The sequence below is a fragment of the Lepisosteus platostomus genome, chromosome 4 (genome assembly GCF_059453375.1).
Source record: "Lepisosteus platostomus isolate fLepPlt1 chromosome 4, fLepPlt1.hap1, whole genome shotgun sequence".
Classification (NCBI taxonomy): domain Eukaryota; kingdom Metazoa; phylum Chordata; class Actinopteri; order Semionotiformes; family Lepisosteidae; genus Lepisosteus; species Lepisosteus platostomus.
The window spans coordinates 63078483-63222661 of record NC_142614.1 but is presented as its reverse complement, the minus strand read 5'-3'; the positions used below and the strand labels follow the sequence as shown (position 1 = coordinate 63222661).

General features: G+C 36.0%; 3 protein-coding genes across 8 annotated transcripts; 2 read left to right on the top strand and 1 right to left on the bottom strand.

Annotated features, from left to right (window-relative positions):
• Positions 1-6745: 6745 nt before the first annotated feature.
• golm1 (golgi membrane protein 1) lies at positions 6746-26957 on the top strand. 3 transcript variants are annotated; one of them, XM_088630210.1, is made up of 10 exons: positions 6746-6931; positions 10320-10458; positions 11407-11586; positions 19443-19497; positions 19814-19916; positions 22327-22447; positions 24140-24338; positions 24637-24906; positions 25924-26037; positions 26827-26957. In XM_088630210.1, the coding sequence occupies exons 2-10, from the start codon at positions 10333-10335 to the stop codon at positions 26865-26867; spliced, it is 1209 nt and encodes a 402-aa protein (XP_088486336.1). In that variant the 5' UTR covers positions 6746-6931; positions 10320-10332; the 3' UTR covers positions 26868-26957. The 3 variants fall into 3 exon arrangements, with proteins under 3 accessions (XP_088486336.1, XP_088486337.1, XP_088486335.1); XM_088630211.1 differs by lacking the exon at positions 6746-6931 and adding an exon at positions 9154-9400 and having other exon boundaries at positions 25924-26089; XM_088630209.1 differs by lacking the exon at positions 6746-6931 and adding an exon at positions 9156-9400.
• A 3306-nt stretch (positions 26958-30263) lies between these two features.
• naa35 (N-alpha-acetyltransferase 35, NatC auxiliary subunit) lies at positions 30264-56249 on the bottom strand. Of its 2 annotated transcripts, XM_088630206.1 has the most exons (23): positions 56120-56249; positions 52630-52758; positions 52128-52161; positions 51282-51396; positions 48978-49052; positions 47428-47595; positions 46079-46145; positions 45763-45806; positions 45038-45088; positions 43548-43631; positions 42988-43102; positions 42572-42750; positions 41688-41747; positions 40609-40715; positions 40457-40523; positions 39584-39682; positions 37701-37879; positions 37039-37175; positions 33862-33929; positions 33144-33284; positions 32634-32756; positions 31833-31913; positions 30264-30852 (listed from the first exon to the last, which is right to left on the bottom strand). In XM_088630206.1, the coding sequence occupies exons 2-23, from the start codon at positions 52748-52750 to the stop codon at positions 30793-30795; spliced, it is 2175 nt and encodes a 724-aa protein (XP_088486332.1). In that variant the 5' UTR covers positions 52751-52758; positions 56120-56249; the 3' UTR covers positions 30264-30792. The 2 variants fall into 2 exon arrangements, with proteins under 2 accessions (XP_088486332.1, XP_088486334.1); XM_088630208.1 differs by lacking the exons at positions 30264-30852; positions 31833-31913 and having other exon boundaries at positions 32690-32822.
• A 113-nt stretch (positions 56250-56362) lies between these two features.
• Positions 56363-141515, top strand: agtpbp1 (ATP/GTP binding carboxypeptidase 1). Of its 3 annotated transcripts, none has more exons than XM_088630203.1 (26): positions 56363-56501; positions 59111-59175; positions 73575-73705; positions 80973-81040; positions 83971-84034; positions 84789-84935; positions 85896-86027; positions 86150-86243; positions 86411-86448; positions 87141-87349; positions 91084-91261; positions 91919-92019; positions 93617-93733; positions 95231-95943; positions 96330-96413; positions 97910-97996; positions 100397-100545; positions 101409-101496; positions 109340-109484; positions 109849-109999; positions 112347-112527; positions 113754-113883; positions 116393-116524; positions 118677-118853; positions 122842-123002; positions 140341-141515. In XM_088630203.1, exons 2-26 carry the CDS (start codon positions 59144-59146, stop codon positions 140519-140521), a joined length of 3690 nt encoding a protein of 1229 aa, XP_088486329.1. In that variant the 5' UTR covers positions 56363-56501; positions 59111-59143; the 3' UTR covers positions 140522-141515. The 3 variants fall into 3 exon arrangements, with proteins under 3 accessions (XP_088486329.1, XP_088486330.1, XP_088486331.1); XM_088630204.1 differs by lacking the exon at positions 140341-141515 and adding an exon at positions 126414-126591; XM_088630205.1 differs by lacking the exons at positions 56363-56501; positions 59111-59175; positions 73575-73705 and adding an exon at positions 77037-77163.
• Positions 141516-144179: the final 2664 nt, after the last annotated feature.

Here is a 144179-nt window from a genome sequence, read left to right as displayed (position 1 = left end):
TTTAAATATACTGTAGCCGCGATGTTCTGTTGTAGCCTTGCTGTGCTAGGCTGCAGTGCTGAGATTTTAAGTCCATTTAAATCAGGATCTCCTTAAAACTGGGCAAATGTTCCAGTGAAGCCAAACATTTGTATACAGTAAATCTACAGTTTATGTGTTTGATTGAAGTTTGATCTTTGAATTTAGTAGACTTTTTTTCAAATATTTAACATTAGGCAAATAACTGATCAATTAAAAGTAAATGGCTGAAGGGTGAAGTTGGGATGACTCTGGTGGTAAAACATGCTATGCTAGACACAGAAACATGTATAAAGACTTCAAAACCTTATGGACTTGTTGAGTAGACAAAAAAATGGATTAAGAAAGAAAATTTAAACCAAGAATGTTTGATAACCTTGCCCTAAAAGATTTAAAGACCCATTGTTTAGACCTAGGGTGTGTAAAAACATTGAGACACAGAAGACATTTTGAAGTTACTGTCAAACTAAAATTCATTTAAAAAGTAGAGCAGCTCTAAGTAGAGTGAATCGGGGTGATAAAACAATAATAAAATAAAACCAAGTTATATACATTTAAATGGAAAAAATGCATTTCTAAAATTAAGAATAATTAATATATCCAATTATTAAAGATTAGTTATTTCTATACATATTTAAACATGATTTTCCAAAGCATCAGATTGACAAATACTTCATGTTTTGTTAATGCCTCTGTGGTTTTCACACTTCATATGGAGCTGTGAATCTCTGTACAGACATAAGCAAGATAATCCTTTTAAACTAAGGGACCATTTTTACTATTTCAGTTTTGTTTGCTTACTTTTATCACAGTTCTAAATGTGGTGATGTGACATTTATTCAAAACTATAAAGTTCATATTGGCAATATGTTTTTTTATTTTTTGTAGTAATCTAATGAGAGATCTTTGAATATATAAGATTTCCTGATTTCTTTATTTTCTTTTACTGTCATCAAAGCTAACTTTTCCATTTTAGTGGAACCTTTTTTTCCTTCCTATCATGTCCTACTGATGACCACCACAACTACCATCCACGCCAGTCCATTTCACAATCACCCAGAGAACATTATATTAATCTAGTAGTTCAAGTAAGAAGTGTCAGCATGCAGAGGCTGCAAAGGACCAGGTTAAGATTTATTTCATGCTGAAAAGAAAAGAGACACAATGCTTCAGCTGTCATCACCTACACAAGGTTCCACAGCCAAAATGTGTCTCTTTACTTTTCCTTTTAACATGGAATAAACCTTTACCTGTTCCATATTTATCTATTAATCTAATTTCCTGCAACTTAAGCAGAAATTGACCTGCCATTTGCATCAATAAGACAGAAATAATAAGAAACACAATGTTTCAGCGGTGGGGCCTTCTTCGGGTGTGAGAGAGAGAGGAGAATCGAGCATGGGAGAAGTCAAAACCTGCAAATCAATAGAGAAAATTAGATGGAAACGAGTCTGTTGTTGAGAGAAGGGGGAATGCGTGATCCTAGTTTCAGGACAATTTTGGTTTTGGATGTCCTTCTGCAATAGGAGTTCCAAAACCCCTCTTTGAGAATGCAGATGGAGAGATCAGTATGATCATGGCCGTTAGGGATATATATTTACAGTGATGCAGCGAGTTTTTTTGCAGGGGAAAGTACCTGGTGTGGATGATTGCTGTGGGCAGTCAAGGGAGCTGTGAACAAGAAGGGTACGTGGATTGGGTGGTCAGCAGATGAGATGATGAGGCAGCCAGGAAAAAGGGTACCAGTGGAGGGATCATCCTGTAGGATGGGGAAGTTGTCATTAATGGTCCTGGTGATAGAAAGGCTGTTGGGGTGGTAGGGAAGCCCCAATGGAATGCGATTGTGAGGCCAGGAGTTCCTAACTGAGTTGAGGATCCTATTTTTGGCTCGGGAAAAGGAAAGTTTCTTTTTTAATCCTCTTTATTTATTTACATATTTCAGCTGTTCAGATTCTCCTCCAGATCCCCCTTAGTTCTTCTTATAGTATAGACAATGCTGAGAGCCTGCATAGATCTTTCTTCCCGATCCACAGTGGATGGTTCTGCACACCATCCTAGCCTCCTATTCCTTAGTGTCTGTTTTGGAGCCATCTATGTCTTTTGCTCATTCGTTTCAGTGCTTAGAATTAAATGGTATTCCATGCGCTGTTATGGCACCTGCTCCCATTTGAAACCCTTGTTCAGTGTCCTGATCTCCAGACTCTTCATTGATCTCGGTCTACCCATCAGTAACACCATCTTTGTGTTTGTGGTGAGATGTAAGGGAAAAAGAAAGCTATTTGCCTCACAAAATCCCTGTGGACCCGCCATCTATAAGGCTCAGAAGAATAAGAACTCAGGTACAGGGTCTGCAGAAATGGTGAATGTGTTTAAAGCATTGGTAAAGAGCAGGTCTATATTACAAACCTTTGAGGAATTTGTGTTTGTTTGAGGAAGTGTACAGTAGTAATGTCCTAAATTCATTGGACCCTCCACCACTGCTCCACTCATTCAATGGTCAAGGGTGGAACAAAGAGAGCAAGTGACAAAACAGGGAAATGCTGAATAACAGCAGAACCAGACAGACAACTATGTATAAGAAGGTATCACACAAATAACCACAAACTAGTGCACAATTCATATTGTTGTAACAATTACAAGTGGCTATTGAACTGGCATAAGCTAAGGGGCAATGGTTAGCACCTGGCTAGCGTCAACATGTACAGTTCTTGGGAGCTCCAAAAAAAGTAGATGTTTACTGAGAAAAAGGTTTATTGATCAAACAAATTGCAAGGTTTATATTGCGTTGCTTAATTATTTGGAAATTATTAGGAGTGACATCGACAGTCAAGGAATACAGCATAAAAACAGGCAAGTACAGAGAAAGAAAAGTGAAAAAAGGGGAGAGACAAGAGAGAAAACAGGAAGACAGAAGAGAAAGACGAAAATAATAAACAGTACTGTTTTAACATACTGATTTAAGTATGTTTACAAACTGAAATATCAGTTATTGTCTTTCCTTTTTACTGTATCAGCAGAATAATTATTTCATTCCATGGGGACACTGAACTATTGGAAAAAGCTAAATCCTGTATACTGTGCACAATTTGTTTGTCAAGCATTTGTGTGTCAAGATGCTATTTGCATTTATTCTGTTATTTATAATTCAAGAGAAATATGATTTTTACATTAGGAAGTGCAAAGAGGGAAAAAAGGAAATGTAGTAATAATACCAGTTCTGGAACAGATTGTCCCATGTGGGCCTAGTCTGGGGCACAATGACAATTGGATGACCACTAGGGGTTGATATAGAAATAAAAAGGAATACCTTTTCTTTGTAACTTAAAAAAAAATAACATTCAGATAAGGAAGGGAGATGAACACTCATGTTCATTCAAGGTTCAGTGTCTCACTTGGGTGCCAATAAGTGTTTGGAATTGTGTTATCAAGTGTTCATGTGGGAAAAGGTCTTGTGTATTTAGGTAAATTCCTTTAAACAGCTTAGCTGTCCCACACAGGGTATTGTCTCTTTTGTATGCCATTCTGAAATCATCACACACATAAAGCCAGAGAGCTCCCTGAATCTTTTGTATTTAACTTTACCTGGGGCGTTTAATGAGTAAAGAAGATTCTTGTTGGCTGTCCCTCCCACATTAAGGATCTTATTTCACATTTAAAATGAGCAGCCTTTTCTATTGGAGCTTATTCGGTGGGATATATGGAGCTTTCAATATTATATTGATAAAAATACCTTAAAATAGATGCAACAATTTTTATTCAAAAACAACCTCCCACAATGCTCATAAACTCATACTGTACATTGAACATCTCTGAGGTGATAACTGTTACAGTTAACGTTAAGATTTGACAGGGTTTAATTGGCATAATCTGCACCACACAACAACTCTTTCCACAGTGAAAAACACTGCATAATATTTCCTGTGTTTATTGTTATTATATACTGTATGCTTGTTATAGATAAAGCTGTATTAGATTGCATTCTTATCTGCAGTATGACTCAGTACACCCAAAGGCCTCAATTCCCATTCCACCATTTGTACAATTCAAGATGTATTTTTAACAAGATCCCAAATGCTTCAAATTTGTGAGGAAATGTAATGTTTTTTTTTCTAGAAAATGTTTAGATAAGATCACCACCTGTGTCTTATCGAAATCCTGTGTTCCTATTATAGACTGAAAAATGGCTAATGTGTCAATAAAAAACAAGATGACAACATAGTTCCTCTAGACGTCAAGCAGCAAGACGGCACCTCAGTGAACAGGTTGTTATTCAGAGAAACTTTACATTTCTGTAGAGAGATCGATCTAAGACATCTAGTGTATTATAAGGACTTCATAATAGAAGTAACAAACGTCATAACAGAGAAAACAAAAATTTTATAAGAATAGTTTATCCACAGTAAGACTGATCCTTTTGGGAGATTTATAATAGGCAGTCTTCCTTGTATAGAGTATACAGAGCATGGTGTAGCACATGCAAATACAGTAAACTCAAGGAAAAATCAAATGTCCTTTATTAACAATCACCATTCACTAAATGCATGTACAGCAGTTTACAGTATTACCTACAAAATGTGCAGCTGTACTTCAGAAAACTAAAAGACCTTTGTAATGCAGTGCATGTGCAAAATATTGGAATTAACACCAAAAGATTCAGTAGCAACAACTACCTTGCTGGAGACATCAGTGGAATTAGGCAGTTCTATGGAACATATGCTGCACTAATCAGGAAGAAAAGGGGGCATAAATGTTAAATTCTTTAAACATCTTGGAATGAATTTATCAATAAACTATTTTAGCACATTCAAATTTTACTTTAGTAGTTACTTACTTTAACCCACGCCTCCTGGTGTCACATTGTATTCCATTACTTCTAAGCACTGTTTACAACTCATGATAAATACTGCCAGAAGAAAAAAAAACAGAACTTACCATTAATTCATAAGTAGGAATCCGCAGTTTTACTCAATGTTTTTGTGAAAGTAAATAAATTAATTTGTTGTCATAATTAGTATGGAAGATTAGCGCCACAGAGAAAAATAATTATTTTTTCCGTTCAAATGAGAAACCTTTTGCGTTTATGCGAGATAGTACTGCATTTAAATGATAAACCTATTGCGTTTATACCAGACCCAGCGCCACGGGGGAGAGGGAGAGGGGACAAAAGTGGGCGTCGCCCCCTCAACTGAACTGTCCCCCCTCAGTTTTGGGGAAAAGGATTTTTGAACACTTTCGCTTACGTAACTTGCGCCCTAAAAATAGTTGTACTTTGTCAATGGTCAGATAACTATACTAATCCTGAATTCAGAGTTTCAACTTCGGATTGTTGATGTGCAGGAGGGCTGTATCAGTCCAGGAACGGCACATATTACATCGTGTCTACGTTATTGGGTATCAGCATTATTACGATCTTATTTGTTCAGGTGGACCGATTCCTTTTTAGTAGTTAATCCTTATACTTACAATCGTTATATAACTAGGACTGTACTTATAGAAGTTTGTGCTTTCTGTTGGTTTTACAACTATTTTTTCTTAACGATTCAGAACCTCGCTACCGTCGATGTAGCTGCAAAAATTAACGCAGATGGTTATTTTGTCGCTCCGGGCAATAATAATCGCGAGAGTGCTGATGAACGTGAAACTGTACTTCATCGCTAAATACCAGATTGGTCGTAGTTATCTTCTATCATGAAGCACTAATCAGTGGCATGGTTGCGAGATTTCACTTGGTTAGTTGCGACGGCTCCGTTTCAACCGAAATATCACCGCCCCCCTCAGAATTTCAGACGTCCCCCGACAGATTTTTCACCTGGCGCCGGCCCTGGTTTACACACTGTGCTAAAATGTGATAATTCATTCGTTAACAATACTGTTATTGTTGGTCAATCGCTGAAGCTTTACAAACCTCAAAGGATTTTAGACTATGCTTAATACATATACATTTTTGTATTTGAAATTACATAGCAAAATGCAGAAAAATTGTCATCTGATGCGAGAAGAAATATTGTTTTTGTCCGTTTGCAGAGACATGAATATAAAAAGATAGGAGACTGCCAAACAAAAAGAAAAAACAATTCCAGTTTGTACATTGGCAGCTTCCTGTTTACTATTACCAATAATAACTGTCACAGTAAGCCAACAGTAGGTATATGTCTTAATATCATCGGAAATATATTCCATTACATATTTAAAGAGTAGGCAAAAAGTTACAGTTTCACATCAAGAATAACATAAGTTTGGAAAGCCGTGTCATTTCCACTTTTAACAACGACACGGTTAACCCAGGAATGCTCACAGACAGGGTTTTATACTTGAACAAAGAAGAAAATGAACAAAATGAAGCATAAAATGAGCAGCCTTAGAAAACCCGATGACCCGTAAATGTGAAATTGTGAAATCGTGCCACCTGCAGAAGTTCTCAATCGACTCTGCAATTGTGGGATGTACTGAGGGTGGGCAGAAGGAAGAGTACAGAGGACTGATTAACAAGCATGGATTGCATGGAAGCATGGATTAGGATTAAACATTAAACTTACAACAGAAGCAAGTTATCTAGGAAGTTTAAGTTTGTGAACAGTAAGTATTCCAACCCATCTGTGCGCAATCAGTTCTATCGATACGTTGTGTTCCCAACCACTTACTACCTTTCCAGAGGAGGGATCACATCCCGAAGTCTGTGTTGCCAGAGAACCTTAGTTTCACAGACTTCCGTGCTTTTTTTTCTTACTTCCTGGTTAGTTTTTCTTCCCCTTCTTTCTGTAAACTGCGGTGAAACGGGCATAACAGATAGTTTGCAATGACTCTTTCGTGTAATGGACATCTTATAGATAACTGTATTATAACACTTAAACAGAACGGAATATCAACAAGTTTCTGTCATTAGGCCCGTTGGCCTTGGTTGGGATTTTTGTAGGTGAGTAAATCGTGTGTACGTGTAAACTTCTGATGGTTGTTCGATGTTTGTGTATGAATGCTAAATCCGCATATTTCTCAATCGACTCTGCAATTGTGGGATGTACTGAGGGTGGGCAGAAGGAAGAGTACAGAGGACTGATTAACAGCTTTGTGGAGTGGTGTTGGGAGAACCACCTGCAAATTAACGTGGCAAAGATGAAGGAGTTGGTGATAGACTTCAGGAGGAAGAGGGTCAACCTACTCCGGTCTGCATCCATGGGAGTGGCGTGGAGATAGTTGACTCGTACAAGTACCTGGGTGTTCACATTGATGATAGACTGGAATGGACTAAGAACACGGAAGCCATCTACATAAAGGGCCGATGCCAACTTTACTTTTTGAGAAGGCTCAGGTCCTTCAACATGTGTACTAAGATGCTTCATATGTTCTATCAGTCTGTTGTAGTAAGTGCCATTTTCTACGCGGTGGTGTGCTGGGGCTCTGGGATTTGAGCAGGGGATGCTAACAGGCTGAACAAGCTCATCGAAAGAGCAAGTTCTGTCATTGGGTCTGACCTGGACCCCTTGGAGGTAGTGGCTGAGAGGAGAATGGTGTCCAAATTAATGGCCGTCATGCACAATGTCTCCCATCCCCTCTATGACATGCTTGTGAGAATGAAGAGCAATAGGCTGATCTAACCACAGTGCGACAGGGAGCGCTACAGAAGGTTATTCTTGCCCTCTGCCATAAGACTTTACAACTCATCCACTGTGTGTCTGGGCAGGGGCAACATTGACCTGTTTTTGGATTAAACATTAATTTTCTGTTTACAGATGGTTTTTCTGTTTACAACTGATGTACAATATATGTTGGGTATTTGCAACATATGTGGAATACATCTTCTTGTGTACTGTACATTCTGGTTTGTTTTGTATCTGCTGTACTATGTGCAATTCCAGATACTCCATTTTTATTTTACTTCTCATTGACTGTACTTACTGTATTGTATTGTTGTATTATTGTATAAGTTTGTTACACTGTGCTGTGTGGACTGTGCCAGGCTGCTGTTGCACTGCAATTTCCTTCATGGGATTAATAAAGTATCTATGAACAGAGGTACACATACAGCACAAACTCCATCCAGATGGCACCTAGGTCTGAAATTGAATCCAGGGTACCAGCACTGCAAGCACCACTGTGCTGTCTCCAGTAAAATAATACAGTATACTTTTAATTTTATTTATACAGCATTATTTCAAAGATACCCTAACATATACAGTGGGGTTGAAATTGCATAATATGATAAGATGGAGACCCACGTGTATGGAAATGTAAAATGCATACTATATATAATGCCTTTCAAATGTATTCAGACCCTTAGACAGTTTTCTTTCTTTGTTCTTTTAAAGCTTGCAGTCTTGATATTCTGAAGGAAAATTAATATTTGTTATGTATGAGACAAATCCCATCCATTCTAAGCAAAAAAAACCCGAGATTATTAATGTTAAAGAAAAATGGAAACTCATGATGTCTAAACTATTCAAAACTTTTTCTAAATTTATTTAGTTTAATAGAATTACCTTAAAATGCCTTACAATTAGTGTATATTTGTGCAGTAGTAGTAGTTTACATGATTTCAGAATACTGTAAATACACTTATCTCTGTAAGCTCCCTCAGGCAGGTAATGAATTTCAGGCTACCACCGTAGCACATAATATAATAATAATAAACAACAATAATAATTATAAATCAATAAACTTACTGAAAAATTAATGGTAACTGTAATCTGAAAGTGGTTAATACACATATATTTTATTAATGGGGTCCACAGAATATTTCAAAATCATGAAAAAGCATTAAAAATTCAAGGTATATTTAGGTATATTAAACGCTATTTTAATCTAATAATATTTTCTTAATTAATTAAATCAAATATATTACGTTCGTTTTTATCAATGTGCTTCTGATACTACTGTGTGTAAATACAATTACAAGGGACCATCACATATTGTATGAAGTGATCTCTGTAGCTTAAAATTACCATTTTTATTGTTAAATGCAGCAAAAGTACGACACATTAAATGGACGAAATTCCAAGTCATAACTTACAACAGAAGCAAGTTATCTAGGAAGTTTAAGTTTGTGAACAGTAAGTATTCCAACCCATCTGTGCGCAATCAGTTCTATCGATACGTTGTGTTCCCAACCACTTACTACCTTTCCAGAGGAGGGATCACATCCCGAAGTCTGTGTTGCCAGAGAACCTTTAGTTTCACAGACTTCCGTGCTTTTTTTTCTTACTTCCTGGTTAGTTTTTCTTCCCCTTCTTTCTGTAAACTGCGGTGAAACGGGCATAACAGATAGTTTGCATTGACTCTTTCGTGTAATGGACATCTTATAGATAACTGTGTTATAACACTTAAACAGAACGGAATATCAACAAGTTTCTGTCATTAGGCCCGTTGGCCTTGGTTGGGATTTTTGTAGGTGAGTAAATCGTGTGTACGTGTAAACTTCTGATGGTTGTTCGATGTTTGTGTATGAATGCTAAATCCGCATATCTGCGATGTAGTAGTACAAAGTTGTTTTATGACATGTATGATAGCGCTATACGTATGTAAACAAAGTCAAATCAGTTTTTTCGGAACTTTTGTTTGCACAGCAGCTTCCTTCTCCATTACTTTGTAAAAAAAGGCTTTGTGGAGGTCTCGCCGTGAGGGTACGGCTAAGGAAAACTAGTAAAACAAACTCTTCGGTCGCTGAATAGATTTTATACGATTACGTTTCCTGCTAGTAGAGCTGGGACGTACGAAGTTAGTGAAATCTGATCACAATTAAATGTACTTTTCCCGTCTTTGTGAAGTGTTTCTTAATGCCATGCAGATTCCCTTCCCAGCACATTTTGGTTACAAGCCCAATTTACGTGGTCACGTTTGAAATCGAACTAATCAGGAAAAGGTGTGTCAAAATGGGTTTTCCACTAAATGGAAAAAAGAAAATAATCTATTTCATATAAAGAGATAAGCAACATAAAAACATGCACAGAGGATGCGTATACCATCTGGTAAGTTTAGTTATCGATTGTTTACGTACGTCACATATGGGAAAAAAAGGCCAGCTATAACATCCAATTTGAATGAATGGGAAGAGCTCTTACAGTACCTGTTCAGTTAGGCAAAGCTATTAGTAAATCCAGGGACTGCAGTGAAAGTGAATGAGCAACATAATTCTCTCCCTCTGTTGCTCTGCCCATAGTGGTTTGAAGTGGAGCAATCTTGAAATTTGTAGGCCTGTTGGGAGTTTCTTGTTCCATGTCTGCACCTCTGATTCAGAAATGAACACTTGTGATTTGCCAATGATAATTCTCAAAAGAAAATTAATATTCTTTTCAACCCTCATTTTGCAGACTTAAATTTGAGATGGCGGGCTTGGGAAACAGTCGCCGAGGTGGGAGGTCTCTACTTTTAATTGGTGCCTTAATTGCGTGCACGGTAGTGCTGGGTTTCAACTACTGGATATCAAGCTCTCGGAACATAGAATTGCAGGTGAGTTTATGCTTCCTGTCTCTTGTTTAGAGAACTTGTCAGTGTGATGATACCATAATCAGAGTAAGAACAGCGAAAGAGAGGAAAATTATATCCATTGTTTGAAGCAGCGTATATCATTAACTTGTGTTTGCCAGTGCTACTGTAATTCTTTGAAATTACTTGAGGAAAAAAAGCAAAAACACACTGCAGGTACCACTGAAGTTTCCCACATGAAATATGTGACAGCATTTAAAATTATATTTTTTAAATGTTAAAACTATTACACCAATCTTATGATTTGTGATTGCATAAGCATTAATAAAACAGTAGTAGAACTATGCAAGGAGAGACCTTGCAATATATATATATATTTTTCTTTTAAAAGACATTCCCAGCTTGCAAAGAACACATTGATGACATTTTTGTCATGAGGTTAAAAGAACTTGTCAGTGTAATAACATAATCAGGGTGAGAACAGTAAAGCAGAGGGATGTACAGTATGATATCCTTTATTTGAAATAGTGTTAATTAAATTGTGTTTCCCAGTGCTAATGCATCTTTTTTAAGTTATTTGAGAAAAAGCAAAAACATACTGCAGGTACCACTGAAGTGCCCTTCATTAAATAACAGGATTTTGAAGTATATTTTTAAAAATGTTAAATCTATTACACTGATCATATGGTGTGTATTAATGAAATAGTGATTAAACTATGCAAGGAGAGAACTTGTAACACAATTTTTTTCTTTTAAAAGACATTTGCAGTTTTGCACAGAACAAATGGGCAACGTTTTTGGTGTGCTGGTGAAAAATAAAAAACTTGGGACTACCGGAACGTTTTATGTTTTGTGACCTGTTTTTAATTGGCGGTTTCCCTGAGAAGAACGTCATTGCTGTTTCTTGTGTAATGCTTGGCTTGAGAATTGGAACTCAGACCTCTACTTTGTGTTTTGTTTTGTTTGTTTTAGACTCGTGTATATGAGTTGGAAGGCAATGTGCGGCGGGCAGCCTCTGAGAGAGGGGCTGTGGAACTGAAGAAGAATGAATTTCAAGAGCAGCTTCAAAGGCAGAGTGAGCAAATGAATCAGATTGAGTCTCTGTATCGGCAGCAGCTGCAGAGTGCGCAGGCGTCCTGGAAGGGTGAAAAGGTACTGCACTCAGATTGATAGTGTACTCCAACGGAACAATCCAGACCGTCTAGGTGGCCCCATATGGTTTACTGCGCTTTTTAGCACTAGTGCTGTTCACCACACTGTCCAATACCCAGCTTGCCCTCCTAAAGCGAGTCATCATCAGCTTGGTTCTAAATCTTCAACTGGGCGGTGTTGCATGGAAGACAGTTTTAAAAGCGATCTAGTAATTAGATAAGTAAATAAGATTATAGCAATTATGATGCTGTAGCATGTGGTGATTTTTGCTGATTTTAGCAGCAGTGCATTTGTGCAGAAATTACATATGCATCAGACATTGAAGTCTCAACCCAGTAACTGGATGGAAAACGCCCTTCACCTTTGTTTTACTGGAGTAAAACAACAAAACAACCTTTGTTTTACTGGCGTTTCTTAGGTAATCAGGTGCTTTGTGGAGTGCTTGGTTAATCTCACTTAAAAAATTCTTCATATCTAAGTAAAGACAGCTGTGCCGGGGGGAAATGTCATTTTTTGCTCTGGGCTTGGGGAAAAAAGTGTTTCAATGAAAGTTTCTCAGTTCTCAGTAAAGTATTTTTTTACACGTTTGACTTGAATGAGAAGCAAAAAGCACAAAAAATATAGCTCATTCCACTTCTTTCTGCCCATGCTGGCGTTAATTTAAATATACTCTTGCAGAACATCTGAAAGTTAGAGCTTTTGAAATAAAACAATACTGTACGTGCAGAAAATTTTTGTTCCATGACATTTTTTTGCATTCCATTTAGTATGTTCACAGCATCAGACAAAGACATGGGTTTTGACACCTTCCCAGTTGTAAGTAACAAGCCTGTTATTTGTTGGCAGGTTTTTGTTTGATAGAGGCCTTTTTCATTTACTCTATTGTATTCTGCTGAGAAATTCTATCTTAATTGTTCGTGTTTGACAGATCAATCAACATAACCTTGATATGAAATGGGCCAAAAGTCTGAATATTTCATTTACGGAGATCAGGCTCAGAGCAGGAAAAGAGAATAATTTCATGTGCTTCAATGCTTACAGAGCCAGAAGAAGAAAAACGTGTAATTTTAAACTACATAAACAGACTTCCTTTTTAATGATGTCAATGAAATTTTAGTTTGGAATATATCCCCTTGATACCTGGTTCTTAAGTGCCTCACCACTTCCAAACAAAATTGGTTTTGGATTGTTTTTGTTGAACACTGACTTTTTTTGGCTCTTTTTTTGTACAATTTTGATATTGCTCTGATTAATGGAGAACTGACAATGAATATTGAATATAGGCTGAAACACAAGGCTGAAATACTTTTTACATTTGCATAATTTTTATATTAGACATGAGATACTTAAATCTTGATTTTATTGTACAATTCTATTACTAATCAGATTCAAGCAGCCAAGATAAAGTGAATGGTGATTAAGTGCTTATAGTTAAAGCACAGACTAATAGAAATAAAATGTATGAGAAGCGACTACTTCAACAGGTGGTTATGATGTAATTGGAAATTCACAGAAATACGGCTAATGGAAAGCAATGATGATGAACAGAATATTAGTGGAAACACAGTGTGCCAGAGAGACATGAAAAATGGAAGAGGCAGATGTGTAGCACCATATTTCAAATATTCAGCATTCAGTCTTAGGAACTTAAATTATGGGAATCAAGAGCCTTTGAATCTATGTGAGTTAGACTCATTAAGAAATGCCAAAAAAGGCACTTTGTTAACAGTTTACTTCAGAGCATAAAGCACAGATATTTATTATAATTCACCCTTTTATAATGAAATCCAGAACAAACAGCACATGGCTAATGACTGCCCCCATGTTCTGTTTGTCAGAACCTGCACAACAAAGTGCCTGTAATGATCTAATATTAGTCTAATTTCAAACAGTCAGCATAGAGTATGAAAACAGAGGTCATAAAGAGGTGGACTTTGATGTTGAATATTTTAATAATAATAATTGCTTACACTTACATAGTGCTTTTCTGGACACTCCACTCAAAGCGCTTTACAGGTAATGGGGACTCCCCTCCACCACCACCAATGTGCAGCATCCACCTGGATGATGCGACGGCAGCCATAGTGCACCAGAACGCTCACCACACATCAGCTATTAGTGGGGAGGAGAGCAGAGTAATGAAGCTAATTCATAGATGGGGATTATAAGGAGGCCATGATTGGTAAGGGCCAATGAGAAATTTGGCCAGGACGACGGGGTTACACCCCTACTCTTTTCGAGAAACGCCCTGGGATTTTTAATGACCACAGAGAGTCAGGACCTCGGTTTTATGTCTCATCCGAAGGACAGCGCCTGTTTACAGTATAGTGTCCCAGTCACTATACTGGGGCATTGGGACCCACATGGACCGCAGGGTGAGCGCCCCCTGCTGGCCCCACTAACACCTCTTCCAGCAGCAACCTTAGTTTTTCCCCGGTAGTCTCCCATCCAGGCACTGACCAGGCTCACACCTGCTTAGCTTCAGTGGGCTGCCAGTTGTGAGTTGCAGGGTGATATGGCTGCTGGCAACACCACGTTTTTGATCACCATTTTGACACCACATGCAGAATTCAATACAAAGTTTTACAATTACAGACCAGGCAACAAAGGAATGAGGTGGAGTTGAAAAGAAGAGTGGGAAGGGATAAATATAGGGAATGGATGGAAAAGGTTTAAAGATATTGTTCTTGAAACACAAAACAGTGCATTCTGAGAGCAAGTAAATCTAAGCCTAGTCATCAGTGGCCTAAATATAAATCAATTAAGAAATATATATGGTTATAGAATATGATTTACAAAACGATCAAAAAATAAATGGAATCTAATAAACTAAAAGGAATATAAGTAATATAATAAACTGCTAAGAGCAGATAAAAAAGGATATTAGGAAGGCCAAGAGAGAGATAAAAAGGAAACTTACATTTTGATACTAAATTTAGTAAAAGTTTTAATGTATCTTTTTATTACAATGGCAGAGCAGTAAAGGATTAAGTAAATGTCTCTGGCATAATAATGTTGGAAAGTGTCTAGTTGATGACAGTAAAATGACTTATGTTTAAAGATTATTTTACTGAGGTGTTTACTGAGGAAAAATCAATATATAGTACCTCAGGCTGAGGACACACCAAGTTCTGTATTAAATAATAGCATCAAAAAGGCAGAAATGTCATGGATGCTAGAAGCACTTGAGTTTAAATTTCCAGGCATGAGGTTATTCTACCTATTGTACTTCTTATTATTAAAGTTCCTCAGAGGATTAATTCTTAAATTGCAAGCATGAGGCACTTCAGATAATCTGCATCTTTTTTTACTGGGAATAAAGAAAATCTCTGGTATATGGATTGATACATTTTTTTTAATTGTGGTGATATCATTAGTGAAGTATTGCAAGGATCTGTATTAGACCACTGCTGTTGCTCACATTATAATCTAGATTTTGGTATAGTTAGTATACTAGTTAGTTAGTATACTAGTATAATAGTTAGTATAAAGTTTGCAGGAGATAACAAATTTGGAGGCAGCAAATGTCAAATGTTGGCAGCAAAAATATGAATTATAGCTATTGTGACACCTTGAGTGGTGGTTACAACAGCTGGAGTTTTTATTCCCTATTAACTCTAGTGTGAGAAGAAAGCCGTCTATTGCAAAGAAAGTATTCATTTGCAGTAGGAACACTTACTAATAAATGAAACTAAAACCCATATTTGGAGTACTAAATAATTAAATTCCTTCCTATGCCTTCTCAGTTTCTCTTCGAGAGTCATTCCCAGACTATGACAAGCTGTAAACCAGTAAACACTGGTTTTCTCCCGTTTTCATTTTCCGCTCAGACACTGTCTGCTCCTGCAGTGACCATAGGCTTTGTTTCAGTTTCCCTTTCAGCCTTGTCCTTTTCCAGCTACAGGGTGTTACTTGGGTAACTATAGAGACAAATTCTACTCCTACATCAAGATATACAACGCCTGTGTAGGAAAACAGATCATAATTGCCACAGCTATTTTAACTCCAGTAGTGCCAACTGTGTTTGAAATATCACAAGGGCAAGTTTTGAGCAATTAAAACTATCTGTTAAGAGTCTGTATCAAATCGCAAAGCAGAAAAAAGTTTTTGTCTGCCAGCATAAAACTGCGCACAGTGAGGTATATTCATCATAATGTATTATGAGGTTTAAATTATTTTCTATCAGTTAAACATAGTATCTTAATTTGAATTAATGTTTGTCTTAGTAAGGGACTAAAAGAGCCTTGTTCTTTTCCATCTGATATGATAGTGCTCCAAGATTATAAATTTGGATGCTGTTTATTGATGTTTCCCATCTCAATGCATGCTTTTGATGTGAACGTATAAGACTGTATGTTTGCCTGGCAATGATAATGATCACAATTGAGATTTTAATGTTTATTAAATAAAAAAATATGAAATAATGTTAACTAATCAATAGTCAGGTATTCTAACTTTAAATACAATTAGCATGCTTGTTGGAGCTAGAAAAAAGTTGTCTTTTGGTGATTATTCAGGTTCAGTCAGTAGGTTTCTAGTCTCACCAGCTCTTCCTGAATCATATTGCTGAAAGGCTTCAAGTTGTACAGACTTTTTCCCCCCATCTGTTAAAACAGCGCAACAATTTGACAGTTGCCATGCCAAATCAGGATACAAATATGAAACAATATCTAAAACCAATTTTAAATACCTACTGGACTGAGGCCTATGGGTGTATGATCAAGAGTAGCAAAGAAAACACCAGTTTCTTTACTTAGAAGTGGGTCTTAAATGAGGAATTCAGAACAGCTTGGTAAAAAGTTAATATTTTAGATTTTTGAGTTGAAACTGGTCATAATGATTCAAAACAAACATAAAAAACATGTATTAATGTTACGTTAATGTTAATGTTAATTATTTTAAGGGTTATGAGATAATAGTTTCTGGCTCCCCTGTGACCCAGTATTGGATCTAACAGAAAATGGAAGGATGAGTATGAAATATTTTTGAAGTAGTTTGCTTTTTGCTTTATAATATACATGACTATTGTTTTTGGAGTATTTTATATTCTGTAATATTTCAGGAGGATTAAGATTCTGTACATTCTGTACAGATGTAGCCTGATACAGCAGGAGGTATTTCTGCAACACTGAAGACATGTGCAAATGCATTTCAAATGAGGAAGTAATTTTGTAGGCAATTAAAAAAATAAAATATGCAGCCCAGTCGGATTTATATGATGATAATACTTCCTTGCAATGATAGAACTTTAACCAACTGCAAATGTAAAATGTGAGTCATAATATAAATACATTCAATTCACTTATTGTACAGTACTAGCCTGTATTTGTGTCTGGTTTGTAAAGTAAAATGAGTGTAAACATGCATAAAATTATAATAATTTATAAACTCCAAACATTAACAATGATTTTATAACTGTTTAAATAATGCATTGTTTTCCTTATCATTCAAGTGATGTTTGGCAAGTTTGTTTTGTGGCTTATCTCATAAGAGGCTTCCTTCATGAAACCCAGCTCTGAAATACACATTCATCCAGTGACTTTCATGTGTAGTTTCAGCACTTTGTTTCCTGAAGAGGCTAGTGTGTATTAAGAAAGTCCAGCTGTTGCCTTTTCATTTATGCTTGCTTCCCACACTCCATGTTTCAAATCTAGTAGGACTCTCACTGTACCAGTAGCCTTATTTGTTTTTAAATGGACACTACAATAGAAAGTGGGAGATCGGCCTTGTGTGGGCTCTTTTATTACGGTTCTGCAATTTTGAAGAGCTGTTTGAACTTAGGCATGACAATGCATGCTATTACTGAATGTTTTCCATTCATTATCTCTTTTATACCCCAGGAAAACAGGAAGCCTTCAGAGGCATCCATATACAGTATTTCCAGAGACTTCCATTGCTCTTCCAAAGAGCTTAATATTACTGTAGATTTTTTTTTAAATTTTATTTAAAGGAATACATAGAGAAATTAATACATGTGACCCTCTTGTTTTTTCTAATTTATTTTTGACAAGTATGGCTTTGCTCTATGCAATGCTATTATGGTTACAGCATTAACATTATTTAAAGTGTTGAAGTGAGACATTATCCAATCTGTAATTCATTCTGTTATGTGATGTTTTTTTTGTTCCTGTTTCATCGGGGATATGAATAAATCTGGGAGCAAAACATATACACAATCTAAAAATATCAGACAAAACATGTAGGTAAAAAAATAATAATGATTGAATACTGTACAACAATCATGTATTGTAACTGAACTCTGGTGCGTTAGCCTGATCCTCTGAGATATATTTCTTTTTTTAGTGAGTGGCAAACTCAGAAATATGAGGTATAAGAGAAAATCATGAAATGGGCAGACACATGGCAAATTAACAATGATAAGTTAAATTATATCTACACTATACTATACGTATCACATAGGAGCTGCAGGAAGATACACTTAAAAAGCAGTCTGGCTGTGTCTGTAAACTCTTCTGTTTTCTCATTAAAACACTGTGGGGAAATAAAAATAAAATCGAATGGTGTGGTTTATAGCAGACAATCGGGGATTGAAGTCTAGGGAAGTTATGCTGAAGCTTTACAGTGCAGTAGTAGAGATAATTTAATTTGTTCACCATACCAAAAAGGATGGTATAGCTTTTGAGAGAATTCAAAGAAGCTCAGAAATAATTCCTAGTCTCTGGGGATACTGTTATTCTTTTCACATAGGGATACTGGAGGTTGGATGACTTTGTTTAGGAAATAAAAGAAGAAAAAACACCAGACTAGTTCACACAGTTAAGTACTAGTTCATGCAGGCTCCTTCTAAATATCACTATGACACACATAAAGAGATCTGATAACATTAAGTTGCGCAAATATGGAAAATTCAGAAAATCCATGGTCAAGAGAGCCACTCTTCAGTCTAGAAAAAAGGATATTGAGAGTAGATCTGAAGAGGTTTAGATATTGGAAACCCTGGGGACTATTTCACACTCTAGCAAAACAAGGACATGGGGGCACGTTTGGAATCTGAAAGTGAATTCATTTGGCATGGAGGATAGAAAACGTTTCTTTACACAAACAGTCCCAGCCATGTGGTTGAAGCCCGAGCTCTTGGTGCCTTTAAGAAAGATCTAATAGCTCGTGCCCATATTTGATTCTGTAAAATAGTGGTTATTACTGTAACATTTCATGCAGCCTGCGTTCTGAAAATCTGTTATTGCATCTCCTTATCAAAAATAGTTGAAGTATTTTGTGTTTTAATGGTTTAAATACCTCTGAAATACTTCTTAATTAAAATCTGGCACGTTTTGCACTCCTGAAAAGGGCATCTCACACCCACAGGGGGTGTGTGCATCCCAGGCTAAGAACCACTGCTGTAGAACCTCACTGCTGGAGAGGCAACAACCATCCAATACTGATACGGCCTGTTCTTTAATACATGGGGCATATTATTGATGTGTTCTATTGTAACAGCTGGACAGAAATACCCATTTAGTGCACTTACCTTATGTTTAGTAACGGTTCTATTAGTCAATATTTAACTTATTTGTACCTGTGTAAAAATACCTTGATTCGTACTTTAAATTACATAGCTTTGTGATTAAACACATTTTGCACATTAAACACATTTTCTTGATCACTTGGTGATCAAGACACATTTGTCTTTATATGTAAGATTTTGAATAATAAATAAAATGCTTCCAACATTGGTTTTTTAACACAATTCTATGAAATTAGATGACAAATTCCAACCGTTTAATTTTCCTTTTTTAAAGTAATACATTTGTATATTTGTACAATTTGTGCAATTAATGATCACTTATTGAAATTGAAAGTTTTCTAAAAAAAAGCCTGTTCTTGTTTTTGTTTAGGCTGTCCTGCTTCTCAACATCTCTTCAAGTGCTAGGACTATCAAGACAATGAAAGGTAAGATGAGGAAATTAAGCATTCACAAAAGTGTGAATCTACACTAATATAATTGTTGTTTATACTGTTATAATTTTTGTATTCTAAATTTTTACTTTTGATGGGTTCAGAGTAGCTAATGCCATCTCAGTTTTTACATCTTGTACAGAATGTTCACAAGTGTCTTGACATGTTTTTTCCATTACTTCCGTAGTAGGCCAGATTAGTTTCCAGATGACCACATCAACTTTTCAACATGTTGAATGCATGGGGATCCTTAATTGTTGTATTATAATCTGGGAACTGTTGTTTATGTCCTTTCTCTTTCTCCCCATAGATCAGTTTAACACTTTGTTTAAAGATATGGGAAAATTACAGCAAGAACTCCAGGAGTGTCAGAGAAACCAGAGCAGTCTTCAAAGAAAAATAACATCTGACATGTAGGTCACTTCTTTCAGACTTTTACATTTTTACAATCTGCACAGAAAGAATCAGCCAGCCCATTTGGAATTATGTCATTTACCTTTTCATTTTCAGTTACATGAATGCAATTCATATAACTGAAAATGAGCCTTATTCATACAATGAGCCATGAAATGAGCCTGCAACTTACAACTGGCAACCTATTGAAGCTAAGCAGGTTTGAGCCTGGCCAGTACCTGACCAATCCACTGGCCCCACCTCTTCCAGCAGCAGCCTTAGCTTCCCCAGGAGGTCTCCCATAGATCTTCTGGGAGAGCTAAGGCTGCCGCTGGAAGTGGTGTAAGTGGGGCCAGTAGGGGGTGCTCATCCTGCGGTCTGTGTGGGTCTTAATGCCCTAATACGGTGATGGGGACACTATACTGTAAAAAGGTGCCATCCTTCAAATGAGAAGGAAAACCAAGGTCGTGACTCTTTGTGGTCATTAAAAATCCCAGGGTGTTTCTTGAAAAGAGCAGGGGTGTTACCCCAGTGTCCTGGCCAAATGAATTGGCTTCATCCCTCTGTTCTCCTCCCCACTGAGAGCTGATGTGTGGTGAGTGTAACCTCCAGGTTCATGGAGTAGAGCCACCATGTACCTGTAAAGTGCTTTAAATGGAGTATCCAGAAAAGCACTATAAGTGTAAGGAATTATTATGATTAACCATTTGTTTCATTATATAAAGTATGATTAAGGCTAAAATATTTAGGTACTGTAGATCAGTGTTGTTTTGTAAAATGCTGGTGAAAGAGGAGCTGAGTAGACTTGTTAAACCATTTGTATTAACTGTACCACAGTTTATTGGGTGTTTTTGTCAAAGCTGTAACCTAGGGAAGATCAGTCCCTTCTTATCACTGGGGCTTTTCTTCAGTTATTTCAGTTAAGGCAAAAAACAGATACCAGACTTATGGAAATCAAAGTCACTTTCATGGTTTATGATTCAAGACTTAAAACCTTATTTGTGACTCTGCATTGGGGTTCCGCTGTTAGATGATTTATAAGACCTTTTTTGATGCTTCTGCATTTAAAGGCACCTGCTTAGATTGCCAACTGAACACCTTTTCCCCATTGTTGCTTTGTTGCACCAGGACATGTTTTATTGAAAATGGCTGTGGGGTAGTGCATATGAACAGCTCATCTTGTTGTTGTTTTTTAATTTGTACTGCTTTTTAAAACATTAGGCTTAAATGAATAATTCCTATTATATGTATAAATTCTAACTTATTTTTCAAAGAAAAGTGGGTTAATGCGGCAAGTGTCACCATTACATTAAGGTACTACAACATGTTGTTAATGCCCTTAATTCTGCCCTTTCTTTTTCATCAGAACATCATAAATAAAGCACACAACATTTGTATAAATATAGTAATTCAGTAATGTAGAAGACATGCTGTAAGTAGATATACTGTAACAATATAACAGATGAGTGTATAACCTTGATTTTGATACAGGGTCACTGATTATGTCTGTATCTGTCACTTGCTTAAGTGTCTCGTGGCAAATAATGATCTCCAACTATTAAATTCTCTAGGACAGATTAGCTCCAGAGTTGTTAATTTTGAGTAGGGTTTTCTGTTGTACTGTTTGCTCTGCTCTTTTCTGTTCTGCTTTAAGAATACAAATGTTGCCCGTATTCATTTTCAGTCAGTAGAAGAGCTGGTTTAATTTATGTTTGTTTAAGTCTACCTTGGGAATCAACTTCATTTGACGACTTCATCAAAGCCTTAGTCTTTCATTTACAAACACAAAATAGACACCGATAAAGCAAGGTTCTGAGAAACAAGAAACACTTTTCAAATTGAATAGTTCTTCTTTATTTAATAGTTTATTTAATTTAGTTCTTCACTTTAATAAAGTGAGTCTAGCACTAAATGTTTTTTTTATTGCAGACAAATAAATGGGTTATTAAAATCTTTATTTGGATGCGGTTGGTGCAGTTCTGCTTTGTAAATTAAAAAGTAGCACAATAAGAACGTCTTGTTAGGGTTAAAGCAAAGTTTAGTTGGGACTGATAGTTCTTGCAGTTGTTCAGGGCTCTGGACTTTGGAGAACAGAGTTATGGGTTCAACCATGGGACAAAGTACTTCACTAAAATTAAATCAGTAAATGTCCCCTTAATAAAAGCTGGTCTCCATGTTATTAATTTCTTCTCTAACATGTTTTATTTGTTATTGAGATACACATTACAGGACAGAGCAGCAGAGTAGGAAAAATATAACAGACAGAAGGCTAGTGTTGGGTTTTAGCACCAGAAGAGGGACAGGGGGAAAATGATATCATGTGGAATGGTGCTGAAAAGGTCATTTTCTTCAAAGACCGCAATCTTATCTCCTCATTGCATTTTCTTGTGTTTCCTGCTCTTAAATGTACTGTATTTCTTTTATGTTTAGGTCTCAGTGCAATGCACAGATTACAGAGGTGAAGGAAGGGTATTTACAGCAGCTTTCAGCACTCAAAAAGGATGCTCTGCAGAAGGAAGAGAAGATAACTACTGAGGTGAAGGTGTCTATGGTAATGCATCCAATTGTATCTCACTTTCCTAAAATTTACAGAATTGTCTACTGAGTGCATCAGTGCTTGTTTTTATAGAGATTCTGCTATTCTGATAAGGACAGAAGAATCCACATGGCGTGTTTGGCTTTAAAAAGATATCAAGCAAGTGAGACTTCAAAATTGCGGTTAATTACTGATGAACTTTTAACATTTTCATTGTGTGCACCTGACCTCTTACTGCATTTGTATCAACAGCTTTTCAGTGAGCTTGTCTGCACACTTGGAAATATGATTTAGGAAGCTAAAAATGGTCAAACTGTACTTGTATGTATGTACAGTATTGTATTCTTTAGTATGGAAGATAAAAGTAAGGATTTTGCTAAGAATATACCTGAGCGGTTGGTATAGATACAGGCATGTAAATTCTTTCTTCTCGGCATAGATTTAGTGAAAAGAGTAATAGTTCATTTGCAAGGCACATTTTCTTAAACAAATATTTAACAATGACAATGACACACAGTACACTACAAAAAACATAAACGTAAAACATGTTTCACTATGTAAAAGTTTAAAGAGACCTATGTCTAAACCACCTAGAAAACCACAGACTACTACCAAGTATTTGGGTCTTAAATAATGCCTACAGAGGCCAAAAGAAGAGATAAGCTGCCTTCTAAACTAAATAGATAACAACCAATGATTTAATCTCCCTCTCGGCAAATCCGGATTCCATTAAAATAAATGGGTGCCTATCTCCCTATTTTAAAATGCACTCACTGAGCATGAGAAACTTTTTTAAACCAACGGATTCTTCTCCCAGGAACTCAAAGTTACCTACAAACAACAGAATTGCAAGCTCTCCTGGCAAGGTTTAAATACATAGCTCCAATTGGGTCTTTTTGGATGATCTGAAACAAAGACTTCTTGTCTGGCAGATACTTTTAAGTTCCGGCCTGCTGTCCGTTCCTCTCCTCCTGTGGTCTCTCTTTCTCTCGTGTCTTTTCTTTCCCTTTGCCCGTCTTGATCTCGTCTTATATTTTGTATAAACGTTATGATTACTTTGATGACAGAATCTGGACCCCCAACATTTCAGCAAACATCCCTTTTCCTTTGAATCTGGAAATGGACTGCTAAAGATACTTCCTAGTCACCTATAGGTGTAATAAAATATTGTGATCTTATAATGATTTTCAAAAATGATCCTTCAGAGAGATGAAAATGCATGCAAGGTGGTATAATGCAGGTCTCTTTGTGATGTTATATTCACCACTCTGGAGGGTGGAGTACTGATGTACTTCATTTTAATTTTGTTTTCATTTAGACTGGACTATTTTTTTTTTCTGGAAGGCTTATTGTGGTGTGCAAGACAATGAGGCAAAATTATAGGAAAGAGGCAAATACGATTTAATTTCATCCGGAAAACTAGAATGAAAAAAGCTCAGCCTGGACAAGACTAAATTGCTGCAATGTGTTTTTTTTCTCCCTATAAGCTTGAAATTAACCTCTGTGGCCTGCACACAGACACGGCTTCCTACTTAAACCTCTGAAATGATAAGAAATGGCAAAATACTTCATAGGACAGGTAAAAAGAAATTGAAAGAAAGATGGGCATAAGTCAGACTGCTGTTTTATAACAGAACAATGTTTTATGTAAAGAAAGAGACAGTTTTCAAAAGTGTATTTTAAATTTGCATTGGTGTTTCCCTGCAGCCCAAAGCAGTTCCCACAGGAGTTAAAACCAGAGCTACTGAAGTCAAAGGGATAGAAAAGCAAGAGAAGGAAGGGACTAAGCAGGTCCCTGTCCATCCAAGAAACAGCAGTCATGAGACAGAAGAAAAACCAGTACAAACTGAAGTTCAAAACCCCAAACCTGCTGAACTAGAAACTAATGAGATTCCAGAGAACACGGGTAGGACACTGCTATTATAATGTTTTCCCTTATTTTGCATTTATTTTTTTTTTACAACTGATTGAAATAAAATACATTTCTAAATGTTATTTTGCGGTTATGTTAGGACAGTGTGTCTTATTACTCTTGGAAAAACTCTTGGTCTTGAGCTAGTCCATTTTGTCTAGAGCATATTTTTTGTACCTTTGCAGGTACTGGTATTAAATTTAAAAAGCAGGAGTTTGTTATATCACGGCTTAAACCTGGTGTTATTGACTTCAGAAATGTGAGTGTGATATTTTAAACGATGCATTTGCAGGCAGCAGGAAAAATGTTGATGTACAGCAGCCCAAAACAGTGGCTGTTAAACAGCAGGATAAAGACGAAGCTGAAAAACCAGAACTGACTGAGATAAAAGAAAATGATCTGGAGAATCAGAAAAATGAAGGAGGCAAAGATAAAATCGAAGACCTTGAAAATGATGACCACAAAGGGAATGGCACAGAGGAAGAAGTAGAAAGAGAGCAGTTAATTCAGGATAGGCTGGAGATCCTTGATGATTCACCTAATGGAGACCTAATAGCAGATGGTTAGTAATCAGTAATATTTGTCTTTTGGTTTCATGAACTGTGTTACTGTTAAAACAATCGGTGAAGAGCTGTGGAACTTGAAGTCGGAATGTTTCCAAGCTTTTGACTCTTCACTGTTTACTTTAAAATCTGAGTTTGTAGTTTTATCATGAGTCAGGATCTATGTAAATATGATGAAAAGCTGAATGTATCCCTACAATGAGTAAGCAGCACTTTCTGGGAACTGACAGAGAACCAAAAGACTAACATGATAGAAAAAACAAAACCAACAAAAATACAAAGAATCCTTTGTTTTTTAAAATATAAGGTATAAAATACTATACGTCAGACTTTATAAAATAAATTCCCCCAAAACCTCCTGAACAGTGCCCTTCCAATGTGAAAAATAAAATAGTGAAATTAAGACTTAATTAAACTAAATTTTACGTCATTCAAAGGTTCCAATCATACATTTTTATTGACAACATTCAACAGTGTAATTTAGAAAATGCTGACTCAGGTTTTGACTTGTATTGCACTACATTTTTTATTTTGCAAAGTTTATGGTGGAAAAAAAATGCTTTTCTTACTTCTGCAGCCTCGCCTCCAGTACAACTGATTGTGACTAAACATTCAGCAGTAGTCATAAATCAAGCCCTCATCAATCTGTATGTCAGCCAAAACACAAGACCCCTCACACTTGAAGTGCTCAACAGCAATATTACTGATTAAATAAACATTAATCAGCTCTAGATGAATACTGTTTCTTAGCAATTCATTGTCACTGGCTAGGCAGCAGATAAATGGCTTATTCAGTTATGTTTCACGGTGTGGGACAGTGATTACTGGTACACATCTGGTTCGTTGCATTTTTATAGAGCTTTTCATCCCAAAAGTTCCAAAGCATTTACATCTGCAATCAAGCCATCTGTGGCTGCCTTAGTACGATCTGGGGCATTCTGTGGAGATAATGGTCATTATCGCATTTCAAACAACATATTTTGTCTCCTAATAATACACATTTTTCTTAATTTTAGGCAAACAGAATAACGAGCTGGTGATGGGTGATGAACTTGCTGATTACAACGGCGATGAGGAAAATGTGGGAGAATTTGAGGCAGACAAACAAGCGGAGCTTGCAGAGAACACAGGTGATTCATGAACACACAAGACCCAAACACACATGGATACTTAATTGAAGAGGTTTGCACGACCTCCACTAATACCTAACAAACAAGTGAAAGACAACGTCAACTTAGAGCCAGGGATAGTTTTATTCTGCTCATCTAGAGTAACACAGCAACTGTAATGAGGACCTAATAACTAATGCCAAAATAGTGGCTTACAAGGAGCAGTTAGGAAATTGATGTTAATATTTTTCTGTGTCATAAGTGGATATATCTTCTATCTGTGTACTGCAGATAAATGTGTTGGGCTGATAAGTAAAGTTTAATGAAAGCATTCGGCATTAAGGTTTTTTAAATTGTTTTATTTAGAATGAATCAGTCAGTTTAAAAAGTAATTGCACAAAAGCCATCATTTAAGAATTAAATGATATTTCACTTTTAGAACGATACCTTTTGAAATATGTGTACAGCATTCCTCAGCTTTTAAGTTACCACATCTAAGTTGTACCCGAGGACATACAACAGAGGAATGTAATGTACATTGGGCCAGTATCCCCCATTTGTTGCCACAGAGAAATCTGTTCTGCAAGGGAAGTTTACTGTATTTACACATATTCGTACAAACACAGCTTTGTCCCACCCACACCTAGCAGATATGATGCAGATACAACATGCCTGTGATGCTATAAGACAAAAATGAGCCGAAATGTGTGGTGTCATGACAGCTGGATGGGTATTTATACAAAGACGTTTACCATGTAAGCTTCTCTGTTGCACTAAAACATTGTCTGCCATATCCCTTTCTTTCACCAGGAGTAGACCAGGACCATCAGCTCTTCAATGAACAGCTTTAGAAGAGTGTGACAAAAACAAAGTGGAGTTCTGAAAAACAAATGCAGTTGCACTGTCAGTATAACTGGAGTAAAAAATACTTGAGCTTCCAAGTGCTTTCCTTTGGGATCATAAGACTACCATTTTATTTTTCTTTATAATTCTTCAAGCCAGTGGAAGCACAGTACACATGATGTATTAGTTTAAATAATAACTGAATGATTGGTCCAAATTGAATGTATGTTAAACAGGGTTCTGAAGTAGATTGAGTTTCCTTTAACTATTGCTGTATCAGCAATCTATACATACCTTTTTTTTTCCCCACTGTATCTGAGCTTCATGTTTCATATTTAGGAAAGAGACAACACATGAAAACATCACTTTGAAGTTCAGAGTTCTGACTTCCTGTTTCTTACATGAATGTTACTTTTCTTATCAATTCCCTGTAAAATGTGTTTTTGTGTTAGTCGTTGACATTTGTTTTAGTCTTACACAGTGTAATAACAATATAGAACAAATGCCTCTAAAAGGTTATTTTGAATGGATACTCTTAGTTCAAATACTGTAAAAAGAGGGTGTGCTTTATTGAGAACTAATGTAATTTACAATATGGAAAATCTATATTTACTATGAAAAGTACTGTGAAGTGGTCTGTGAAGATCACAATAATTGAATCTCCGTTTGAAAAATGAAGTCATAAACTTATATTTTTATGCTGCCTAATACAAGGCAGACATTAAATATTATTTAATTCAATGTTTATGAATATTCTAATAAGTTAGAATTTTGTTTTATAAGCTATGGAAACTTATTTTGAATACATATCACCTAATACATTGATAGAAATGATAGATTCCTGTATTTTGGTGAAGACTTAAATTGTGGTTTCTCTTTAAAACATTCTGTACGTTTAATGATCTTGAAAACTACTATTGACAGTTTTCAGTATTCTATTTAATACAGCAGAAATGTTCAAGAATTTAATATAATCTTAAATAAGCAGAAGTATGACACTAGTTGTACTATTATAAAAACATTTAAACAAAAAAAAACATTTTATTTAAATTTATTGGGACCTGATTGCAAATCTTTTTAGACATGCACAATTTCACATCTTAATGTGATCATCTTTTTGTTTTGCTTTTTCATCAGAAAGTGTTCTTTGCTTATATTTAGCTTGCTTTCACCAGACTTGTATTAAATGTCTTCCTTTCAAATCTATAAGTGATTAAAACCAGTTGTGGAGAGAACAGTACTTTAAATAGAAATGAAAAACGAGGGTGGATTTTTCTAACCACTGACCTGAACTGATTCATAGAGAAAGCTCATTGAAACAAAGGGATTAACACACTAAAATTAAGTATCATTTATATTTGCAAACTTGGTGTTAAAGCTACTTAGAAATAGTTATAAACGTTTTCCGCATCAGATTTTGTGACATATACTTATTGTTTTAATTAGGATAATTGAATCAGTCAGTAAATTAACAACTGAATATAAAAATAATTAGATAAGAATTCAGAACTAAGCTTAATTGGAATGTTATACAAAGCACAGAAAGCCAAAACACTTACGTACATTCAAGTGGCCCTTTTAGTTTGATGTCCAGGATAGAAGAACCCCCAAACCCTGAGACTTGATCAGTGTTGCACCATGCAATCAAGTTGCCATCAATCACTGTACTGTAAGTCGAGTTCTGTAACAATCAGACACACCTCCCCATAGATTGGTCTGAGAAGGGCTTGGGAAAGGTTCACATATAATTCTGCAAGCTTGTTCCTCACTTGCAGATGTCCATCACAAAAAAAAACCTTGATGCACAGCTGCAGGTCTACCCCATGTGGCTTTGTCCACATGAAAGTGACATTCTCTAAATAAACAGAGTCCATCGATTCCTTTTTGAGTTTTTGAAGCCTAACATTAAAAAGGTTGATGCCCAGCTGTCCATCGCGTTTATGATTGAGGTGGTTTTTCACTTTTACGTCACTCGCCTGAAACACAGTCAGCTATGATCACTTAAACATGTCAAAAACATGTAATTAATATTCAACTTTATTATTCTAAAAACACATTTAGTAGATGTCTTTTATTACTCATTCTCAGAATAACTCTCTGTAAAGGAATATTATTAACAAAGCTGTATGTACTACAACTGAAAATATAAGATTAGGACTTTTAAGGAAATTTAAGGAAAAATAGTACTTTACTATAAAAGAATGGAAACCATAAAGGATCAGGTCTTTGGACAATAATCTATATTTGCATAAAATGAAAAGGCAATATGAAGTTACTGAATAGATAATTCACACAGACATTTATTAGGGAAAAGAGACTGTCTTAAAACATGCAGTCTTAAATTATGTTGATTTAACTAAACGGAAAGTGTTCCAAAAACTAGAAGCAATTTCTTAATAATACCATTTATAACTGTATTCAAAGAATTGAATGATGCTATTCTTGGACTACTGATTGAAATCTGAAAACAATTCTTCTTTGCATATGTTACAACATTTATACTGTGCTAGTTGAATAAATACACAGTCCACTAGCAAGGATATTATGATTAGAAAAAATTAATAGCCAACCACAAATGATAGAAGCAGCCAACTATCACACTTCAGGTTTTCTAGGATGACAAATTACCTACAGTACTTTCAAGATGCAACTGAATGACAGAAATTAACTAGTAGCACCCAGATGAGGTAGATTAATCTAATGGCCCCTTCTCTTTCATAACCACACATTTTCTTATAATTAAAAGGATTCAGATCTTATTTTTAAGTATCTGCCCTCATCTAGAGAATGCCCCAAAATAGGGCAAAATAATTGGAAATGTAATGAGCCAAGAAAAAAAGTTTTCATCCATGGAAAAATGCCTGTTACTAAGGGACCATATGAAACATTACCCATGTCCCAATTATTTTAAATGAGCGTAGTGGGGAAAGAAAAAACTACTCGAAAAAATGCTTGATTGCAGTCACAATGCATAACAGACATTACAGGTGTCTGATTAAGCATGCCTTTTGTGTTACTTGCAAAAATACTTTATATGTCCTTCAGAAGAATCATCTGTTCTGTTCACCAAAACATTCTGCTGCTGTATTGTGTTCAGTGAAAACATACAGTATTAGAACATACCAAAATCATTCATTGATGAATGCATTTCCACTTATAGATAATACCAGTTTTCAGATGAATGGGATATACAGACTTATAGCTAAGTCTGATGAAAGTTAAAGCCAGTACTGTATGACAGACATAAAATACATTTTGTTTTGGACACATGGTGGTAGAGGATGTTCACAAGGATCAATGTATTCACTACTGAAGTTAGAATTCTGACAGTTTATAGTTTATAGGAACAAAATTCTGTTACTTAACAATCCAAAGAAAAACAATTTCTCTTGTCAGGACAGCAGTTTAATGTAGTAAACCAGTTTATTATGCATTTTCTTCTGAAATGTGGGGCTTCCATATAGTGTTAAAACATTTAAAATACTTCAGATTAATCAAGGTGAAAACAAACATTTTGACATTTTAATAGGTCTGGTCAATGTACAATTTTTATGTACTTGGTAAACAAAATCAAAGCAAATGTAACAATTACAATTTTGTTTCTATTATTCTAAAGGAAGAAAAAAGAATGTTAAAAAAACAGTCCAGTCTGCCATACCCAAAGCAAGCTAAAACCTTACTATTCTTTAGATTTCAGAAGTTCAAGAACAGATCAAAAAGTTAAATGGACAAATCCACAACATTTATGTAGCTAAGATGGAATTTCACTCTAAACAGAGGTTCAATATGGTCAATGAAGTCATTCTTCTTACGTTTTGCAATTGCTGCATGATGAATCTGATATGTCACTAATTTACTGTACAACTTACACCGCTCAGATACTTCATGACACAAAATGCCATCCCATTGTTTTTTTAAATGTAAAACTCCTTATTAAATTATCTTCACCACTGGGAAGTACTTATGCGCAGAGAAATCAAACTCTGGTAGAACCTAAATTAAAAGAAGAGGACAAGACAGGTAACTGACACAGCCAGTGGAAAGCAGAGTAACTTTGAATGCTAACATTGTGCTTAAATGAGGTAATTTTTTAATTTCCTATATATTTTTAAAAAATCGCCTACACCAGTAAAATTCTGCATTCTCCTTGTTATCCGTTACAAACTAAAATATACATTTTAAAAGTACTTATAATTCTGACATGCAGGCCCTTTAAAGTGTCTATACGAAAACTATTTTTATTCGGATGTGAATCATATGAAATTAATAATCTTACAACTTCAGAAGATCCCCAATATAATCAAGGTTCCCACAAAAGAAGATTTCATCAAGCTTATATGATACAGTTTGTAAATTTAAAATAGAATTTAAATTCTTAATTTATATAACAGGAAACTAAAAAAATATCAAAATTGTGAAATACAGTTCAAGGCAGCATGTGTTAATACAAGGAATTCTCTTAGTGTTTAATAACTTAAGTGTTTAATATTGCTTATATTGCATTTGCATTAAAAGGCACAAACAAAGCTAACCAACAGATAATGTTAAAAAACACAACTACACTTTTTAACCTCCTTATCTCCAGTTCACTTGCCTTGGTATTTAAGTCATTATTTTAATAATTTATATTATTTAAAATGAAAATAACAAGAGCTTCTGTATTATAAAAAAGCTTCTGTACCCCATAGCATCTCATTCATTCAGAAATATATTATCTGGAATGGTTTAAGAAATACGTGTTTCTTACTAATGGACTGGATGCTGAGAATGAGAGACTTTTGGCAGAATAACAGATATTTCTGGGACAAGACTCTTGTAGCTTTTAATCTCCATTAAAAATCTTACTGATCCATTTGAAGAGCACTTCCTTGGACAAAACCTATTTCTATAATAAGGGCCACAGGAGCTGTATGTGGTTATGCCACTGCCTGTGATAATCAGTGTAAAAGCTCATCACTAACTTTCAGTATTACCTTAGTCTCTTTTTTGTGGCCTCCTGCAAGCAACTTCATCACCACTATGTTGGGTTTGGCCACTTTCAGTATTCGATTCACCTGCACAAAACAATAAAATGATAACATTCTGACATACCGTCCTTAATGTAGTAATGTAACTATGTCTAGTTTTCATCTCCTGAACTGTATTACTGAATCAATCAACTATACAGCTGGCCTTTGCCAGTTACAGAATATCATTAACTACACCAATGTTTCAGTTCAGTAGGCTCTACAGTATGTGGTTGCCTAATTGACAGCGGAGTTGGACTAAAGATGAAGGAATGAACAAGAAGTGAAACGGATGTAAAACAATGAAAAAACACAATTTAAGATCTAACGCACTGTCTTGCTTTGTTCCAGAATTTCAATTTCAATACATTAAAAAAAAAAGTCAAAGCATTAATCTTGACTTAGAGTTCATTATATTTGTGATACCTGTACTGATCTTGAAGCTGTAACTGCAGTTTTAAAAAGATAACCACGTAATAGATTCTCTGTTTACACTAAACTCTACAGTACCAGAAATGAACAAAGCACATTTTGATTAGATATCTATGCACTGAGAAAACAAACAGTTTTTTGAAGCAGGGGCTTAGAATTCATTACCACTGTTCAAAGAAAATGTATGCAGTTCCTGCCTCTCACTAGCTGTATATAAAAACATCCATTAAAACCTAAAAGACCACAAACATATCAGAGTACCTCAAAATCTCAAGCTTTATATTATTTTTTTTTGTCAGTGAAATTCCCCAAACAGAACAATCAAAATCAAACAACCTCTGGATCTGGATTGGGAACATTCTCCAGGATCATCTTGGCTTGCTGGAAGTGCTTACTGGATGCCATGTAGAGATCCGAGGATTGAGGAGGAGGGCTATATTTATTCAGGTCAGACATTTCCTGGAGGTCACACAGACATCAGGTTGGTACTGGAGAGGTGCACTTGTCAACTTCACAGATCTTATACTTCAAAGGAGACATGCTCATTCTAAACAAGTATATGATTCTTGACATACAGCTTGACCTAAGTAACTTTGCTTTTTTGTTGCTTTTACTTCAGTAAAAATTACAGTCTATTACTTCAGCAGTAAATATGACACATTAACAATGCTTAAGTCAAAACATTTCACAGCTCAGCATTATTTAGAAGCCATAAATATCAGTTAAAAGCTAGAATCTGCTGTCACTAGAAACATACAAGAAGCATGGAACTACAAAACATTTTGTACACTTTTTTCTTTCATTTCTATAACAAAGATGAACTGAAGTGCACTATTCTCATCATACCTTAAACTGGATGTAATGCACAGGAGGAGGGGTAACAACACTGTTGAAAGGGGCAAAACGATGTTCATATCGGACTTGCTCACTGTCCAGCTCAAACTTTGGCTTTCTTACTTTTCCGTCCATGTCGAATGCTATCATGGTCTGAAAAACATTTTTTTTTCTTTGATTAGACCTCACAGTGCAATTTCTTCACTACAATGTACACTTTTCTATTCACATTTCCAGTGTCCTTGTTCATAAGTGTTTACTTTGAAGGAGATTAATAGATGTTTGGAAAGCACATGATTGCTGTTAATTGTGTAAAATGAAGTAGAAGATCGCTCAGCCTATTTTTTAGCCCAAAAATTTAAACTGATGGAATAATAATAATGCCATAATGAACAACCAATAATGGGAAAGGGGAGAACATGTTAGTCTTTTAATATCGTTACTACAAAATGTATTTTATTTACAGTTAAAAAACATTTCTTGAGAACTTAGTTACTGACATTTAATTTTAATGAGGATGATTAAAAAAAAGAACAGAAATAACATAATGCCTTTTCAAATTTATAATATAAACATCAAATCTCCAAAAACGAAAGGCTGTTTATGAAAAACAATTTTAGAACTTATAATTGCAAGAAGAAATATTTATCATAAAAATACCTTTTCTGCTTGCATCTTGGACCACTGAGTACTTTTTTATTTTGCATTTTAAAGCATGTTAGAGAATTACCTTGTACATGCCAGCACACATATTCTGGTAGGCTTGACTCATGGTGATCTCTCTGCTTAGGGGCCGTGCTGTAGAAAATAATACAAAGGCCCAAAACCCAATTACTTTTCTTAACAATAGCAAGTGCACTTCAAAAGCACTGAAACAGCAAAGTACAACAACAGAATTACCTTTCGTTTAATGGTCAAGCAATTTGTAGTTATTAATTTAACTCCCTGAATAAGTGCAATATATGTATGCATTGAAGCACTCAAAATATAATGCATAATTTGCTCATACCAAAACATTTGCTTATATTAAAATAGGCTCTGAATTCAAAGCCATATTATTTGCTTCTATCAGTTAATACTGCTACTTTATTAACTACATAAAGTATTGTGATAGCCAAATTTTAACATATGTTACAGCTACTGTATGACTCCTGTCCAAGTACAGTTGCCAGTAAGGCCATCTGCCCCTTTCCACGCTGTGAGCCCCTCACTCCCTATAGCAGAGTTTGCACTGACTTGTGGAAGGATGCAGAAACTGCAAGCTCACAGACAAGTCTCAAAGGCTCAATACTCGTTTAGGAAATCCCAGTTACAGACTCTGCAATAGAGTTACAGTGCATAATTGCCAACAGAATTATGGGAATGTCAAATTCTAACATTGCAACCTTGTGTAAAAAAACCAACCAATTCAATGCTTTTTTTCAAGAAGCAGTAGGGTATTAAGGAGAAAAGATATTTAAATTACCCAATCAAATATATAATTGGGTAAGACGTAAACAAGGACTAGGTTTGGGAAGCCTGGATCTATATAATGGTCAGGAAGTTGTATGGTGAACACCAATCATGCTATGAAAAAAAATATTACAGAGGACATGAGAAAAAGTATAGTTTTTGTCCATCAGTTTGGAGGGGTTTACAAAACCATTTCTAAATATTTGGGAATCCAACCATCCACTAAGTCTACAAGTGGAAAATATGCAAAATCATTCTGATACCACCCAGGATTGGTGGTGCTGCCAAAGATCCCTCCAAGAGCAACCACGAAAATCATCCAGGAAGTCTCAAAGACCTTCAGACTTAATGGCCTAGTATAGTGACAAGGACACTATACTGTAAAAAGGCACCGTCCTTTGGATGAGAAATAAAACCAAAGTCCTGACTCTTTGTGGTCATTAAAAATCATTAAAGAGCCCTGATGATACCATTTCCCATACTCCTAATTTTATACATGAAACAGAAAAACTCTCATTTTATGGAGACGTTTTATGACTGCAAAACTGAAAATTCTATAGCATGGAAGGTGACTATGTATAGACAATATTACTCTAAAAACATTCAGTTTCTATTGTAGCTTAACTAGTTCAGCTATATCTGGACATCAAATTTGCATGTTAGTGAGAAAACAGACCACTTCATTGTTCACTGCCAATTTCCCTTCAAAGCTCTAGTATGCAGGGTCTGAATATTCTCTGTATATTTCATATCTCGTTCCACCTTCTTTATCATGTTACTATTTCTACTATGGACTTACAGTCTAACTTCAGAAAAGATTAGGAAGATCAGCAAAAAATTACTTAATCCATTAACTAATATTATAGTTGGGGGAAGCTTTTATGGAGGCCACACTACGCATGCCTATGAGTATCCTTTAGCCAGCACAATGGGGTTAAACAAATGATATATTGCGACTTTTGTTCTAAAGCCAGTCAGGAAGTTGCAGGGAAAACTGAGGTTTTCAAAGGGACGAATCATTTAAAAAAATAAACGTCTCTAAATAAACATGGAGAGAGTCAGAAGCATAAAAATGCTTGTGATTGTGCAATTGCGAAGTGTGCCCCAAGGAAGACAGCTTTAGCCCGGGCTGTGTCTCGTGCCTGTGAAAAGCAGCCGAGGAAATACTGAAAATGAAATTTAATGCAGCCTACACGCGAGGAACTACCGTTCACAAAATATGCCTCCCAAATCTTGATGATAAAAAAGAACAGAATGGATGTAATCAAAGACATATGAGTTTATTGGGTGCATTGCAGATGAACTTAAAGCGCAAACACTACGTTTTACGTTAATATGAACTCTTTTGATTCTGTAATTTGGCAGCTAAAAAAGGTCATTTGGCTCTTAAATGTTTCATTTTAGGAGCCAGTGATTTTAGGTGATCCTTCAAGATCTCCTGACCCAGTACTGACCAGGCCCATCCTTGCTCTGAGTTCTGTGGGGATCAGGCTGTAAACTAGTTCTTTATCTGTGTTCTGAAGGATACCCATCTCTGATTTTTCTTTCCCACTGTTTCTTTAGTCACCAGTTTTAAATGCTGACTGCTACTAATCTGCTTGCTTGTTAAGACATTTTTTCTGGCCTTGGTTTAAAATTCCCTGGATAAAGAACATTTCAACAGATTCATTCCTGTAACTGTAACATACAGTGTGAACTCAAGTTAATTATTTGGTCCCTTACATCTAACTAAAAACTCTTAGTAGATGAACATACACAGGTGGGAATGATAATGCATCCAAACACTCCCGCAGTGGGTGTTTTTTTGCCTTCTGGTTTGGTCCAATGGGTCACAATTCAGCTAACAAGCCTGAGTGAGGTCAGGTATGAAACTCACTAATTAGTACAGGGTTGACAATTACGTATCCAGTTCAACTGAAAGTTAATTTAAAATATGCCTTAATTAGAATAATGATGCTGTAGTAATTCCTTCTTGTTAACAAATGCGGCAGATATAAAAAGGTAGCAGACCTGTTGTTTGACGGACTGTGACTAAAATAGGTAATGGAATGAATCTGTGATATTCTTAGAGAATTGGGCACTCAGTAATTGGCTATAATCCTACACCATTTATGCAAGCCCCTTTACAGTCTGTGGTTAAATCTGTGTTTTTTTGCTTGTCGAGACATTTACGGTAGCAGAGGAAGTTGAATAGCGTTGTAATGTGGCTATAAAGACCCAGAAAATATAATTGGAGATATTACGGTTATGACCTTGGCTATAGCAAAAATCAGAGGATACAGGATTGAATTACAGCATTCAAGCGTTAAAACACTTAATATGCTGCTTTAAACAGCTTCAGGCATTACTATACAGGGACATGAACCTCCTAAAATGAGAAAAAGTTCAGTGATAAAGAGGTACAACTCCTAAAATTATTTTTCTGCCTTATGCCCCATATATTGCAGAGCTTTACCCTTTTTCTTCTTTTTGGATTTCTTGCTGCTGCGTCCTTTCTGCTGCTCCTCCATGATCCTCTCCTCAGCCATCTGAGAGCTATCAGCTCGACTCAGTGTGGACATCAACCAGGCATACAGGAATTCTGACAAATACCTGAACACAACGTCCAGTTAGTCATCTCACATCGAGAGACAGGAATTGTTTTTAACAAAATAATTTATTGTTAAAATAGAATTACTTCTTCAGCAATTCAAATATTAAATTTAACAATTAATATTCCAATATTGCAAATGGAACACTGACAAATTTAAAGAGTTGATATTATAAATGATGGAAAAAATCCTTGCAAGAATCTGTAGTATCTTTTCTTAGAAATCTGCAGTTTTGGAATGTTTTTCTTTCTTTTTCATTAACTCAAAAATTTACTTATATTTTGTTAAAAAGTGTTAGCACTAAAGATTTGACATGAATGTCAACTTTGTCATTTAAAACTCATTTGCAATACTTATTTAAAACGTTATAGTAAATAACTATCAACTACTTGTTTTGGTCCACTGGATGAATGTTACAGTTATCATTGTACATATTGTTTGATAAAAGGTGCATTTCCTACTTTCCATTATGTTAATGTGAATGTATTCAGAACATTTTTTATAGGGATTCTCATTCAAAACATACCAGTAAATGTAGTAATACTCATGCATGCTATAGAGCTCAAGTTCAAAGCCACTAAGGAGGTACTGGATCATGATTCTCAAGTTGTGATAAAGGACCCATGTTCCTAAGCACGCCAAATGCTGTCTTTGTGGCTCTTGCTTCATTAGCATACTGTGTAGAGCAGCATCCACTTTTTCAGCCTGGAGAGAAGCAGAGAGGGCCTCTGATTAAATAGTGAAAAAGGAGTAATCTCTTCAAACACACGTGATTTAGTAGTTAAAGGAAAAGGACATTTTAAAGGTGTGAGGTTCATCAATCCCAGATGTTTCTAAAAACAAACACACGTAACAAAAATACCAAAAACAGGTCTTTGGAAGACAAAAATTATAGAAAACTTTTCTTCCTAAAGGATATCAAAGACTTTATGTATAAGAAGGGGCACCCTCCAGTGATGTACAGCACCCACCTGAAATACTCGTGTAAGCCATTATGCACCAGCAAGCCAGAAAGTAGCAGGTCAAGCAAAGAAGTGAGAAAATGCTTCACCAGTTGCAAAAACTCAACATTAGGAAGGGCAGATTATGTAAAATCCAAGGTTCTAAAGTTCTCAAGTTCTCAAGTTTTGACTTTCATTTAATGTGCCATCTGAAGGGTGTACCTCCTACAGAACAGTGTCTCCCTGTCGCCATATTTACTGAAGTGAATACAGCACATAATTTCTGGTTCAGAGGGAAGAGTCCCACCTAATGGTCTACAAACAACACATACAGCAGCAACCTTGTTTTCCTTGGGCATCTGTCCTCTTTATACGGACTACGCTCAGTCTTGCATAGATCCCAAGAAAGGTAACGACTTCATGACAGAAGGTGGTAACACTGCAGAATGTTCCCATTCATAAACACACCTTTTCCAGGTCTGATATTCTTTTTAACAAAGTGACATTCCTAAAACACTTTGCATAGATTTGAACAAAGTTAAAATTAAGAACCCACATTCATTACACACTCATCATCTTAAAAGCAGAATTTAAGATGAAAAAATACATTGTACAATGTACAGTTGTAAGCATGTGCTTATTTATTTAAGAATGCACAGTTGTCTAGGTGACAATGATAATAGGAACAGAAACTGCACTACAATAATCTAGCCATCTATAAAATACCTTGGCTGGTCAAAGCATTTTAGCACCATTTAAACTTCTGTGGAAATACATTTTACTTTCAGGTTTTTCAATATGTCACCTTCCTTCTTCCAAAAGACACAAGAGTTGAAATTCAGAATCAAAAGAAATAATGCTAAAATGAAACATTGTGTGAGCAATGCCACATGAGGAATACTGTGCACAGAATACAAGAAAAAACATATCCAAGGACAAGCCTTTTACAGCAAGAACAAATTCTTGTCTTAAAGGCCATATTTTACACAGGCTATTCAAAGAAAGAGGATATGATTAGGGGATCTGTGTAAAGAATCTTAAATCCTAAAACTTAATGATAGTGAATTTAACTGGCTATTTTAAGTTCAGTAAGGAACTTAACTATAAAGGAACTTAAAATAAAAGTACAAATTAAATGGGCGTGAATTTAGATGGTTGTGTGCATCCGGAATAAGCAAGCTTTTTAGACTGTTAGAGGTAAACCTAAAAAAAAAAAGATTAAATTCTTGGATTTAGATGCAACATGCAATCTATGCACAATGACCCCATTACCATTATAAGCTTTTGAATTTCTAAAGAAAATATTAAAAGCATGACCTTATTAACTTCAAAATCATACATCCAAATTGAGTATGTTTAGAAATCCAATTACTTATTTTTAAAATAAATCCAGTGTTTTAACTTGGTGGATCATGTGGATGCTCATTTTATATTTTTTGTGATGGATGTTTTTCTAGATCAGTCTTACTTCATCCTGCAGTGCAGAAAACTCTTCCAAAATGTGTCCCAACTTATCTCTTTGTCGGGCCCTGTTGTGTCCATGGATTTGAATGAGACTGCAGAATGGCTTTTTGAAATAAAAACAGGACAGACATTTAAAATAACATCAACCAAATAACAATTCAATTATTAAGAAATATTAACATAATATGAAAAATAATGCAAAACTACAATAAAGCAAACATGCTGTAACTGTGGATACAGCCAGTGTTCTAAATAGATACTCATTAATTGAAGTTCAGACTTTTACTGACCGTCATGAACCCAACAGTTAAATAATGATGTATCTAACTCTTTTGAATTTATAAGGAGCAGCTATGCACACGAAAATATTACTTAAGAATTCCCAGCTTATTCAATGATGTTTGCCTATGTGTTGTAGAACTTGTTTACAAATCAAATGAGCACAAGATGAGAAATTCTTTCAAATGTTGCACAGAATCTCTTGAATTTCACTTTCAAATAAAGAAGCAGCACATTAAAAACAATTACATAACAAATCATATGAGTAGACTTCTTACACAAAAATATAATGGAGCAGATAAATTATAGCACAAAAGGTTTTAAGTAATGAATGCTACACTGAGAAATGTTGAATACAAATATAGGAAGTATGAGTAAAGCATGCAAAAATGGTGCTTCTTTCAATTTTCTGACTGAAGTTACCAGTGATCTGGGCCCTAGGGCATTTAAAGGTGAACTGCCTGGTAGTTTTTTTTATTTCAGGGTAAGAAAGAATCAGCATTAATAAGTGCATTTCTGGGGTGCATATTTTATGCAGACAGAGAGACAAATATATACTGTGGTATGACAATATTTTAAAAATATTTGGTATTCTTACCCGAGTACAGTGTGTGACAAATGAGTCAATGTAATCCTTAGCCTGATGGTTGTTGTATAAGCAGCATCTAGAAAGAAAATGTCAGTTTTCTCATATTTTAAACGACAGCAAGGTAAATGTGAAAAAAGGAAAGCAATGATTTTTGGACTTACTTTGTAGATAGTACAGGGGGGCTCACAAAATACCTTAAAGCATCCTTTATCATGTCTTGCATTAGATGAGTCCCAAATACCTTTTTATTATCAATCAAGAAAGTTGTCTGTAAAATAATAAAATATTGTATAGAATTAGTGACTTCACTTTCATAAATAGAGAAACATTGAGAACATTATAATGACATTAAATGTAGTTTTTTAGTCCTACAAAACATAGTGGAAAAAAAACACAGCTTGTAAAGGGGTGTAGAACTCCAGTATGGCACATGCTGGTTTCACAAGTTTTATGTCTCTTTACTACCTGTAGGATGTAAAAAGTAACTGTAGGTGTGAAAAAACCTGCATAGTGTGACCTCCCAGGACTGGAGATGTATACCCTGATCTACTTATCTTATCTAGTTTTAAAGAGGCAAATCAGTACAAAGAACTTTGATATCACAGCTAAATCCAGTGTCTACAAATGAGAATAATAAGGAGTTGATCATTACATGAAGTACTGGGGCAAGTTGCAAGTGAGTTACAAATCCCAAGCAGGTGAAGTTCTCAGCGATTAGAGCACACATGCAAAATACTCCAATAGCATCTGAGAATTTCAATTGTTACAATTGCAAATTTGAAAAAATAATCTACATAATGACAAAAGACTTGAAAATTATTGTATCTAAATCTAAGAAATTAATTGATTCAATCAAATCATTAAGAGTCCAGAATGAAAACCTGAAGACCCAGTGGCTCTCCTGGAGCAGGAGTGAGGAACTTGCTTTGTACTGTGCTGGCACTGATGTTCTGTGATCAATATTCTCAGTTGCTCAGATGTGCGGTAGACCATGAAATACCTTTTCAGTGAATCATGAATAAAACTTTATTGAGACACTGGAGAATCAGAACAAGTGGCATTTTCAAAGGCCAGCTTTCTATCAAATAAATTATGCAGAAAAATAATCTCCTCTCAGGAAAATGTTAAATATAAATGTGCTGAGAATATGTTGGTGTGGATAATGTTTACATATAGGCAACAATTAAATATGAACTAAATCAATTACACCCTCCCCCCCCCTAAAGAAAAGGGTACTTACTTGTAACAAAGATCTGGAAAGAACACAGGGGGATTGCTCACTGAATTCACAGAAAAAGTCCTTAGGAGAAAACAACATGCAAATTAAAAAAATGTGAAACTTATGAGAGATGCTTCACAATGACTATGCTACTAAAAACATGAACAAAAGTAAAAAATCGATTTGAATACAGTTGTATGGTGTTCAATAAAAAATAATAGCTGTTTATAGCAGCCAGCAGCGATATCACTCTTCAACTCACAGCTGGCAACCCACTGAAGCTCAGCAGGTGTGAGCCTGGTCAGTACCTGGATGGGAGACCTCCTGGTAAAAACTAAGGTTGTTGCTGGAAGAGGTGTTACGGGGGCCAGCAGGGGGCGCTCACCCTGCGGTCCATGTCGTCCTAATGCCCCAGTATAGTGACAGGGGCTTTATATACTTTACTGTAAACAGGCGCCGTCCTTCGGAGGAGACGTAAAACCGAGGTCCTGACTGTGGTCATTAAAAATCCCAGGGCGTTTCTCGGAAAGAGTAGGGGTGTTACCCTGGCGTCCTGGCCAAATTTCCCATTGACCCTTACCAATGATGGCCTCCTAATAATTCCCATCTACGAATTGGCTTCATTACTCTGCTCTCCTCCCCACTGATAGCTGGTCTGTGGTGAGCGTTGTGGCGCACTATGGCTGCTGTCGCATCATCCAGGTGGATGCTGCACATTGGTGGTAGTGGAGGGGAGCCCCCATTACCTGTAAAGCGCTTTGAGTGGAGTGTCCAGAAGTGTAGTGTAAGGAATTATTATTATAGTACAGAATTACCAGGGTATTAGAAGGAGCAAATAATTCACAAATACATGTACTTGAATTACAATAATCCCATTAGGAGTACTGTAATTCATAAATAAGTACCAGTATGGAGTGCAGATTCGTGGTGTTGACAACTTCACAGACTGTTTTAATGCGCTCTATCAGTTTGGTGAAATAGTTGACCATTTCTTCTCTCTTAATGATTTTGGCATAGCGAGGAAAGGTCGGGGGTAGCAGCCGCTGGTTAACAAGGGGTTCAAATCCCATCATTATGGGGTGATCTAAATGAAAAAATTAAAAAGTTAATAAGAAAATGTTTTCAAAAAGCATAAACTATAGGTTTAACTTAAAGCAGCTGTTTGAACAAAGTTTGCATTTTGAACTGGAACTGGACTTCCAATGGAAAACTACTATACCACAAAGTCAAACTCTATAGAAATGTAGTAGATATACTATATTTGTATACATGTAACAATACAGTTTCATCTGTGATGAAGATACTCCAAAATACTGCATACCTCCTTTTGTAGTATCATTTTGTGCTTGTATACCATGATGGATGGAAGTGTGGATAGCAGAAAGGAGATCTGCAGCTTGTGTCATCAGTTTCTGAGCTTCCGACACTGAGCTTGTCTAGCACACACAGGAAAGAGAAGATCAATTTATTCAACCCCACTTAACAAAATTCACTAACAAATCTTGGTTTATTTAAATGAGTTTAATTTATGTGCCCGCTTTCACCTGTCTGGAAGCACAGGCATATATCTATCACCATGTGTTATTCTGGTATTTCAGTTTGATCATGTAGTCTCTATGTTTATTTTATATATGATAAGATGAAATGCCACTGCACTCAGAATTCTGGTATTCCACTACGGTTTTTATGCTATTTAGGTACAAAGAAAGCAAAATGGCACTGTATTTGAATTTCTCATTCAAGTGTGAAACAGATAAGAATGCAGAAATCAAAATGATCCAGCAAGGGGCATCATACCAGGTGACTTGTAACTGAAAGCTTTTGCTATGAAAAGAGCTCTGTAAATCAGACAGCATTTAAAAACGGAAAAAAAAATCTTACCTCTTTTTTTGTAAAAGCGATCAAAGCTGTCAGCAGCAAACGGGTAAACTTAATTCTGCTAAAAAGGGCCAGGCATTGTTGATGCTGCAATGAAAGATGAGATTCGGAATGATTGTTCTACCTAACATTTGTCATGTATCATGTACAGTATAAATTAAAATACTTACATTGATTTTGAAAACCAATTTGAACTCAAGGGTAACTTTTCTTACTAAATAATGGATTCATTTTTTTCACATATCTGATCAACCTTTCTGAATTCCAATCATGAATTCATTAAACACATGCAACATGTGCCATCGCAGGCTGGTGCCAGCTGGGAGCAACATGGGGAGGACACACACTCCCTGAGGAGCCGGAGGCTCAGTTAGCACCAGGGCACTTCATGTGAGAATATAAAATTAATAAGCACTCAGGAGTGACTTTTTCTAGTATATGAAGCTGCTGCTCAGAAGAAGAAGCAGTCTTGAAAAGGAAAGAACTTCAAAAGAGGCCGATACAAAAGAGGCTGCAGAGCATGGCACTAATGTCACTAATTCTGAGGACAGAGGAAGAATGCTAGTTAAATGGAGGGAATTTATAAGGGCAGTCAGAGTCCCACCACGAGTTGCAGGGAGAACAATTAAGCTAGTGAGGGCAGACAGACCCATGCCTGCTGGTGAGTGGTAACTTTGCCATACAAATTAACACACAAGTCCTGTAGAAAAGTCTATGAATAGATGTAAAAGCTCACTAGAGATAGCAAAGTTGGAAAACCTGCATTGCAAATTGCACTTAAGGACCGAGCAGAACACATACTGTACAAAGCATTCATTCTACTTAAACCTTCTAATGGAATCTTTTGTTGAAGCATTTTTGCAAGGATAGTTAGAAAGGCAAAAAAAAAACCAATATCAAGAAGAACACCTATAACAGGACAGGTCAATAATAGTCTTTAAGTTTGTGGAATTTATTTGAAACCACTAAGGTATCTCTTACTAAGCCAAGAGATACTGAGATTACGTTTAAATATTAGTTCAAAACGGATAAACAGTAACAGTTGATGTTTCAATGCTGAAAAGCACTTAGTCTATCTGAGTATTACCAGTATAAGGATATTGCAATCCTTACACACAGATCTCATGAGTGCATACAACTGTTACCAAACCATGAATTCTTTCATGAATACATAAGCATCTAATCACAATTATTTTAGATATCAGCTTTTATTGGAAGTATAAATAACTATATACCCACCTGGAAGAGCTAGAAACATTATGAAAACATGGTTTTAAATTGGCACCAAGCCACAGCTCAGAAAAACAGAAATACTGAATGCTTTAAGTATGATTTTCCCCTTGAGAGAACTCATTTTGGCAACATCAGAACATTCTATTCTATTTTTGCATTTTCCCCAAAGAACTTGAAATTCCAGGCCGTTCTACCAATCTTTCCTTCCACTACAGATTCCAAAGAAGGATTTTGCTAGAGAAGGAATAAAACCTTCTTACTTCAAGTTCCACTTCTGGGTCCCTCTCTTCTCCCTGTCGACTCCTTGTGCTCTGCAAAACAAGGGTAACTAAACAAGTTCAAGGTCCATAGCTCTAAGCAGAACCAAACCACTGAAGCTTATATTAGATTGTTCATTACATTTCCCATTAAAAAGGTGTCTATGATAATGACATATTTTCTCAGAAAACCTTTAAAAAAAGAAAACTGAAAATTTATTTTAATAAGAACCTTAATTTAACTGAGCATTAATTAACTGAGTATATGAACTGTGCACTGACACCTGATCAGCCAGCATATATTTAACCCATATTTCTTCTAATTAAGCCTTCTTATAAACTCTTTTGGTAGATGGCCTTGCTGGGAGGGAAAATGTGGCAAAATAACATTATCACAAACAACACTCATAGTACGATAGGGAAATTATAAGAATTAAGAGATTAAGCCCCTAGTTAATTTAAAAAAACGCAATATTTAATTACATATTGATCCCAGAAAAAAATATGCAATGCACGGAATAAACCACCCATTTTCAATATCCTCTTTCTCCAATATAGAGTTGAGGTGAGCTGGAGCCCAACCTATGAAGGGAATGTAGGCAAAGGAGGATACGGTCTACACAGCATGCAATATGAAACATGGCACATATAAAAAATAATTCTAGGTGAAAATATTACATCTCAGAAACATTTTTTCATAGATCTCAGTCTTTGAGCATTGCAAATACCTTCACCCTCCTTTGTAAATCATCCTCTACATCCTTCAACATGCCTTTAAGAAGAAGAAAAAATCATTACATTAAATTGCATAACTTTTATAATAGTATAGCACACCCTGATGTTTATATCAATTCCAATTACAATATTAAAACAGTAGTTACTAAAAACAGGTTTCTACATGTACTGTACAAAATGTCACTGATAATTAATAAAGAAAACATATTTATTAGCTGTTAGATCTCTTATAATGAGGTATATAATTAATATACCTCAAGTTAATTATAATTAACTTATAATTAATCTTAAAAATAAACACCAAATTACCTGTAACTCTTAAATCTGTCACGTTGTTAGCCATTTTGAAACCATAGGTCATTGCCTGGAAATCTTCCTAAGAACAAAGCAAATTTGAAAATGTTAGAAAAAACTGGTGCACACTTTTGCACTAAAGTGACATGATTTGAAATTATATACCTCCTTCAAAAATTAAAAGCTTCTTAAAACTTTAAAGGTAAGATCCTGTAAAAAATTTCCTTTGCAGTCCATGACTTTTGAATTTTAGAAACTGTTCATTAACAATGTTAAATTGAAAACCCAGTGAGCATTAAATCAAATGGAAGAATATAGAGTTTCCATGGATACTGAATTCAACAACATACTTAAAGGAAAGCTTATCAAACAATCTGAATATGTCACATTTATTCTTGAATAACTGAATCTTGAAAGTTGAATATTTACAGTCTTCCACTTAAGAATGTTTCCCTTTTCCTATCCTTAACCTCCTAAGGGAAATCAGTTGTAAATCAGTTTAGATATTTGAAGGCATCTCTTATTTCAGGTTTAAGAGCACATGAGAAGGAAAAGCTTTTAAAAACAGTTGCCTTCATAAAGAATAATCTCCAACTTTGCATACTATACACAGGCTGTTCGTACAAATAAACATTATTGAGCATTTGTGTTTACTTAAGTATAAACAGCCTTTCCAAAACGTTTATTACTGCTGCATTACATATAATTTGCGATTCTCCAGATATAGATTTTGGCTCAGACTTAATTTAGAGAGTCTGCTTTGTTTCAGTTCACTTTAAAACTGTTACACCGTTCTGACTACCCACAGAGCTGCTGCTGGATTATTCCTATCCAGACAGAATTCCTGGGAATACTATATCACACTCCTAGTGAGAAACTAAACCATATAGGGCATTGAAAAGCACTATAAGAGTTGCACTGCAAAAGTCACACATAACTTACATGCTGGATTTTACCATTATGAATAAAATATGTAAGAGCTTCAAAGACAAAGAGATCAGGGTTTTGAAAATTTTGAAAAAGTATTTTTAAAATAACTTAATTGCTACCTATTAATTATTTTTGAGCAGGCAATACCTTTGAGCAACAGTGATCACATTTTCTATAACATTATTTCTAAAAATGTTGACCACCCATATTAGTATATAAAGCTATTCCATATAAAGAGGGTCTACATATGAGTCTACGTGAGCCTTACCAGACTTGTTCAACAAAACAAACAACACCTCCTAAATCATATATTGCTGTCAAAAGATCCCAAGGGAATGGAAACAACAGCACAAGGCTGAACCTTAGAAGGAAATGTGCTCAAAGTGCTCAAGCTGGATGAGATCATATGGACTTTTGATTAATTTCGAGCTCACCTCTTCAAAAACAGCTGCTTTATTGACTTTCTCCCGGGCAATATCACAAATTTTCAGAATGCCAAGAGCAAATGCCTTCATGGCAGAGTCTTCTATTAGGTCAGGGTTATGGACATACAGGCAAGTGAAAACTGTCTGGGCTAAGGAATGACCTTCAAGCCACGTGATCTGGAATGAAGATGGGCAGATGCACAGCATATTATTATTCCTGAGATACTGAAATAATGAAAAGAGAAGCCAAGGTAAATCAAAGAAATGAAGGTTAATTTCAAGAAGCACTGTGAATACAGGAAATCACATTATCTATGAGGTCTCAATAATCTTCTCAAAATACAAGGCAATCACTGCTGGGTTCATGGCTTCTTCAAAACAAACTCACTCTTACAGCATATGCACTGACATTCACAAACAAAATAAAAGCAATCATACATTACTTAAAATTCTTATTCTAACAGCAAGTCATTACCGTGGTCTTACAAACACATTTGCCCCAATAGCTCCAATTTAAATCAAGGAATTCAGTACAGGGGGCAGCACGGTGGCACAGTGGTTAGCACTGTTGCCTTACAGTGCTGGGGTCCCGGGTCCAATTACGGACCAGGGGTGCTATCTGTGTGGAGTATGCATGTTTCCCTGTGTTTGCCTGGGTTCCTCTGGGTACTTCGGTTTCCTCCCACAGTCCAAAAACATACTGGTAGGTTAAATGGCTTCTGGGAAAACTGGCCCTGGTGTGAGTCTTTCTATGTTTGTGTCTCTGTCCTTGTGTGCCCTGTGACGGACTGATATCCCATCCAGGGTGCACTCTCCCTTGTGCCTTGGCCTACTTGAGGGGATGGTCTCTGGCTCCCCCAAAACCCTGAACTGGATGAAGCTGCTAGAGAATGGATGGATGTAATACAGCAGGTTTGTACAGTGAAAGTCAGTATATATTGTATTGTATGCATCATGGAAGATGGATTGGTTGCCACTGTTCTTCTACATTGATGGTAGAGTGAAGCTGCCTTTCAGTTTTTAGAAGGTGCAAGGAAAAGCAACACTAATACATCATGAAAGCAAAGTAGAAGGCATTCACAGGTGAGATGTCAGTGACTCTGCTGCGTTTCTACTTTAGCCTTTAAAGTGTTAATAATGGACATTAAAAGACAGCACAAAGAGCAGCATTTGTTTTTGATCCCTCCATTGGCAGTGTTTTTAGTAGTTAGATGTTTATGTTTGCCAGTCAGATGTAATAATGGAAGACATGTTTGATTTTGGTTAGAGTGTTATGTAAAAACATGTCAGAGCCTTGCTTTGAAAAATTGTCGTCTCACTGGCTTTTATACAGTGATTTGCATTTGACATGTTACAAACACACCATTAAGCAAGTTCTATTGGAAAAAAAGCATGGCCATGACAATACGACCAGTGCGATGGTGGGTGCATTACAGAGATCTAGCTCTTCTAATAGGACAGGAAAATGGTAGAAATAAAAAGGCGACAAAATACAGCCAAACACCCAAATCAGGAAATTGTTTTTATATTGCGATACAACAGATTAGCGATAAACTTACCAAGCAGCAAAAACATGTGTCCATTATACCAATCAGCTCAGGCAAGGTCAAATCCTTGATTTTAATAGCTCCATCCTTATGAGAGGCACAAGAAAATATAAACATAACAAAATAAAAAAATTAACAGAGATTTATAAAGAAATTGGTATATTATTAAGTTGTGGTGCAAATTGTTAAAAAAATGGCTAATCATATCTTTCTGGAGTTGGAGTTCTTGATTTCAAGTGAAAGATTACCCAAAGATTGTATCCAAGTCAAGCATAGTTGGGCTGACATTTGGCAACTTTGGTCACACTGTATCTCTCTGGCCGCTGTTGAAGTATGGTAAGATTACTTTTTCTTTAAAAAAAAGTATAATTATTTTGGAATACTCTCCATTTACCATGATTAATTGCTAATCAACTCAGTTGACAATTACTGTTTTTACCAGCACAGTACAGATGAGAATCAAGGACTGACATAACCGTCCATTTCTTATTCAAGTACCATAGTGACTATAGTACCATAGGAAAGATCACACTGAAGGAATGACACAGCTGTCGCTGACAACACTGCAGGTTTACAGGCACCCAGAAAAGAGGTCTGTTTAGTGTGCTAAATCAATGGCGGACTATTCAGAAGCCCCTCCACAGCTGTAAGCCAAATGAACTTTGGTGTTTGGCAAGTCATGGCCAGGGGCCAACTACTACTGTGGAAACTCTAACTGGTCATGTCAGGACCACAGAGTTAAAACTATCAGACTAAACTAATCTCTAATTGACTCACTTGAGAAAGGACACTGCTTTAAAGATTTTTCAGTGGAAACTTGTTTTAGGCATGAAGGTTGTTTTTAAGTTCAAGAAAATGTCTGCAGTAGCTTTTCCTTCCAAGTGCCAGAAAACAGCATTACATGTATAAACAGAACTTTACTATTCATAATCCACATACTGTATCTGCGTTTTGATAAGAACATAAGAAAAGTTAGAAATGACCGGAAGCCATTCAGGCCCATTTACTAGTTAATTGATCCAAGGACCTTAACGAGATGTTTCTTGAAAGAAACCAGTGTACTGGCTTCAGCAACATGGCTGTTTTTCCTTACTCCCACAACCGTTTTGGGAAAGAAGTGCCTCACAAACTCGGTCTTAAACCGCACTTAAACATAGGTTCCACTTGTGCTCTCTGGTTCATGTTTCACTGAACATTCTGAAGACATCCGCTGGGCTGACAGTGACTTTGTCAGTCTTTGAAGATTTTGAATACATGTATCAGGTTCCCTCTTTTGTGTTCAAGACTTTTTTCTGTTTCAAAATATAGTTAATTCAGTTCCTTCAACCTGTCAGTATAAGAGATAATTCCTTTAAACTCTGGAATGTATCTAGTTGCTTTTCTCTGGACTCACTCCAGATCAGGAATGTTTTCTATTATGTGGTGACCAAAAATATACCAGATATTCTTAAGGCCTTAATAGTGTTATACAATATTAACTTAACACATGTTGATTTATATTCTAACTATAACCTAGAACTTTGCTGTTTTTTTAATCCCTTTTTCACATTGTCTAGGACATCTAAATGACATGTCAACACCTATTTTTCACATGTAGCAGAAGTAGTGTTCTAGCTTAGTGTTTCCCATTTTGTATTTATAATTTTTTTTACTACGTGCGCTATGTCTAAATTAAATGTCCTTTGCCAGTTTTTTCCCTAGAAATTCTATCTAATTAATATAAATTTTATTTGCTGTTTCGACAGTGTTTGCTAATCATCCTAATTGGACATCATCGGCAAAACTACCTAGTTTACTATTTGGAATAAATTAAGAAGAGCACTGGTCCTAGTACCGATTCCTTAGGTACTTCACTAATTACATCACCCCCATATTGAGTTTTAACCCTTTAATTGTATCCTCTGTTTTCAATTTAATAGTCAATTCTCAATACAGATTTGTGTTGCCCTGAAAGCCTTCCATTTGCAATTAAATAATTAATTTTTCTGGAGAACTTTATGAGGAACTTTCTGAAAATCTGAGTAAACCATATCATATATCTTGTGTGCATCCATTATAGTTATTGAACACTAACAAGTTGGTTAAGCAAGAGCTAGCTTTTCTAAATCCATGCTGACTGTTTCTTAGGATATTATTTTATATAGGTGATTCTCTATTTCATTCTTAATAATCAATTCTTTTACCATATGTTTTGAATGTACCCTGTATCCCTTGGATAGAACCTTCATAAACTTACTAATTCTAAATTTTATACAGCATTTCAAATCTTACAGTGTACCTTGGCATTAAGTGTAAAAAAAACATAAGATTCAAAACCTTGACTGCCTGCTCGAAGTTGAGGACCTTCCTGTTCACTTGATTGCCAATCATGCCAGCATCCATCTTGGGATCCATCATTTCAATGGCAGACATGGCTTCAAACAGGCCAAAACTGAGAAGACCAAAGGAACACATTTAAATGTAAAAGAAAAAAAGGTTGAATCTCAGTGTAAAACTCAAAGTATTAGCTCTATAAGACTGATTTATTAGCTTTTTAAGTTCCCTTCGTGTATGAAGAGTAGATATTAGAAAAACCAAAGACACAGTAATAGTAAACTGAGCCATTCTCCCGTTTTTTAATCTTGTTTTCTTCTTTTCTTTTGATTTAGTAAATGTTCTTTAAAATGGTCTTATAGCTTGATTGTCATTGATTATATTCCATTTTGCTCAGGAACCGTAATGAAGGTGGAAGAAAAAGCTTTGAGATTTGGAGCCATCTGTGGTATTACTAGATTGAAAAACACTGGAACACAAAAGGTGACAAACATACCAAAACACACATTTCAGAATTAATTAATTTAAATGACCAAAAAGAGAAAGAAAAGAATGTCAAACCAGCAGCCATCAGCATAGCAACACATTTCTCTATTAACTCTGTTATTACTCAGTTAACAGCATGCACCTGAAAAAAGGAAATGCATACTGAAAGAACCTCAAAGCTCAATCCTGCAACTCAGCCCTCAGTATGGAAAAAACATAACATATTGCTGGAAAGTAATTACTCTTCAAATTCTGTATTTTTGGAAAATTAGATGTACATTCAACATTCAAACATCTGCCAGAACAAGGGATGTGATAAACCAGGTGCACAAGAAGCCATGCAGGTCAGTTCCTTGTACTCACAGTTTGTCATGGAGCAGTTCTCCAAGCTTCAGTTCTGCATTAAAAAAAACATACACAAATGGGAAAGGATCTCTTGACCTCCCTACTCAGAAACAACTGGACTTTCTGCCACACAACAAATAACTTGATTTAAAAGGCAGTTTTAAAATCTGGTTGTAAAAACTGGAAAACACAATGAAGTCTATGCCTTTTCAAGGAAAATGATTTACCCTAAATAAGATGCTGTACATCAAGATTCCCTAAAATGTGCTATGGTTAAACATGACATGCAACATACAGCATATAGAACAAGTCAGATTTTGAACTGGCAAATCTATTTTAGTTTCACTATAAGATACTGTAATATAAGCAAACTTGCAAGGATGAGGGGAAGGGGGAACAGGTGGCTCCCGGAAAGAAGCACACAACACTGTAATAAAAAACTACTTTATATACATTTTTTTTACTGATCATGCAATCGATAATATATTTTTTAAAAATTTAGGCCGCAGTTATGCTTTACCTTTACAAGCCCCTTTGAAGTCCAGGGTGATATCCACCCAGTTTGCGTTATTCTTCATCTTCTCTGGAATTCCAAGCCCCCAGCCAGCATCATCATCCTCAACAGATGACTTCATTACCATGACAACAGCTTCAGACAGATTAACAAACAGATGCCTTAATTGGGATCTGCTCCAACAAAGCTCTTTCACAGCTTCACCTTTTTTTTAAATAATAGGAAAGACAGGCTGGCTAATTCATAAATGTACTGTATAGTAAACCAGAGCCAAGAAGTATTTTTGTCTTATTTTGAATGAATTACCAGGAAGAACAAAAAAAATCCTTTCAGTAGATGAACATGAAAAGAACTGTCGGAGATAAAATAAGAATTGAAAGCACTGTGGGGGTGTAAAAGGAACACCCTGATCCCAAATATTATTAAATACATACAACCAGCAGCAGTATGATATTTGAAACCTTTTTTTCCCCCAGAACGTTGAACAAAAGAATTCTGGAACAAAAAAGCTAAATCATCAGTTACACTGTCTGACAATAAAGGGTATCTATTTAAATGTTACTTAGAAAAAGATTACTTTTTTAACTTATGCAAGAAAAGTGATTCAATGAAGTGTATGTTTATTTAAATGTGTAGGTTCAGAATCTCTGTTAAAATCCATATACAAGTAACAGGTTTATTCCATGATGAAAAAAGAAGAAAACACAGCCAAAATGTTGCGTTTTCATTCTTCTCTTTTCAGCATAGAATAAACCTATTATTCCTTTACAGCCTACACATGCTGATGCAGCTACCCACCTGAACTAATAATCCATTTACTATACATACACATACGTCATTATCCTGTAGCCTACTTATTGCTCCAGCACCTGGTCTAATGGATAACTTGTGTAGGTGGTTGCACCCGGATGGAGGTTGTAAGCAACTATTGTAGATAAACATGTACACTAAGGAACAGGTAAAGGTGACACCTGAAGAAGGCTCCAAAGCCAAAACACTGTGTCTCTTTTCTTTTCAGCATGAAATAAACTTTCATCTGTTCCTTTGGAGCCTACACATGCTGACACAGCTACCTATTTGTACACTAATGTAAACTGTCATTATGGTACCATTATTGACATACTGTATGCACATACTTGCATATACTGTAGTTTTGCGAACAGGTCCCCAGCCTCAATTTTCCACAACATTAATTTCCATACTGCTGTTGCCAAACAGGAAATCATTTTGTAATGTGAAGCTGTGATAAACCGGCATAAAGTTAATGATAGCCTTGCTTTAAAACTTTTACACAATGTGTCAGAATTTCAACTGTTATTCACCTGCAGTTATCCACAAAGGAAAGAACATTACTCGGACAAATCTCAGGTAAAGGCTAGAGTACCTAATCTAGATATTCATTTCTGTCCATACAATTTTATTACAGAGACCATCAGACACAAAAATGGGAGAGATGCAAGAAACATACACTGCAAAAATTAACCAGTACAATTCTGTTTAGAAAAAGTACAGAGCCGCTGAATGTAGAAAACCATTTCTACAATAAAAAGACTTAATGAGTTGTATGAATACGGATATTAAGGAAAAAATAGGTAAAAAAACACTTGTGACATATTTGATCAACACAAATGTCAACAGAGGACTGAAACTGCAAATAAGGCCTCATTATGTTAATTGTGTACATTAGATGGCATGGGTTTTAGACATACTGTAGATCAGCCAGCACTGAAGCCTAAAAAGGCCTAAATGTCTGGATACAATGGAAATCTCTCACTCTACCCTAAATGTGAGGAAACATCTGAATGGTTTCAGATTCCATGCATCAACATAAAGCTGCTTCTGTTCCAATTTGCTTCTGCTAAGGGTCAGTGTAACCTGGATCTTACACATGTACAGTACCCTTGCACACATCGGCTGTTTAGGGAATCCACTTAACCAAGTCATACAAATTTGTGAGAAAACTTGAACAGAATTTAGTAACCACCTCTTGGTGACTCTTGACTAGTGATGTGACTCAGGTGTGAACCCACAACACCTGAAAAGCAGATCTTAACCTCCACTGGGGCAAATGCCTTTAGTGGCTAAGCCATGCAGAAAGCCAACAGTTTCCTTTCTTGAGACTCTAAGAGAATTTACAGTTTTCAGAGGATTACCAGATTGTGTCAAGAATTCAGCATGTGGTGTGATAAATACATCATTTCATTTTTGCATCTAATACTGTAATTGTTGAAAAAGTAAATTATTATAGATTTCGGGGAAAAAATATATTTCTTAAGCTGTATGTCAGAGCTTTCAATTGACAAAATATATAGAACTTAGTAAGGCCTTCATGCAGAATACACAACTCAAGCAATCACAGAAAGGCAATTCAATGTACTCTCTAGCACAAAGGGAATTTATTTTTTTAGTTCTTCTGACCAGATATACTGTATTTTGCTTTATTCTTAGGGCAATTAAACTAAATCTCCGTTTTTACAGTATTAGGGAATTATAATGGAAACCAACAGATTTATTTCCTGAATCCCTTGAAAATAAATAGGCCCTAACACATCATCTGTAAATTTTGATACAGCGCATAACAGAACACAGTACGGCTGGCTAATAGTACAAATCCAGTTTTCAGTTTAGAATAACATACAACATAGCTGACTACTGATTTCAACTGACTTAAGAGGTGCAAACATAATGACTGGCATCTTTATCTCACATCAGTAAGACCACTTGCTAGAATTAACAAGCGGTCAGCAAACACAGAAAAATATAATTGTCAAAAATATTATTTTCAGTAAAACGTCTCAGCTACAAGGTGCCATACGTATTTCTGGATGTTTCCAGTCAGTATTAACCACTACGCTTCTGTACCTGTCTGACTTCAGTCAAACGCAACAAAACATTTCAATATTGAATATTTTTGCTTGTATAGGTAACCTTGTCTCTAAAAAACTATCTAAACTATCAAAGTCGTAATGTCTGTTAATATGCCCTCATAAAACACAAAGGACACGTATTATGACAAGGAGTTTATAAGAACACATCGTGCATTTTTGCTCTTATGTGAACAAAATCGAAAATGACTTGTACGTACAAAAATCAAAGTACATCAGAAAAAGGTTGGCCACTTAAAAAGTTCGTTCATTAATTTCTTTCATATCTAATTTGCACAGGTGTCTGCAACAACATACTTAAGCTTTAGGTACAATATATCACTGACGAAATAAAATACATCCACAAAATCACACTAAACCAAGCCAAAAAGTGAACCTTAAATAAGACATTCATTTTAATTATATTTTAAATCGCAACTTTGTAACATATTTTAACATCATATTCAAACAGAAGCACGATTTCTGTTACAGTAAGGCCTGACATAATTTTAATAGTTTTAATTCTATACTGAAGCATTTTTTAAGTCCGTACTGAAACAAAAAAGATTACAAAGCAAAGCAAACTGCATTACGTAATACAAAATGCACTAACGCCTCCAGTTCTATCATACCTGATTAAAAGCTGATTAAAACGTTGTCTGAAAGAATTCAAATAAAAGGCCATACAAACTGTTTCCTTGGCATGAGACACCGAATTGCATTCTGGGAAATGTTGTACCCATACCAATCCCAAATGAACAACAACAGCTAATAGGTGCTGATTATAAACTTCAGTCCCCATAAGCACGTACTCTGCAACGTCATTTTTCCTCGCCACAAAATCGTTAAAAACTACCAATCCCTTAGTCCTCTGCATTCTCGCGAGATTTAACAAGTATTGACAGCAATGGTTCTGGGAATCGGATGCTGTTTGTATCAAAACATTTGGGCGTCTCTTAGCTCGTACTGAAGAGCTGACTTCCCCGTATGGGACATCGCTTGCCTCAGCGATCGGTTTGTATTGTTTAAATGCCCTTAAAATATGAATTTGTCTCTGGAGTGCAAGCTATTTTGAAAGAGCATGTTGGCATTCAGCAGGTGCAATAGAATGTGTGCTATTCCAGTTTTGTCTCAAACACTACAGCACTAGCAGCAGAAGGCTGACAGTCATTGCAGGTGTCAGGCCCGCTTGCAGGGAAGCTGCACACAGCATGATGTTGCATTAACTCGCTGCAAGTTGTTATAGTTACGGGGTGAGAATATATAGCATGCCACAGACTGTTGCTCACTAATTACATGGCATGTCAGGTCACGTCTGCCACATGTACTGTACATGCATAACATGTGTATTATATATTTGATTTTGTGCAATCATGTATTGTAAGAAAATTAAGGACGATGAAGAGCTGTTTCCTATATATGTACGATTTATTGATTGTTCGATGTATTTTATATTGGCTTTCGTAGCTGCCATGACACCTGTCGTATGAGATACTTTTATTTTTCTTCCATTTCAGACTGCTAAATGAGTCGCTTCATTTTCAAGTTTGCAATAATGGGAACATTGTGTTAATGCGATAAATATTTTAACTTGGGCAATTAAGAAAGGCGGGTGATAGAACCACAATTAAGTTTAAATTCAAGCTAATAAACACCAAAATTCCATATAAGGATTTATCATTCTTATATACTGTAAGTGTGGGAATCTCCATAAGGTGAACTAATCTGCTTCATAACTGTAAGACTTTCCTTCTTTTCGTTTTAAATTTTCATGTAGAACACTACAGATCCAAATTCACAATGTTTCGTGAACTTGAACAATGGCGATGATCAGATTGGCATTTATTAAATTATCGCCACTTTGTTAAGTGTTCTTTTGATATGACTCGATGATTGCATTTGCTATTCAGGACGTTTCTGAAATTTGGAACTTCGTTTTTTCTTCATTTAAATACCTTTGGCATTGACATTGTATTACTAGTTAACATCAGAGATTTCGGCGAACTTTTGTTAAATCTTAAAGACAGTTGTAACCTCCACCAAATAAAAATGCATTTATGTATCATCCACATATATTTGTAGGTATGAGGTTAATTTCACGCTGAAAATTAGTAAGAAAAAGCTCCATGTTGTTGAGAAAAGCTTTGAATGCATTCATAACGTCTTGTAAGTATTTTAGAGCTTAAAATACTTACAAACTAATTGTAAGTATTTTAATCAGTAGGTTGTGAATAGAGTTTAAGCCAGTTATACTGTAATACAGGATTTATGGATGTACCCAACATTGAGAACTTTATTAAATTTCTAAATCTCCAGTTCAGCTGTTACCTAGTATTTTGGTTCCAAACTAAAGCATGTTCTTTCATGCTTTTTATTCGTTATCTCTTATTATTGTCAATGTACTGCAACTTGGTAAAAGAAAGAGCCCTGGTGATTCAAGGTCAGTTCAATAGCTACAGTATGTGTTGAACACATCAGCTGCAGATTCCTTACAGCTTGTTTTATCAAGCACCAGCCTTCAATATATTTGTTGAAGAGGAGGTTCAGAAATAGAAGTGCACAGCCCAAATTTTAAGTTGTTACAATAGCCTGACACTTTTCAGATCCCCAGGAGAGTTACCGTCGTGTGCATTACGCTAACATATAACTTTTTTAACCATACACAGTACTTTGAAAGAGGGCTTTAAAAGCACATCTTTATGGTGGTATTATTTATAATATTGACTTTTTATTATTTGATACATGTTGGGGCAGCAGAGTGTAGTGGATAAGATTGCTACCTTTCAGCTCTGGGGCCCTGGGTTCCGTTCTAGACCTGAGGTGCCATTGGCATGGAGCTTGTATGTAATCTTTGAGTTTGTGTGGTGCTCTACTTTCAGTCCCATAGTCCAAAGACATTGTAAGGTTAATTGGTTTCTGGGAACAGTGGCCCTTGTATGAGTGTGCGCCCTGCGATGGACTAGCCCAGTCCAGGGTGTATCCTGCCTTATGCCTGTTGTTTGCTGGATCACGTATGACCCTGTATTGGCTAAAGCAATAAAAAAATGAATGGAAAGACATAATGAATGGCTGCTGCCCAGTTAAGGGTTATTTTGGTATTATCTGTTCTTCTATTGTGATTTCTGGCCACTCAAGTTTTTGGTTTGATCTCAGACTACACAGAACGTTCAAGGTATCCACAAATTTGGAAGAACTTAATCATAATTAAGTCAAAATTATTTGCTTTTGAGCAAGTGTTTGTAAATGTAGGTGCAAATTTGCTCAGCATAGTAGTTGAGCAAGTACTCAGCAGTCAGTTGACCTCAGCAATGATCTAAACCTTTTATGCTTTTTGCAAAGATGCTATAAGATTCAAACATTTCTTGTATCTTCACAGATTTTTTTGTATTATGATTGTTTCACCAGCATGGCAGTATAATCCCAAATAAAAAATACACATACCTGCTTTTGAGTCAGGAAGTTAGAAAAATGACTTTATCACCACTGTCCATTATACTACTGCCCAGTAATATACTATTTTTTATGAAGAAGGCTCCATGGCCGAAACGTTGTGTTCTCTTTCTTCTTTTTTTCAGCATGGAATTAACCTATTACTTGTATTTTTTATTATTATTGATTTGCAGGGCCTTTAAAATGATGAAGTGAAAAGAAGCAAAATGAATAAGCCAAAAATGACAACCGATAAAGGGTAAGTTGTGATTACTCTTTCATTATAGGAGTGATTGTTGGAGATAAAAAAACATTAGTGAAAATAAAAAAAAAAACATAGTTATGTTTTCTGAAACAAAAAAAAAGATTTATGTGACAGAGGTGTGGATCAAATATTTATTTTTAACCAGGTCAGTGATTGAATGTTTCTCTGTACAGGAATGCTTGGTTGAGCCTTACAGTATGTGGTCTGGATTTTTCTTGCCGGAATAATTGCTTTGAGGTGATTGATTTTCTAAGACAGTATATAATGCTTGTTATTATAAAGAAGTCAACATTGACCAGAAAATGAATTAATCAGCTTTCTGCAGCAGTCTTTGTGTCTGAAACACAACACAAGAATCATTCAATCACTCCAACTTTTATATACATACTGTACTCCTGCATAGCTGTCAACCTTGTCTGCACAAAAATATGCAAAACAGAGACAACAGCGTTCTTCCATTGTATGTGATACTAAATGTGGTGGAGTGTCACCCACTGAAATTTAGCCTTTTGATAGTGTTGGGTTAAATATGTCCCAACACAGTGGTAATGGTATTAAAACAGGCCTTGAAGATACCATACATGGTTATGTTCTCTGTTGTGTGTCAGTGGTCTATTGGCCTGTAATAGTGATTGGCAGGAAAGGGTCCTATAAATGAAAGGACAGTGTGTACCATTTTGCCTCGTGCTATGTCACATATTAATGAACACTTTTGTGATGGTCTGCTACACTTTTTGTTTGTTGTTGGCGAGTCATCAATAGATATGTGGCAAACAATAGAAATTTGAACTCCAGTATATCGAGCAACATGTACTGTAGTGGGATCATGCCTGCTTCTCTTCTCCTCAAGTCATTTTGCTGGGAATTGCAAACAAGACCAGGCATAGTGTCTTTTTAATAGTGTGACCAGGCTATGTGATGTTTTAGGTTGTTACCTAACTATGTGTCTTAATGCCGCACATGCTGCGATTTAGTTGTAACATGCATTTGTATCTTCTACTATCCTACATTTAAGAAGCAAATAGCTTCATAATAATGAAAGATGTTTGTCTATCAATGCATATGTAAGTAAAGCTATCGTGGTTTAGGTGATTTACTGTTTGTTTGTAATTATTGCTTTAAATCTTGACATAATTATAACTTGGGCTATGTTGTGTAGGATGTGGTGTATCAAATTGATAAACAGTAATTTTGACTATAGTGCTGATAGTTTTGAAGCTCCTGTAATCATAAAAAAATATGATGTGCATTCCATAGATTGTGTTGTGCAGTCTTCATTTTTGTTATTTTTAAACAAAAATGTTTTAAAGCTCCTGTCACTTCACGGAAAGCTTATTTGTCCAATTACAAGGTTTATTCTCTAAAAAAACAAAGGGGGTGTACTCATGAAAAAGTGAAACATTTTGAACTATCAAATATCATTAAGATTAGAAATGAATATTGTTCACCTTAACATTTGTGTTTTATTATTATTAATCAAAGTCAAGGTTTGGAATTTGAGACTAAACTGTTTTTTTTCCCTACTTGTGATCTTTGAGATGACTGTTTTCAAGTTAACCAGTGTCTTGATGTTGTCATGAAACAGGCACAAACAGAAATCTTCCCATGCAATGACAGCCAATAATTGATCTTGATGATGAAATTATCATGACCCATGAACACTTTTTGTCTGACAAATAATAAATCATTTAATTGTAAATTGCATTTTTTGTGTGTAGGTCTTGATTTCCTGATAATTTGTAGAGGAGGACAGCATGTTAGTACCAGTTAAAAGAGCTGAAAGAGGATAACATAGTTTGTGATTCTGTTTCGAGAAGCTTATTCGTGCTATAGAGTAAACCCAGGCTAATAAGTCAATGATCTCGTCAAACTGATTTAAAAAATTTTACATGAGCCTACTCTGTGAGTTATTTTTTGTTACAAATTGGGAAAATTTCCATGATAAACTTTCCATGTGCATTTTAATTTTATCTGAGAGAGATTGAGCCAAACAAAACATAGCCTGTATTTATATTTCCATTGGGCACTGTTTATGCTGTTTGAGAAGACTCAGATGCTCACTGCATGTCCTGAAGATGAAGGAGAATAGTGGCGTTTGCTATGGAGATTTTATACAGTTCTTATACTTAATGCACAAATGTAAAGTAATGGTTAAGGGTTTGGACTGAGGGGGTTCAAATCACAGGTTTGTTCAGAATTGCTCCAGTGATTGTCCTACTGTATAAAGGGGTCTACAGGTCTTCATTGCAAATGAAAGTTTACTCAGATTTGATTTGCCTGGTGGAAAAAACTATTTGAAATAGTTTGTGGTTTCATTGTAGAAAGAAATTTTACATAGATAACTTTCACCCACCTGGAAATCCCTGGCTGTTAGGTGAAAAATAAATACAGTTAACTTGTTAGATTATGTTAATTTGATACTTGTGCCTGTTTTATTTCTCTCTAATTTATTTTTAACAGCTTACCAAAATTGTTTTTCATTTGACATTGGCAGGATTGCAAGTTATTTGCCAAGTAATTTTCGTAACAGTTACTATCTTTTTCTTTCCTAGTGAGAAAGCAACCCAAAGTAATTTTACCATCACACACTCTAAGGATGCTAAAAAGTTACAAAAGTAAATTAAAATACTCCTTTTTATGTTGATATTGAGCTTATTTCTCATTTTCTGAATAAGGTAGTAAAATGTGATGTAAAACTTTCATGAATATGGCTCAGTTTCTATCTACTTCATAGTTTATCAGGTTGCATAACTTTTTGTCATTCAAACACCACTTTGGGAATTGTCCTTTAGACAAGTGGTAAAGAAACTGATTTTAGGTATGTTAAAACTTGAAAGCCATGAAGCACATTTGATTACATTGATTCACTTAGGGGCAGAATAAGTTTAGCATGTACAATACATTAATAATTCCACCATCAGCATAAAAGCTTAGTACTGTGTGGAAAGAATAGCTAATTACCAAGTCATATTATAGACAATGTATAGTAATTTATTCTTTGTAATTTGACAAAGTGAGACTTAACTGGAAGGGGTGAATGCTTTTGTACAGCACTGTTATTTATGATATGCAGACTGTAAGGTCTGTAATAGTAATAGGTCTGTAATAGTTGATGTTTTTATTTAGATTTTTGCAATAGAGAATAGGTATGACCACAATTCACATTTCTATGAACTGATCATTTCTGTATTTACATAGATACTTTATTGATCCCGTGAGGGAAATTGCAGAAGATCACTTTATTAGCCCTGTACAATATCCTGCATTAGGAATTAGTCTTTTTCGCATACTGTACCCCAGCTTGCTCTCCATGAGACACAGACAGGCAGAGAAGCTGGGGGTCAGAGTCCAGGGTCAGCCATTGTACAGCTCCCCTGGAACAGTTGGGGTTAAGGGCCTTTCTCAGGGGCCAAATGGAGTTGGATTCCTCTGCCAGCTGCGGAATTTGAACCGACAACCTCCCAGACACAGGCGCAGATCCTTAGCCACAGTGCCACAGCTCCGCCCATTTGTTGGTATGTTGGCCTGTCATGGGGTATATTCTAGCCAGGGTGAGTTTTGTGCTCTCAGTTTAAAACTACAAAAGATTTGGCCTTGTAAGCCACTTACAGCAGGTTTGTGTTTTATTGCTCTGTATGCTGTGGTTATTGTCAGTGTAGAGTGTGTTTATACCTGGCACCATTTATTCAAACAGAAACACTTTTATGGCCTTCCTTGGTTATGACCTAGGGCAGGCTTAATGCATTTCCAGTGGAAACTTAAGTGTTCCACTCATTCATATGTACAGTAGCACTAAGATAATTCCGTACTTATCAGGGCTTTTTGATATGCTAAAAAAAATATTATGAACATGAAGATGGTGACAGGCAGTCTTGACTTACAAATGGATCTGTGTTATGCTACCTTTATTTAAAAGGATTTTGGAGTTTCTATAGCAGTCGAGGATACTAATTGTATAACTCAAACAGTGTTCCAGATGATGTACTCCATCAGTGTAAAATCGTTGCCTGCTTTTTAAGTACACAGTTTGCCATGTTATGAATAAGATGCTTTTAATGAAGTTACATTACCATATGGATTCATGGATCATGATTACGACCCTTCAGAATTTAAATCCCATTATTTACATCTCAGATGTCTCATCTGCTTTTCTTTTTTGCAATGCGCTGACATTAATGAGAGAATAAGAAGGGTTACAAAGGAGAAGATGGCAATTGAGCCATCTAGCTGGATTATTTGTAAATAATTGATCCAAAGATATCATTTAGCCGTATCTTGAAGGAAGCCGGGGTATCGGCTTCAACAACATTGTGGTGTAGCTTATGTATGCCATTCTCACACACTCCTTTGTGAAGTCTGCTGCCTCCTGATTAAGGATTTAAATGCACTTTTGCACAGCTTCCTCTTGTGCCCTCTTCTATATGTTTCATTGTTGAACTTGAATAAACTCACCAAGCTGACTTTGTTTAGTGCCTTCGAAGATTTTGAATACTTTTACCATGTACACCTTGTAGTCTTCTGTGGTTCATTTCTTTTAGTGTGTTAGTGTTGTATATTGTTTAAGCCCATGTGCTTGTTTGCTCTTCTGTGAGCTCATTCCAAAGCAAATTTTAAATAATACATAATATTCTTTATGTGGTTTGACTAGTGCATTGTACCCATTTCCTTTGCTTTTTACTGTTTCTCCACATTGTCCTTAAAATGTAAAATATGCATCAACATTTAGCACCTACAGTAAGTCTATTACTAAGTAGCCTCTTCAAACTTCAAATTTTGTACTTATAATTTGGTTTTTGCTTATAGGCACTTGATTTCTTTGTTCACATAGAGAATATGAAATCAGACATACTGGGTTAAACTAATTTATTAATTTATTAATATGTAATAATAATGGCAAATCGACCCACTAAGAACACACAACAGATGAAACATACAAGTTAATCTATTTACAAACACCTCCACCTCCTGACCAACCAGACCAACCACAAAGGATCCCAGACTGCTTCCAAGTATTCAGCAAAAAAGATAAACCTGGCTTCTCAACTAAACAGAATATGACAAATAGTTAAATCTCTCTGTCAGTAAATCTGAAAGCTACAAAGTGAATAGGAAACCTATCTCCCTATTGTAAACCAGGAGAGGCCATTTTTAACCTAGGGATTCTCTATACTGGAAATCGTGCATCACAGACCCAGTATAACTTGGTAAACACCTAGTTCCTTTCTTGCTTTGAAGATCCTGAGAATTGCAGATATTGACAGTAGCTAGAGCAATTTTGCAAAGAAGAATGGGCAAGAATTGTAGTGTCCAAATGTGCAAAGCTGGTAGAAACGTATCCAAGAAGACTTGTGGCTGTAAAATGTGCCTCTACCAAATATTGACTCAAAGTGTGTGAATACGTATGCAATCAGCTATTTCCTGTTTTAGATTTATAATGAATTTAGGCGGTTCTGTAGAATTGTTTTACTTTGACACTTTATAGAGTGTTTCCTGTTAATAAATGGCAAAAAGTCCCAGTTAAATACATTTTGATTCCATATTGAAACACAATAAAATGTAAAAAAAAATTCCAAGAGGGGGTGAATAATTTTGATAGCAACTGGTGTAAGGCTTGGCACTTTAGTACTTCTCTGACTCTCTATTGTTGTACTCCCCACCTCGTCACCTTCAAATTTTGGTCTCCTGCCTGTCCCCCAAGCATGTCTGTATAGTTTGGGGGACAGGGCCGTCTCTTGGAATGCCCCAAAGCTCTGGAATTCTATCCTTAATGATAATGAAGAGTCACCTTCCCTGAGCCCTTTCAAATCAAGACTGATTCTGTGCCTGCCCACTTGTGTCCCACTCTGTTCCAAATCTTTTTTGTAATTGTGTGATTTTGTTAACTCCTCACATTGTGTGCTTTTTTCTTACTGTAAAGTACCAGTAAAATACCACTTTTAAAGGCACTGTAAAAAATCAGTGTTATTATTATTATTGCTCATGTTGTTGAATTAAAATGATATATACCGTAGACGTTTTAAACTGAATACTTTTAGTGGTGAAAGACATATAATATAAGAAAAATAAAAAAATACATTATGTAATTGTGTATTTTATATGGCAAACCTAAATTATTTCAGGTGCCAAGTTCCACAGTTAGTTGGGTTTAATAATATGGGTTCACATAATTTCAGAACAAACACTTGTCTCTACAAGGTCCCTTAGTCAGGTAGTGAATTTCAAGACATTATTGGAGTATAATTGCTTATTATTAATAGGATAACCATCAATCCCTGGAGATCTGATAATCAGGTGTGTTTCTAGTACATAAAATTCTTTTATGCCTTCTGTGTTTGTACTATTACTGTAGCAGCAGAATAAAAATGGCAATCAGAACATTCAACCTGACATAATTACCACAAATTGCTGGCTAGTCTGAAACAAGTTTTGTTTTTTTATTCTATGTTCCTTAGTAGCTGAACAGTTCCATGTCTGAGGCTGCAGTTGTGCAGTCATGTTTTTCAGACAGATAGGCTTGTATATTTCTGCATGATTCAGAAGAGACGAGATTGAAAACCTTAATACAAGATAAACCAAAAAACAACATCCAGACCATTTTAGATACATTTTTCAAAGGCTCTCTTTTTAAAATACAATTTCATCTTGATCAAATATTTATGTGCCATTTAGTTGAATGTTAGGCTTAATAGTCATCTAAGTGGTGTAGTCAGCTTGCCTTACAGTATATGTTTCAGATGCACATTGCTTTCAACCGCCTGAACTTTAAAATAATATTTTAATTGTCTAAAATAGGCTCACATCCTTAAGAAGCATTGGAGCCTTGGAAGTTGGATGAGTTTAATGTGCTGTATGTGTTGTATTACATGCTAAATGTTTTGATCCTGTTTGAAGTTTTCATACTATGACAATGGTAAGTAAATGATATTGAGTTCTTACATTTGAGAGATACGTTGCACAGCCTATGTTTCAAATGATTAATAAAACTTGCGCGTATATAATGATTTTTAAGATGCTATGCTGTTTCCTGTTCACTAGGAGCATAAATGTGCAGTGGACAAAGTGACAAAGCAGCAGTTTTTGTTGTTTGTGGTTTTTACTGTTGCTGTAGCAATACACAATTTAAAGTAAGTGCAAAAAGTGAGGATGAATACCTCTGAGCATGTAACACAAAATGAATGGGACACTACTCCTGTCTAGCAATATGCAGTTGCCTACTCCTGGACAGAAATGAGGTGCAGTAGCAAAGTGGCTCTTACCATGCATGGGAGTCTCCTTTCATTTCTACTAACACCCTCTGCACATGCAGGAGAAATGCAGTGCAGAGCAAAAACACTTCTGACACCGCAAGAGCTAGGGAAGGACAGGTAATTGAAAGATGCTTTGATTCCATAGAAACAAGCTCTGGAGTGCAACACTGCACACAGGGTGACCTTCACTGTTCATTTGAAAAACATTTTCAAGATGGAGCTACATTACTGATCCATAAAATGATAAAAATGTTGAAAAAAAGGATCGACCTCCACAGGGTGGGGAACAAGTAACAAGGGGTTCCCAGGTTTGTCACATTCATTCAAGGAACAGTTTCTTCAAGGTTGTTACAAACAATGTTTTTTTTAATAAGAACAAATTAACATAATGGTAAAAATAACAGTTATTACAATTTTAATAATGAAGGTTCATAAATTATTAGTACTAGACAGGTAAGGAGTAACAGCGATAACCAGCTTTGTGCCATGGATGACAAGAATGGTCTGCTGTATGAAGTTACAATAAAAAAAACTGAATAACACTGCAGTACATTCCTTAACATAATGCCTGTTTCAAATTGTTGTCAATAACTCCAGTTGTTAGTTTTAGAAGGTCTGCAATTAACATAATTTATGGCAAGATGATTAAATAAAAAGTATTTACTTATGGAATTCCCTTCAATTTGTGGCAAATAAGGATGTAATATAAAGCGCATATTAGGATCTGAGTTCCTCGTAAAACATTTTTAACACTCTTAGATTTTACCTTTAAGACCCTTTGTTCCTATTTCCTTTCTAGATGTTCTTTACAAGCTGCTGTACACATTACACCTTATTCGTTTTATGTGTTTGAAAGCATTTTCAGAATATAGTGAAGGCGGACAGGTTAAGTCCATCCTCTTCAGGAGAATGGAAAAAAGAAATGAAGTTCAGGCTACAGAAGTGAACTAATCGTCAGACCTTTATTTCAGTACTGAAGTCAAGGCACAGCAGTAGCAGCTCACTAGAATGAGAGAGCTCTGCCAGTTTCTCTGACAGGTCTTTTTTATAGCCTGTGTTCCACATGTTCCAAAAACGGCAACTTAATAGCCATTTCCTCCTGCTGGCTTAACTGACAAATTATACCCAAGCATTGGTTAGGACCAAATCTTCTCTTCTGCCTGTTACCTAAAGTTCATTAGGCTAATAGCAATCTATAGTGCTCCTTTGTTTTTATCAAATGATACATAGCTTATTGATTAGACAATTTATCCCTGTCTAACAAGTTTTAGTTTAACAAAATATGCTAGATATAAGCATTTTGTTTTTGTAGGTCCCAATTTAACAGTGCCCATGTAACTGTTACTGTATGTTATACAAAACATAAAATCCAATCCTTCAGTCCCCCCTTTCACCCTCTGCAAACTCAGCGTCAGTGCAGATGCAACCCTTCTCCACCCCAGGACTTGGAGGATGACAGATGCATCTGCTCCCAGCTGCCTCGTGCAGTGTGCTGGGTTTGTTACTCCTCCCGCTCATCTTGTCCTAATGCTGCCATCCTGGTCATCTCCTTCGGTGTGGCTTTAACTCGGCATGTACAGTAAGAAATTAGTACACATTATCCTCACGTTACCCACATTAACCAATTTCCAGTGAAGATTCCCCCTTTTCGGGCCCTACATAAGAGTGCTGAGCAACCTAGCTAATGGGTTACAACAATTTCCCAGTCTGTCTTCTAATCACCTGTATGTCTTTGTATTTCTTATGCTATGTTAAGTACTATTGTAAGCTTCTAAAATAGTGATAAGATTTAAACAAAGGACTTAAACTGCAATGTTCGCTCCTTCTACCAAGATTTAGTTAAGTGGCTGTGATACTGTCCCAAAAATTGGGCCTTTCAGAGTTCTTGGTCATCAGGAAGCTGACCCATGTCAACAAGTTGAAAAACAGATTAACATATTTTTACAGCAATTCATTCACTTCAGATATTCCTTTATACCTGTAAGCCTAAAATGTTAGTTATTATGACTTGTCTGACCCCTTGGGTTGTTTTAAGTCGGGTGCCAAAATCACCTGAGACCAATGTCTCCATCTACAGTCGATCCTCCCTTTCCCCATCGAGGAAAAATTCCAGTGGCCAAAGCCTTGGTGGCTGTCTTTGCTGTGTGCTGCTGATGTGGGAAAGCTTTCACCCATTGGGTAAAAAAGTCTTCTCTCATCCCGTATCAGCAATTGTTTTAAGGCTGCTGTTGTTCAGTAGGCAAAGCAGTTGGTGATTGTTGTGTAGCACCACATTCTCTCAGCCCTCAAATCAGGTATTGCAGTAGAGAAGTAACATACTGTATGGGCTTGTTACAGTTCCCTGCCTTTTTGGTAGTGTAAGTCTGGTCTCCCTCCCTCCCAGCTCCACAGGTGGAAAGGATCTCGCAGATCAGGAAGTCTCTGTGCTGGAGCACTAGTCAGTCTCTCTTTATGCTCTGTAAAGGATTCTTGTGCTTCCTCACTCCATTCAAGGACACCAGGTCCAGGTTGCTCCTCCAATGATCAGATGATACAGTGGCTGGGTTTGCTCTGCATAATCTGGTATAAACTGTCGACAGTGGTTTAACAATCCAAGAGTGCTTCTCAAGCCTCAGACATTAAAGGGCTCCGCCATTTACAAAAATCCCTTTTTATGATCTGCTGTTGTTCTGCATCCTCTGCTGAAATAATCTGTCCTAATAAATTACTTCTATGTATCCCACTTGTCCTTTAGCTGGATTAGCTAATCATTTCCAGATCTATGGTGTTGTGAAACTAGTAGTCCATGCTTTAGCAAGTTATTTTCAATCAGGGATGGCTAAAAGCAAGTCATCTACTGTACATTGCAGCAAAACAGATTGGTTCATGGCAGGGTGAGCATTTATTAATTCTTAAACAATTCTCCAGTGCTCTGTGAAATAATGTTGGAGAGGTGTAAAAACCTTTTAGTATGTGAGTCCAAGTGTACTGTCTCCCCCTGAATGTAAATGCAGACTTATTTTGTGATTCCCCTCCTAGTGGCAGAGACCAGAAGCCATTAGATATGTCCAGTGCAGTATAAATTGTCATATCTCCTCCAATATCTGAAAATTGTTACAGAAGTAGCTACAATGGAGTGAAGTTTAGGCATGTTCATGCAGGTGTAATCAATAATAAAACACCACAATCCATCAGCCTTTCTTACCGGCCACACCAGAGAATTGGTGTGATATAGTTAATCTGACTATGCCCTCCTGTGCTAAATCGTTTACTATTTTCTCCACAGCATCTTGTACTTCAGTTGAAATATGATACTGCTTGTGAGAGGGTGAGATGATCTTTGAATAACTAAAGGTGTTATGGCCCTAACATCAGGATATTGGTAACATGTAAATCCCTACACCCGCTCTGTTTACCAATTTTACCAATGACGGTCTCCTCAGGGGTAACCTTTAAACTAAATAAATATGCCTTATCTTATTGAGAATCCCACTGCTGACACAAGCTTGAAGGCAGACAGATGAGGTTAACCCTCTTCAGGAGACTGGGGAAAAGAAGGTCCAGGCTACAGAGTTGAAGCGATCATCAGGCCTTTATTTAAGTACTGAAGTTGAGGTGCAGTAGCAGCACGCATGATCAAGAAAATTCTGCCAGTTTCTCTGGCAGGTCTTTTTTTTGTTCCAAAAACTGTGATTTAGTAGCCACTTTCTCCTGCTGGTTAAACTGACTAATTACACCATCCCTAAGATTAGGAGCAAACCTTCTCCCCTGTCTGTTACTTAAAGTTCATTAGGCTATTTATAACAATCCACAGTCGGCTCCTTTGTTTTTGGTCAAAATATACATAGCCTGTTGATATGTAAACCAAAATAGGTTCTGAAGCCGATGAGCACAGCTAAATTTAACCAAATGCAAGGTTCACATTCAATAAATTAAAGTGTGTACTTTTTAATACACCCAATCTAATAGTGTAGAAAAGGTAAGATGTTCACATAGTGCAGCATTTGGAATCTGACACTCATGTTCAGAATACAGACTGGTCATGGCCTCACCCATGTGAGTTAGCAAAGTAAATGTAAATTTAAAAATAATGTAAGTTCAAAAGTCCCCTTTCATTATAAAAATTGAATCAATCATCATGCATTTGTAACACTGCCCTCTAGTGTGATTGGAAATGCTAGATCAGACCAGTGTGTGGTATAATTTGGGGAGCTTTCTTGAAGCTCTGTTATTGCTTATAATGTTATACATAAATTATCATACCACATACTAAGTTTTTGTATGTACTGTATAACAAAAATAAGGGGACTCAAAATACAGGGTAAGAAATGGGACAAAACCTTTATCCCTTGACAAACCAGAATAAGGACAAACCTTTGTTCTTTGAATGTTTACTTTTCTTAACACTGAGAATATCTTTGTTATTACGGAATATTAAGGTCCTTTTATTTTCAAAATAATTATTTTATTGAAATGATACGGTAAATCTTACTAATTAATTTCAAATGTAAGTGCTTTCTGCAAGAATTTTTGTTTTGGTTTTGTTGTTTACTTTAATGGTTATATTTGGAGCTTACTGTCAAGAGCCTGAGTTTTTCTTGTGAAAGAAAAGTGTGTAGACATTTATTCATACATCTTATTAAGTGTTACTTTTAAAGAGCCTTATACACACGGGCACTTTAATTTGTAGATTTAGATCCTAGTCAGATCTATTATTCCCTGATAATTTGTAGTCAGATTAAGATGAGTATGAGGTTGCTGAACATAGTCTTACAAATAACATAAACAATTATGTGTAAAATCTGCTTTAACACAGTTCTTGTGTTTCATTTATGTTGTTTTAGAAATGGAGCCTTTCTCTGTAGGGACGACAGTTTAGCAGAATTTCATTCTAATGTCTGTGTTTGACTGTGCAAGTCAGAAAATAAATGTATTTTAAAACTAATGCAAACATGTAGGAAATTAGAAGCTCAATGCAGCTAAATTTCCCACATACCTTTAAAAATATTCTCCTCCAATATGATTAACCTAATTCTCTTGTGTCATACTAAGAAGTGATGTGAATATACAGAAAGCATTCTTCAGAGGCAGAACTGTGAGCAAAATTAATGACAGAAAAGATGTTGATTGTGACTGTTGCCACTAAGCACATTGTAGGCACTATGCCTAAGGCTCTTAGACGTTAGTCAAGAATATGGACGTGCTTCAGAATTTTGTTCCATTTTACTTTAATATATAATTGATTTTAATTTGTTTCCACTAATTTCTGTGAAACTTGAAATCTCTGCTGCATAAGTACGATCTTTAGCCTATTTTAATGCTGTGCGAATTCACTGTGTTTACCGCTATCCCAGTTGAATCAGGCTTTTTAAACACATGTAAGAAATTTACAGACATATTTGGGAGTGTTTCTTTGTGAAAAATTTCCAGTCATGTTACAAATCATAAAAGGGTACAATCCTCAGAAAGCTTTTTTGTTTAATGGAGTCCTATCTTTAGAAAAATAAAGACATTTCAATCTCTTCAGAAGAATAGTGCTAGTTCTTTTCTCATTCTGAATGTCAGGCATTGTGTTGAATTACGTTATGGTGACTGTAACGTGTTAGCTTACACTAAGATTTAGACAGGCTAATGTGTTACAACAGTTTCCACTGAAGCTTTCTGTGTTGATGCTTCTGACAAGATAAGTTATGTTTCAGGCTAGGTCTAAACCTTTGCAGAATTACGTTGTCTGTAAACACCTACAGTATATCCTCTTTGCTGATTGAATCCTTAGGGGTCTGGTATACAATTCAACTGCACACAGAAGCATGGATTTTAGCTGTCACTTAACCTGGCTATTTAAGCCATATTTTTCAGTGCACTACAATAAAAGCAAAATAATTTGCGGCATTTATCATATTTCTGGTCACCTTTCCAGTTGTCAGTATGCATGTGCTAAGTGTTCAAAATAACTGCCAACTGCATTCTGATCACCCTGGGCTTATGAAGTGTTAAAAATCATTTTCATACACAAACATCTGTTCTTATAAGAAAAATTAAATGCTGGCTACATAATTTAAGTAGCTTGCATACCAAGTTGCATCTGAGTTTCAAGAAAGTTAAGTTATACTACAACCTTTATATAGTTGCCCCTATTTCCATGCAATAGCATGCAATTAACTAAGCAGACTGTTTCACTGTGAAGATGTTAAAAACATTTTTGTCCAAGTTGATTAATTAGGCAAATAAAGGAAAATTCAAAACATAGAACCATGTATTTCCTACATTTATTTTGTTTCATGCATATCCTGGCACAAGGCAGGATACACCTTTTACACTGTACCTGCATATTCATTATTCACTCAAAATAATGGCATCAGACTCACTACAAGTTATAATGACGCCTAAAAAATATATTTTTAATGGATTTGTGAGAAAACCTTAGGTTCAAAATGATTCAAATAAAAAAAAAATCTGCTTTATTTTCAAAACTGGCTGCTGCCAATAAGGTTTTTGGGATTTTATAATAATAATAATAATAATAATAATAATAATAATAATAATAATAATAAACTTTATTTTATATAGCGCCTTTAAAGGTGGCTTCTCAAAGCGCTTTACAGGATGACAATAACAATAAATAAGAAGACTACAACAATAAATAGGAAGATTTCACAAGATAAGACACAATTACAATTACAACAATAACAATAGAGGAGACCGTGGAAGGTGGTACTAAGAAGAGCAGAGGGGTGAAGAATGGAACCAGTTAAGTAAAGGCTTTTCTGAAGAAGAAGGTTTTGAGTCTGGATTTGAAGGAGTTAAGAGAAGGTGACTCTCGGATATCCTTGGGCAAAGAGTTCCAGAGCTTGTGGGCATAGCAGGAGAAGGCCCTGTCGCCCATACAATGTAGACGGGCTTGGGGGACAGTAAGGAGGGCAGAGTTTGAAGAGCGGAGGTTGCGAGGTGGGGAGTAGGGCGTTAAAAGTTCAGACAGGTATTGAGGTGCCAAGCCATGTAAAGCCTTATACTGTAGGGCGTAGTCTTGCGATATTTCTAAGGTGAAAAAAAGATGTTTTGACAGTATGCTGTACATGTGGGTCAAATGTTAAGCCAGAATCGAAAATAACCCCAAGGTTTTTATTGCTTCAAAAGCAATGTGACTCTTTGTGTGCTTTATTCCAGAGTCCCCAGTAACTCCAGGGTACTTACCCTCCTTGCCCAGCTTGAGAAAATAAATGCAGAGCCAGTGGCGCTGGATGTGGAAAATGCAAGACATATCACATCCAAGATCCTTCATCTCATCCAAACGCAAGGTAAAGTAATGAGTGAGAAGATCCCAGTTATTTCCACCCTGAACTGGGGATCCTTTTCCTGTTGTTCACCTTTCTGGTTTGCAGTGGTCTGTCCTGTTAAGAGAAAGCTCATCTTTGAACTGCAATACCATGTCTGCCAGACCACAATTTGTCCCTATATAACATCCTAGGAAAGAGTATTGTACAGGAATACATGCCAAGGCATCTCATATTGTGAGCTACATTTTTGGGATGCATGCATTGTGCATTAATGTTTCAGGATTCTAATTATTTGACGTCCAGGATAGGGTAATCAGCATATCAATTTGAGACACACTGCTTCTGGTTCCCCATTAGCAGGTTTGTTGACTTGGTCTTCATGCTGGAAAGCATGTAGGCATGTAAACCTTTGGCCAGCAGGGGTCCCTGTTACACTTTGCTCTAATCTTTGGAGGCAGGTGTATTGTGCTGCACACAGTTAATGGGGAGGACTGCTTGAATCAATTTCTAGTAGCCAATAAAACCACAAGAATAAACTGCTGCATTTAAAACAGCACATAAAAGAGAATGTGGGGAAAACCCTCAAGATGTTCTTGCTTTATAATGTACCTTTGGGGTGGCTGGTATTTCAGCTTCACAGGGAAACACTTAAATAGAAGATGGTTAATTATGGAAAAAAATATCTTTTAGATGATATCCGTACTGATTTTCACATGAGTACAGTTCCTAGGTTGTGAAAATGTTTCCAGCCTGTGAGGGAAGCTGCTCTCAAGTGGCATGTCTGTGTAGTTTGGCGGGAGGTGATGGAAACGTTTTGACTGCTGTCGCATGTGGTGAAACAGGATCCCCTGACTGATGCTTGCCGTGCAGTCTGCTCAGTTTACTGCCCTGTGGGGAATGCTATCTGAACCTTCCTTGCCAATTCATGACCTCTGTACTGACCCTGCTTCTGCCTGCCCTCTTGCTATTTTTTGCCACTTTGTCCTCCCCATGGCAGCTTTCACATGTGCTGTGCTTGCTAGCTAATTCAGCACCTGATGATAACTTCTTTCACTAGGTCTTTTATTAGCTGGTGTCAGAATCACTCCCAGCCAAGCAGAAGGAAGAGATAGTGCCTTGTGTTAGTGCGGCTCAGTCAATACATCCCAATTGGTTGTAAGGCTCTGCAGGGCTGGCTTCCAAACCGATCTTTTTATTGCCAGCAAATCTAGAAAGGAATCAGGGGTTTAAATGAATTAAAAAAGGAAATGTTTTCAAATTATTTCACTGGTATGTGTGAACTGATTTATGTGCTCTGTGCTATGTGATCTATGGGCAGGCTGTAAAAATGAAAGCTCACAATGTGAAACATAAGCCATCAATTTTGAATCCGTTTGCATCACAGTGAAGTCATCATCCACATGGGGGGTGGGAAAGGTGGGGGCAGATGTACCAACTGTGCTAACATACTGTAGATGAAGGATGAATGTTGTTGTTTTTATTATTTACTTGGTCTTGGGGTAATGTTGAAAACTGTGGTCAAATTGTTTAAAAACCTGGTGTTGGTGTTTCATCTTAGTACTGCAGTGATTTCATGTTTTAAGTCTCTAAGGAAGCTAGAATACTAGAAATAAACAAAGTCAGCTTTGTTTTACCTTCTAGCAATATAGTTTGAGTTGTTTTGGGAAATATACACAGGTTTTTTGTCTAGTGAACTGGCCCCCATAGTTAATTAATTAATTGCTTACACTTATGTAGCGCTTTTCTGTACACTCCACTAAAAGTGCAGTTAAGTCAGTAAGAATGGTTCTAAGGAGGAGTCATCTGTGCTACCTAGGGAAAGGCAAAAGGGGGTCCATCCGTCAGTGTGGTCTTTACAGCTGTGCACAGTTCAGGATATGCCTCTTAGCTGATGGATTTGGTATCTACACTTTTTCAGACACTCTCTTGGTAGTGCATTCTCAAGTTAACTACAGTATGCTCTTCTACTGTGTGGGTTTCCGTGTCTTTTCGATTCCTACTTTGGGGAATTCAGGAAGATGCTGATTCTCTTTCCCTATTTCAGGGGTCTCTGGGGCAACACAACATTATTCCTCTCTGGCCAAATTTAGTCTCAGTGGAACCTTCTCCCAATCTGATTTGAGGTTCTTTAATGGTCATAGTAGCAGTGGCAACTTTTCTTTGAAGAAGAACATTGATTCTTGTTCCTTTTTTTCATGTGGTAGGAACTGCAGTTTTTCCCTTCTGGGAAATACAGCTTTGACCTCAGCTGCTTCCCTGCCTGTTGTGGCATCCAGCCACTGAAATGTCTTTAAATTGTCTTTCTTCTTTTTCCTGTCTTTTGCTTCTATTCTCTTGGATTATAGTAAAGACAATTTCTCACTTTTCGGTTCCTTTATTGAAGGTTTTGGCTCCTATCTCAGTCACCAACTACCTTCCTGCAGTAAAGCCATTGCAAAGCTTCAATACCTTGAGATACTCCTTCATTTTTCTAGCTCAATCCAGTTCTGTTATGCACAGACATTTGAAAGCCTGCTGCCAGGGTGCTGGTCAAACCAAAGAGACTCTTTAAGAATTGAAGAGGACTGAGTTTCAACGTGGGCACGGTGGTATTTATATTTGATTAAAATAAATCTGTACAAAAGCCTGTCCGTCTATTTAGAGCACTGGCTCATCGCTTTAGTTCAGTTTAGTATGAATACAGCTGTATGGAAAATAACATGCTTTCAACACAACAAAGTAATAAATACGTTTTTTTGCCAGCATGCTTTTTTTCATTTTATTTTCTGTCAATAGTCTCTCTTCTACAATAGACGTCCTCTCAAAACTCTGTTGCTAGTGGCTGCTTTTCTTCACCCAAGGATCTTTCTGTCTCACTGTTTTTCCTGTTTCTTTTGCCTCTCACCTTCATCTTCCCGACAGTCAGTGCGAGCCTGGTAGTGCTCTTCTGCCAGTCTGAAGTATCTGAGCACTTATTGTTCTTCCTGCTTTACACTATTACCCTGTCAGGTGATCACTAAGCATTTTGGGAGCTATACTTTATCCTTGCCTTTTCTGGTTACTCTGAGGCATCTCTACCTCCTGCCGTGCAACAAAATGCAAGCACAGATGCATATCTTACTATTTATGTATCCATCTATGTTTCTAAATACATAGCTCGAAAGAGAGGAGCATTGATTATATGAAACACTTCTGTATTTGGTTGCTTTAGGTTTCCAGTTGCCTTTACACATACAAACATCAGCTGCCAGGTTTCAGCTTGCCTAGCACTCTGTGTTTTTTCACTCCTGCAATTCAGTGTGGGTGTACGACTTTCCCATTTTCAAAAAGGAGGGGTCAGTTCTTAATGGTGCTGACATCTACAGCTTTACTGTACTGTGGACTGATGTTAAAGTTATCCTGAAAGAACCTGCCATCATTGCTTTCAGAAATGGACTACTTGTCAAATCGAGCATTTAGTTCTTCCAGATACCAGACACTAGGAGAGCAAAAGAATCATGGTAAGGACAGCAGTAAATGAGAAACGAAATTAATTAGTAAAGGTTGGTAAATCCAGCATTCCAATCAGTGCATACTTGCTGTGAACTGTAGAAATTATTTACACATAGTGTAAAGGCCTGAGAGGTGTATTTTGTTTTTTACTCCTTGGAATATCAGTATAACTAGACCTTAACATTAACATGGTTAATATGTGAATATGGTTAATATGGTTGTGTTTGCCAGCAGAAACCTCAAAATATTTGTTTTGTTTTTTTTATCTTCATGCATGAAGCAGCTTTGAAATGTTTTCTGTGAAAACAATTCTATTTTGCATTCTTTTAATGTTTAAAAAATAAGAGATGTACCTAGCTAGATAAATTAAGATGCATCCCATTTCTACAGTACAGTTAGACCACACATGCAGATCAATACTAATTAGCTTGAAAATTCTATACGGGAAGTGAAGACTCATCCAATATCAAAAGCACAGCACAAATTGATGGCTTGATTTGTGGCAGTGAGAATCAGGGAATGTGTTTTATTTTGAACTTGTCCAGGTATCATGAGTTTAGAATTGTGTTTTAACGATTACAAATCTGAAAAAATATTACTAAACAATGTAAAGAATGTTTGTTTTGTATGAATGTATAGTTACAGTGAAGTACTTTAGCCTTTCCAGAATAATACTATATTGTTTTTATCTTTAAGGGTTATTGTTGTTTGCATTTGTAAATTATTTCAATTATTAGAACGAAATATTATTATGCATGTTTAAATTTCCATTGAGTTTTGTATTATGCCAGCAATTGAACTACTTGCTTTTTTTTGCAGATTAGATATACTATCAATAACTATACAGTATATCTGAAACTATATATCTATGTTTATATTTATATACAGTAGATATAAATAAATATCATCAACACCAAGTCACAAAATTATCCATCATGCAATTTTAGTATATACTGTATAGTATATATCAGTAAAATTAGGAAAATGACTTGGAGTTGTGCTTTCACCACATTTAACATTTATTTTATTGTTACAACTGATTCGATGTATACTTAAAAAAGGCAGAGCAACATCCATGTACAGAGAGTGGGCTCTTGCATTTCCCTGGAAAAATCAGATGCATTCAGATAACTCAGTTTTCATATATTGAGCTTGGCTGGAGAGCTGAAACTTTTCTTTTTTGTTGCACAAATACTGTACATTCTCTGACATGGATCATCAAGCCAGACACTTCTTTTCAAAGTGGAAGTCTAGGATTCAAACAGTGCTTTAATATCAGTCAGGGAGTAGACATCACCTTTAATAAAGACTGGTGCTTGCAGTAACCTTATAACTTGAAGAGGTCAGGTCATTGTAACCTCAAGAACACCTAGCTGACTTCATTCCATTCACTGAAGGACATATTGTTCTGTGTGCAACTGTTCGCTGTGAAGCCAAGCACTTCATTTCTGATGTCTTGGTCTAAATGGATGATTCAGAAGGGGGAAAAGAACTATATTACCTTCATGTAATGATGAGAGTTTAGGGCCAGAAGGCCAGAAGCAACAAAAAGTAGTGGAGATTTAAATCCCAAGTGAATAAATATTTTAGATATCTTTTTTTTTCAGTTTTCTTAAGTGTTTTAGTTTGTCATCGACTTTGTTATTCTTCTCTGTGGTGTAATTTTGTACGCAGACCTGAACAGAGATTTAGTTGGCAAATGAAAGACAGGTCTAATTTATGTGCTTTCTGGGAAAGTTAGGTTTGTAATTTCTAATTGTTTGGAAAGGAGAATAAAAACCACTAGGCTGAACATTACAATTTATTTCACAGGATAACTACAGAAGTTTACTGCTAGTTTAATCATATTTAATAGCAATAATAATAAAGATTGCAGTTTAAGTATAGTTCTCAAATTACAGTGAAGCCCGCGTCTTTCAAGACCTTCTCTTCGCTGTACATAAAGGGTTAAATAATAATAATAATAACCATTCAAAACTCAAGGACACTGCACAGAGTGATGAAGAAGGAAAAGATAAAAAATGCAATAAAAAGTAAAGACAAATGAAACAAGAACATACAGAATGAAATGTAAAAGGGCCTAGGAAAAGAAGATTTTGTCTGTCTAAAGAGTCTAAAGAAAGGAATTCCATAACGATTCCATAGCAGATTTAGTCCCCAAGATTTAGTCCTACTGTAGGTACAATGAGCAAGGGACCAGCTTTAACTGAATGGAGGGAGGAAGTGTAAATTTGAGGGAGTTCAGAGATGTATGATGGAGTCAGATTATGTAGAGCCTTAATGTCAGTTACAAGATCTTATGTTAAATATGTGACTTTTTACACAACCAATGTAGAGATTTAAGTATTGCAGTGATATATTATCCAATGATATCCTTTAAATACCTTGCTCTTAAGCTGTATGGCTGCACTCCATTGTTTATTTTACTTGTTTATTGGCCTCCTGTCCTGTGTTTGTATCTGAACTGTTGACAACACTTTGAGTTGCCCAGTATTAATACTTGGTGATTTTAGTATTCTTGTTGACTCGTTGGCCTGCAACTTTGCTTCTGATTTTTTTTTTATCCACTTCGGACTGCCTTGTTCTCACTCAACTGGAAAACTGTCCCACCCACGTCTGTGGTAGCACCCTTGATCTGGTCTGTGCTTCTGGCCAGATTGCTGATCATAAGGGAGTGTTATTTGATGTCTGTGTTCCCTTTTCTTTAGTGAGATGAACACACAATTTGTTTTAGACAGCTGAAATCTTTGAACCACTCTTGATTTCTCTAATGCTATCCTTAATTCCCTCCTTGTTCATCTTTGTCAGCTGACCTAGTCAGTAATTTAACACTGTGTTAACCTGTAATTTGGATAAACACGCTGCCCTTAAAACTCACTTAGTTTCTTTCAAGAGTTTCTTTCCATGGTATACACCTGAATTTCTCTATGTGAAACTCACTGGACAGCGTCTGGAGAGCTTAAGTAAAGTGTTCTAGTGGTTCACACTCAGGCACATAATGAACACCTGCAAGTTTACAGAGCTGCTTTTTAAATGAGGGTATATTCTTTGTTAGCAGCCTGCAGCACAGTGCTTTTTTCAGCATACAGTATTTGTAATGAATGGCATAGTGTGAAACCCTTACCAGGACTAGTAGACTGAAAATGGATGAACTTAGTGTCCAAAATTCATTCTTCATGAAAACTTGTGATAAATGGGTTTTGTATTGCATTTTGTGGAAATTCTGAAAGCGTGAAGAGTGATGTAAATTTACAGTGGTTTAATTAAGACCATGGGTTACCATGATAGCAGTACCATGTCAACATTGGAAGTGATCGTATTAGTCAGAAGACATCAAATCCCTTGTTATTTTTTTATCATTTGTTTTTCAAATTCTACCTAACTTGCATTTGATCTGAAATATATTGCTTGAATTAGTATGTGTAAAGAGAGAGTTTTGGTCTAATCCTATGAAAAACTAAATAATGATTTTTTTTTAGAATATACAGTCCCCAGGCTTAGCTGGAACCCATAGTTTAAGTTGTTCTTGCTGTTGACTTTTGATCCCAAAATTTGCTCAGAATCAATTTTTTGTGGACTTATGTTTTTTTTTGTGGTCTTTTTAGGCAAAGAAAAACTTTTTTTTTAGAAGTACAAAATGGTTTCTAGTAAAATCTCTAGTAAGTTACAGAATATGAGTACATTCTGTAATATCTCACAAAATGTGAGTGGTTTGATGAAGCCTAGTGTTTTCCTAGAATAGCAAATATCCAGTTTTACTATATTGCTCTAAGGCCCTATTGCGTATCTGTACTCTTTTTATTAAATTGCCTTTCAGAGAAAACAAGAAAAGAAGTAATGGCCAAGGGTTCCAGTGGAATGGAAGTGATCTTGTCAACATTAGAGGTAATTTCCTCAAATTAGATCATTGTAATGTGAATGTTTGACCTTCATTTTCCTTTGAAGATTAAAATATTAGAACCTTTTAAATGTCTTCACTCATCAGATCTACCGATTAGTAGATCTAATTTACTCCCTATTTACTCACGACTGCACAGCAAGACACAGCAACAACTGCATCATTAAGTTTGCCGATGACACCACTATAATAAGCCTGATCAGTGATGATGACGAGTCCACTTACAGGGATGAAGTTGTACAGCTGCTTAGGTGGTGTCATAGCAATAACCTGGACTTGAACATAAAGAAAATGAAAGAGCTAATAGTGGACTTTCGGAGACACAGGCCATACACTCACAGCCCACTCAGTATTGATGGAACGGAAGTGGAAACAGTCACCAGCTTTAGGTTTTTGGGAATTCACATCTCTAAAGTTCTAGCCTGGACTGTGAACACTGACTCTATCATGAAGAAGGCTCAGCAGCGCCTTTATTTCTTGAGGTGCCTCAAGCGATGGGGGATGCCAATACATGTGTTGGTGAACTTCTACCGCTGCACCATCGAGAGCGTCCTCACCAATGGGATCACCGTGTGGTATGGCAACACCTCTTCGCGAGAAAGAAAGGCACTGCAGAGAATGGTCAATATGGCCCAGAAGATCATCGGCTGCGATCTCACCGAGATTAAACAGCTCTATGAGGACCGCTGCTGTGGTAGAATTCTGGCCATCACAGAGGACAGTCACCACCCCGGGCATGAGCTCTTCACCCTACTGCCCTCAGGCAAGAGATATAAGAGCATACGGACACTTACCACTAGATTCTTCAATAGCTTCTATCCACAAGCAGTGAGACATTTAGCCATCCCCCTCGGACCACACCTGCACCATCAACATCTACCTCTTTATGATTTCTTATCTATTGCACATCTCCAGTCATTGTTTACACGTCTGTATTGTTTACATTCAAACTGTCTACATGTTTGCTTGCACATTATCTATTGTTTGTTTGTACATTGTCTTGATGCACTGTTTGCACTTTGTCATGTTTTTTACACTTGTTTTACAATCGAGAGACTTTCTATAAGTAAGAATTCCATTGTATCAGTACCGGTTACATATTGCAATAAAGTTCAAGTTCATTAGTGTTGGAATAGTTTCATCATTAATTGTTTCATCATCTAAAACATTTTACATATGCTTCCACAGAGGCTGGGGTTTAGTTTCTGACCCCGTTTTATGTGTTGAGACGCAAGTTTAGGGATAACAGTTTAGGGATCAACATTCTGTGAAAATGCACTGCTGAACTGGCCCATAGCTTTGCAAAGCTGTAGAGAAAACAAAGGCTTGCCAACTTAAAACAAAGACTACCATATGACTAAAACACTTCTGTTAGAGTGAAATATCGAGATATTGAATGGTATAGCTGTTATTGATCTTTTATGATATTCTTTCCATTCACATGCAGTAGCTTTTCATTTATTGATATTATGAAAGTTGTCACAGTATAAGAACAGAATCTGAGTATGGTGTCACACCATCATCCAGTTATGTCTCTTTGTCTGCAATGTGACGTTTTTGTTTTTTTGTCCCCCATGAGGAGAAAACAAATAGAACAAACATACTCTTAGTGTAGAACGTAAGTGAATCAAAACACAAGAAGACAGCACTCCCAGTCCTGTGTGTAAAGACTGATCAAGGCAGCCGCATTTTTGTTAGTGTGGTGAATAAAATACACTCAATTCTTATTTATAGTAAGTTGTATCATCTTGTGTTTACATTGAGATGCCTTAGAATGAAGTACATTTTTTACTAATATATTTAAATTACATAATTTTTATATATAACATTTGTTCATATATGTAACATGTTCATTATTATTACTATTATTAATATATTGAAATATATTTCAATAATGTTATAATTTGTGTAACAACATTATGTTCATTTTGTGTAAAGTCTATATTGATACATGATGCAAGTGGTGTCTAATGTGTACGTTTCACTGAAAAATCCTGAAAAATTGATCTGCACAGGACTCAGGATAACATTAAATAAACTGACTTTACTTTTTGTTTTAAATGTTTAAAATTATTATAATTTCTTTAATGGAAATACTCACTGTAATGGATAAAATGTCTCTTTTTATGAGATCCTGAACATTTTTAGATTCTACTCACTTTAATCATTCAACCTTCAAAATATTTTCCCATTTATATTTATTCAGTACATTTTACATTTATTCAATAGGCACACGCTTTTGACCAAAGAGACTTACAATTACATCTGCTTAAAATGCAAACGGCACTTTAAACAGTAGCATTAAACAACAATAAAACTACAGAAAAAGTAAGCACGGTGTTAATTAAATGTCAGAATGTTACACAGTGCTAAGCAGTCAGCACTCTTCAGTATATATCGAAAGTCACCATTATAAGTTCAGGATATGTTCCTAAATAAAAATAATTGATAAAGGGGAATTGATGTCCATAAGGGATGGTGTAATTAGCATGAGGTATGTTCCCAACATACACAGCTCAGACACTTGTATTGACATATAATGTACAGTACCTATAAAAAAGTTTTCACAGCCAGCAGTTGATTTTCCAGTCATGGTTAATGCATGCATGGCTAGATTGAGATAAAATATGCACATTTGCAATTTGTTTGCTTTAAAACTTCTAACCCAGTAAGGAAGAACATGCAATGGCCTGTAGTGTGGTGTCATGGCATGCCACACCTCCTGGTGCCCACCCACCACTGGCTTTTGGTGCTTTGCAAAAAGACATACATTATTTTTATGACATATTAATCACATCATGTACCGTAGGTACTGAAATGTGGTTTCTGTACATTGCCAGTTTAATTTGACAGCATAGTATGCTTCTTGGTGTTTGGGGGAGATCTAAAACACAGGCATGCTTTTTGTCTTTAATAGAGTACACGGGACCATCAGACTGTACTGAATGTTCTCTGCATTCTAAATGAATTGGTCTCATTGGGTAAGTACCGTACATACAATGCAAACCAGCTTTTACACAAATCAGATGGTTATTTGATCACTTATTGAGCTTTCTAACCTCGTGTATATAGACATTTGCAAAATAAAAATCAAAAGAATCTTTGTATGCAAAACGCTGTGCAGTGTTTGAAATAATTACTGAAACACTGGAAAAAGTGGGTATATAATGCAACTTACACATTGTAGATTGATAGTGTTTGTGTAATATGCAATATTTTAATTATTTTGCATGGTATCAATGCCAGGCCTCTTATATTCCCTTTTAAATGTATTTCAGTCTAATTAAAATATGTAAGTCTTAAAATTTGAATTGCACTTTGTACCAGAATCAGAGGCATGTCTCACTTGAAGGCTATTTAGTTAACTTAGTGTACTGCAGATGTGATTGCATCTGCTCAGTTTGACCTAATGTTTCTTATTCCAAAAGTATTGCTTGGCATTCAAAAATGTGAACTAAAACAAAATAGATGCTCCTACATGGCTATGATGTACAACTACCTGTCCTGAACTGTATGTTTTTCTTTATTTTTAAAACTGTCCACAAAAAAAGGAAATAGTACCTCGCAGATGTAACCCACAGATTGCTAGAGCTTGCATTCTCAGTTTGAGTGATATGCTTGTCCCTAGACCTGCCTTGCTTTATTGTTTGCTTGTGTGATTTCTTTATCTGTGGGCAATTTCTGGGAAAGCTTTCAGACCTACTGGTGGTGTGATGGCAGATGTGTCTTTGACAGGTAGTGGCAGGAGAGTTGGAGTACTGGTGTCGAAGGGAGGAACCAACGTCCTCCTGCAGCTGCTGCTCAGTGCCAGCAAAGAGTCCCCCCCCAGCGAGGAGCTCATGGCGCAGCTGCACTCCATCCTGGCCAAAGTGGGACTAAAAGGTAATGGAAAATTAGCTTTCGAAAAGCATTCGTAGATCATGCGTAGAAGCCCTGGAAATAACGATACTGTATGACACAGTAATTGCACTGAATGAGTGTGTGTGGACCAAGTGTGAACTTAAGTACAGCAGTATTACAGGTCACAGACATAGAACTGAAAATACTGATGAAAGCTCAAAAGGGTTACGAAATGACAGGGCTGAAGCAGCAGCAGTAGCTCTCTATCTGGATGGGTTTAGTTGGACTTCAGGGTTAAAACATGTAGTACTTATATGTTCCTTGATTAATGCGTGATCTTCAGGTTTCAGTGTAAGTTTCATTATGCACAGTTGACATTTATATTGAAATCAGATATTTTCAGTTCACCGTTACCACTATGGTAAATGGTGCAGCTGAGTTGCAATATTAAGTAACCTTTTACCTTACCTTCTTCAATCGCAAGCAATTGAATTACTATTAAAATGTACATTTCCTTTTTGGTTAGGGAATTTGAAATATTAAAAGGATGAAGAATCCCATTCCTAGCAACTCGAACCCTAATGTTTTATCTTCAGAAGATCTTGTACTGTTTGAAAGAAGATCCCATTTAGTTTTCTTGAGGCCTAAAGTGTTCATCCAAATGAAGTGTTACAGTGAACTCTAGTGGATATCTTGTAACATTGCAGTCAGCTAAAAAAGCTTCTCCTGATCAGCTGTATTTAATGGGCTGATATTCTCTACAAGAGTATGCTGTTCAGCACATCTTGCTTTTTTGGTTTCTTGTGGGTTAAGAATATTAAGTCCCATGCATGGGTATGTCATTTGTCCTTAAAATAAACATAAGGTAGCTTTTAATTTTTTTTTCTGAATTAGTTTTTTGACCTGAGACTCTAGCAATATGAAGGGATTATGATATAATAATTATCTAACTTGACATTGTTTTTGTTTGTAACTGCATTCTGTTTCTTGTCTTTTAAACAGATAAAAAATTTGGCATCAAGGCCAGAATAAACGGAGCACTAAATATAACATTAAACCTTCTGAAGCACAATTTGCAGAACTACAAGCTCATTTTGCCATGCCTGCAGGTTTTGAGAGTATATTCAAGCAACTGTAAGTACTGTATGTCAAATTTGTAAGTACTGTATGTCAGTGTTTAGATATTAAATGATTACTATTTTTTCACAATATTACAGAGTTCGGTCAAAACAGTATTGTTTTCTTTTTTAATTCAGCTGTGAATGCAGTATCATTGGGCAAGAATGGCGTTGTGGAGCTGATGTTTAAAATAATTGGTCCCTTCAGCAAAAAGAATACAAGCCTTTTGAAGTACGTATTAGATTCCCATGCTACAGTGTATGATAATTAAAAAGTGAAAAGAGTTTCACGCTGTCTCAGTGAACAAATCTCTTTATGCATCCAGTGAAATGTATTAACATTTATTTTCTATGTAAAAAAGCTTTTAACTTTTTAAATGCCAATGTTTGTTTTAACAGAGTTACCCTGGATACTTTAGCAGCTTTGTTGAAGTCAAGTGAGTATCTTAGGTTTCATTTTCTTCAGCGTTTTGTCAATGAAAAGATGTTCCTCTCAATAATCTGCAAGATTGGCTATGTTTACATATGTTCAGCAAAATCTTGAGCATTACACAGAAAATTTGCCCTGCTCAATGTGCAAGACAAGCACAGACACAACAAAAACTGGAGCATGAATGCATAGTAATTTCTCATGCTTTAAAGATTGCACAACATGACTAAAAAGCCTAGGTTTTGTGTTTGGCAACAACAGAAAGGGTGAGTTAATGTTATAAACTTTAGCAGTAAATTGTCTGCCGAATACAAAAAAAAAACACAAATTCTATTTTTTTAATTCTTTCAGCCGATAGTTCTTGCCTTTCTCGTGTGATATTTAAGAGAGCCAATCTGCTTGCTCATCACACTATGCATTTGACTTAATCAGTAATTCTAGAAATATTTTAGAGATAATATGGACGCTAGCTCATTTGTATTTTCTGCTTACATCATTTCACAATATAAAAAAGAAATAGATGCTCGTGTCCCATTGATAGTAAATTGATTAATATAAGCAAGCTTATTTTTAGCATAAGTCACTGCAACTTGCATTGTTGGAGTGAAATCTTTGATTTGTCTAAGAATTACTTGTATTGATAATCTTATTACTTTTTACGGAGAATTGTGCTTTGTGTGTGTGTGTCTTGTGTTCCAGAAACGAATGCACGAAGGGCAGTAGACAAGGGGTATGTCCCTTCGCTGCTGGCAATTTACCAGGACTGGCACAGACATGACACCCGACACAGGCACATGCTCATCCGGAAGGGCATTTTGGGCTGCATCAAAAACATTACGAACATTAAGCTGGGTAGGAAGGCATTCATTGATGCAGATGGCATGAGGATTTTGTACAGCACGTCTACAGTGAGTTTACTACGTATTTGAATATTGGGGTCAATCATTTCTTTTTTGGATAGCCTTAAGTAATGTATTTGTGACATTAAGGCAAATGTATGTGACTAAGGACTTTGTTATTACAATTATTGTTACACCAAGGTACTGGCTGCAGGTATGTCATCCTGATTGTTATCTAAAGGGTAATTCCTTTGCTATCCTTTACTCCCCACTGTGAACTATGTAAATGTGAAGCTGGGAACAAACCTGGTGTTGCATTAGGGTCAGGCTGCCAGAAAACATTTAAATCAGTAAATTATGTAACAGTTTATATTGTTACACTTAAAGTATTGGAATGGGGGTGTTCTGCACACTGTAGTTCACAAACACCATTCAATGCTATAGTTGTATGCTGTCGGGTACTTTTTTATGCCCCCGTATGAACTAAAAAAGTATTGTAATTTTGCACTGCATGTAAGATAACAAATAAGGAAACTTTTTTAGAAATGTGGTCCTTTCCAGGTCCATTATCTCCAACAGAAAATTTTTTGCTATGTATCAAATTATTGGTGAATACTGAATTATTAGTAAGTTATTATAGTGTAAATTCACTTTAGTCTTTATTCATTAATATAAGCACTGTTGCACAAAATTAGTTGCTGTAAATTAGGACACCAACTCAAGGCATATTGACATCTGATGTTTGATAAAAAGTTCTGTCAGCACAAAGTTGAGCTGCATGCTATAAAAGCATAGAAATTGGGTGATAATCATGCTTTCTGTCCATCAACAGAGTGTTCACCAAATATCCTTTAGCAGCAAGATGAACCATATGAAAGAAAATGTCGACTAAAAAACTTTGTAGGCAGAAATCCATACAATATGAGCAGACACTGTAATCAAAACTTGCAGTTAGCAAGGGAAATGCCTCTGGAGTGCACACACTGACCATCAGTGATTCATGCATGGTGGTTATTTTGTGAAAAAAAAATCATTTGTGAAATTAAATACTCCAGTCTCCAAAAGCCATTTTGTTGGAGTTAATTAAAAATACCCACTACTAATAACTGTCTTTTGTGAGTTTATTCTGAACCAAAAATGAAAATGTATTCTTAATGAAATATAGTACCATATTCTTATATACTTCATATGTATTTAAATATTACATTATACTGTATGTTATATATGGCATTGTGTTAAAGATTGTATAGCTATAATGGCATCTCATCTTCTGCTTCATAGCTCATGCTGTGCTATTTGAGGTGATCTTGTCAGTATGTTCATTAAAAAACATTTATTGCATCTTAGATATTTTTTGTAAAATACCAATTCTGAATTTTCTATATACATTTTTAAATCTGTGATCTATTCCAAAAAACACAGAAGACCTTGGAAAGTCTAAAATATTGTTACAAATGGGGGTTATGAAAATGGTGAAAATTGGGATTTGACCCTAGTGGTTCAATCGATAAGTGAAATAATTTTTCATAACCCCAAACTTGTAAGTGATTTCTCCAGAATATAGCGGCTGTTGTAATTAGAGGCACATTAATTCTTTGTTCTCTGGCACAGCTTTGGTGAAAAGAGTAATAATCCAGGTGCACTTGGTTAAACAAATATTTATCAAAATGACAAGACACAGACTACACACAAGTTACTGTGTTTACACTATCTGCAAACAAGGCATTTCAGTGGCCTAACATCCTAATTAACCCCCCCCCCCCTCCCCCCAAACTTCTAAGTATTAAACTCTTAATGCCTACAGAGGCAAAATAAGAGATAAGCTGCCTTTCTAAATAAATACAATACAGCCTGCAGTTAAGTCTCTTTCTCTGCAACCCAGATGCCACAAAATAAATGGGAGCCTATCTCCCTATTCTAAAAATGCACCCTCAGCAGGAATGACATGCACAGAGTAGCAGGCTCTCTCTATCAGCGATCAAATGCTTAGCTCCAGTCGGGTTTTGTTTGGATGATCTTAAAGTAGGGGCTCTTGTCTGGCGCAAGCTTCACGTTCCAACTCAACGTTTCCCCTGCTTCTTGTCATTTCCTTTTTGGTTTTCTCTCTGTGCTCTTAATGTGATTTTATATTTTGTACTCTCTGTACTGTTCATTGACAATCATTAACCCACAATTTACCTAGATGTTCCAACATATACTTTACAATGGTTTCTGATCAAGGCACCCCCCACTTCTCAACAGACATCCTCTCTGCTATGAAGCTAGAAGTGTTTACTCTGCCAAGTGTCACAAACCTTATCTAAAATCTAAGAGATGCTTCCTAGTCAGCTAAAGTTGTAACAATGTGGTTCAATGGGATATTAGAAAGTGGATTTAGAGTCAGATTAACCTTTTTTGTTTCAGTTAAAGTAATATGTGGTCATGTATTAAATAGTATTTTCATTGTTCATCTCTACAAATGAATTACATCATTTCTTGGACACCATCATTCTTGACAAATCATAGTATATTCAGTTTACCCACCTAATTTTAATTTAATAACACCTTATGCTTTTAATTATATGAGGTATTCTACTAGATATTTACTAGTATGTTATTCCCTCTTAAATTTAAATGAATGAAAGGGAGGAGGAAACAAAATTACCATTCACTCTTTCCTCTTTCACTCCTTTTAATTGAATCGCACATGTTGTTTTTGGGTACCATGCTTGCAGCTTTGTTTTCCTGTAATGCTTTGTTTTTTTTCATTGCAGCAGGGACAATGCATTTAAGGTGTTATTTTTCTACTATAATTACATGTGTTTCAGGTGTCATTGTTTTTAGTGCATCTCATTTAATTACCAGGAAGTCCTTATTTGCATGATCCCTACCCTATTCTTCCAGTTCTTCAAATTCAAAACAGAGCACTCAACATTAATTTCATCAGTGATTTGAGTATTATCCTTCACAGTTTATTGATATTCTATTACAATGTCATTCATTGGAAAGACTGTCACACTCAAGAGCAAAAATATTGTCAGACGTTAATACAGGAAGTCCTTTGTCCACTCTTGTGTTCCTTTATTGTATTTCTGAGTTTGTCCTTTTTGTGTTTTTCTGAAAATCCTCAATGTGGACTCTAGTGCATACCCTTTCTCAGAGTCAAAAATGACATAAAATGGGTTTTTTAAGTGTAAGTGTTGTGTTTTCAGAGAAACAATAGCAGCCTTATTGAAGTGCGTAATAAGTTTCATCCTCAAATTATGAGATTGGATTTGAAAAAAAAATACTTTTGGCATCAAACAAAAAAAAAAGTTCAGAAGCAGGATAACAGTGTACTGATGAGTTAAGTGAATGTTAATGAAATGAATTATTGTCCTTTACTCTCCTTTGGGATTATTCACATTTCCTTTGCAGGTTTTGTAAACAGTATAGAAGCCATTCAGCCTTTAAGAACTGCTTTTACCTTCATGTTTTTATTTGATCAAAAAGGAGTTTCCACTGTTTCTGAAATCCTGCCAAAAGACAATCCTTTCTTCACACCTCAAAGGAAAAATCATTTTTCATGAGACCAAAAAGTAATGTGACTAAAAGCTTGGACAAAGTATAGTGGATTACTGTCACGTTCAAAAGGAAAAGAATAAAAAAAAAAACTTTAATAATGTTTAGTTATTATTACTGAAGTTAAGTTTAGTTTAGGCTTTTGGATGTACTTTATACTTATCTATGAGGCTCCGAGAATATATTGTGCTTTTGATTTTTATGCATCACACTGCCATTATTGGATTATTAGTATTGTTGATGATGTTATTGTTATTAATTAGGAGTGCCTTCCAGTGAGGACACTGGACCCGCTGACTAACACGTCAAGCCTTATTATGAGAAAGTGTTTCCCCAAGAACAGACTTCCAGTTCCAACAATAAAGAGTGTGTTCAACTTCCAACTCCCCATGATTCCAGCCAGTGGCCCTGTGGCACAGCTCTACAGTTTACCTCCAGAGGGTAGGAAAAGTGATTGTCAGGACTTAAATAACGGAATTTCTCTTTTGACTTAAAATATAACATTTGAATGCCTTCTTTCTTTACTTTTAGCAGTTTTATATGCAGTTTCTGTTTTCTACTGCACAGAAAACCTTCACAGGCACCTCTCTGACAAGTTGAAGCTCATGTTCAGTCAAACCTGGTGTTTAATTCAGCAAATGAGATACTGTATACTGAGTCCTAGATTCCTTTTAAGTTATTTTATTCTTCACAGACTAGCTGTTTGCTAGAAGTCTGTAATTCTTTTTGTGAAGTGACGATAGACTGTTTCTTGAAGTGCCGTTAGCAAAATGGCCTGCAGTTTTCAATCAACAAAGAGTTTTGTATGTATGAGTGAGGCATATAGTGTCAGTACACAGAGAATTAGCTGAGATCTGTTTTACATTTGATAGATACTTAGCAATGTCTTTTTAATCTGATTTCTTTTAAACTACAGGTGTGAGCTATCATGTAGTTAATTAAACTTATGTTTAAACTGCAAAAGAACACTTGCTTTTCTGACCCAACAGTAAATGACAAAAAAGGCTGCTCTCATGCATTTTCCATACATGTGACTAAACAGAACTGACTTCCTTACCAGAGAATACAGATGATAACGTTGGTGTGTTCTATTGATAGTGGATGATGTAGTGGACGAAAGCGATGATAATGATGAAACAGAAGCTGACAATGAAAATGATACTGAGAACGAAGATGATGAAAAGGACCAAAATTTGCAGGTGCAGTGAGCATGTGAATAGACAGGAAAATCAATCATATAATTTGCAAATCACAGGACATCAACGATAATCTGCATTTTCATGGTTTATCTTTCATGTCACACATCACTTTCAGGAAGCAGTTATACAATGCAGGGTCACGGTAGCCTGGAGAAACCCAGGAAGCATTGGGGCGCAAAGCAGCATATACTGTACCCTGGGCAGGATCCATCACAGGGCACAGACAGACACAAACACTCACACATTCACACCAGGGCCAATTGTACTGAAGCCAGTTTACATACCAGCCTGTCTTTGGACTGTGGGAGAAACCCCACATGAACATGGGGAAAACATGCAAACTCCACGCAGACAGCACCCCTGGAACTCCGACCGGGACCCCAGCGCTGCGAGGCAGAAATGCACACCACTGTGCTGCCTGTTATTTCCATGTAAAATACTTTTTCAGGCACCAATGCAGTCAGCTCATGCAGAGTGGTGTTATTTTGGGTTTACTTGTTAAACCATGAAATTAAGTATAATAAAATACAAGAGGAGGGCAAGAGTTCAAATCAGAAATAGTTATTAATTACACTCACAAAAAAGTTAAGCCCAATAGGTCTCATATTATACAGAGCAAACCTCCATTATTATATTTGTTAGTTATTGTTATTAGTATTATTTTGTGTATTTCAAAAGTTCCACTGTTCATACTATACGGTGAATGCCATTGATTCTCCTTGCGTCTGGTAGTGCCCATGAGTTTATACATGCAGTGTTGCTTATCTGAAAGTTTTGATTTATTCATGGGAAATTTATTGTCAGACATGTGACGTATGTACTGTGAGGTTATTTTAAGAAATATGAAATGCAGTCGCTCTCTTATCATTTGTCATGTTTTGTTATTGCCTTTTCAATCACTGGTTTGATTCTGAGTCACAGCTTTACCGTTTCTATTTTCAAAGCACATCATCCAGTTTGAGTACTCCTCATAACATCTGCTTCTTTTATTGTTTTAACCTTTATTACATGGTACACAGATCATCTGCATGTCCTATATACAGAAAAGCTTTTACTGATAGGCATTAGCTATTAAAATGAAAAACAAAATAGCGTAAACCTTTAGATGTATTTAATTGGGTCGTTACATCCACTTTCACAACTAATGTTGTATTTCATGAATCAATTTTACCAGAAATGAAATGACAAAAAGGACACAACAAGGAAAGGTAACATAGAGAATGTACAAGCTCGGTAGTGAAAAAAACAAAATTCCTTTCTAAATCTTTAAATGCGATGTTACTATTTTCAAAACCAATGCATGTGAATACAGTCTAAAATTTTTAATTAATGCTGGAAGAAGCTACCCTTGCAGAAAAAGCAGTAATTCACTTTTTGATGCATTATTTATGTTTTGAATTTGATTGGTCTTAACTAAGAGAAAAAATCGTGCTGGGTACTACCATTCTAAGAATCTTCAGCATTTTTAATATTTTCAGTTTTCAACTTTTTGTGTTCTATTTGCAGATTCATCTTCTGTCAATTTCCTGATTTGCTCAAGTTGAGAATTTTTGTTTTGGTCCTTACAAACCATATATGTTCTTTTCTCTCTCCCTAGAATGATGATATTGAAACTGATATCAATAAATTGTGCCCAAAGCAGGACCTTAGCCGACCTCTTGAAGAGCTAAAAATGTATGAGCGCTTTTTTCCAGAACTCACTGAAGACTTTCAAGTATGTATTGCTCTTAATATTACAACTGAATTGTTTACCTGTTGTGTAGCTATGATCTAATTTTATAGTATGTATTTTTACATTTAATCTTAATTAAAATTAAGATTAAAACCTAAATTTTAATCTTAATTTTAATCTTAATTAAAACCTTAATTACAATTAATCTTAATTACAATTAAGATTAAAACCTAAATTACAAGTTTTAATGCATCATACAGTAAATTCCACAAGATGTCAGCACTATATTTTTTTGCTTTGACATGTTGTGCATTGGCTTAGAACCAGGTTCAAGAACCAAAACTGGCTTTAAGACCTTAAGAGATTTTAATGATTAAAGGACTGGAAATTCCATGAGCAGCTGGCAGCTAATTTAGCGTTGATGGCCTACTGTTGCTTGGAGTGATATGCCAGAGTTTTTAGAATTCATACAGGATATTGTGTCATCCAAATACCTGCTAATTAACTGGTGAAAATATAAACGAAACCATTCTGTTAGTATCCTGTGCAATGTATCCTGCTATTATAAGGCATTCATAACAATAATTACAAATCTAATCAAGTTAACAAACCAGTAAAAATGCATTTCAGAAATTATGCTTAGAAATGTAGGTACCGTAGGTGTGTATTAGGGCCACAGTGGCCCATCAGTCCAGAGTTTATCCTGATTTCCATGGTTTCCCTATTTGCATGGTATAAGCAAATGGCGAACATGTGACTCTCCTATCTAGATGCAGTCCAATGCAGAGCTTACCTGTAACAGACGTGTCTGCTACAGGGACATGAATCCACAATCCATCAGTCATGTGTCCAGAGACTTACCCACTGTGCTACGCAGCCCCCTCTTATACTGCACATGTACAAGAAGATCTATTTATTGATGATCAATATTGACAAAATAGAAATAAGAAATGGTCTAATAAAAATAATCAAAATTAGAAAAGACCTTTATGTGGGGAAAAAATTAATAAGCTTGTATCAAAGGAAAATTTTGAGGTAACATATCTGAAAATTAAGAAGGTTTTCCACTTGACACATGTGGAAAGAGTAGAGCTGAGGTGTAATACAGTGTGACCAGTGTCCTGACGTGTTTAGTATTTTAGGAGAAATTGTATGCGATTTGAAACACGAAACCTGCATAGACAGCATATTCAAGCCACATGTATTGTTTTAGTTGTTAGAATTAAAAGAAACTGTATAGTAACTGTGTGCCAAAGTGTGTCACAATCAAGTGAATGAGGTGTTTCTAAACACCTCATTAGAAGATATTCATTCAAACTCCAGTGTGAAGAAGACACTAAGGGTGCAGGAACTGTATATTCCTTATTTTGATGTCCACGAGTAATTCTTTGGCATTTTAAAGAAGTTGTTCTGTGTATTTTGTTGAAAATCATCTCATGCAATTGATATTATGGTAGAAGAAAGAGCACCTAACCTGCTGTATTTTTCTGAAGAGCTGTGATCTGAAAGTGAAAAATTTTCTGCCCTTCTGTATTGTAGCGATTCAGCTTTGCAAACCCAACTGCGCTGGAACCAAAGTCATCTGGCCCAATTGTTGTTCCCACAGCGGGGGAAGAGTCTTCCACAGACCTCAGAACCAAAAAGGAAACCAAGTTTACCAAGGGAGAGCAAAAAAAACAACAGCTTGTAAATACTGTTACTCATGCAGGAGGTCCTGAAATGTCTCCAGGACTTGTGGATTTGGAAAACATTGAAATAGTAAAAGATGATGCAAAGAATTCTGGTGCTAATAATCTCTTGCTTTCCCAGTGCCTGAACCATGAGTTAGTCAGGGAAATGGAGCGGTTGTCCCTAGATGGGGAGACTTCTTCAAACAAGTGCAGTAATTCACCATGTGTAAATGGACAGAAATATAAAATGGAATTGAGCTCCACAACCTGTAATAAAACCTGCCAGGAGTTCTCAAGAAATGGTGGGTCTTTAGAAGACCACTTATCTCTTTCCTGCAGCCTCAGGGGTGAAGTTGACCATGACGACGACTGTAGCTCCCTTTCTTCTGGGGAGCAGGGAGTTTTAGAGGTGCCAGACACAGCTGCCTTACTTCCTTTACATGACCCTGAACTCTACATTGAGACTGTGAAAAACACCAAATCTGTCCCTGGATATGCAGAGGTGGCTTATCCCGATTATTTCGGTCATATTGCTCCTACATTTAAGGAGCACATCTCAGAAAGAGCTTACGGTGTTCAGAGGTAAGTGTAATTAATTGATTTCAGAAACACTTCATAGATAAAGTATAAGAATAAAGCCTGGCTTATGCTGTGGGCAAACTGTTAATTAAACTACCCCTCTTGGTGAATTTATTATAGAGAGGGCAATGCACCAGAAATAAAATTAAGATCTTTATTATCATTACTAAATAATCCTAAGTACCATCAGCACTACCAAAGAGCAGCCAGTTGTTAACTGCTGTTTAGTAGTGTTTCTGCTAGTAATAGTAGAATAATACCATTACTGTACTTTTTTTGTAAAAATTAATATCACATACAGTATATGTACAATATACCGTAATCGTTTTTGCCCTCCTAGCATAACTGTGCCCAACTTTTCTTTTTACGTGTCTGTATTTTTCTTTCAGGACAAAAATATTCCAGGATATTGAAAGGTTGATCCATTCTAATGATATTGTTGACCAAGTTGTCTATGATTTAGATTTGCCAAAGTAAGTTGCTCTAGCTGTATACTTTGTTTTTCAAAATTACATCAGACACTTCATGATGTAACCAGCAAACAACCAAGGAGTCACAGCCCATTGCTGGGAACACACAAACATTCTCAAGTGAACTAATCTAGAGACATTTAGTGTACTGTATATCTGGCATTTCATTAGAAAGTGAGAGAAACTTGTATCCCCTGGTACAAAAACACCTCACACAATAGAAAGAATATGCAACCTCCACACTTAGACTAGATACAGTATGCAGTACAGTATATTAACAAAGAAAAATAATACGTTTCAAGATTAACTTTAGTAGTAAATGTCTAACAAAAAAAATCACTCTGAACATAACATAATATTTAAAAGCATTTATCTTACTTAATTCATTTTCAAAAACTTTATTAGTAAATGTCAGAAGCTATAGTATACATTAGTTAACTAATGTAAATGTAAGCTCTGATTCTTGTATAAATGTATTTTGTTTTTTACTTGAAATGATGACAGACGTACAGTATCTATACCTAAAGCGTTAGTTTACACATTCATTTGAATGTTGTTTCTAATGGAACAATTATTAAATTAATTCAGTTGCTGTATAAGAGATATTAGAGTGCATTGAGATGTTTGAGTTTTATCAGTGCTGTGGAGTGTTCTCTTGACAAGAGACAACTGTAGCATTTCATATTTTCTACATAAAAGCCACTTAGTATCAGCTTATCTAAGCAGTTCTGTGGATATTCACATGGCTGCCACCTTGATTGACTAATCAGAATGCAACAGAGTAAAAATACATCTTCTAAGTGAGATTATAAGACTTCCTGAACTGTGATTTACTGGATGGCATTAGAGTTTGTTTATGCTTTGGCACCTACTCAATAGTCTGTGATATGTTGATGTTAGTTGATTGTAAATGGTTTAACCTTTTGCCCCAATTGAAAGAGGATGATGAATGATTTCATTGATCACTGTTCTTAAAGTGTAGGCAAACTCAGTGTAATTGTCTACATATAAATATATGTTTGCATACACAGTACACTGCATATGTGTACAACTTTGCATACAATTATTTAAGTAGTAATAATGTACTGGATGTATATATATATTTAGTTGTTAGTGTTTTTTTTAGTTATAATTTCACAGCTGCAGGCAAACAGCCAATCTTATTCACGCACTGTATGGTTTGAGTACAGTGTAAAAAAAAAGTTAGTTCAGGTCGGTAGCTGCGTCAGCATGCGTAGGCTGCAAAGGAACAAGTTAAAGGTTTATTCCATGCTGAAAACAGAAGAAAGAAAACCCAATGTTTCAGCTGTTGAGCCTTTTTTTTCCTCTCTTACTCTCATGTAAAAATGTTGTAAATTTACAACCTAGGTTTTACAAGTCTTTCATTTTATTTATTTGGATTTGTTTCTCACAGTTTAACTGTTCGGCTTACTTCAGTTATGTCCAACGAATTTTATTAAAGATCATAACTATTCTTAAAATGTTTGGCTTTGTTTCAGCTGTCCAGTGATTGAAGACAGAGAAGCTTTGAAATTTAACTCCCGGTTTGAATCTGGAAACTTACGGAAAGCTATTCAAGTTAGAAAGTAAGATTCTTTTATATTATGTTACCTTGAAAAGCAATCTCAACAATATGTTGATTGTTGTACATTTTATTTCTTATTTTTACCCTACAAGATACTGAAAAAATAAAAGTATGAACACTATAGCTTGTCTATTACAATTACAATACAATTTTACTCTAGTGTAGTGCTGAACAAGTTAAATAGGTGAGATAAATAAAGTGTAAAAATTCAAATTCAAATAAATTTGCAGTTGAGGAGCTGTGTGGTGAGAAGCTGTTGTTTGAGGTCATGCCACGAGGGTGGAGTTTTCTGTTAGACTATGATGGAAGCACCTTCATTTAGAGAAATTTTCTTCAGAAACGCAAAAATCAAGTATTAAAATGCACACTTTGTTATAGAGATGGTTGGATCAATTAAATTAGTGTTTCTCAGAGCTTACAGAACTAAGGGCAACTTGTGTTTTGCATTTGTGTTGGCTGCTCATCAGTTAATCGTTGGCCTACGTCACTGCAGGGCACACATGCAGTTCAATGTAGAGACTAGTAGGGGGCTGTATTTAATGACATTTAGCCTGTGGGTTGTGATTTGGGCAACCCTGTATTTACTACAGTATATATATACTAATTCTTAATTTCCCAAATATTAAATTAACAAATTTCCCAGCTAATACATTTAACAAATGAATACACCCTTTTTAAAATTAATATTCACCCAATGACCATTAGCTGGTTTAATTAGTTTTATTTTCAAATTATTTTTTCAAAATCCTTTTCAAATTAGACATTGTGCAAAGTAATGAAAATAGGCAAATACTTTGTAGACATAGTATTCAGCATTGTTGATATCACATACTTTTACTTCATTTTCTTCTTTCTTTTGTTTTGTTCTGTATGTTTGTTTTAATTAGTACTGTTTATGTCTAATTACTGTTAATTATAAAAAATACACTTACAGTACTGTATTTACCATTCTTTCCTGTGTGTCTCCAATTATGGCCTTTAAATTAATGGGAAATTTATTTTTGTACAATTACTTTTCGCTTTGACAAATAAGGAACATATTCCTTTCTTAAAATGAGAAATTACTTGTACAGTACATTTATATATTATAATATATATCTTATATATGCAAGATGCAAACTCCTCTTCACCACATGCGGCTGTAGATGTTCATTACAGTGGTCAGCAAGGATGTAAACCAGCTATGTTTTCCCTGCTCAGAAGCCAAATGTTATTCTTCATAATTTGGTAGCAATTTACTTTTTTTCTTGGTGTGTATAAGGTCAAAATATATCATCTAAGAGAGATGAGCAAACCCCTCCATAATTTGTTTCATTTATCAGTGATTCTTTTAAGTTAGATCTGACATCATTTTGTAAATATTCAGGTTGCCTGTGGGGGCTAAAAAAGTTAATTGCAGGGGTTCAAAACCATAGATGACACCCTTTGAAAGAGGAACTGAAAGTATTTAAAACATGACTGCATTCTGCTAACTTGGGGAAAAAAAAATCTTTGGACAAAAAATGCATATGTTTTATGTCTGTTCCCCAAAGAGTCATCTTGTGATCAGATTGAAAATTGTATGATTGTAACACAAGGTCAGGCTCTATCATACTTTACAAATGTGTTCAATTATTGGAACAGAGTAGAAACATATGGAGTTACTTGTGTCTGTAATCTCATCCAGTGACTTGGAATCTCAACATAAATCTTCTGTTTCTCTCTGTAGTAATAATTTAATTTAGCCTTTGTTTTACCTTTATTTCAAATGCTCAATGTTTCTTTTAAGAATACACTTCTAAGGGATATTTTATTTCAAGGATAATTTCTTTATCACAATTGCGTATCTGTTATCACGAGTGTTTAAAGAGCAGATTCAGTATGTCTTACCCATTTGGTTAAAGACTTGATTCTGCAACAAAGAAACCTGACTGGGAGAGAATAAGTATTATCGATATTCCCCTGTAGAAGCATTTGCCACTTAATATGTTCCAAAGTGCAGAGGCCTGACAGGAGGGCAGTTCCGATAGGAGGACACTTCTCTCGATGACAGGCCTGCAAGCATGGTGGTGGCGGACAAATCAGCCCTATTTGTCTGCTAGGCAACATTGACTAACTAATCTCAGACCTACTCTAGCAGTGCTCGGTCAGTTGTTTGCCACCCCTTGAGATATCCCAGTCGCAGTTAGCAATGTGACATGACACAGGATTTTTGAAGAGTAAGAATACCTTAACATTGCTGCAAAGGAACAAGCAAAGGTTTATTCCATGCCGGAAAGAGAAGAAAGTCACACACCCGAAGAAGGCTCCGCAGTCAAAACGTTGTGTTTCCTTTCTTCTCTTTTCAGCATGGAATAAACCTTTACTTGTTACTTTAGCGTTGCCAAACAGTTCTGACAACAAAACTGCTTTTGTCTTTTAGGTTTGAATATGACCTTATTCTGAACTCTGATATAAACAGCAACCATTACCATCAGTGGTTTTACTTTGAGGTTAGTGGAATGAGGAGTGGTGTTCCCTACCGTTTCAACATCATCAACTGCGAGAAGTCCAACAGCCAGTTCAACTATGGTAGGCACATATTGCTATCACAGCTGCTGCAGTTCGAGGAATTCTTATTCCCATTATCTAAGCATGTTGTTAGTGCATACTCTTCAAAAACCAGCAATGCAAAACTAACTGCTTCTGATTAGTAAAACGATTTCTTTTACTTAGGGGCTTTTCAATCTGATGGTGGAAATTGGTATTCTTCTAGTTACCCAATTTAATAAAAACAATTGTGCCACATCTATAAAGTAGATTATATTTTTTTATTTTGGATTATATTGTATGTTAACATCCAGTTCAGCAAATGAAACAAGTGATAGACATGCTTTTAGTCTGTGACAATGTATCCATGACAGCCGTAAGAATAATTAAACTTAATTTCCACTTGTTTCTTAATGTTTACAGAGTATTAGTATTTTCTCCATTGCATTATTGCACGATTCCATGTTATAATAAAAAACAAACAAGGAAAACCTGACACTTAAAGTTTGTTTTTCTGGGGTGGTGGGGGTGGGATCTCTTTACATTTCACTATACTTTTACATCCCAGCATCCCACAGGTGGGTGGCCCTCACTGCTCACCATACCATCCTCAAAATGCTGAAAAGTTAGATTGTGAGCAACAAAAAGCAGGACTATGTGTTCCAACAATGAAAAAGTAACATTTTGAATCATAGGTAAGATGGGAATAATCAATAGAAAATAATGGTATTCTTCTGCTTGTAATAGGTATTCTATTCAGGTATAAGTACTGTATCACTGATTTATTTTTTATATATGATACATGGTTTGTGTTTTAGTAATATTTAAAAGCCAATGTCTTATTACCCTGGTAAAAGTCTGGATTTCAGCTTTTCAATATTTCCCTCCTCTTCTTCCCTCTGTAGGAATGCAAGTGTTAATGTACTCAGTCCAGGAGGCACTAAGTTGTCGACCACGATGGGTCCGCACAGGAACAGATATCTGTTACTATAAGTATGTATCCTAAATTGTTACAGAAACATTATTCTAAATTTTCTGCCTTTTTTATTTTACTGAGTTCCATTTTTTTAAACTCTAGAATAATATAAAATAGGCAGATGAAAATTTTATATGTAACTTTTACCTTTTATGGTAACCCTGAGTTTAATGTGAGAGCACCATAAAGTAGGTATTGCTATTGATTGTCATTTTAAAATGACCTGGCCTTTTTGAGATCTTTCACTTATAATTTGGATAATGTGGAACACAATAATACAGTGCAACACACGACAGCATTCCCATTTTTCCCCAATCTCACCTTTCCACAACCCCATGTGCCTCCCAGGTGGCAGCCTTCACTCACCCCATTCCAAAAAGGACCTTAGTTGTCAACACAAATGTTAAACATGAAGGTGAATCCAAGAGTCCAAAGGTGCTTACATGGAGTCCACATAGTTTCCCTGGTCCACATAGTTCCCTCTTTGGTCCAGTGGATGTGAAAATTGAATCAGTCAGCACCCAATCAGCGTCAGGGGCAATCATTCTCATGCTAGCAGGCCCCACAGACAAAGAGACAAACCTAGAAAAGTATCATCATTCAATCTCTGAGAGGTACAGATGCAGCCATTCAAAATGGGTGAGGTATTTCGCGGCATACCCCGGTGGGCGTGTCACAGTATCACGCGGTATCACGCATTTCACGTGTGTCACGTGACTAACTATCCGGCGTCGCCTTGTAAAACCGCCAGGGGGAGCTTAACCTCTCATGTACAGCATTTGAGCCTTTAATTTTGAACTGTGTATTACAGCATGTTAATCATCAGTCATTAAAATGTTGGTATATATTATGAAAGCAAGATTGCTCAGTTGGACAGAAGTACACAACCTACCTTTATCAGAAATATTTATGCATCAAAGCCTTTACTGAAGATATTACTAATAGTATTAATAATGGATGACTTTGGACAAGCTGTATACTCAAAGTATAATTTCTTTAGCACATTTGTACAAGCACTTGGAATCTGTCCAAGCCATACTTTGTCAGGCATTTTGTTTTACTTCAACGGGGCATAAAAACTTCCTTGCTTTTAACAGGGCGTTTCATAATTTCTAGCTACGAAAATGATTTAAAATGCGACACCTATCATTCAACTAGAGCTTAAAATATCACAAGGAAAAATACACACCGGTATTCCATTTCTCCCTAAACATTGTAAGCTTCGAAGTCTTTAACTAACGTGATACCGGAGTCAACAAGCATACTTTTAGAATTTGATTAAAAGGGAATATAATATGGAATCGCGTATCTAAAGAATTTAATAACGGTATGATTATATCCGTGTACTGCGGCAGGACTGTGTAAGGCTGTTTCGCCTACCTGAACATGCGAGCTGTCTTGTAGCCTACTGGTCTAGGTGCGTGACTTCCAACTGGTAGGTTGTGTGTTCGAATCCAGCTGGTGCTGGACTTTTATTTTAACAAACATTTCTTCGAAAAAATAGGTAAGCGATATTATGGACAATCAATTGACTTTTATATTTCAAAATATCGCAACATGATCGATATTTGCGATATTTTGAATATATCTTCCCTTCTGACAGTGGTTCCTGCTTCTATTGTGTGTGTGTGTGCAACAGTAAATTTTTATAGAGAAATGGAGGCGGGACAGTATGCGTTACAATATAAACATTTATATTGATTTAAATCGTGTTCTGATTTAAATCGCAAACGCGTGTTTAATTATGTGTTTTTTAATCATGATCAGGCTAATGCATTTCTACATTTTCTGTATGAACCAGCTTAGAGGTTCATACAGAAAGACAGCTTGTGTTTAAATTGAGTGTAAGGTAATTTATGCTTCTAAAGTCATGGTCAGTATTGTTGTACTGTGCTGTACTGTGTCACATTATTTTATAGCGTTTTTATTGCGTTATTAAATCCGGTGGCGCTGTGTTAGTTTCCTGACTCACATTATTTAAACTGCGACACTGATCATTCATCTCTAAATAAACTTTATTTTATATAGCATTTTAAGCGAATAGGTAATTAGATTGCTCATAAACCTAATCACTTTTTCTTCATAAACACAGCGTGATTGCTCTCTGAAAATGCTTTTCCTTTATTTTTAAAGTAGGCTCAGATTTCAACTATAGATCGTATTATTATAAACTTTCTTGGAAAAATGTATTTTATGTAAACCATGTTTGCTATTAATTCATTTAGGGCTAAAATACGTTCATTGTCTTCTAATCGAGTCGAGTTGACATTGGAAGCCTGCCACACCCGGACCGTTAACGCATTAGCACGTCAAAGCCCATTGAGCCAGTATTGGCTTTAGTATCCCCCCCTTCTCCCCTCAATTCAATTCAATTCAAGGTGTTTTATTTACATGACAGATGGGTACAAGCAGTGTTGGGTACTGTATGTATATTGTAACGCTTACGGCAGACAGGCACTGTGTAGGAGCCGACGCACCAGAGCAGCGCCTGCAATTTTTATATTTATAACTTAGTTTTTAAAATTAGTCAAGCAATACGAAGCATCTCCTTTTACTTAGTGCCTGAGCATACTGCAACGCGTGTGAAGCCCATAAACGATATTAATTTTGGAACTTAAACATACAGTATATGGCTGGTCTCGGTACTTTAAAGAAAACATACACACCAGTATTCCATTTCTCCCTAAACATTTTAAGCATCGAAGTCTTTAACTAACGCGATACCGGAGTCAACAAGCATACTTTTAGAATTTGATTAAAAGGGAATATAATATGGAATCGCGTATCTACAGAATTTAAAGACCAGACAATCGCAAACTCGTTTTCAATAAAATTATTTAATTCATTCAGCAGTTTGTGAGAGGGACATCCAGCAGGGAGAGACACACACACCGGTTTTCATTGACAACATTGTTTTTTTTTCAATTCCTCTTGTCTAACAGGAATGTTTTGTTTGTGGACAGACTGTTAGACAAGAGGAAAAGACTGCCTCCTCCTACGAAGCATTTCGTTGATCCGATCACGAATTCTTTTCCAGTCGTACGCAGCAAGGGTTGAGAATCTCCGATTCACCATCGTACTAATGGTTTCCCGGAGATTGGGTTAAAAAAAAACAAAAAACATACTAACAACTGTGCCATCCTACTCCTTAGTTAATACATTTTATTATTCATAAACAGTTAACATTGTTAGCAAAATATTTTGAATTATATTTAACCCTATTTTTTCTTTAGTTTTGTATTTAACTTATTATATGATAGTCAGACTTAATGTATATTTGAACAATGAAAATATATTTTTACAAGATTTTACATTAAGCACTTAAAATTAATATGGTTAATAATAGTAAACTGTAACATGCTGTAACAAGATCGGTTACAAGAAGAAAATGCTTTCAGAGAAAATGTTTCAACCAAACTTATTCCCACACACCCCGCCCCCACTACCATTAGAATATACACAAACATTTTGGCGTTTCATTCTGAGCAGAAGACCCTCACACCTGAAGAGTGCTGGCTGTGACGAATTAAACCGGTTTTACAGGTTTCAATCACAGACCATGTGACATGGGACTCAGTAAACTACAGTAACACCGTATTTGATAACGCTTTAAAAACGCTATAAAATAATGTGACTTGGCACAGAACAAGTTTACAACACAGTACAAAGATAAATGCTGACCATGACTTTAGAAGCATAAATTGCCTTACACTCAATTTAAACACAAGCTGTCTTTAGCCCTCTAAGCTGGTTCATACAGAAATGTAGAGATCTAGGCTCAGAACACACAGCTTCATTAGCGAATACATATGCAGGACAACTAGAGAAGACGTTTTACAGAGGGTGGATTTTTAGAAACATCCCATCAGTGACATCCCATCATATTCACAACGTGAAATCTAGAAAATAATATTACGTAACCAAAATCCGCAATATGGAAACAGAACCTGTGTAATTGTTGATAGATGATGTACTCGTAACATTTTTTCAAGACGAACTACAACATTTAAAAAATGACTTGTATGTACTTGATATCTCTAATCAATCCACGGGTCCCAGCACAAAACGAAACTAAAACGCATACCGTTTCTCGCTTCTTATTGCTCAAAAGTAATTTGACCGTATGAAATGCATAATATAAACCTAGAAACATATACGTGAGCAGTACTTAAGCACTGTAGTATCGGTGTTAAGACATACCTCTCAAATACTGTAAATCAAGTTAAAAATATCTCAAGACCGATTCTGGTCGTAATGAAACCATGCAAGGGAGTTTTTATGTCCGTTGCAGTTCTTTTGCAACATGAATATAATTATATCGTTATTAATTTCTTGAGATACGCGATTCCATATTATATTCCCTTTTAATCAAATTCTAAAAGTATGCTTGTTGACTCCGGTATCACGTTAGTTAAAGACTTCGAAGCTTACAATGTTTAGGGAGAAATGGAATACCGGTGTGTATTTTTTTCTTTAAAGTACCGAGACCAGCCATATACTGTATGTTTATGTTAAGATTTCCCTTCAGTGGTAAAATTAGATATGAATATTCAATACTTAAACGGGCACAGTTAAGACATTAAATATACATGTACATATTGTATACAGTACAGTTTGCATACGGTAATATGTTTATGTTACGCGATTAAAAAATAAATAAATAAAACTGGAAGGTCCAGCACCACCATTATGTTTATATGGTTGTTTTTGTTGGTTGGTTGTTATTATGGTTATTAATAATTCGATCTATAGTTGTAATCTGAGCCTAAATAAAAAGAAAAAGCAAGTGATTAGGTTTATGAGCAATCTAATTACTTATTCGTTTAAAACGCTATATAAAATAAAGTTTATTATTAATTTGCTGGACAGAGCGGTGAACATTATTATGCATAAGACAAAGATAACGATCCTGATCAGTTTAGAAATCTGTGTACGCTGTAAGGTTTTTACTTCTTAAACTTTTAAAATACACGTTTAGAATTGAAAGAAATTCTCTTCCTGGTATAGCACACCAGCACGTCTTTTTTCTCCAATCAGAGGGGTGTCAGATAGTGTCAGCCAATCACCATTCTGCGTTGGGTAGCAACGGGTGACTGTTCTCAGGCGGAAGATGTAAACAGCTTAATGTTCGTGTTAAATATTTTTTTTAAATTAAAATTCATTCTATACAGCAATCGCATATTTGGGTACCGTTTCATAAAACTTTCATGCTTAAAATGTTTAGGGAGAAATGGAAGACTGGTGTGTATTTTTTCTTTAAACTACCAAGACCAGCCATACACAGTACAGTTTACATACATACAGTAATGTTTTAAATTAATATCGTTTATGACCTTCAGATGCGTTATGCTCCTCTTCTTTTTATGCTCAGCTACTAAAATTTCCCTTTAGTGGTAAAATCCATATAAATATTCAAAACTAAGCGGATTAAAATGTGCACAGTAAAGACATTAAATGATTCAATCTTTGCACTACCAACCAATGCACCACGAGTGCCCCTGTCGGTCATTTTGGCCAGCCAATCACTTGCCCTGCGGTATGGTCCGGTGCCCCGCGGTGGCTTGTGGGTAGGTTACCGTACCGCGGGTTTTTACCGCGCATTTTGAATGGCTGCATCTGTAATCTTCCTCTCCCCACCTAGCTGTCTAACAACTAGATTACTGTACTAGCTTGCAAACTAACTCTCCTACTGTAGCTAAACAAGACACCATTTGATTACAACTACTAGTTGATAATGTAGGATTCATCAAGGATATAGGCTACCCATGATGGTACCGGAGGAAGAGCTTTGTACTTGAAACACATTGCTATTTGTTAATTTCTGTCTGCATCGAGTCATTATTGTGTTCTTTTTGTTGTTGAGGCACTGTTGATTATTTTACAGTCATTTAGACAACGTCTTTTTTCACTTTGAAAATTAAATGGTAAACAAAAAGGGACACGGTATTTCTCTAAGCAATGCTGATTCATCTGCAAGGAAATCCATTTTTTTAATATAAACCCTAATGCTTGATTTTTCATAGGAAATTGTGATTGCAAGCTATTTGCGTTGTTTTCTTGTATTCACATACAAAAAAAAACACGGATTCATTCACAGAATCATGAGTCTCTACAACTATTTCAAAATTATACTGTATGTTCTTACAGTATATTACCATGAAACAGTTTTTCAGTATGGGTTCTTATGTTTACTTAGTAATATTGATATTTTTTTTGTAAAATGGGTAATAGCAGTATTAATATATTTACTAAAGAACCTCCTCTTTATAGCTGTTAACATTGTCACAAGCTGTAAAAAAACTCAGAGGTTATACAATGATCCAATGGATCAAGCACACAATGCAGGGGATTTAAAGAACCTACTGTAGGTATAGTATCTGGAGGCCATCTAGAAACTGTTTGCCACTGATTTATGACTTATCAGTGCTATACAAATTAAACTAAAAAAAACTGCTATACAAATTAAATATACACAAAGTGCTATACAAATTTAAACTTTCAATAGGAATATTCACCAGTTTTTCATTTTTTGGGATCCTCGAGCTAAAGGGAGACTGTCTTCTACCAGGAAAATAAGCTGTACTGTTTTATTGATTGTTGTTTTATCTAGTAATATCTAGTTAGAGCACAGAAGTTTTAGATTAAGTGCTATTCAGTCTTTGTGTAATGAGTGCTAATTAGGATTCCAGTTCTTCATTTTTAAAGTGTTGAATAATCCAAAGTGAAATGTACATAACATTTACAGTATACAGGCCAGAGGATGCCGTACAGTATTTTGTGAATTTCCTATGATTTTGAAATTGCTTGTATTCAAGCCAGTGCCAATAAGTACATAATAATTTGAAAGGACATAAGATATTATTAGTGACTAGATATTATTTGTGTCAATTTCTAATTCTGTCAATTTCCTCTTGAAAAGCCAGTAGCCTGTCAGTCAAATATGATTGGTCTTCTTGAAGGTGTGAATCTTAGGTTTCAGGCTTAATTGAAGTAGCTTTTTTAGTAGCTTGGTAACAGGCAGTCAGCAAAAGCTTGTGCTACACCTTTAGATAAATTTCACTTTGTTTGAATTTGAGAAGCTTGTAAGTTTATTAAATGTAATTAATCTTCTCTGCTGTGTGTTGTACAGTGGAATTGTATGGAGAGAACAGTACACATTTGCTCTGTGTTCTGTGTATAACTCTTTGTTTAAAAGTGGTTAAGATAAATGAGAAGTTTTATAATTATAACCACAATAAAATTACATGTAATTGAATATTTGTCTCTCTGAGGTAAACATCTTGTATTTGAAGAGATCTTTGTTTCTAAGTTACTGTAAAACTACTTTAAATATTCATCTGTTTTGTATATACTATCCTGTCACTAATTTAAAGTGACAGTCAGATAGGAAAACACAGACTGAAGTTCTGCAGACACTCTAAAATTAAAACAATTACAATGAGATTAATGCTCTCATTTAACTAATGTTAAGTCTAAATTGACCAATGAGTGATAAAGCAGTGTAATTTCACTTAAGATTGATTGTGCAAAGTAGACTCGGAGGACTCAGAGTTCAAGATCCTAACACAAGCCTTGCAAACTAAAAATATGAATACAGTCTTCAAGTGCTGTACCAGCAAAATCAATGACATTGCTCAATATATTATTGTCAAAAAAGGCTCATTTCTGAAGCTGAGGTTCAATCGAAAGCTGAACCTTTCCCAGTATTTTCACTTTTCCAGTGTTTTCGTGACTCCTATCACCTTTATGGTCAAATAGAAATATAAAATGTACCGTACAGTTATGTGCTTATTTTTCATTGTATACGTTGAACTCTGTGTGTTAGTAATTTTGGAGCTTTCTTTTGTTTCCACTGCAAAGAAACCACTTCTCTCGAAGTTCCATCGCAGCAGGGGGTCAGAAAGGGAAATCATACTACACCATGACCTTCACAGTGACCTTCCATCACAAAGATGACGTTTGCTATTTTGCATATCACTATCCCTACACTTATTCTACTTTACAGGTAAAGAAATCATTATCATTTCAGCTTTTAATATGAAAGTAATGGATAAAACAAGTCGGTTTGTTTTTTAATAGCAAACCTCTTGCACCATATGCCTGTCATATAGTTGTCTGTTTTTGACGAATTCAGTTGACAGAAAATAAGGCATTTATTTGTTTTCATAGGTGCTTGTCTGCAGCTTTTGAGAGCGAGACATTTTATTAGGATATTGGTAGCATAAGTTCTCAGGTCCCCATTATTTATCATAATCGTGCATGTATAGTAACTGTAACTATTTGTTATGGCATATCTAGTAGTAGTTTAATTGTTTTGTTCCTAAATTCCAATACAAAAATGCACACCTATTATTTTCTTATCTTTGAAGATGCACCTTCAGAAGCTGGAATCAATGTGCACTCCACAGATATACTTCCGCAAAGATGTGCTCTGTGAAACACTGGGTGGAAACAGCTGCCCTGTCTTAACTATCACCGCAATGCCAGAGTCAGAACACTATGAAGAGATCTGTCAGTTCAGTAAGTAAAATTTTTTAATTGGTCTGATTCATTTATAAGATCATGCTTAATGGTTTTTCAACAGCCTTCACATTAATTTTAATTTCGAAGCAGAACCACTGAGAGTTAACATAAAATAAGCAACATGATTTTAATTTTACCAGTCAGTCAGCTGAGAACAAATTCTTATTTACAATGCCAAAGGAGAGGCTTGTTTATGCAGCAGGGCACGTACTGGAGCAGTCTGAGGTGGATACATAAGAAAGGTTACAGATGAGAGAAGGGCATTCAGCCTTTGATCAAAGGATATCATCCAGCTGTTTCTTAAAGGTCCTCTGGGTAGCTTGCTCCATAATCCCACAGTCCGTTTTGTCAAGAAGCACCTCCCATTCTTGGTTTTAAAGGCATTTCCATGTACCTTCCACTTGTGGGTTTCACTGTTATTCAGAATAGCTCCACTGCCAGCGTCTCTTAGGATATTGGATACTTGAATCAGGTTTCCTTGTATTCTTCAGTCAGGTGTTTGCCAAATTTAATGAAATTAATCTTATTTAAATTTTTCAAATTTAATTTCCTGCTTCTACAGTAGACTCCTATTTTGGTATCATCTGAAAACTTGACAATTTTAGTCTTAAGGAATTTAGACCGTTGATATAAATTAGAGCAGTGGTTGTTTTCTAGTTGGAGCCGTTGTGCCTTCCAAATAGGATCGACAGTGTCTTAATGATCTAGAACAATTCTGGCTGGAGGATTGGTCATAAATAGCGCATCAGGAGAGCCTTGTAGCATACTACAGGAAGCATCTTGCTGCTCTAATCTATGCCAGAAGAGGATCTGCAAAATAGAAGTAATATTAATAGTTGTTTTGATTACTATTTCTTAACATTATATTTTTTTCTTGTATTAGTTCTCAAATAGAGGGCTATAAATTATGTGATCTGTGATGTTTAAACCTCATACTGTATGGGGTTTTGATAATTTTACAAATTTATGATGATAATACTATTAATTTTATGAAGTGTCTTTCATAAAACATTCTAATGTCACTGTACAATAAATTCAGAAATTTGCCTTTGATAAATCAAAGAGTTGCACATAATGTGTCATGGGAGGCATGGTGGCCCTGGGTTCATTTCCTGGGGTGCTGTCTGTATGGAGATTGTGTGAAACGCCTGTATGCATGTGGGTTTCCTCCGGGTGATCTGGTTTCTTCCCACAGTCCAGAGACATGCTGGTAGGTAAATTGGCTTCTGTAAAATTGGCCCTGGTGCGAGTGCATACATGTTTGTGTCTTTTTGTGCCCTGCGACAGTCTTCCAGGGTGTACCTCTCCTTGTGCCCAGTGCTTCCTGAGATAGGCTCTAGGCCACCATGACCCTAAATTGGATCAGCATTTATCGAAGGTGATGTGATGACAATTTGTCAATAAACAATAGCGACATCATGAAACCTACAAGCATTCCAGTTTAAACAAGTATGTTTTATGACTAGATTAAAAAGAAAATGTAGATTTGTAGATTCCCATTCAAGACCTTAAAAGAGTCTGTATAAAATTCATCAGGAAGTCAGAGCAGGAACTGTGCTTGGAGGTCATGATAAGCTCTAGCCTAAATCAGCAGTCATCTAGAGCAAGGCAGGTTATGGCCTTGACAGGAAACCAGACCACACACTCAAGCAAACAGGGGACAATTTACCAACATGGACTAGTCCAGAGACTAATCTACTGTCTAGACTGTAGGAGGAAACTAGAGAACCTGGAAAAAAACACACCCATGAAGAGAGCATACACTTAAAAACAACAGTGCTAGCAACCACACTACTGTGCTTTGCTAGGGGTTATGCATTCACAGAAATGAGACTTAAACATGTAGCTTCAACTACATTTGTCCAACACTAGCATCTGACCAGCAACCAGGCCTGTTTTTTGGCATGCTTTTGATGCTCAGTGTACTCTGGTTTTGCACTGCACTAGCCATTGAGTAGCCAAACCAAGATTCTCATATACAGTCTAGGCTTTTGTATGTGCCTGTGTTTTGAAGACTTACAAAATTTTGTTGTTGGGTTTTTTAAATTAAGAATGGAAAACAGTGGATTTACAGGAGGTCTGATAAAACTGTGGCTGGACCTATTAAATTTGGCAACAGAATTCTGTTCACCTTGAAAGTCGTCCAGTGGACAATGCAAAGGGCAGTACAGGCACCGTCTGTCCAGTATGGTGCCCTAATACTTTTAACCTCCCTTGCCACAGGAGTAAAGCATGTTCTTGGTTGACATTACTGGTGCACGCATGAGGTTCGAGATCAGCACGCTGTATGTGTGCCATGGTTTATGTTGTTGGCCTTGCTAACATGGCTTGTGTTACTTTCCAGGAAATCGTCCCTACATTTTTCTCACTGCCCGTGTGCATCCTGGAGAAACTAATGCAAGCTGGGTAATGAAAGGAACTCTGGAGTTTTTAATGAACAATAGTCCAATGGCCCAAAGCCTGCGAGAATCCTACATTTTCAAAATTATTCCCATGTTGAACCCAGATGGAGTTATCAATGGAAAGTGAGTCTCTACGGTGTGGCTTCACATGTGTAGTTTGTGTAAATTGTTGAACATGAAGACCAAGATCCAGAAAATTACTTCTTTGTTTTTTTCATTGAACTCTTTGGAAGTCTGATTATGCAGTACAAAGCATCAAACATATTAAACAAAATATTAAATCCACTGGATTACTTCCAAGATTTCTTCAGAGCTCTAGAGCCGTTTTACTGGAATTGCATTGTGTACGCTTTTTGCCAGTTATAAATCTTAAGGCCTTTTATTTTTTAACTGATTCTGGAATTAGAAATTTCTGCAGAATTTGTTAAAGAGATTAAGTTAATTTTTGTAACTTGTAAATTTCACATTGTTATGCTTTTGTCATAAGAAGTTATACTTCAAGACCTGTGTTTTTTTTAACACAGCTTACATTTTACTTTTTTGTTGTAATGGAAGCTAATTTTAATAAGTCGCAAGTAGACAATAGCATGGGCTTTTGATGGCAGTTTCTGATACACACGTATTAAGTGAAAGTGGCTTTGCACCAGCATGCAAATGATAGTCCTGTATTTTAAAATAAACTAGGATATACAGGTATGGGTATGGGTATATTATGTGTCATGAAATAGTGGAAATTGTTAAACAATTATGTACTAAGTGGATTGAAAACATGGGAGTTAAATAGTCTTCTAGCACCAGGCCTTTGCAAACACTGCCATAGTAAACACATGGAAATACCTTGAATAAGAAACTCTCACAGCTATAGCAAAAAGAGGACAAGGCTGTAATTTAAGAACTTGCTGCTTTCACGCTTAATTGGGTTACATAATAACATGGTGCTTGTGCAGGAAGTACCAAATACTAATATATCATTTTCTGCTTTAATGTGTAACATTTCCTTTGTATATCGTATAATGTCTAATGTCTTTGTTAATCCCATTCTGAAAAATTACAGTCAATTAAAAAAGATTTAATTTTCATTTTTCTCTGACAACATTTCCACCCTGTTAATGTTGATTTCCTTATCAGTGAACTATTAAAGAATATATGTGAGGTGTATCCTTCACTTAAATTATGGTTTTATTGCAAAAGTATTCTTAATTGGAGCCTACAATGATTTTCACATTGGGTTAGTTCCTGTTTTTTTTATAATAACGTTAAGGAACAAGATTAATGTTTTCCATTTAAAAAATGTGTTTCTCTTCAACTGATTACAGTAAACCTTTTTTCCTTGTTCTTCTTTCTGAAAGCCACCGATGTTCCCTTAGTGGTGAGGATCTCAATCGTCAATGGCAAACCCCAAGCCCTGATCTTCACCCTACAATTTATCACACGAAGAGCCTACTGCAGTATCTAGCTGCATTACAGAGGACCCCACTGGTAAGACTATAACTATTTCTGTTGCAATGATATTAAAAGCTTACTCCGATTCTTTTCCTGTTCCTCATAGGATGCACAAAATATTGTGAAGTAATGCAACTTATGACTATTTTGAAAGACTTAAGTAAAACTCAGATTAAAAAATGAATCTCTCATACCCAAAAGCATGTTGCCTGCATGTCTTCTGTGGCCTCAGCTCCACAAAACTGGTAAAGGTTTCTGTAGAGACTAGATCTCATTTCTTGTTGGCTGTGGCCAGAGAGTGGTAATTAATCCTTCATTTAACCTGATAAATCAGTTTTAGTTTAGTTTAGGGAGAGAAGATTTAATCATACACATGAAAATGTCCTCATTTACAAAGCTGGATGTTTTCAGCTTACACTGCAGGTTGTTACGAGCATTAACAAATTGAAATGACTTGTGCCCAAAGTCAGTAGTAGCTCTTGGAAGAGTCAATCTATGTCTTAAATTGTAATGTGGCATAGAGAACTACAATAAATTATGAAGTCAATAACTTATTTTCCCAATTAAAGATTTGTATGTAAAGATTTGTTCAGTATGCAGTGATTAATCTAAAGTGTAAAGATCAGAATAAACAGAGTGATGGGATTGCCAGTGATAAATCTTATGGGTAATGGTATAATATATAAAGTTTTCCCCAGACAGCAAATCGACAGGAGCCTGTAATTCCTGATTTTTAAACTGTCACTTGACCAATTGTCTACTAGCAACTAGTCAGGTGACTGAGAGCAGCAGCTTATTCCCTGGAGCTTTCAGGGAAATCGCCAAACACAGGTGGAACAACAAACGGGCCTGATCAATTAGGCCATCTCATCTCGCTTAGTCTCTCAGCATAACATCCTTAGCATTCACAAAAAAAGAGCTTTTGCCAAAGTAGTTACAGATATTTAATAAGAAGTTCTTGCATATGTATACTACTTTTCATCCCAGATCTATTTAAATATAGGAAGGATCCACATCATTTTCCACTGAAGTGCAGCATCCACCAAGGTGAATAGCATCAGTAGTCTCACTGCACAGGAGAAGCTGCTTCACCAGTTGAATTAAGAAAGGCCTTTGGGTGGCCCAGGCAGGGCAAGACCAATGTGGGATTTAGCCAGGATATCCAGGTTAACTCCTACTGTTATGAACATTGCCATGGAATCTTGAATAACCTCTACTCTAATACTCTGTTGTCAAGTGAAGAGATCCAACAAACTCAGGCTACAAAGAAAGTAACCTTTACAAAAATGGTTACAAACAAACTTGAATTTCATCCAGAGAATTTGACCAAATAAGATTCTCTTAAATATGGAAGACCTGGGAAATTTTTCAAAATGCTGTAGCAACAGAATGAAAGCATTAAATTCCTGGTTGAAGGAAGGAGTTACATTATTGTGGTCCATTTTGTTAGCTCTAACTAGAAACAGTTCTGCTGTGTTTTAGAAGTGTATGTGTGAATGTTGATCCATGGAGGTTAAAAGATCATGGTGCAAATGATGTACAGAAATGAAAAAAGAGGGCTTACAGTTAACGTTATAGAAAAAACACTTTTTAAGAACAACCTAGTATTTTAGGGTGCTCCTAAGTGGGCCAAACAATACACTCTTTGTAACCGTATAGTGTCTGGCCCATATGATACAAGTCATGTCACTAACTAGCTGTGATCCAGGATTACCCAAATGGCAGTGCACATTTTGGCTGCAGAGCACCACTGGTGGTAGGTTTAGGATTATTTGACCAGGGAATATCCGGACCTGCAGTGTGTTATTTTATCCAGCTTTTCTCACTACCTTTCTCTCTAGTGTTCAGCTGTGAAGTGCTTCTTCTTCTTTACTAGGAAGATAGTCTTATAACCCTGATTCCTTTTCAACTCCTTCAAAGGACTTGTTATTAAGGACTGTAATTTTTCTTTTAATGGAAGCAGTTTTGAATGCAGACTGCCCTGCACTGTCCTTGTTTTGCACTATTTTCTCCCTTCTCTGAAACAGTGCTGAACAAGTAAGCTTTTATCCATTCATTTAAGTCACTTTTAAGAACTTTCTGTTTAATAATGTGGTAGACCGTGTACCTCTGCTTTTTTTATTTGTATTGCAGATAATTATACAGATTGCATTGTTTTTACAGGCATTCATCGCATATCCTTTGTTATAATATACAGTAACATATGCACTACAGTATATCTGTGTTTATTTTGCATTACTTTTGAATGTCTTAATGCATTATAAAACTATACTAATGAGAGTTTTGACTAAATCCTTCAGTAGTAAACAACAGTAATCAGATCAATCTGCTTAGATGAAGGCTTATTTATTTACAATGGTAATTACAAAAAATGTTGAGAAAACCTAAATCAGAATGAATAATCTAAAAGAAAACATTATTGTAACCCTGGCTTATCCCTCCCAAGAATCTACAAGTGCAATGATTAAGAAAAGTAATATTTTTATACGGGTTTTGTTATGTGATACAGTACATGCCAGTGAAACCCATTCTTTCTAACTTTCAGGTGTATTGTGATTATCATGGACACTCTCGCAAAAAGAATGTCTTTATGTATGGCTGTAGTATCAAGGAAACGGTATGGCAGACTAATGTGAGTGCATCATCTTGTGAGCTGCAGGAAGACCTTGGGTACAGGGTAAGGAGGTTAAATTTTTAGGCTACTGTTTGTCCCATTGCTGAATATTTAATATTATCACTATACCTTTACAAAATACCCTAAGAGTACAAACTCATTAAAAAATAACTGCAACAAAAATATTTCAATGTCAGTTTTTTTAATTCCTAAAATGAAAATTTGGATAAATATTGTCAATGCACTCTACATGTAAAACAATATTTACTAACAAAATTTCCTTGAGCATCTCAATCCTAATGCTTACATGAGTTCTATCATCTTTGTATATCTGACATCAACAGATCAAACAACTTGCTAAAAAAAGACAAGAATTCTGGTTAAGATATTTCTCAATTGGCAGTAGAAAAACCCTTATTCTTCTTATTTACTTCTTATTTGTGTGCCTCTTTTTGTCCGAGTACGTTTTAAAATATTTTGTCTTAAGCATAAATGTTTTTGAACCTCCTATGTGGGTCCACATTCTTCTATATTGTAGACCTAAATAGTAATTAAATCTTCACAAAAACCTAAGTAAAAGTTGAAGTTAACCCGTTTAAGAGTGCAAAAACAATGGCATTAGATATAATTGGATGAGTTATGAAATAATTCAACATTGGGTGGCACAGTGGTTGGCGATGCTCCCTTGCCGCACTGGGGAGTTTAATTCCTGGGGTGCTGTCTCCCTGGAGTTTGTATGTTCTCTAAGTGCTCACAGGGTTTCCTCAAGGTGCTCCTGTTTTCTCCCACAGTCCAAAGATGCTGGTAGGTTGATTGGGTTCTGTAAAATTGGACATGGTGTGAGTGTATGCATGTCTGTCTTTGCCCTGGGACAGACTTGCGTCCCATCCTGGGGGTATCCTGCCCTGCGCCCAATGCCTCTTGAGACAAAAATCGGGGATCGTGTGTCCCTGAATTAGATAAGAATGGTTATTGAAAGTAATGTAGTAATTCAGCATTAAATATTCTCAAATGTGAGAGCCATTAAATTGAGTAACTGGTGGCACCTTCTTAAGCAGCAGTGAATTAAACTAGATGTTTCCAATAGCTGTTTATTAGACTCTCACATCACTTTGATTCGGCCAATCCAAAATGTGAAATGTCATCTTCAGGTATTCTGTAGATCTGCTTGTTTGTTTAGGATGCTTCATGGCCCATTTTTGTCTCACCTTCAGCTAAGGAATGGCTGGTCTGAAATTCTTCTCCAGAATTTTCTGACAAAACACCAAATTTATGATCGTGTTAAAGAATACAATTCAGTCAACAAATAGCAATTTACTGTCATACAAAACATTTATCATTGTGGCCAAAAAGTTCATTTTGTGGCTTACCTGTCCAGAGAGTAGTACTTTTGTGGATTATTCAGGTGCTGTTTGGTGCAGCAATGTTCTTTTAGAGAACAGTGGTTTGTTCCCAGCAGTCTTCACTTATTACAGTATATAGCATACACTGATTCTTTATTATTTTTTCTATCTCTTACACTGTTGTGTCTCCCAAAATGATTGAATTGGTCAATACAAACTGTTTTGATTACTTAAGGAAAGACCAGTTTTGATTAAACAAGCTTATCATGAAATTGTAATTCCTATAATTATATGGGAAGTTCATAAACCTTTTTTTTCTGCAATGTATATTTTAAGTGTACTTTGGCGAAAAGCCAGCCATTCAGATGTCTCTTTTTTAATTATGTTTCTTGTGTTTCACTTCATTGTCGTAACATTTTTATTACTAATTTAATTTACGTTTGTTTTCTTAAGTTCTATTAAATAAAACGGAGCTGTACGCTATTCTATAAACAGCAGGAAAAGGACCCTGTTGTATCAACAAGATAAAGCCCCCTGTAGGGTATTTAATTATCCTCAGACTATATGACTCTTCAGTATAGGTTACTGCTTTGGTACCAAAAGAATGGGTTATCTAATTAATCTCATTAATTGTAACAATGTAATATTTATTCAGCAGGTAGTGGAGTAGCTGATTGTTTTGTGTAGGGTGGAAATGTTTCCTCAAGATGGTGCTGTTGTCTACAGCAGATAAGACTGACTCATTGTATTGTCAAATTTCCTTTTTCTTTGTAGGAACAGGACCTTTAAAATGTACTGTTTGTTATATATTTTCATTTCTAGTTAAAATATGCTTTGAACCATTACATTGATTTCTATTGTTTTTTTTTCAGACTTTGCCAAAGATCTTAAGCCAAATAGCCCCTGCATTCTGCATGAGTAGCTGCAGTTTTGTGGTTGAAAAGTCCAAAGAGTCTACAGCTCGAGTGGTGGTGTGGCGTGAAATAGGGGTACAGAAGAGCTACACTATGGAAAGCACTCTCTGTGGCTGTGACCAAGGGAAATATAAGGTAAAGTTATTAAAGGGGTTTGGAACAATTGATTACTTTACTGAATAAGGGCCCAAAAAGTCATTACCAATCTCGGACGTTCTGGGTTACAAGTAAGATTTAAGATGAGTGAATTGGAGGAACTTGTTTACACAGAACTGTGTGTAATAAATTACCAAGCTGCACTATGGAATGCAGATTCTGCAGAATCTTATCGGGAAAGGGAGGCTGAATAAGGAATTTGCCATTGAATGAGCAATGAAAGCTATATGGTGTCCTCTCATTTATAATCTTTGTTACTTTCCTCTTCACAGCAAATTAATTCAGCTGTCTTTATTTTTTTTTCCATTCAAAGCAAGTGGAAATTTAGAATGCAAAACTACTTAAATACACTTGGGTGCCATACTTGATACGTCTCCACAGTTTACAGTCTAAAATGTTGGAAGCATTTTTTCTCACCATTTATTAAAGATGTAAGCAAGATTATAAGCAACAGGATGTCATTTGGTCCAAGCTAAGAAGTAGGACCTCCAATCCATTAAATTACTTAAGGAATCCCACAGACTCGGTTTCATAACTTTTCGGAGGAGTTTCCAAATTTTCATGAAATGTTTCCAAATCTTTGTAATTATCTTTGTAAAGAACTACTATTCCCCATTTACTGTCCCAAATGCTCTACAGCTTCCAATTATTAGAACATCTCATCTTAATTGTTCACTTACTAATAGCTAAATGTTATTGAACATCAAATTCTACTATTTTCTTATAGGACCCTGTGGATTTAGGCACTTGAATTGAGATTTAGTTCTGAACTTCAACCTACTGAACTTCAAGCTTAACACCACCCATTTGATTGAAAAAAACTATTTGTCCTTCAGATCTTATATCTTGCTTACTGTACTTTTAAATTTCTCCCTTTAAACTTTCTCCATTTTTTTGTGAATACCATACACCCAAATAAAGCCAATACAGTTCTCTATATCTAGTTTTGGTTTCCTTAATTTGTCTGAGTGTTACAAGTACATCCCTTTTCAGAATTACAAATGCTTTTAAACTATTAAGCTGTGCAACAATGTATATCTGCGACACAATAGTTTTGACAGTTTATTTTAAAAACATGTCATTAGTGCCATGCCTGAATCTAAGGTTGAACTGAACTAGACATTGATATTCAGACATTCTTTCTGGTAAAACAGTGTATTTATATAGATCACATTCTGTACTGTATAAAGTCTTATGAAATTTGTTTAGGTTCTTAGTTTATCATCTTTTGGACAGGTGATATTGTGCTGTAGATTTTGTGTTTGAAAGCAAGATAGCACATTGAATTGATATACAGTATGGGTGATAATTATAAATGAATGTTAATCAACACCTTTGATGCTGTACTGTATTCTGATTAACCTTAACCAGGTGTTCTTACACCTTCATCCTCATGACTGAAAAATCACCCATCAATCAGCAGTTTTGTTTAAAAAGTTGTGTAATTTCCCTGAAAATGGAAATTGAATTGGGCAGAAAAAGGTATCGCCTCAGCTGTCTGATTTAAGGCTTTTGTGTAATGTTAAAATAAAATCAATAATACCTTTACATTTTAAGAATACATTTAAGAAAGACACTAAAGAAAATAATCTTAACCTCTGCAAATAAACAGCACACGATGGCCTTATGAAAGTGGGAGATTCCCTGGGGGTTGAGTTTAGATGCTGTGCTCCTGGCTGTGAAAGGGAATACTGAGACAGATGTACACAGCCAGTCAGACCTAGACCCTTATGAGCAGCCTCAATACAGACAGCTGACAATGGGAAATTGTTGGAGTATGACTTAGTTTGAAGTAGCTTAATTTGTGTCTGTGATTACTTTTGGTTTTCATGAATGGTAAAGTAGATTCAGTTGGCAGGTTCTGTATGTAAAACAGTTTCTGTTATTTGCTTTTGCTTTACTAAAAGTAAAAACTTTATTTTTCTAAGGATGCTGGAATGGAATACTGTATATGTATGGCTGTAAGATTCCTCATCTGTTCTCTGGCATTCTTCACACACTGCTTTTCTCTGATAGTTCCATCCTATCACCATTTGCCAGCAGCCATATCACCCTGCAACTCACAACTGGCAACCCACTGAAGCTAAGCAGGTGTGAGCCTGGTCAGTACCTGGATGGGAGACCTCCTGGGAAAGACTAAGGTTGCTGCTGGAAGAGGTGTTAGTGGGGCCAGCAGGGGGCGCTCACCCTGTGGTCCATGTGGGTCCTAATGCCCCAGTATAGTGATGGGGACACTATACTGTAAACAGGCGCCGTCCTTCGGATGAGACGTAAAACCGAGGTCCTGACTCTCTGTGGTCATTAAAAATCCCAGGGCGCTTCTCGAAAAGAGTAGGGGTGTACCCCGGTGTCCTGGCCAAATTTCCAATTGGCCCTTACTAATCATGGCCTCCTAATAATCCCCCTCTATGAATTGGCTACATTACTCTGCTCTCCTCCCCACTGATAGCTGATGTGTGGTGAGCGTTCTGGCGCACTATGGCTGCCGTCGCATCATCCAGGTGGATGCTGCACATTGGTGGTGGTGGAGGGGAGTCCCCATTACCTGTAAAGCGCTTTGAGTGGAGTGTCCAGAAAAGCGCTATATAAGTGTAAGCAATTATTATTATTATTATTATTATTATTTAAATAAAAAGGTGTTGCAGAAATGTAAAAATTTTGGTTTCTGCCAATTTTTCACAATCTTTTTTTTAACCACAAAAATGACTAAAATGGTGGTCCCACATGTTTCTTCGGGAAACCTGAATCTCATTTCAAAAGCCCCAGGTTTCCCAATAGATTCAACATATCAGTAAAGACGTTGTTGTCCAGAAAATGTGACATGACTGACATAAAAGAGCTAAACTTGATTCGCTTAGCAGTTGTTGTTGAAATTTGATGGACTGGAGTCTCATGCAGGATGTATCCATTGCTTGCTGGGATAGTCTCAGGCTCCCCCATGACCCTGATTTGGATGAGGCAGTTAGAAAATGGATGGATGGATAGTTACTTACTGGCAGAAACCTTGCAGCCAGAGATGGCACAAAGTATGTTTGCACAGATGTCATCTAAGCCACTGTGACATTTCCATCCTAACGACGTTTAAGAAATATCAGATAAATATAATGCCTAAAAATTGTTGTTCAGAAACATTTTGGATGTGACAAAACTTTGCTGTTTAGCCAAATCTGGAAAATTATAAATATTCAGCCTCTAGTTGAAGTTTTGCAATAAAAAAACAACTAAATCTGTAAATGCTGGCACATGTGTCCCTGTGAGGTGTTAAGTTATTTTTCTATGATATCCATTAATAATGCCTGCTAGTATGTCTCTCAGATCTATAATTTGCCAAAATAAATAGTTTTTTTGGCACAGTGCTGTTGTACAGTACATTAGCTTCTATAATGGAAAACTATGTGTTCTTTCCAGCGCTTTCTTTTGGAAATAGCCACATGCTGTCCAACTTCCCACTAGCATAGGTAGTTTGAAGAATGTTTGCACAGATGTACAATAACCCCTTGAATCTCAGTCTTTAGCATCTAAAATAGCAAGTAGGATTGACATTTTTGCTTAACCATTACTGATTTATTTATTGTTTTACAGTATAGCTCTTAATCTTGATTTTTGCTATCTTTATTTATTTACCTTAAAATGATTAAAATAATTAGGAGAAAATCCCATTTGAAAAACAAAATAGAAGAGAGATATGTCTTATGATCCCTTGGTTAATTATGCAGTATCACTTATTTTATTATTTTAAAGTACACTGTCCACAGTTTGTCTCAATTCACTTAAAGATCTGGAAGAAAAACACTTTATCTTGTTTAAAAAAAACTACAGTGCAAAAGTACAAAAGATGATTAGAAGTAATGACTTCAATGTACTGTACTGTGAGTCTGGTGCTATAACAGAAAATAGCAACTTCTGACCCCTTCATCATTTCAGATTTTTGGGGGGATTAAGATGCTTTTGTTTGTTTACTCTGCAGGGTCTTCAGATTGGGACAAAGGAACTGGAAGAGATGGGAGCCAAGTTCTGTGTCGGACTGCTCCGCTTAAAAAGACTGACCTCTCCACTGGAGTACCGGAATCCTTCCCACTTCCTGGATATGGAGAATGATTTGATTGATTCCAGCTGTAAAGTCACAAGGTGTGTCAAGTTTTCCTTCCTTCATTTTCTTTAAAACAGAATCAAAACACAGCCCAATATGGCTTGTTTCCACACAAATTAAGTGTTAAGCTGTATAACACATCATGAACACCTATTTAAAAGCACTTGGTTTTGCTTCTTGTTTCACCAGATCACGGAAGAACATCTTTCTTCCCTTTAGCCCTCTGCTGCAGCTCACTGTAATGGGTTTATTCTATGAAGGCATACACTACTTTATGGTATTTCTTAGACTTTTTCTGTACATTATGTGTAATTTGTCTAAAACTAACGTACGTGGAGGAAAGCTTATTTAGTCAATCCGAGCATCTGTTGCAACAATTAATTGTTCATGCAGAATGATGACAAGTAAAATGTCCAGGTAACTCCACATGTTCTCGGATGGATTTTAATATTTGCTGTCCAGAATGAGGAAGATTGTCTTTTGGCCATACAGTATGTACAAGAAGGTCCTTGCTGCTATAATATCTGCTTGAAACACATCCGGTATGATTAGGAGTATATAATTTAATATTGACCATTGCAAATGCCCAATACATAGGGCTGAAGTAAAGGCACTCATTTGGAGCAGAGGTCGAGTACTATGACTAGGATATCCTATGTCCAGGTCTGCTTGAATCAGCCTGAATATCCCTGGTTTGCCATCGCATCAGTTGTCTCTGTGACATGCTGGCACTTCTTCAGTGAGCTGTGTGGAGCTCACATTAAGAAAATAACAGGACATAAACATATGGCTAATTAATACTGGGAGTAAAAAAATATATACATTCCAAATTGTCTGCCTGCATCTGTGTTTTCATCTTTTACTTTTCATTCCTCTTATGTGAAAAAGTGTTTAAAAGTACCACTTAGTTGAACTAATTGAATAATGATGGAAAAAAAGGAGATGGCATGAAAGTGCTGCATTCAATTTACATTTCTAAAATTTAGCTAAAGGTACTTAAACGAAAGCGGTAATATCATCCAATAACAATAGCAATGTGAGACTGAATACAGAGAGTTTAGATTAAGCCAGCTGAATAGAATTAGCAAAAGGTAATGTTCTGGAATAATAAAAGTATTATCAATGTTTAAGTCATAATGGTTCAGAATATGTTATTTACACCGCATAATTGGATTTAAGATGGAATAAAACTTTCAGCTGAAGGGGTTTTCATTACAAAGAAATAAACGTCTACCTCAGGAAATTTCATCCACAACCTGTGACGCAACACTCAACAAATACTGCTCTGGGAACAGGAAAAATCTTTGTCACAGTTGCGGACAAATTGGTATTAATTTTTTCTCATAAATCCAGTCAAATTCAACATTAAAATTAACATCTGAAAAAGCTAATATACTGTATGTAATTGTAATTACCTTTATTAAGTAAAATAAGCAAAATAACACCATTTGCCATTAGTTTACATTTGCTTTTTATTCTAATGTAGTTCATTGATTATTAATTATATTCTGTCAACTAGTCATTCTTATTTTACAGTAATTCAGTTTAAAGGACGGGATTGCAACACGCATCTCAGCTGTGTGGGGGATACAGTGTTTTCATAGCATGTGTTACAGTATATTGAGAAAAGCATGAAAAGTTATATTGCCATTCTTTCTAAATACTCTTATATACCTTATATCACACTATCAGCAATTGTTTCAGCATTTAAATACCGTATAGAATTTACTGAATACATTCATCACAGAATTATTTTATTGTTATGCTTATGATGCCAAACATTTTGTGACATTGAATTAATCTTGATAAATGTTGAAGTTTCAAATAGACCTATCTTAGTTTTTTAATGTGTCAAGAGATCTTTGAAATGTTCATAATTTAGACTACAGAAATACAAATGTAGCACATAATAAACTGTTGATCACAGCTTTTAAAACATTGCTAGTATGTCCTTGTATTTAAGAGTGAGAATTGGATATGCTCATTGAACAACAGGCAAGGGATCATGTCAGCAGAAACCCCTAGCCATATGTTATATGTAATTTTTACCAAGGATCTGACTTAGACTGTTCTTGTTTGTTAAAATAAGGCATGTTTGCAAAAAGAAAATGTTACAATTAGTCTTAGGAATCTGTCATTCAACATAGAAATAACCAATTTGTGTTAAGAACATTTTTGTAAACCTTGTGCAAAGATTAGCTCATTATCCCACATAGTCTTGAGTGGCTTTTAAATGTGAAAACATCCATTTCTTTTCTTATGCATTTGATGCTCTTACATTTTCTGGCATATTGTGTTGCATTTTTTTCGTAATATAAAATTCACAGTACCGTGCTGAAGTAAAGCAAATAATTTTATGCGAGTGGTATTTGTGGAAATGCGACTGTAGCTGTGGCTGAGTTCATTATTCTGAACTTCCTCTCTTCTCTTATCTACACATAGGCTATGTAGCTGAAACTTTCATCTGAGACTAAATCGATTAAACACGGTAGAAAAACTTGAAAATTAAAAGTTTACCCATGTTTCAGAATTTTCTTTGAAATTAAAGATTGTTTCTGTTTCTGCATTAATAACAAATTAATGAATAATTGTTTGTCTCATTTATTATTTTTGTTCATCTGATAAGAGATTGGAATTTTGACATTTTTATTTTTTATGCAATTAACTTACTCACAGAACATCTTATTTAAATTTAGTTTGGGAGCTTTGGTACTAACCAGCACTCATAATGGGAGGAAACAAGAAATGTTGTAGATAAAGTATCTCCTTTATAAATAATGCATGGATCTAATCTAGCATTCACAAACTAACAATTTCAATTTGTAAATACATTCTGCTCACCTGTTGCTGAACTTTAAATCATGCCATTTGTTGAACTATTGTGCCATTTTACATTATAATCCTAAAAAAGTTGTTAACAACATAGTTGTGAACTATTAATATTGACTCACTTCGTTGCTCCCCACTCTCCTCAAAATGTTCATTAATTTGCGCTATGTGCCACAATAATGCTTTCATAATGCTTATGCGTGTAAATACATGGCATATATTATTCAAGGGTTTATTGTCTGTTCTTGTGTAAGGATTTACTGAATATCCAGCAATATTCTGAGATGCACTTTATAGGCTAGTATTGACCTCTCTAGCAGTTTCTGAGCTTGGTGGAATTGAAAAACATTCATGATCTATTTAGTAGTCATTGTATTCAAATTAAGGCATTGAGATGTTGTTGAATGCTACTCGACTGGAAAATTCATTTCAGTTTTTAAGTGGGGTTAGAGGTTCTTCGAGTATTGTTTGCAGTCTGTTTTATGAGGCCGGTGTGAGATCCACACTAGCCTAAAACTCGCATACCTTCTACAATCCAGTAAAGTCTGAGATGGCGTGGGCCATTTGAACATCAGTGAATAAGAAGTATTCATTGGTTTATGCAGTTTTCTCTTCCACAGGAAGGAGAAAACGGTGTGGCTAATCAGACCTCCCGTTCAAAATGCAAGCAGTGGGGACAAGGCAGAGTGCACCCTGGATGGGACACCAGTCCATGACAGGACAGACACAAACATACAGATGCAGCCATTCAAAGTGCGCGGTACAGACACGTACCGGAGGTAATTGGCTACGGCGTCGCGCATCGTGATGCAAGATGACGCGGGGTACCGCGGTACGTGACTGGTTGACCGACAGGGGCACTCGTGGTCCGTTGGTCTGTCGTAGAAAGATTTACTGTAAACGTCTTTACTGTGCCCGTTGTAGTATTGAATATTCATATGGAATTTTACCACTGAAGGGAAATCTTAGTGCCTGAGCATAAAAAGAATAGGAGCATACTGCAACGCGTGTGAAGGCCATAAACGATATTAATTTTGGAACATAAACATACAGTATATGGCTGGTCTCGGTACTTTAAAGAAAACATACACGAAACATGGTTTCATTATGACCAGAATCGGTCTTGAGATATTTTTAACTTGATTTACAGTATTTGAGAGGTATGTCTTGACACCGATACTACGTAAATACTGCTCACGTATATGTTTCTAGGTTTATATTATGCATTTCATATGGTCAAATTACTTTTGAGCAACTGATAAGAAGCGCGAAACGGTATGCCCAGGGCGTTTTAGTTTCATTTTGTGAGGGGACTGCTTTAACTATATCGCCGTGGATTGATTAGAGATATCAAGTACATACAAGTCATTTTTTAAATGTTGTAGTTCGTGTTGTAAAAATGTTCCGAGTACATCATCTGTCAACAATTACACAGGTTCTGTTTCCATATTGCGGATTTTGGTTACGTAATATTATTTTCTAATTTCACGTTGTGAATATATGATTTGGGCAAACAGAGCCGCAAAGAAGTACATTATAGGTTGTTGTTTTTTTTTTTGCAGTTTTATCTAGAACAAGCGATGCTTAAACCTTTGTCTGATTCTTGTGAAACTATCCACACGACAGTTACCTAGGAGTTGACTTCAGTGATCTCACTGATGGGATGTTTCTAAAAATCCATCCACTGTAAAACGTCTTCTCCAGTTGTCCTGCATATGTATTCGCTAATGAAGCTGTGTGTTCTGAGCCTGGTTCTCTACATTTCTGTATGAACCAGCTTAGAGGGCTAAAGACAGCTTGTGTTTAAATTGAGTGTAAGGTAATTTATGCTTCTAAAGTCATGGTCAGCATTTATTATTGTACTGTGCTGTAAACTTGTTCTGTGCCTAATTACATTATTTTATAGCTTTATCAAATCTGTACATTGTCTGTCGATAATGTTTCTGTAGTGCTTTTTCAGCACTCAGCATGTGACCGTGCCGGTGGCACTGTGGGTTAGGTTCCTGACTCCCATGTCACATGGTCTGTGATCGAATCCCATGGAACTATGACTTTATTTTTTAACAAGCATTTCTTTGAAAAAATGAAACGTTTCCCTTGGTCAGAGATTAAATAAAACCTCACTCGCACCAAACAAATTTATATTTCTAAATATCACAACATGATCGAATTTAAGTCTTTTTAATAACAATGAATAGTCACCTATGCGTTACAAAATAAACATTTATATTGATTTGAATCGCGTTTTGATTTAAATCATAAACGTGTGTTTAAATATATGTGTTTAAAGGCGATATACTGTATAAAAGCGCTGATTCTTATGGAATGTGTTCCGCCGGGGATTCAAAAAATTTATTTTTTTTAATCGCGTATCTAAGGAAAATTGCAGTATAACTTTGTTCATGCACATCATTATACAGTATCTCATTTTGTATTTCTTTAAAAAAAAGTGTTTGCCCAGCCACTATTGTTGTTATTGTTTTTATCCTGTAAAGCGCTTTGAGGAGCACAGCTTTCTCACCACTTAGATTACTTTTTGACACCATCCTTACACAAAGCAGAAACTGATTGTATTTTCCGATGACATACAAGTGCAAAGATTACAGATTTTAATCGTCTTTTTTCTGAACCTGGGAAAATCTGATCATGTTTCTCTATAACAATAATAAAAAACTTTATTTTACATATCACCTTTAAAAGTGGCATCTCAAAACAATACAGTAGATGTAAACCACAGATTACAAAGTAAATACCCAGACAAACGCAAACGCGTTTTTAATAAAATGCTTTCATTCATTCAACAGAGAGAGAGCGTAAAACCTGGGTGTAACAGCTGTTCCTTTTTCTGATCACTCGCTCTCTGGATAAACGTCTCGCCTGTCCTGTTCTTTGTTTTCCTAATTTGCCGATTATGCCTGCTGCGATCCACTCCTACCCTCACACCTAAAGAAGACTATTTTAAATTTCTTTGCGCATCCTTAAGGTGATATCACATAAAGGTGATATGTAAAATTATGTTTTTTTATTATTGTTATAGAGAAACATGATCAGATTTTCCCCGGTTCAGAGAAAAAGATCTAAAGTATACTAGTTAAGAAAAATAAATCTAAACGGGGAGAAAGCTATGCTGAAAGTTTATTAAGATACTTAGAAGACCAAGATATCAATTTATTTTAGTTAAAATTTTATATATCACCTTTAAAAGTGGAATCTCAAAGCAAAGTAAATACCCAACACTGATTGTACCCATCTGTCATGCTAATAAAACACCTTGAATTGAATTGAGGGAGAGGGGGGGAGGGCGAGCGAGATAACCAGGACGTAAGGCAAATAAGATACACTCCACAGGCATTCACAACAGCGACATATGAAACGTTTGCACATATAGTTAAGTTATTACTTGGTTTTCAAAGTGCAATGAAATACAATATTGTTGTTGTTGCTGTTCTTTTTTTTTATCCTGTAAAGCGTTTTGAGAAGCCACCTTTAAAGGCGATATATACTGTAAAAGCACTGATTCTTATGGAATGTGTTCCGCCGGGGATTCAAAATTTTTTTTTTTTAATCACGTATCTAAGGAAATCTCAGTATAACTTTGTTCATGCACAAACAGTGGCATGTTACATTATTAATTTGGGTGTCTTAATTCGATGTATTTAAAGCAGTGAACTACTGTAGGTGTAACATAACATTCAGAAATACAATCGAGAATAGTTTTGTGGTGTTTGTTTAGATGAAACGTTCCTAAAACGTATAACGTAACCGGGCATCCATATGAATCAAGTAACAGGTTTATTCCATGCTGAAAAAAAGAAGAAAGAAAACACATTCCATAAGAATTGACTGAGCTCCGCTCTGTACCACGCAATGATCCCCCCAGAGTCTCTTCCCCGGGTTATTTGGGTTTTTAGACAGAGGGTAAAAAACTCTCTCTCTCGCTTGACCTCCCCCACCCTGTGTATTGTCTGTGTATTGTCGCCAGCTAATGTGAATCGAAACCTGTCTTTCTAGCTTTTAAAGTCGTGCGATGTGTAAGCCACAATTCAAATAGAGAAAAAAGAGCTGACTGACAAGATTTAAGATGTGGCTGTCAATGTTGGATTAAAAAAAACACATTGCCCGACGTTTGTTGCATTGCTTGAAAAATAACTTTATTTCGAGAGACTGGATAAGTGTGTGTGTGTCTCTCTCTGCTGGATGTCCCTCTCACTCTCTGCTGAATGAATAAAAGCATTTTATTAAAAACGCGTTTGCGTTTGTCTGGTATTTACCTTGGTCCCTTTTAACTGTTTTTCCATCTACTGTATTGCTTTGAGATGCCACTTTTAAAGGTGATATGTAAAATAAAGTTTTTTATTATTGTTATAGAGAAACATGATCAGATTTTCCCTGGTTCAGAAAAAAAGATCTAAAGTGCTACACCTAACTTTCTTAATTCGATGTATTTAAGCAGTGAACTACTGTAGGTGTAACATAACATTCAGAAATACAATCGAGAATAGTTTTGTGGTGTTGTTTGTTTAGATGAAACGTTCCTAAAACGTATAACGTAACAAAATTAAAGACGATTAAAATCTGTAATCTTTCCACTTGTACTGTATGTCATCGGAAAGTTTCTGCTTTGTGTAAGGATGGTATCAAAAAGTAATCTTAAGTGGTGAGAAAGCTGTGCTCAATGTATTTAAGGGACTTAAAAGTAAAAGGAGATGCTTCATATTGCTTGACTAATTTTAAAAACTAAATTATAAATGCAGACGCTCCCTCGGTGCCGCGCCGGGTGTAAATATCAAAATATACATTCGTCCCGGGCAGAGGCCGAAGAGCGCCCGGCTGGGGTGCGCGGGGAAGAGCAGGACAGGAGTGAAAGGCGGGGTTTAGGAAGGCGTACAGTCTGGGCAGGTATAGATTACACTTTTCTAAAATGTATTTGAAAAATAAAAACAATCTAATCCTTCCACGTTTGATCCCAAAATCCCAAGAAAAATAAATCTAAACGGGTAGAAAGCTATGCTGAAAGTTTATTAAGATACTTGGAAGACAAAGATACTGTATCAATTTATGTTGCATTACCCTGATTATGATTAAAAAACACACATAATTAAACACGCGTTTGCGATTTAAATCAGAACACGATTTAAATCAATATAAATGTTTATATTGTAACGCATACTGTCCAGCCTCCATTTCTCTATAAAAATTTACTCTATTACACACACACACAATAGAAGCAGGAAGCAGAAGCAGGGACCATTGTCAGAAGGGAAGAAGGTGACTATTCATTGTTATCAAAAATGACTTTTTTGACAAGAATCGATCATGTTGTGATATTTTGAAATATAAAAGTCAATTGATTGTCCATAATATTGCTATTCTATTTTTTCGAAGAAATGTTTGTTAAAAGAAAAGTTCAGCACCAGCTGGATTTGAACACACAACCTGAGTTGGTAATCGGGCACGTAGACCATTGGTTACAAGGGAAGTCGCATGAAGAGGGAGGCGAAACAGCCCTACACAGCCCTGTCGCAGTACACGAATATAATCATATCGTTATTAAATTCTTTAGATACGCGATTCCATATTATATTAGCAGAAAAGCTTAAAACTACCACTTTTTCACACGCTATTTCACATGTTACTTAAATACTTCGATGCTTAAAATGTTTAGGGAGAAATGGAATACCGGTGTGTATTTTTCCTTTAAAGTACCGATTCCTGGAATCTGACTGGCTGACACCCTTCTAAAGTGGTCCCATAATATCTGGTATACGGAAAAGAAAGCGTTGATAAAAAAGCCTGGATTCTCATGTATCTCATACAAGTATCTTTTAATACAGTCTTTGCTGTGCTCTTGAGGATCCTTGTGATATTTTGAGCTCTAGTTGAATAAGTGTCGCATTTTAAATCATTTTCGTAGTTAGAAATTATGAAACGCCCTGTTAAGCAAGGGAGTTTTTTATGCCCATTGAAGTAAAACAAAATGCCTGACAAAGTAGGGCTTGGACAGATTCCAAGTGCTTGTACAAATGTGCTAAAGAAATTATACTTTGAGTATACAGCTTGTCCAAAGTCATTCATTATTAATACTATTAGTAATATCTTCGGTAAAGGCTTTGATGCATAAATATTTCTGATAAAGGTAGGTTGTGTACTTTTGTCCAACTGAGCAATCTTGCTTTCATAAAATATACCAACATTTTAATGACTGATGATTAACATGCTGTAATACACAGTTCAAATTTAAAAGCTCAAATGCTGTACATGAGAGGTTAAGCTCCCCCTGGCGGTTTTACAAGGTGATGCCGGATACTTTCCAGCATGACGTCAAATGACGCGATTAACCGCGTGATACTGCGTGATACTGCGTGATACTGCGTGATACTGCGTGATACTGCGACACGCCCACCGGGGTATGCCGCAAAATACCCCACCCATTTTGAATGGCTGCATCTGTATTGTAGACACACTCACACCCAGGTCAAATTTTTCTGAAAGCCAATTAACTTACCAGATTTTGGAATGTGGGAGGAAACCGGGGCACCTGGAGGAAACCCACAGGAACGTGGGAAGGACATACAGATTCCACACAGACAGCAGCCCAGGTCCAGAATTGAACCCAGGGCCTCAGCAATGCTAATCACCACAGCACCAAGCTGAACAGATAATATGAAAGAAAAATGGAAAGCCGTGATTGCTTAAATATTCAAATCCTTTGCTGTGGGAAACCTAAAGGATTTTTTTTTTTTGCATTTACAGGTAATTATATAATGAACCACACAATTAGCTGATAATACTGCTTTACAGTACAGGATTTCAGAATATATACAGCTATCTTCAGTCAGTCAGTCAATCAGGTCCTTCAGTCAGGTAGTGAATATCAAGAACTATTGAAGCTATACAGGGATAGAGATGAATAAGGCACTCATCAGGAGAAGGGTTCTAATAGATTTTAAAGGTCCTTAAGACAGTATCTCTTTGAGCATGGTGATGTTAAGAATTGTAATTGACCCACATACAGTACGTCCTAGACAGGCTGTCCTCCATACTGAGTGGCCAGCAAAGAAGTAACTGGTTAGGGGTGCCACCTTGAGTCCAATTGCAACTGAAAGAGTAACAGAGTTCAGGGGCTGAGATCGGATACAGTGTCCATGGGTCACTAATATCCATGTCATTCCACAAAGGAAGCATGTATGAAACCTAAAAAAAACGATATCAAATCTGAAACTAAAACAAATTTAGAGGCAAAATATAAGGTACAAAAACAACATAGAGCTTCACTCAGTCAGCACCATCCTATTCTCAAGCATGGTGGTGGCAGAATTATGTTATAGTTCTGCTTCTCATAAGCAGGGACTAGGGAGTCTGTAAAGAGTGATGGGAAATTCGATGTATCAGTGTACTTTGCACATCTTAGAGGAAACATGTTTAAGACCTAAACGTTTTAGTTTGAGGTTATTGCTGCTAAAGGAGGTTCTACCAGTTACTAAATACAAGGGTTCACATACCTTTTCCAACCTAAGCTGTGAATGTTTAAATGATGTGTTCAATATTGTCAAGAAGATGTTTTGTTTCTGTTATTGTGACTTAGTTGAAGATCAGACATTTGTATGAGTAATTAATGCTGAAATCCAGCTCTCTATACAACTAGAGAGAGCTTGAGCAAATCTGAATCGAAAATCAGTGGGCAAAAATTGCACCAAACAGGTGTGCAAAGCCTGTCCAAAAAGACTTGTATGTATCTCTTATTTCTGCCAAAGGTGCTTCACTTTGTCAGAATACTTACACAATCAACATATTTTTGTATTTTCTCTCTAGTTTTTATTGACATTTACTGTATCTTATCTCACACTAAGAAATCTTCAGTTTGAGTCTTTCATGTCTTCAAAAAAACATTAAGTTTCAAAACAAAGCATAAGTATCAATAAAAATATGACACTATAGTAGTAAATAATTTGGCAAGACACTTCAGGTGATACTGATCATATGCACACCTAAGGGCAATGGCATTTTCATTACTTGGAATTTCCCTGTTAGTAAAACCCTGTTATCAACAATGTTTATGTAGAAATTCTCATTACAAATCATTTACACTTAGAAAAGAATAGGGGCATCTGGACTGGGATACACATTAGCCACTGCCCTTTAACCCAACAGGCCAGGGTTCAGCTCATTTTCAAGAACTATCCAGTTGCTGTTCATTGGTTGTAAAGAAAAGAGATATAGAATAAAAAGCTTCACTGAGTGTAAAACTGCTGACATTAGAGCAAGGAATCACCATTATAAGACGTCATGCTGATCAATATTATGTTCTTTTTTCAGTTTATTCAATCAGGATGTAATTTTTTTAACATATTAGTTTTTTGTGTACTTTGCTAATTGATTTTCTGTCTTCTCTTTACTCTTATTTTCTGTTTAGCCAATCGGAACAATTGGAATTGAAACAAATGTAATTAGGTTTTGTTTTTTTTATTCTACTTTTACCACATTCCCGTACATGTGTGCAATTTTGCCTTTTTTAATTCAAAATTAAAATCAATACAATTTGTGTCCAGGACGTGAGTCAGTGAAATGTATGAGGTGGTGGTCATGCTCGGGACAGGATTGGTTGAGGAATCTTTGGGCTGTTTATGATGGAGTGGTCTAGTCAGTGGACCTGTCAGAAGTCCCATACCAAGTTTGTGGCATTTATCAGTTGAAACTTTGTATGCCCTTCAAGCAACACAGGGCCTTATGGCAAGTGGTTGAAGAAGTAAGTCTCAGAGGATACAGTTACACTTCACTGTTTTAACTTTCTTCGGCTGCTCCAGCAGTTACTGTTGAGGTTTTAGTGTTCAGTATACTGTCTGTAAATGTAGACGCTAGAATGTCAAATGACATTAATTTTGACATGTATCTTATCACCAAGATGCAAACCATTCATATTCCTGACCTCCATCATCTGGAGTAAATCACCAGTTTAAATAATGGATTCCTTTTCTAATAAAAGATAGTGCACTAATTCCAACCAAATTGTATTTTAAAAAGATTAATGGATGCCCCTAGGGTTTGTTTCACTTCAGTGTGCTCTGTAGAATGAGTCTTGTTTTACCTAAGTTACAGTATACCTAAATTGAAAGCATACAACCTCTCTGATTTACTTTGTGAATGTATTATTTCTAATAATATCTATAAGATAAAAAGCTTAAAATGGCAGTCAAATAAAAAAAAAATGAATGGCTCAAAAAGAATTAAAAACACCTTAGGCAGATAACATATTAGTTTGTGTGTCACATTCAAACACTTAAGACAAATTAACTCGGCAAAAAGCATTTGGGGTAAGAGGTCAGGAGAAAACGGATTAATTGACCTGAATGTCACATTGCAGAAAGATTGATGCAGGGGAAGAGTATTCATCATTTCTTAATTGTTAAATGATATAGCTAAATGGAGACTTATATTTCCTTTGTGGAATGAACAGACTTTTCTATTTTTTATTTAGTTTGCATGCCTTCATATATATATTCATGCTTTGTTAGTATACTGAAAAAATCTTGTGAACATGTGCATTTCAACATTTTTGCATTTGTGCTTTAAATAAAATTATAGTCTGATTCTTACAACTTCTGTTTCTGCATAAAATACATTTACTGTTGCATGCATATATATTCAGTCAGTTAAAAACTAAGACATGGTTGTCTTATTTGTGCTATTGTAATATAAAAGGCATGGAGAATCTGCTTAATAACAAACAGCCATATTGTTCAAACCTTTCCTTCTTGGTTTGGTTCTTAACCCTAACTGTTTCACTTTCCCACATGTTAAACTCTTTATTAACTGGCTGATCCTGTTTGGTCAAGGGCATACATCATGCTGCCCCTGACACAGCAACTGTCGGAAATTACAATTTTTCACTATCGTGTAATCTGTCTAACCTGCCTGTATGTGACTTTTGAGTCTTGTTCAGTCTTGCATCGCATCATAATACCATTTCTTTTGTCTTGTAGAGACTCCCAAAGTGCACTGGACAGTTTCTGTCTTTTATAGAGAGAAATCAGATAGGTGTCTATAGGTGAAGCCAATTTCTCTAACAACCTTGTGAGGAATGTTACATATTTTTTATGCCTCTTCAGTCTGGAGAAACTAACACTTGAGATCCCTGTGCTCTATTGTAAGATTTTAAGAATGAATTCCATATTTAGACGAAAGCGTTTGAATAACCAAAATATTTTACTCTTCTTTGACGTGTGATTGAAAACTATCAGTTGTCGATTAGACATTAAAGAAACACCTCCCTTGTGTTCTCGTGTTTTCTGTTTCCTTTTTTAATTGCCCAAGTACTTGTCTATGATTATATGCAGTGTATTAAATAACACACCAACATGTGAAATGCCCGTGACAGGTGAATGTCACTTACTTTTTTTTTTACAATTCATAGTCAAGGAATTAAACCTTATCATTGAATGATATTGGGCAATAGAAACTAAAAGTATTTACTACATGGAATTCCGCTTGTATCCAGAAACAAAAAGTGGTAAAAACAAATAAATTGAATTTTTACTATCCAAGGACAATATTTATTGATAGTTCAGTAAAAATTGTTCTTGTTCATGAACAAGTTCAGTCTCCTCAATGAATGGTGTGTAGAAGCCTGTGAAAGATGTAATTAAGAAAAACAAAGACAAAATATGGCAAAATGTATCTAATATAGATATAAAATTTAAAAGATTTTGATATTTAATTTAATAGCACATCAATCAGACTGGTTTTGATTTGAAAAAGAAAGTACTCTCTTATGATTAAATACTTTTATATATACAAGTGCACCCCATAATTCAGTAACGTGTAGAACCCCGTTTAGCAGCAATAACTTGAAGTAAACAGTCCTGTAAGAGTTTATCAGTCTCACATCACCTAGGAGGAACAAAACTATGAATATTCTTGTTTCATTAAAACTACCCAACACTGGATGACTATGCTGTTGACCTTTACTGTTGGAATATATTAGTTGCAATGTTTGCTAAAAAAATTCTACAAAAAAGCAAAAGTTTTTTCGGGGAGAGGCAGAGAATACGTGTTGAATAAGTGTTACAAATTGTGGACGACATGTAGAGTCTTGCTGGGATTCATCTGAATTACTTGCCCTTCAAGTAATCCAATCCTTTGTCTTCAGTGGTCCTTTGGATCAGAACCAATGCTCTTTGTCCCCAAGGAAGTGTCAGGTTTCTCAGTATTTCCATTACTGCGTTGGTGGAGATTTCACCCCATGCAAGAGCTCTCAGCAATCACTTCTGATGTGTTTGCCAAATATCTTTGTTGCCTTGCTATTCTTGCAAACTGCAAAAGTGGTGCTGTGCCCCTGTACATTTGATTCATATCATTTTTCATTGTTGTGTTCGCCAAAAATCTGTTGTTCCCATTAATACAGCCTATTCCATTAATTATATTAATTATATTATTACCTTTGTGCTTGTCAAACTATTTAGATTCCGGGGTATTGCTAATATTAATGGCTTAGTAATTTGTTCCAAACCCCCACCAGATGCTTTGAATGCTCTCCCTCATGTTTGCATAGATTTCATCTGGGTGCTCTGGCTTCCTCCCACTTTCCACAAGCTTGCTGCCTCATTGGAGTCCCTGTGTCTTCACGTAGTGTCCTACCACATCCTGGCCATCCAGGATGTAGGCCTACTTAGCCAGATGGGCTCCAGGTTGCCGTGACCCCTATTTTAGAAAAAGCTTTTCTAATGTGATTATTCTGGTTTTTAATTCAATTTTGCAGTAGTTGAAAGATTAATTTTGTTCTGTCAAATATTTACCTGATTATGTAAAAATTGTAAATAATATACCAAGAGAGCATTACAATGCAAGAAATGCTATTGGGGCTGGTACATAGTTGTTTGGTTTCTAATACATTTACAGTAAGTATATTTTACATGTAAACAATTGGTAATTACAGCAACACTGTGAAATTGAGATCCTCAACCATTTTTACAGCTAATACATATTATATTTTTATAAATAAGTTGTTTCACTACGTTCTTCCATCTTCAGACATCTCTTCACAGACTTCTGGCATTTTATCATCAAAAATCCTAATTTATTAAACTTAACAAAATCTATCAATAATGAACAAACAAACACGTGCCGATATCCTTTTTATCTTTAATGTATTTATTGGAACAATAAAAAAGTAATTAGTTATCCTTTAATATTTGGCGTTGCCTCCATTAGAGCTTATGGGGCTTGCTCCTGTTTTGCAGTGTGGCTGTGTGCTTTTATTCCAGTTTGATCACAATAGTGGGCCTGCAACACCTTGGTTCTGTAGCATCTATCTGTGAAGAAGCTGTGGAAAAAAAAGTTTGAAAATCCTTTTTGCTTTTGCTTCCAGGCAGGTGATTTGGAGATGAAGCAACTGGCCATTGTCCTCTTGTCATAACAGATTGAATAGTAACTTGATAAAACAGCGAAGAGCTATTAACAATAGAAAAGAATGCTTAGGCATAGGGGAATGTTTGTGTACTAGGGGTAACTCTGTATGGTAGTGACATTACTTCAAGTCATGGTTATTGTATTTCTTATTTTGTGTTCTGCATATTGTGGCTGAAAGCACATTCTTGCTAAAAAATGTTGTTATAAATTGTATTGAATTTTTAAGGGATACCAAGCTGACCTTGCCAGGTTACCAAAAGTGAATGAAGGGCCTGAACAGCTATAGCATCATTAGCATTAGGTTCTAGGGAATGTTAGTCTTTCAGGATAAAATAATCCTGTCCCATAGCGGTTTTGAAATAAACATTCTCTAAGTATCTGGGAACAAATCCAATAATAACATAAGTTTTACTGTGTAAGATATTAGTTAAAAGACATAAATTTCTGTGACTGGACATATATTTTTTCTGTACCCTGATGCTCTAAGGGCACTGAATTCACCATATGATAAACAGTATTTACTGTATATTGTAATCATTTTGATAATTCTGATCCACGCCTTTGTTAAATATTCACTCTGAATGGGCTCAGTGGAGTATGAGATGAATTAACTGCTTGACCTAGACTGAATCAATTCCAAGCTGTTCATAAAACAGTATTGTACAACCAGACATTGCAAAAGGTTCAAGCAATATACTGTATTAATCCCCTGTACCTTGACTTCAGTTATAAGGATGTACATGTTCTGACCCCAAAAAACAGATGTCTGATAATTTCATTATACAGAGCAATCTATCACAGTGAATACAAGAAACAAATTCATGATATTTGCTGCCAAAACTGAAAGAATCAGCTTATTCAGGGTTTTTAGTGACAGTTCAGATATGGGGAAGAAATGTCTTTGTTACAGTTTCTGATTTTGCCATGTTATTTTTAAAGAGATTTGTTTTGTTGTTTTTTGTTACTAAGCTAACTTTACAAGGTTAAAGAACAAAATACTTTTTTTTTCTTAAACTGAGTTGAGTAAGTGTGCTTTGGTCTCCAATAGCATTAAGCAGGATTTACCCTTGAATCTGTCTTCTTTACCTTTGCAGCCAATATACATTCCCTCCACACCCAATTCAAAAGATTTTGTTTTTTTAATGAATGGGAGACTGGAAAATTTGATTTAAAAATAAAAAAAGGTTACAGACCCTAAAGGGGGACCTCATCTGAATTTTGAAGTACTTATCTAATGAAATATTAAGAAGCACTTAGAGCTTCTGAGCAAATATCTTTATCTATTCCCCTGGGAGACTAATGAAACTGAGTATGTGTTACTTACTCTCCTCCCCCTGCTCTCCCTTACCATTCCTTCAGGGCTCCAGAGAGGCTTGACAACTCTTGTTTACAACCTCTCACATTTTCCTCTAATGGCCGATAATCGCTTTAGCTCTTTCGAAGAAGTATTTTAACACATTACCAAAGAAACCAATTAGATGCGTCTCATGGTCATTACACATAACTGAAATTACCTGATGCCCTGAGGAAAATTGAGTTTGTTCTCTGGAAGAAGTGGAGGTCTTCTCTTCAGGAGCTCCAGTCATTAGATGTCAGTGCCCTCCGTGAAGCTGCCAAGATTATGTTTCTGAATTTGCAGCGCTATTATATCATTACTGAGATGCAATGTATCATTTTGTGTATCAGGGGTAATGCTGTATGGTAGTAACATTACTTCAAGCCACGGCTATTGTCTTTCTTATTTTGTGTTCTGCATATTTGTGGCTGAAAGCAAATTCTTGCTTAAAATGGTCTTATAAATTGTATTGTGGTTTGATTCAGGTAAACCATTGTTACCATATAACAACAAGATTTTCGGTTTTTATTATTGCACACAGGGACTGCTTAGCTTTGGCTGTTTCCTGTTGCTATGAATGGATATTTTTTTAAACTTTTGTGTGATGGTATTGACACTAGGAAAACATGCCAGACAAGTTAATACATACAGTATAGTGTCCACTGCATATATTATTTTGTTCTTGTGAATGAACACTGCTGAACAAATGGTTATTTTCCACTTATTCCTAGGGAAGGTCTGTCTTAAATACTTTTTTTTGTGATAGTGATACATCATGTGAAACGTTTTTTTTTTTTCCTGTGCAGCACTACCACCTATGTGCTTGATGAGGATGAGCCGCGTTTCCTGGAGGAAGTGGACTACAGTGCAGACAGCAACGAGGAGAATGAGCCTGACCTGAATGAGTGTACTGGAGACCTGGACCCCTGCCCCCCTGAAGAGGGTCTCTCCGATTCAGAGAAAACCAGGAGATACTCCTTCAACTGATTACAGTACACTAATAACCTGGAATGAAGCGAAAAATATTTCAAGGCTGAGAACACAAAATATTTAATAGACAATTGGGAAATTAGAACCATAGTTTTTATTTAAAAAAATATGAATCCATTTGTAACTCAGGGCCTCATTCCTGGCGTATCAAGTGGACTTGTGACTGGCAGACTCGGAGAACACTTTTCTTTATTTTAGAGGACTTAGGCAGCAAGGTATTAAATACATGGTACAAACTACAAACCTGGGTTTGTAGAAAGAAAATAGAGTCTAAGAGCAAAGAATGTAACCTACATCTATTTTCACTTTTTTTGCCTTGGTATGTTTTCTCCTTCCTGCAGATCACTGGTTAGCAACCTAGAAACTGTAGAGGACCAACTACAGAATTAAGAAATAATAGAACCATAAAAGTTCATTTTCAGTAAGATTAAGCTTTCATAAGGATAAACTTTTATGAAAAAAGAGCCACATGTAGCTATTACAGTGTATGCTGTAAGTTAGCCACCACTATTGCATATATTTATCACTGAACTATATAGTCACTAAAACATGTATCTTAATGTAGTGACTTTGATCACATCAAGAAGGGCATCTGTACCACGAACGTAATGTACAACTGGATTCATTAGTAACTGGATTCTAACTTGTACTTAAATCTTACATTTTCCATATTAAGGCTGATTGGCTAACAAAAGAATCAGTAAACAATGGTTAACTGTAGGCGCTGTATAAAATTTTGTTTCTTTTTGTGCATATATTGCATGAGTTAAGTCGAAGTTTTAATTTATTTTTATTTGTCTACTATGTGTTGTTTTAAAGAAATCTGTGTGGTTATCTCCGTGTAGTGCTGTGTGTGTATTGTGAAAACACAGATCAGATCTTCACAGCTTTTTGCTGATCTTGAAAAGGTAAAATGTTTAACTTGATTGAGATGAGAATAGTGGGATGCTTGCTATGAAATAATGAAAAATAAATTTAAAATGCCTCAGTTTGCATGCTTTGATCTGTGTGATGACAAATGACCAAATTAACTTTCATGTTACATTTGAAGTGGTTTTTCATTACAGTTGAACAAATCCTGATTTAAAAAAAATCAGAAGTCAAGGAAGTTCTATACCTGAGAAAAAAAGGGAAATTAGAACAGAAGCTCATACAGCTTTCAAGAGGGCTTAAAGGGTCAGCAGTGACAGTTACAGTAGGATGATCATGATGTACAGTATATGGGAGATCACTTGGTAACCTAGCTACTACTTATTATAGTACATGACAATAATCATATATGTATATTAATTTACCCCCAATAAATGTTTAATATTTAGCCATTAGCCCTCGTTGTTTTAGTTCACCTATGCTTAAATATATATCTAAATATTTCTTCCCTTATGTCTTAGAATAAAGAGACCAGTATTTGTGCATAGTTATGAGGAATATTTATACAATCAATCACTTCATTGATTTCAAAATATGCATTTTAACAAGAGATGCAAGTAAGAATTCTTTGTGCAAACGTGTCCCATTTAAATAAAGTAACTCCAAAGAAATCATGATTCATTTGTTGTTTAGGGACAAGTACAGGACGAAGTTAAGGAATTGTATAATAAATCACAAATCTCACTTAGAGTTTTCCATCCACCACTGAAGTACAGCACAGTGTATGAGGTGGAGAAGTGAAAAATCACTTCACTGCACCAATTAATTAAAGAGGATCTTTAGGTAGATGAGATTGTTCAAGACCAGAGTATTTTTTAACAGTTTCACGGAATCTTTAATGACTATTAATCATTAGTACATCGGTTTGACATCTTAATAGGACAGCACCTCCTATAATACAGCATCCTTGGTCACCATACTTGGAAACACTGGTGCAGAGGGGAGAATGTCACCAACAGGTTCTCTAATATTGCTTAAGACGGCAATCTTATTTACCTTGGAGGTCTCCCACCCCATTACTGACCGGGTCCAGCCTTGCTCAAAATCTGAGCACTGATGAAATCAAACTACAAATTGGTACCTCACTTCATTTTAATTTTCCTCCCATACATCTCTGTGTTTATTTGAAAAGCATACAGAAAAGCTACTTGCATCTAGTTTTCTTGCTAGAAACTACAGAAAGAAGCCCTAAAAAAGTCAAGATAAAATCCAAATGGCTAAATAGATTTAAGATCGGGCTGTAGCAGTAAAATTCAAAACTATGTATTTCTGTGTTTACAAATTCAATTGTCTTTTCTTTCTTTGACTTGGAAATACTGTAGTGGGCGGAAAATGGCAGCAGAAGACCCACGTACATTATATGTCGGTTAGAATTGAGAAAAATACATGAGTAAAATCTAATTTAAAATAAGTTTATTTTGCAGTATAAAAATACCATTTTCTAAAACAAACATTAATTGAATTTGATTTTCTAAAAATATTCTGAGGTATCTGTCTATTTCTTTTGACTTTTTTTTCTTAGAGACTCGTAAGGTGTAACAAACCAGAGAGTATCCTGAAAGAGACAGGGCAGTTGGCAATGATACAACCTGGATAGGACACCAGTCAATCTCAAGCCCATGCATATGTAGGGCAAATGTAGAGATACTAGTAAACCTGGACAGAGTATCCCTTTGGACTGTAGAAAGCAATTGGAACACCCCGAGATAGCACATACAGTGCCTTGCGAAAGTATTCGGCCCCCTTGAACTTTTCAACCTTTTGCCACATTTCAGGCTTCAAACATAAAGATATAAATTTTTTATTTTATGTGAAGAATCACCAACAAGTGGGACACAATTGTGAAGTGGAACGAAATCTATTGGATTTTTGAAACTTTTTTAACTAATAAAAAAATGAAAAGTGGGGCGTGCAAAATTATTCGGCCCCTTTACTTTCAGTGCAGCAAACTCACTCCAGAAGTTCAGCGAGGATCTCTGAATGATCCAATGTTGTCCTAAATGACTGATGGTGATAAATAGAATCCACCTTTGTGTAATCAAGTCTCTGTATAAATGCACCTGCTCTGTGATAGTCTCAAGGTTCTGTTGAAAGCGCAGAGAGCATCATGAAGACCAAGGAACAGACCAGGCAGGTCCGTAATACTGTTGTGGAGAAGTTTAAAGCCGGATTTGGATACAAAAAGATTTCCCAAGCTTCAAACATCCCAAGGAGCACTGTGCAAGCGATCATCTTGAAATGGAAGGAGTATCAGACCACTGCAAATCTACCAAGACCTGGCCGTCCCTCTAAACTTTCAGCTCAGACAAGGAGAAGACTGATCAGAGATGCAGCCAAGAGGCCCATGATCACTCTGGATGAACTGCAGAGAACTACAGCTGAGGTGGGAGAGTCTGTCCATAGGACAACAATCAGTCTTACACTGCACAAATCTGGCCTTTATGGAAGAGTGGCAAGAAGAAAGCCATTTCTCAAAGATATCCATAAAAAGTCTCGTCTAAAGTTTGCCACAAGCCACCTGGGAGACACCCCAAACATGTGGAAGAAGGTGCTCTGGTCAGATGAAACCAAAATCGAACTTTTTGGCCACAATGCAAAACGATATGTTTGGCGTAAAAGCAACACAGCTCATCACCCTCAACACACCATCCCCACTGTCAAACATGGTGGTGGCAGCATCATGGTTTGGGCCTGCTTTTCTTCAGCAGGGACAGGGAAGATGGTT

Excerpts from the sequence above, each read along its gene's own strand:
- golm1 (XM_088630210.1), top strand. The coding sequence starts at position 10,333 with ATGGCGGGCTTGGGAAACAGTCGCCGAGGTGGGAGGTCTCTACTTTTA. Across the intron at positions 10,459-11,406 it reads CTCGGAACATAGAATTGCAG|ACTCGTGTATATGAGTTGGA; the intron begins GTGAGTTTATGC and ends TGTTTGTTTTAG. Across the intron at positions 22,448-24,139 it reads CTGAGGTGAAGGTGTCTATG|CCCAAAGCAGTTCCCACAGG; the intron begins GTAATGCATCCA and ends GTTTCCCTGCAG.
- naa35 (XM_088630206.1), bottom strand. The coding sequence starts at position 52,750 with ATGGTAATGAAGTCATCTGTTGAGGATGATGATGCTGGCTGGGGGCTT. Across the intron at positions 45,089-45,762 it reads ATTTACAAAGGAGGGTGAAG|AGCACAAGGAGTCGACAGGG; the intron begins GTATTTGCAATG and ends CTTGTTTTGCAG. Across the intron at positions 40,524-40,608 it reads CCCCCTGTACTATCTACAAA|ATGCTGCTTATACAACAACC; the intron begins GTAAGTCCAAAA and ends TTTTCTTTCTAG.
- agtpbp1 (XM_088630203.1), top strand. The coding sequence starts at position 59,144 with ATGAATAAGCCAAAAATGACAACCGATAAAGG. Across the intron at positions 84,035-84,788 it reads AAATGAATTGGTCTCATTGG|GTAGTGGCAGGAGAGTTGGA; the intron begins GTAAGTACCGTA and ends TGTCTTTGACAG. Across the intron at positions 86,028-86,149 it reads GAGAGTATATTCAAGCAACT|CTGTGAATGCAGTATCATTG; the intron begins GTAAGTACTGTA and ends TTTTTAATTCAG.